Below are 116,450 nucleotides of genomic sequence, written 5' to 3'. Positions count from 1 at the left end.
TGCTGGACCCCAGCCCCAGAATCCCTAATTCAATAGGTCTAAGGCGAGGCAAGAACTTGCGCCCTCCAGCTCCCTGGTCCTGGCGCGGCCAGGACCTGGCCACTTTGAAGACTGCTAGTTCACTGCACAGAAGCAAAAGAAATGCTAAAATGGAGGCTAGGGCCGAGGCCAGCCGCCGCAGCCGTACCAGCAGAAGAAGAATCGCCTGCCGCCTGCCTGAGCTGGCGCTCAGACCCCGAGCCCGCACGCCGCAAGACCTTAGAGCCCCGTGCAAGCACCACGAGCGCAGACAGGGCTTCTCCAAGGCCTTCTCTAGAAGGACCTACAGTCACAAGTCTGCACCCTGGACACCGGGGACAGGGGCACACCTAGGTCAGCGTCTGAGCTGGCACTGGCCCCTGGGGACCCAGAGCGCCAACTCAGACACCTCTTTGAGTGGGGAATGCCGGGACTCGGCAGCAAACGTGGTCCTGGCCTGTTTCCCCCTACAGAGGATCCAGTGGGTCCACAGAGCCAGCGGGCAGTCACCTCAGAGCCCATCCATATATAATTGGCAGGGACACACCTAACAGCTGGCAGAATCCTCACACTGGTCTTTTGGCTATAGAATGAGAACCTGTAGTGGGTAAGACCAAACAGAAGTGTGGCAGACGCCTCCCCTCTCCAGCCAGCAAAACGAGTAAAACACTGCATCCCACTGAAAGGGCTGGATCACAACACTTCAGCCACTGAGGAAGGCAAGGGCGATGGCCTCATCTTCCCTTTAGTTCACAGGTCAGGCCCCTGCAGGAACTGCTCGAATCCTTCCTAGAACAGACTAGCACGGCCTCTGATCGTTGGCAAAGGTTTTCTTTTCCCACTGGTGGAGGTCAGGAGTGGCGTGCGCCTGCGTCAGGAGGGCAACCTACACGCTCACACTTCGCTCTGGGCTCTGTCAGGCCCCCTGCGCAGTCAGAGTCTGAGCAAAGCGCAGAACACACGCCTGCCCACTTACCGACAAGGGCGCAGTCGTCAGGCCCCACCAGGAGGAAGTGGCAAGTATTCTGCCTGTGCTGGTCAGACACATGGATGCCCGCGCTCTGGAGCGCGGGCTACACGCTGAGCCAAGGCTCAGGGACTGGTCCCTCTGGTTCTGGGCACTGTAGGACACCCTCTCCACCACAAAGGACCAGTCTGGAGCCCTGCGTTCTCTGCTGCAGAAGGAAGCACTGTGCCTGGCAGGCCCCTCTGGGCCAGACGGAGTGTGTCGCTACTCTAGGGGATGTGACTGGCCTCAGTCCCTTTACTGGATGACAGGGAGGCTTCCAGGCCCAAGTGGGGCTTGGAAAGAGACATAGCACAGTGGCCGGTGAGGCTGCAGTGCAGAGTGTCCTGCCACTGTGGACACATGCCCCACGGATCCGTGCACCAGACAGGCCTGTGGCAGGGGTAAGAACGTGACGTGGGGCCTCTGGCCAGGCCCACGCGGGAGCTGCAGCACAGACGCCAGCTGAGGTGAGGACGGAGCACATGCAGACTCAAGGACAAGGTCCTGGCGTGCTCCTGGCACTCAGACCCACCCAGCCCTGAGGTCGCTAGGCTCAGTGAGGGTCTAAGTTGAGGGGGGGCAGACGCCTGCGCTCAGGCTCACAGGCTGCACGAGCAGGGCCGACATCACTAGTGCTGCAGCACGGCCTTGCAGCGGGTCCCCTTGACAAGGAGATGGAGGAGAATGATGTCTGGGCCTGAGGGCGGGCCTGGGGTGTCGGCTGCACAGACACGGCTCCACTCGGGGCTGCCCAGACGGCAGAGGGAGACCCCTGGCCAAGAGCTTCTGCAGCACCCTGGGTCATCCCCCCTGTACAGAGCAGGAGCAGCCAAGAGGCGCGGTCCAGCTGGCTGCTCAGGGCCTGAGAGGCGCAGACTCTCGGCAAGACCAGGGGAAGTAGGTGCTGGGGGGGCAGGGGGAGTGGGGTCTTGTATCATGTGCCCATGTTCACCGGGAAAACCGTGCAGAGGAGGTGCTGAGCCACCCCTGGACCACATGACTTGGTCAGTGGACCCTGGCCACCCCATGCTCACATGACCGGGGTAGCCCTGCACAGAGATGGGGCCAAGCACGGGCTGACAACACGGCCCCCATCCCAGGCTGGCCGAGCTCCTCTCACTGGTGCACGTCAGTCTCCCAGCAAGAGAGACCCCAGAGGCGAGACCAACCAGCAACTCGGAGGGAAATCCATCACTTTAGCTCAGCTGTCTGCAAGTCTTCATCTACATACGGGTTCCTGCAAAACATCCCCTGGGAACTTGGACTGCTCCCTCCTGGCAAGGGGGTGCAGCAGGGGTCCGGGACCACAGCACACCACAGCCTACAGAAACTGCTGGCCTGGCAGAATGTTGGAGAGCCTCGTAAGGAAGCAGATGATACCGTGTCCTTCTGGATGTGGGCGTGACCTTGAGTCAGTGACCCCAGGAGGTGGACCAAGGGTCTGGAAACCACAGAAGTAGAAGCAGACGTGGCCCACTCACCACAATCCCTGGGACCCTCCGGGGAATGGGTGCTTTCTGTCCCTGCGACGTCAGGCTGTGAGAACCGCATGGTCTTGGTCACAGAGGAAAACGCTGCCATCTGGGGCACCAGGGGAGTGTCCTACCCAACTCACAGCCACAGCCGCTACCTGGTCACGTCGGAGCCACATTGCAGTAGACCAGCAGCCCAAGCGGTCACCACCCGAGCAGGGACGACCCTGATCGTCATGTGGAGGTGGAGCTCCTGCCCTGGGACATCTCAGCACTTCCACGCCCAGTTTTACTGCAAGTGGGCAAGAGGGCAGAGTCTGACAAGGACTTGTAAACCAGGACTCAGACCCCCAGGAATGAGACCACCTTACTGGGGCAAAACAGGGAGACATACTCCAGGCAGGGCCTTGTGGCCTTGGGACCAGAGGCTCAGCGCAGGGCAGTTTGCCCCACTCACCTCTTGAAAAATTTCCCAGAAAGGATCCTGGAGAAGCTGGAATAAATTAGACTGAAGGAGCAGGGGCCCGGAGCGGGAGAGGCAGGCTGCAGCAGACATGCTAACGCCTCAGCCGCCAGCCTCCGCTCAGGCTCCCGGCTGCATCCTTCTCTGGAGGGCAACCCTTGGCTGACACGGACCAACTTACCCAGGAAGCCACACTGCTCGCTCCACACGGCTGGGGCGAGGCACAGCCAATGATCGACTGATGGGCATGTAAGTCCCCCTCCTCCGACGTAAGTGCCAACCACAAACCCAGACTGCGGGGCTGTGCACAGTGACAGGTGATCACCTGGACTTAGCAGGGGCTGGGGGATGGCCAGGAGCAGCCCCCCACTGCCCTCTGCCCTGGGTCGCTCAGTCTGGGCTGTTCTGGCCCGAGACGTGTGGCCTCTGGCCGTGCTCTCCTGACCCTGGCCGGGACACAGTGGCCCAGCTCAGAGTCTGGGGTGGCAGCAGCAACCCTACCCCAACACATGCCTGACCTCAGGGCAAAAAACCGAGGCAGGACCCACAGGGAGGTTGGAATTGCTTTTATTGGGGTGGGCGCCGCAGGCCCACCATGGTCAGGTTAGTGTTCTGCCCTCACAGAGGCAGACGGAAGCCTGGCACCTCCACCCACCGCCTGCCGGGGTTAGTGGGACATGCAAAGCTCAGTCAGAGGTAGGGGCGGGTGGACACCACCAGGGCCAGGGGCTGGGTGGGGCAGGAGCAGCAGCCCCGTGCTCGGCTGCCCTGGTCAGCACAGACGGCCCAGGCGGCAGCCCTGGGCCCAGCAAAGGGGCGGAGGAGTTCTGGGAGAGACAGGCAGGCAGCACTCCAGGGTGGGGGTCCACAGGCTCCAGGGGACACAGGCCCAGCGGGGAGAAAAGGCCTGCAGAAGCCCCGCTACACCCAGCCCAGACGCCCAGGGGCGGGGACAGCAGTGAGCTTTCACCAGGAGGGTCTGTCTCCCGCCCCAGGTCTGGGTCCTTGGGGCCTGGGTGCCAAGGGGGACACAGAAGGCACTTACTAGGGGGCTGAGACTGGAAGGCTGAAGCCAAAGGCCTGGGGTCTGGGGAGAGAGTGTAGGTGGCTGGGGGCTGGGAATGGAGCCCGAAGTCTTACAGGAGCTGGGAACAGGCTGGTGCCTGGCTCGGGTCAGCTGGTTCTGCAGACCGGACCCTCACCTTCCCGTGGGGAAGGGGCTTCTCTGGGCAGGCTAGAAGAGATGGCTGACCCAAGATTCCTTCTCTCCCCAGCAAGGCCCACTGAGAGAGCAGGTCAGTCCTGGAAACAGGAGAAAACGCTGGCCCTGAGAGCCCTGCCACTAGCAAGGCCTGGAGCAGGTAGGACTGGTGGCTGGACGTCGGGAGGCTGGTCTCTGGGGCTGGGGGAACCTCGCCCAGACAGAAGCCCCCTGGGGAAATGGGAGGGCTGAGCTGGAGACCCAGCTCTGCACCCTCCAAGGCACCTGGCTGTGGTGAGTGGCAGGTAAAGAGGAGCAGAAAGACCTGGAGGGTATGGGGTGAGGTGGTCAGTGGGGCTGGACTGGCCCCATCCAAGAGAGAGGCTGTCGGGACAGCAGGTATACATTAATATGTTAGTCTGGTCTTTTTGGTTAAACTCTAGGCACCGCTTGGGAGGAAGACATCTTTAAACACTTAAGAAAGACCCCAGCGCCTGGGCGGGAAGCCTGGCCACATGCAAAGCGGGAGGCGGGGTACAGGCGGGGGTCAGGCCACCGCAGACGCGGGGCCCCCCAGGGAGGGCGTGGGCCCTGGGGCGTAGCGGCGGCCGTAGCCCGAGGAGGAGTAGGACGAGGACGAGAAGGTCATGGAGAAGCCGGAGCCGGTGGCATCGAAGCTGCCGCGGCGGGAGCCGGCCCGGGAGCCGGAGCGCGAGCCGGAGCGTGAGCCGGCCGTGGAGCCGGAGCCACTGACGCTGTAGGGGCTGTAGTAGCCCTTGCTGGACTGGGTGGCGGCCTCCAGCAGCCGCAGGCCCGTGCCCTCCTCCACCATGCTGCGGTCCAGTGCGTCCTTGTAGGAGATCTTGAGCTTGGTCTTGGGGCAGGTGAGGTACTTGGAGTATGCGCTGACGTCGCGCAGCTTCTGGGCGGTGCGGGCGTCCACGGTGCCGCGCTGCAGGGCATCCTCCAGGGGCACGCGGCCCGGCGCATCAGGCTCGATGAGGCCACCTGTCAGGTACTGCACCTCAAGGAAGCGCTGCCCCGCCTCATAGTAGAGCCAGCCCTTCTTCAGGGCCTGGGCGGCTGACATCTTGGTCTTGGTGCGTGGGTCCTCAAAGCCGCAGAAAGCCTTCTGGGCCAAGTTGATGCGGTCCACCATGATCTTGTCCACCAGGCCCTTGTTGACGGCGTCGGTGACGGGGAAGCGCTCGCCAGTGCTGGGGTCGATGATGCCCCCAGTGCAGGCCTGTGCCTCCAGCAGCCGCTGCCCAGTGATGTTGTCCACCAGGTTGCGGTGCATGGCCTCCGTGATGGACACCTTCTCCAGCGTCTCTGTGTCCAGGATGCCGGCCACAGGGCCTGTCTCCTCGGTGGGGTCAGACCAGGAGGCCAGCTGGGGCCTGGAGACGGCGGGGCTGATGGGGTAGGAGGAGGAGGATCCCACGGAGGACGAGCGGGACCGGAAGCCGCCGGCGTTGCCCGAGAGCATGTCCGCGAACTCAGTGATAGAGAGCGTGCCAGCACGGTACTGGTCCAGTGCTGAGCGGTCGATGAGGCTCTTGGCAATGGCCTCGTCGATGTCGTACTGGCGGCCCGAGCGGCGGTCAATGATCATTGACTTGACCACGCCATCCGAGGAGGAGATGGTGATCTCCTCCCACTCGCACTCCTGCTCGGACAGCTCCAGGTAGGTCTGGTGGTCGATGAGGCCCTTGCGGTAGGCCTCGTACACCGACATCTCCTTGCCCGTCTCCGGGTCCACGATGACCACACGCCGCTTGCGCACCGAGGACTTGGAAGACGTCTTCCGCTCCCGCTTCTTCTCCTTTAGCGGCAGGAGCCGCAGCCCCGTCTGGGGGTCGGTGACGCAGCGCTCTATCAGCTGCAGGTAGGTGAGGTTCTCCTCTGTGTTGGGGTCAAAGAAACCCTTGGTGTCGTCTGAGGGGTCGGCCAGGATCTCATTCATCTCCTCGTCAAAGAGGCCACGCTGGTAAGCCACGTCCACAGGCAGGCGGTGGCTCTCCTCGGGGTCGATGATTCCACCTGTGGCGATCTGGGCCTCGAGCAGGCGGATGCCATGGTCCTTCAGGATCAGGCCCTTCTTCATGGCTTGGAAGAGTGAGATGAGCTTCCCGGAGTAGGGGTCCTTGTAGCCAGTGACGGCGCGCTCAGCCGACAGCAGCTTGTCTTTGAACTCGGGGCCCACGATGCCCATGCGCACAGCCTCCTCCACAGTCAGCTTGAGCCCCTTGATGGGGTCGATGACGTAGCCGGTGGCTGCCTGCGCCTCCAGGAGCTCGAAGGCTGTGCCCGGGCGGATGATGCCCTTTTTCATGGCCTGGTACACCGACAGGCGCTCCTTGGTGGCGTCAACGAGCACGCCAGCGATGCTGCTGGTGCCCTCGAGGAACTTCTGCAGGTTCTTGGAGACCTCCTCGATGGAGGTCAGGCCCTCCTGCAGCCGCAGCGCCGTGGCCTCATCCATGACATGTGAGCGCACCAGCTCCTCCACTGTGATCTGCTTGCGCAGGCCGCGGAAGGTCAGCTTGCGGGCGTCTGAGAGCGGCAGGAGGAGCAGGCCGCTGCCCTCATCGCGGCGGCACCGCCGGAGCAGCTGCGTGTAGCTGAGGCGCTCATCCGTGGAGGGGTCCAGGTAGCTGCGCACCTCGCTGGGCTCCGACAGCTGGTCGTACGTGTCCTTGTTGAGGTAGCCGCGCTGGTAGGCCACCTCCAGCGGGAGGTGGAAGCCCAGGCGCGGGTCCACGATGCCGCCGGTGGCCAGCTGAGCGTCCAGCAGCCGCAAGGCCTCCTCGGCGGGGATCAGGTCCTTCTTCATGGCCTGGAAGAGCGAGATGGTTTGCTCTGTGTAGGGGTCACGGTAGCCGGTCACAGCCCGCTCAGCCGACAGCAGCCGGTCGTGCAGTTCGGGGCCCACCAGGCCCTTTCGCACGGCCTCATCCACGGTCAGCCGGTCGCCCTTCACTGGATCCAGGAGGAAGCCTGTGGCCGCCTGAGCCTCCAGCAGCAGGCGGGCTACCTCGGCACTCAGCAGCCCCTTCTTGAGGGCCTGGTAGACGGTCAGGGTCTGCCTGGATCCAGGCAGGTAGACGCCGGCCACACAACCCGTGCCGTAGAGGTAGTGCCAGGCGGACTCAGCCTCGAGCACCTCACGGAGGCTCCTGGTGCCCTCCCGGAGCAGGCTGTAGGACTCGCGGGATATGAGCCGGGCCTCATACAGGTCCTCGGCGGTGAGGCGGCGGCGGACGTAGTCATAGGAAGCCAGGTGCTGCTGGCGGACGATCTCGGTCTTCTCGATGATCTCGATGATGATGATGATCATGCGCTCCTTGGTCATGCGGCCGGCCTGGAAGTCAGCCATCAGCTGGGCCCGCTGCTCCTCGGGGATCAGGTCCGACTGCATCACCTCCCACAGGGACATGGTGGAGCCCCCGTGGCTGCCGCCCCCGGGGATGTCGATCTGTGTCTCCTCGAAGGCCCTCCGGGTCTCCTCCTCAGTGTACACCCGCGTGGTCTCCACTACCTCTGCCTTCTCCGCCCCTTTCAGTGGCAGGAGCTGCAGGCCCGTCTCAGGGTCCTCCACGCAGCGCTCCAGCAGCTGCTTGTACGTGAGGTTCTCGTGTGTGTTGGGGTCATAGAAACCCTTGGTGTCATCGCTGGGGTCCTCCAGGATGCGGCTCATCTCCTCGTCGAAGTAGCCGCGCTGGAAGGCCACGTCCACAGGCAGGCGGTGGCTGTGCACCGGGTCGATGATGCCGCCTGTAGCGATCTGGGCCTCTAGCAGGCGGATGCTGTGCTCCCTGAGGACCAGGCCCTTTTTCATGGCCTGGAACAGGGAGATCTGCTCCCCGGTGTAGGGGTCCTTGTAACCCGTCACAGCCTTCTCAGCTGACAGCAGTTTCTCATGCAGCTCAGGGCCCACCACGCCAGCCTTCACAGCCTCGTGGACATACAAGCGCTGGTTCCGCACAGGGTCCACCAGAAAGCCAGTGGCTGCCTGGGCCTCGAGCAGGAGAGTGGCCGTGCTGGGCCTGAGCAGGCCGCGCCGCATGGCCTCGTAGATGGTCACCTTCTCCTTGGAGTCCTCTAGGTAGATGCCAGCGAGGCAGCCACTGCCCTGGAGGAGTGTCCGCACAGAGTCCACCTCCGACAGGTCCTTGACTGATGTTTTGCCGTCCTTGAGTTGCTCAAACTGGTCCCTGCTGAGGACCCTGGCAGCCAGGAGCTCACTGGCCAGCACCGGGGCGCGGAGGCCACTGAAAGAGAGCCTCTCCCGCCGCACAGTCTCCACCTCCTCCACGATGGTGATGAGGATCTTGATGATCTTCTCCACAGTGACCTTGCCCGTGCGGAACTGCCGCAGCAGCTCCCGCCGCTGCTCCACAGAGAAGTACTCAGAGCTGATGAGCTCCCACACTGTCACCGTCCTGCCCTGGAAGCTGCCCACGGGGACATCAACAGTGGCCTTCTGGAAGGCCTCACGGGCCTGGAGTTCGGAGTAGAGCTCCTGCTGCCGGGCCCTGGCAGCCTCCTCCGAGAGTGGCAGCAGGCTCAGCCCCGTCAGCTGGTCGGGGCGGCACCGCTGCTGGAGCTGGCCGTAGGTGACCGGCTCTTGGGCACTGGGGTCGAAGTAGGTCTTGGCATCGCCCTCGGGTGCGGAAAGGGCTGTATTGGTCTCCTCATCCAGGTAGCCCCGGGCATAGGCGACATCCAGGGGCACTCGGTGGCTCTTGCTGGGATCCACGATGCCGCCAGTGGACAGCTGGGCGTCCAGCAGACGCAGGCCCTGCTCCCTGGGAATGAGGCCCTTCTTCAGGGCCTGGAACAGGGACACATTCTGCCCCGAGTATGGGTCCTTGTAGCCCGTCACGGCCCTCTCAGCCAACAGCAGCTTCTCGTGCAGCTCGGGCCCCACCAGGCCGGCACGCACTGCCTCCGCCACAGTCAGCCGGGCGCTCGTGGTGGGGTCCACGACGTGCCCGGTGCCGGCCTGCGCCTCCAGCAGGGCCACAGCCGCCTCTGGCGGCAGGAGGTCTTTCCTCAGGGCCTCGTAGATGCTCAGCTTCTGACCCGCCTCCTCCAGCCACACGCCCGCAATAACGCTGGAGCCCCGCAGGGCCCGCCGCACTGCATCCACCTCGGCTACTTCCTGCACTGAGCGCTTGCCCTGCTGCAGTTGGCAGTAGAGGTCACGGTCAATCACCCGGCTCTCGAGCAGCTCAGCAGCGGGGACCAGGGCGCGGAGGCCCTGGAAGCAGAGCTGGCCCCTCTGCTCGTGCTCCTCGACCACCGTGATGACGATCTTGATGATCTTCTCCACCGTGACCTTGCCTGTGCGGAACTGCCGCAGCAGGTCCCGCCGCTGCTCCGCCGTGAAGTACTCGGAGTTGATGAGCTCCCAGATGGTCACCGTTCTGCCCTGGAACTTGCCAAATGGTGCAGACACAGTGGCTTTCTCGAACACGTCCCGGGCTTCCGAGTCAGTGTAGACCAGCTCACCACCCTTGGCAGCCTGATCTGTGAGTGGCAGGAGCCGCAGGCCCGTCTCAGGGTCCTCCACGCAGCGCTCCAGCAGCTGCTTGTAGGTGAGGTTCTCGTGTGTGTTGGGGTCGAAGAAGCCCTTGGTGTCGTCGCTGGGGTCCTCCAGGACGCGGCTCATCTCCTCGTCGAAGTAACCGCGCTGGAAGGCCACGTCCACAGGCACGCGGTGGCTGTGCACCGGGTCGATGACGCCGCCCGTGGCAATCTGGGCCTCCAGCAGGCGGATGCCGTGCTCCCTGACGATCAGGTCCTTCTTCATGGCCTGGAACAGGGAGATCTGCTCCCCGGTGTAGGGGTCCTTGTAGCCGGTGACAGCACGCTCGGCTGACAGCAACTTGTGATGAAGCTCAGGGCCCACGACGCCCTCCTTCACGGCCTCGTTGACGGTCAGCTGCCTGTTCCGCACAGGGTCCAGGAGGAAGCCTGAAGCCGCCTGGGCCTCAAGCAGGATAAGGGCTGTGCCTGGGCTCAGCAGCTGCCTCCGCAGGGCCGCGTAGACACTCAGTTTCTCGTTGGAAGGCTGCAGCAGCAACCCCGCGATGCTGCTGCGGCCCTGCAAGTAACAGCGCACGTCCTCCCGCTGCTCGAGCTCAGCCACAGTGGTGCGGCCCTGCACCAGCCGCTGCAGCTCCTCTGCACTCAGAATGCCCACCTCCTGCAGCTGCTGGGCCGGCACCTTCTGCCGCAGGCCATCGAAGGCGTGCTCGGGCTCTGCCTCTGTGGCTGGGCCATCCAGTGCATCTCGGCCATTGGGCAGGGCCTTTGTGGCCGCGGCCTGCGAGGCAGGCACCTCTTCCGAGTGTGCCAGCGCTGCCCGGTGCTCCTCCTCCAGGTGCTGCAGCCGCTCACGCAGCCTCTGGTTCTCCTCGGCCAACAGCTTCTCCTGCTGCTGCCGCTGCTCCTCCAGGCGCTGCAGTTCCTCCTGCTTGCGCCGCACGCCCTCCTCCGCCTCGCGCTGCTGCCGCCGGGCCTCCTCCATGCTGGCGACAAGCTGCTGCTTCTCCTGCTCCATCTGCTGCTGCTGCCGCTGCTGCTCCTCACGTAGCTTCTGCGCCTTGGCTACCTCCTCCTGGAATAGCTGCTCCAGCTTGGCCTTCTCCTGCTCAATGAAGCGTTCGCGCTGCAGCAGGCTGTCCTTCTCGGAGAGGAAGCTCTGCCGTAGGGCCTGCGTCTCCTGCAGCAGCTGCTCCTGCTGCACTGTCTGCATCTGTCAGGGAGGAAGGGGGCGGTCAGAGAGGTCAGGGGCCTGGGAGCACCCGCCTCCCGCCTGAGCAGACCCCGCCCGCAGGTGGGGAGGTACCTCCTCGGACTTGAGCTGCAGCAGCTCAGCCTCCTGCTTGAGCTTGTCCTTCTCGTGTTCCAGCTCTGCGATGGCCTCCCGCAGGCGCTCGGCGTCCTGGTCGCTCTGCTGCCGCTGGGTCTCAAGCGTCTGCACCAACGTCACCTTCTCTTGCGTGGCGAGCTCTGTGCGGTATAACCTCTCGCCGATCTCCTCAGCCTGCTTCCGGAAGCGCTGAGCATCCCCCTCGGCTCGAGCCTGGGCCCGGCTCATCTCGGCCACGCGCAGCCTGAGCCGCTCAGCCTCAGCGCTCATCTCCAGCTGCCGCTGCCGCTCCGTCTCCAGGGTCCGCTGGAAGCCCTGCGTCTCCTGTGCCAGCTGCTGTGCCATCTGCTCTTTGTCCTCCTGCAGCCGCCGTGCCTGCTCCTGGGCGAGCTCCTTCTGCTGCTGCAGCAGCTCTGCCTCCGCCTTCAGCTGGGTGGCCTCCTGCACTGCCTGCATCTTCTCCTTGAGCATCTTCTCCGCCAAAGCCCGCTGCTGCGCCAGGTCCTCCTCTGCCAGCTGCCGCAGCCGCGCCGCCTCCTGGGCCGCCACTGTCAGCCGCGCGGCCTCTTCTGCCACCTGCTTCATCTTCTCGGCCTCTTCCTGAAGCAGGCGCTGCGTGTTGTCCTTGTCGCGCAGGACGAGCGCGCGGTTCTCCGCCTCGATGCGGGCCTTGAGTTTGCCCAGCTCCTCCATCTGCACGCGCACGGAGAACAGCTCCTCCTCCACCTGGCTGCGCTGGCGGGCCGCCTCCGTCACCTCTGCCTTCAGCCGCTGCAGCTCCTCGTCCAGGATGTTTTTCTGGTGGTCGGTCTCCTCCAGCTGCAGCCGCAGCGCCGTCAGCTCCTGCTCCACCTGCGCCTTCTGCCGAAGTGTCTGCTCGGCGAACTTCTTGTGCTTCTCCATCTCGGCGTCAGCCACCTGCTTCTGCCGCAGGGCCGCCTGCTCCGCTTGGGCCCGCCGCGCCGCCTCCTGCTCGGCTTCCTTGCGCAGCTTCTCCGCTGCGGCCTGCGCCTGGGCCTGCGCCTGGGCCTGCTCCTCCGCCGCCTGCTTCAGCCGCTCCGCTTCCTCCACCTGCCGCCGGGACTGTGCCGCCTCGCGCTCCGCCCGCTCCCGCGCCTCCTCCGCCTCCTCCGCCGCGCGCCGGGCCGCCTCGGCCTCGCCGCGCAGCCGCTCCAGCACGCTCTGCTCTTGCTGCAGGGTCTGCTGCAGCTCCTGCTCCTTCTGCTGCACCGCGAAAGCGTGTGCCTTCTCCTCTGCCTGCAGCCGCTTCTGGGCGGCCTCCTGGGCCAGCTGCAGCTGCCGAGCGGACTCCTGCTCCGCTCGCTCGCGGAGGCGCCGCGCCTCCTCCACCTTGGACTTGAGCCGCTCCACCTCCTCCAGTGCGGCCTTCCGCTGCCGCGCGGCCTCCTCCTCAGCCGCCAGGCTCTTCTGCACACGCTCCTCAGCCTCGCGGCGACGCCGCTCTTCCTCTGCCGCCAGTTGCCGCTGCCGCGCGGCCTCCAGCTCCGCCTGCTCCTTGCTGCGCAGCGTGTCCTCAGCGTTGCCGCGGATGCGCCCAAGCTCCAGCTCCAGCTCCGCCTTGCCAGCGGCTGCCTTCTCGAAGCTCGCCTTGAGGGCCAGAATCTCCTCCTCCACCTGCCGCCGCTGCCGCAGCGTGTCCTCCACCAGCCCCTTCTGGCGCTCCAGCTCGGTCTCTGATGCCTTGCGCAGCTGCGCCAGCCGCTCCTCGATGTCCGCCTTGTGCTGGGCCGCCTGCTCCTCCAATCGCCGCCGCTGAAAGGCTTCGTCTTCCGCCAGCCGCCGCAGGCGCTCATTCTCCGCCTCCTTCTCCTTGAGTGCGATCTCCGCCTCAGTCTTGAGCCGTGTGGCCTCGCTGATGGCGGCCAGCTTCTCGGCAAGCACCCGCTCTGCCTCCGCACGCTGCCGCGCCGCATCCTCCTCGGCCAGCTGCCGCTGCCGCTTGGCCTCTTCCGCCAGGGCACGCAGGCGGGCGGCCTCCTCTGCCAGCTCGCGGAACCGGCCGGCCTCAGCCTCCAGCCTCTGCTTGGACTTCTCGCTGGTGGAGCGTGACTCCTCCTCCGCTCGCGCCTTGCTGGCCAGTAGCACCTCCATCTCAGCCCGCACCTTGGCCAGCTCGGCCTCCAGCTCCTGGCGCTTCTGTGTGGCCGCGGCCGCCTCACGCTGCTGGCGCGCCATCTCCTCCTCCAGCAGCTGCCGCTGCTGCTCCCCCTGCTCCGTCTCGGCCCGCAGCCGGATCAGCTCCTGCTCCGCTGCCAGGCGCTGCTGCGCGGTGCCCTCCGCCAGCTGCCGCTGCTTCTCCAGCTCCTGCTCAGCCAGCTCTCGCTGCCGCACGGCCTGCTCCTCCGCCTTTCCACGACGTCGCGCCTCCCGCTCCGCCTCTTCCTTCTGCTTCTCAGCCTCGGCCTGAGCCAGGCTCTTCTGCTGCGCCACCTCCTCGGCTTGCAGCCGCAGCCGCAGCGCCTCGTTGGCCTTCAGCTGCCAGCGCTCCAGCTCCCTCTCGGCCTCCTCGCGGGCGCGCTCGGCCTCGGCCTGCTGCTGCGCCCGCCGCGTGGCCTCCTCCCGCAGCTGCACCACGGTTACATGCTCTTCCTCCAGGGTGCGCTCTAGCTGCGCCGTCTTCTCCGCGAAAGAGGCGTGCTTGCTCTGCAGCTCTGCCTCCGCGCTGCGCTGCGCGGTCTCCAGGGCTACCTGCACCTGGCGTGCGCGTTCTGCCTCAGCCTGCCGCAGGCGCCGCTCCGCCTCCTCGGCCTGCAGCCGCAGCTCCTCCAGCGCCTGCAGGGCCCGCTGCTTTTCACGAGCTGCCTCGGCCTCCGCCTGCACGCGCAGGGCCAGCTCGGCCTCCGCCCGCCGCTTGCGCTGGGTCTCATCTTGCACCTGCCGCCGCAGGCGCTCCGCCTCCTCCTGGGCCTGCCGCTTCTGCGCCTCGGCCTCCTCCGCGCGTGCACGCAGTGCCTGCAGCTCACCCTCAGCCCCGCCGCGCTGGCGCTCAGTCGCCTCCAGCTGGAGGCGCACCACGCGGATTTCCTCCTCGATGCGCAGGCGGCTGCGTTCAGCTGCCTCCACCTGCCGGGCCTTGGCCTGGATCTCCGCCTCTGAGCTCTGCCGCAGATGCTGCAGCTCCTCCTGGATGCTGCGCTTCTGCTGCTGCGCGTCCACCGCCACCTCCTCCCGGCGCGCCACCTCCTCCTGCATGCGCTGCTGTAGTTCCTGCGCCTCCCTCTCGGCCTGTGCCTTCGCCTGGGCGTGCGCCTCGGCTAGCTGCCGCTGCTTCTCCAGAGCGGCCTCCACCTCAGCCAGGCGCTCCCGCTCCTCTGCCCGCTGCTGCTCAGCCAGCCTCTGCGGCCGTGGCAGAGAGAGGGAGAGAACCAGAGAGAGCGGTGAGCAGGCGGGGCGCTCACGTGACACGGCGCCACCACAGTTCACTGACAACACGGTGCGGGGGTCATGGGAGAACAGAGGTCACGGCCCGTCCGAAGGAGACCGCGTGCACCCGCCCAGGGCACTCAAGGCAGCGAGCGCAGCCTGGCCCCACAGTGCTCACCAGCCCAGGGAAGGAGACCCAGGTGTCCTCCCCTCTTCCCGCAGACAGGCGACGGAGACAGACGGACAGGGGGAGAAAGAGAGAGAGCAAAGCAGGGAGTTCGCAGGACCTGCGAGCCGCGCCCACCGCACAGCCCTGCCTGCGCACTGCTGAGCACCCAACGACCTGGCTCCAGCCACATGGCCCCTCTCCCTGACCCAGCAAGGTGGCGGGGCGGGGGAGTGGCCAGCATGGGACATCAGTGATGATCCGAGCTAGCTCAGAAAGACTCAGCCTGCAGCTCTGAGCAGAGAGGAGGCTGCTGGTAGGCCAGACTAGGACTGGTAGGTACCCTGCCTCACCAAAGCACCTTGAGACACCCCTCTCCAGCCCCCAACACCCAGTAACCCCAAGTGCTTCCAAAGCAAGTGACCAAGTGAAGAGGCCAACACAGAATCTCAAAGAGGAACGTACACGAGAGAGCCAGGGGGACGCCCGGTGGGGGGCACGTGCCAACATGAAGACAAAGAGGTGCCAGCCACCAAGGGAGAGCAGTGCAGCATCAGGCCAAGTAGGGCAGACCACAGGGGAGGAGAGCCTGGGGGCAGGCCGTGCTGCAGGGGAGGGGAGCTGGCAGCACCAGGCAGGAGGTGAGTGGGAAGAGCTGTGCCAAGTGGTCTCAGATGGGCTCCTGGGAGCTAAGTCTGGGACGGGGCGGGCAGCAGGACAGCCTCCCCACCCTTGTGGGCCGTACCTCCTCCTCCTCCATGCGCCGCAGAGTTTCACTGATGAACTTGATGTATTGGCTTGTAAGTGTGGTCAGCTCACTGTAACGGGTACGCAGGTCCACATACTGGGGGGGGGGGGGGAGGCACTCAGAGTCAGCCCTGCCCCTGCCCAGGGCCCACCAGGCCCAGTGTAGGCTAGAACCACTGGCCAGCCCTGCCCCTCAGCCTCACCTCCTGGATGACACTCTCGGACCCAGACTGGACCTTGGGCTTCTTGGCTGGGGAAGCCACTGGCTCAAGTTGTGCCTTGTATGTGACCAGCTGGAGCTCGTAGTCCTGTAGGGATGCACTGGTTGGCCACCAGCTCTGCCCTCCCACCCTGCCCCTGAAGCTGCCCACAGACTTTCCCAGCATGGCCTGGATGGGGGGGGGTGCCCTGAGGTCCCAGGCCCACCGTCCACACATCCTCCCTAGAACACGGCCTGCTAGAGGGTGGCAGCAGGCCACAGAGCCTCACCTTGATGGCGTTGATGTACTGCTTTGCGAACCTCTGGCACTCCTCCACCTTCTCCCCGTGGCGCTCAATCTCCTCCAGCAGCGCCTGGGAGGGCAGGGTGGTCAGCAGCCATAGGGTGCAGCTCCACCCCGCCCCACTCCTGCCTACCCCGCCCAGGCCCACCTTCTCCTGCCGCAGCTGCTCTCGCACAGCCCGGCTGTTGGCCAACGGCACGGCCTGGATCTGCTCCTGCCGCCGCTTGGCGTCTTGCAGCCAGGAGTCCAGCGGGTCTGCGCTCTCACGGTAGTAGCGCAGCTGGCGGCCCAGCTGCTCAAGCTCGCGCTGCCGCACGTCAGTCTGGGACAGCACGGCCTGCCAGCGCTCAAGCAGCTGGGTGACCCGCTCACGCCAGCGTTCCACCTCCACGTCCCGCTCGCCATGCCGCTGCTGCAGCCGCTCACCCACCTCCTGTGCCCCCCGCAGCTCGTCCCGCAGGGCATCAAACACAGGCTGCTGTGCCTCCGCCTGGGCCCGCAGCTTCTGTTGGGACCAGAGGAGAGGATGCTGTTTCAGCCCAAGGCCCCTGCTGCTGAGCCCCAATGCCTTCCGGCTGTCACGGCAAAGCACAGGCCTGGCAGCAGTACCTTCAGCGCAGCTTTGGTGGCCTCAAGCTCTGGGAGGGCGGCAGGCACAGCCTGGGCCTCCTTGAGCTGCTCTTCGTGGGCCTTGAGCACGTCCTCAGCCCCCTGTGTGCTGCGGATCACCAGGCTGATGGTCTTGAGCCTGGGGGAAGACTAGGGCTCAGAGCTGGGGTGGGAGATGGGCTGGGAGCAGCCAGCCTAACACAGTGGAACCAAAGCCCTGGTGACCAGCTGACCCCTCTGGTCATGGGCTTCAGGCAGAAGAACCTTTGGCATAGGCAGAAGGTGGCTGGGGACCCCCTGGCCATAGGGGTGCTCCAGCTCCAGCCCGAGTCCTGGAGGGAGGCTGTGCTGGCCAGGGGAGCAGCGAGCTCCAAGGCCCTGTGGCAGGAGAATCCCCCATCAGCCTGCCAGCCCCAAGGTTGGGTGATGGGGACACGACATGCCTGACAGGGACACTCCTTCCTAGCAGCTGGGGCCGTGTGATGAAAGGGTGGGTAACAGTCTACCTGAGGAAGGCCAGGCCCTTGGAGGGTGGGCCAGGGTGGGGCTGCGGGGAGAGGGTGGAGGAGTTCTCGCTTAGCTTTTGAAGGAGGTCTTTGATGATCTCTGCACATCCTCATTAAAGTGAAGTGCAGGGACAGAAGAGGCGCCCGTGTAGGGGGTGGGCGCAGGGAGGGGAAGGGGCCCTGATGAGGACTCTGCATTCCCCAGGGGCACTGGGGCCAGAAGGGCCTGCTGGGGAGGGGATCGCCCTCTACGGTCTCACCAACTGCCCACCCCACCACCCTCTGCAGGGCTTAACCCCCACCTTCAGCCAAGAAGTGCCCCCTTGAGGTTGCCAGTGTCCCAGTGTGGCCAAGCCCCTGGTCTGAACCTTGCCAGCCACAGGCCACCTCCCCTTTTAGCAGCTCCCACTCTTCTGACCTCTCTGCCATGGGGCCCCGGCCCTCCCCTCTGCCCAGCCGCCTTTAACACCTTAGTGACACCCCCTACCTCCTGACTGCCTGGTCCCACAAGCAGGGTCCCACCAATCACTCCTCCCACGCCACCACAACCCTTCTTACCCCATGTCCAGTCATCAGGGAGACCTGCTATCAGGGCAGGTCAGGACTGAACTCCTCCCACCACCTCCCAGATGCCCACCCTGGCCCATGCCCACCGTCCCTTGCCCAGATCCCTCAGCAGACCCCACCTTGGTGCCCCCATTCCCCTGCCCCTCAGCCTGTCCCCCTCAGCTCTGCTGTGAGCCCTCCCACCGCAGACAGGCGCACTCACTTCTCCAGGTAAATGGCAGACAGGCTGCGGACCTGCTCCAACTTGCCCAGGGTCAGCTCCAGCTCTGAGCGTAGAGTTGGGGCAGCGGGTGACGGCTCAGGCAAGGCCAGGACCTTCTCGGCCTCAGCAGAGAGGCGGGCGACCCCCTTGCCCAGCCCCTCCACCTCAGCCTGTGCTTTCTGAAGAGAGATGGAGGAGGATGTAAGCTGACCCTGCAAGCCCCACACACAGCACCCCTGGAACCCGGGGGGTGGGGTGGGGCGGGGCCTGCCTGCTGCTCTGCGATGCGCTGGGCACATTCCCGCGCGGGCTCCTTGTCCAGTGGCAGGCGCAGGCGGTGCACGGTGCGCGTCTCACAGGCCTCCAGCTGGAGCCGGATGTCTTTGAGCTCGGAGATGCAGCGCTGACAGCGGGACTCCTCCTGCTCGCCTGGGGAACACGGCCCACTCACACACCACCCGGCCGGGGCCTCCCACCTGCACCAGGCTGCCGCCGCCGCCGCCTACCCTGCTCCAGGCTCTGCAGCAGCTGCTGGTAATGGCGGCTGCAGGATCCATACTCGCGCTCAGCCTGCAGCCGGTCCTCGGGCCCGAAGCCACCAGCGTCCTGGCTGTCCCGCAGGAAGGCCTGGTAGTGCAGCTCCAGGCTGCGCAAGGCTTGGCGTTGTTCCTCTGGCTTCAGTGTGCGGAACTGTGGCGGGGCACGAGGGCTGAGCACTGGCTGCAGGAAGACACTCCCACCCCGCCCCGCCCAGAGGGCCCTGCAGGGCAGTCATACCGTGACCAGCGACCAGGAGCGGATGAGCTGCACATCGCGGCTGAGGCTCTGCCAGGCTAGAAGGCTCTTCATGTCCGTGTGCAGCTGATGCCACAACGCAACCAAGGCCTGGTGCTGAGCCTCCAGCCTGGCAGATCAGGGGCAGGGTTAGAGGCGTCTGGGCACCTACCCAACGCCACCCACTCCGGTCTCCAGACCAAGATCACTCACCTGGCGATGGCCTCCTGGGCCTCCTGGTTGGGTGGGGGTATGAGAAAGCACACGGAGGGCACGGCGGCCTCGCCACCAGAGCTGCTGAGCACCTTCCAGTGGAACGGCTGCGCAGGGCCCACCAGTTGGCACGCATCACCCTTGTGCACGGTCACCTACGGCAGCCAGAGCGGTCACGGCATGGCCACACCACGCCCCACCTCCCGGGCCCAGCCCACCTGGCCAGGCCTCACCTCCACCTGCTTGTAATCGCACACGGCCAGCAGCGGTATGTGGCCCCGCACAGGGTGGGCTGGGCTGCGGGGCTTTAGCTGCACGATGGCCTTGGCCCGCTTGGCCAGGCCTGAGAGGTGCCCCCTGTACTCGTTCAGCTGGTCCTTCTCATCCTGCAAGGCAGAGGTGGGTCAGAGACCATCACCCAGCATGAGACACCGAGTGTCTTCACAGGCCCCCAAGCCCACCCCAGGCACCCCTCACCAATGCCCTGAAATCAGGGGGTCCTTCGCACTGCCTCTGGGAAGCAGTGGGGCTGAGCACTTGGCTGGGACGAGCCCCTAGGGCTTGGACCTCAACAGATCCCACTGACCCTCCTTCCTTCCTAGTTGGGACTGAGCGCCCTCCCCCTGCCCCCCAGGTCACACACTGCATCCTTCAGGGGCGGGACCCCGGCTGCACTCCGGCCCCAAAGTGTCCTCTTCCCTCTGCCCTCCCTTGTCCTGCTGAGGAAGTTTCCCCACCTCCTCCCATCCAGCCACTCTGAGAGGCCAAACCACACCTAGGACTGTGTAAGGCTGCAAGTTGGAGTCCACCTAGAAGCTACCTGCACCTCTTCCGCCCTCTCCCAAGCCAATGCTGCACATGAGGGGGCCTCCTGGACCCCCCCCCCGGGCTTCACTGACCCCAACTCCTGACCACAGGATTTCCCAGCCAGCAGAGCCTTCCAGCCTCCTCCCACCTCCACCACTCTGCCAAGCACTGCCAGAAGGCCCTGGAGCCCTCCTGGGTGCCCCCACCCCTGCCCCAGGGCACCTGAGTACCACACTCAGTGGCCTCTCTGCCCTCCTCAGCCCTTCAGACTGTGCCTGCCCCAGACTTTGTCAGGCCCAAGATGCTGGTGGACCCCCTACAGTGAAAGGGCTGGCAACAGAGCAGCTGACTCAGGCCTCTGTTCAGTCCGGGGGCTCCAAGGGTTGGGGCTCACACCAGCTCTAGCCAGCTGCCTGCCCCTGCTCCAGGACCCTGCTCATAACCTCTCAGTTCTCCCACACCCCTGCCCGTCTGCACTGACCTCCGAGCCCTATCATGTCTCCTCCAACTGCTGCCGGCCCCTTTAGACCCCTACCTCCAGAGGGACCTTTCCAGAGCATCAGTGCAGCCCAGACTCCAAGCCAGCCTCCCCCAGTGCTCCACCCAGCCCTTGGACCCCACTGCCCACTCCATCCCCACAGTCCATGAGGGTCTGGGCCTCAGCACCTGCCTCTCATTGGGCTGCAGAGCCCTGGGCCCAGCAGAGGCTGGCAGCTGGCTCACCTGGGCATCCTGCAGCAGGTCCTCAAGACGAGTGACGGTGATGGAGCGATCGCAGGTGTACTTCCTGCGCAGCGTCTCCTGCAGCTTCCGCAGCTGCTCTTCAGCCTCCCGCACGTCTGAGAAGAACTGGGGCAGCAGGAAGGGGTCACCCTAGGCCAACGGCCCGAAGCTCTGGCCAGAGCCGCCCCAAGATGGGCTTGAGGGGCTGGGCCCGATGACGGGGGGGATTCTGGTACAAGGTCAGTAGCACAGAGTACACAGCGGCCTGCCCGCAGCCGCATGGACAGAGCGGCCGTGGAGCGGGGACCGCGGCTGCAGGCTCCTCAAGGGCACTGCGGCTGAGCAGGGCGGGCTGAGCTCTCACCTGGAAGTAGGCGGTGTTCTCCTTCAGGTGCGCCTCCACGCAGCAGCACAGCTGCAGCATCCAGCTCCACTGTGTCTGCAGGGCTGCCTGGAAGGACTGCAGCACGGCACACGTGCTCGTAAGCCCTGCGCCTCCGTGGGGGTCCGGAAAGTCCCCCTGCAGCCCCGCCCTGCCCCACCCTGGGGGTCCAGGGGCCCCCAGCAACCCCGCCCCACCTCCACTGTGGGCCGGGCGGGGTGGTCTTCCCGAAGCAGGCGGTCGCCGGTGTTCTGGATCTCCTTGATTTTCTTTTCTTTCAGCTCCAGCTCGCGCATCAGGGCCTGACACGGAGGCAGTGGGTCTCAGGGACAGGGTCAGGCCCATGGGTCTGCCTGTCTCCCACCAAACACCCGCTGGAGGCCTGGAGCTGGACCAGAGCCGCCACCCTGAGGGGCTCCGACCTGGGAGGGGGGTGGTCATGGAAAGGCCTGGAGAGCCAGCCGCCCGCCTCACCGAGTAGCTGTCCTTCTTGGCGGCCGTGTTGGTGCTGCGCTCGCTCCAGTCGAAGCCCACCTCCTCGTCCTCCTTCTCGCTCAGCCACATCAGCTCCTTGGTGGCAGCTGCCACAAAGCCATGCAGGCTCTCTAGGGACCTGAGGCGGGCCTTGGAGGAGTTCTGTGGGCGGGCGGGCAGGGGGGCGTGTGTCAGCCACCACAGCCCCGCACGCCTGCCCCAGCTTCCCGCCTGGCCCCCGACTCACTAGCAGCTTGGCATACTGCAGGTCCAGCCGACCTAGGCAGTCTCGGTAGGCGCCCCGGGTAGCCGGGGAGAGCTGGCCCTGCGGGAGGCGAGGAGGCGTGAGGCCTGTGGGGGCCAGGCCCTGGCCCACGCCTGCTGCCCAAAGCACCGACACCCGCTCACCTCGTCAGTTCGCGCCCGCTCGATCTTGGCCCGGAACTCCTCGATGGACTGGTGCAGGCCGCGGTGGCTGCCCAGCTGCGCCTCCACGCTGGGCAGGTCCACGCCCCACTCGGCGCTGTCCACCCGGCGCTGGTTCTCCCCCACCCAGGCCAGCAGGTCCTGCAGGTAGCGCAGCGTGGCGTCCTCAAGCTCGGGGTGCCTTGGTGCGCTCCGCAGACGCAGGTTGTACTCAGTGCGGATGGCCACCAGGCGCTCGTGCAGGCGGTACACCCTGCGCACAGCACAGGCAGGAGTCAGGAGGGTCAGTGGGGCTGGGCTGCCCTCCCCAGGCCCTGAAGGAGGGTGCACCCACCTGCGATACATCTGCTCGCCCTGCGGGTGCCGCCCATCCTTGAGGGTCTGCACATCGTTAAACAGCAGCCGGATCATGCCGTCCGCCTTGTCCAGGTCCCGCTCCACCTCGCCCGCTCGCTGTGGTGCCTTGCCTGTAGCCAGCAGCCGGACATCCTGCAAGGTGGTCGCCCTGACTCAGGGACTGGCCAGGCCCACCTCCCACCCACCTGCAGAGGGCTCCCCCACCGCCTTTCCCTTTCCTTCCCCACCCAGCACCCTGCATCTTTCTGAAGCTTCTGGTCAAACCCCAGCCCTCCACCCTGCGGGGTAACCGGGATTAAGTCCAAAGGTCTCCACTAGGTCCCAGGAGCCAGATGCTTCATGGCCTTGTCCACAGTTCCCGTGCCTTGTCCTCCACCACCCACCACTAGAAGTTCACCTTAAGAGAGCCCCTGGCCAGGCCAAGGCAGTCTTGCCTGTGTTGGGCCCCAGGGGGTCTGGGTCCCTCCCTACCACCCTCCCAACAGAAAGCAGCTTCAGGGCGGGCCTGGTGCCCAGGAGCTGGCTCTGCCCAGAGCTAGCGGTCACAGCTGGCTGCAGGCCAAGAGGGAGGAGCGGGCGCAGGCTGCAGGGTGTGGCAGGTTCAGGGCTCCTCCCACCTCCCTCCCTCCAGCTTCCCTGCCCAGGCGCCCCCTCTTCCCCAGCCTCACCGACTGCAGTAGGGCGTCGGCCTGGTTCAACTGCTCCTCGCACAGCCCGGCCTCCATCTGCAGTTTGCTGACGATACGCTGAAGACACTCCAGCCTGCAGCCCAGAGCACCACAGGACCCACTGTGAGTGGGTCAGGTCTCCAGGCCCCCCGCCACAAAGCACAGCTCCCTCCTGCCACGGGCCTCCCCGCCGGGCTGTGGCCCACAGCTGAGCTGGCCCAAGTGTGGGTTTCCCAGCCTGGGGGGGGATTTCCTCCCCAGGCAGTGACTCACCCTCGGGCGGGCGGCTTCCCTGCCCAGGCGGGGCCCCACCCCCCCCCCACCGCCTGCACCCGCCCACCTCTCAAACTCGCTGCGGAGCTGCTTCTCCCGCTCCAGGATAGCCACGTGCAGCTTGCCCCACTCCTTTTCCACATCCAGTGGGTGGTAGCCCGGGGGCACCTTGAGCTGGCCTGCTTGTACTGCCCCCTGTGGAAAGGCGCCTCGTTCAGCAGAGGGGTGGGAGTGCCAAGCTACCCAGGACCTCAGCCCACCCAACCTGAAACAGCCCTGGTCCCAGCTCAGTAGTGAGGCCAGGCCAAGCTTGCTCAAGGGACACTCCCAGGCCGTGGGTTCCTGTGCACCCTGCTCACCTCCAAGGACTGGAAGATACCCTTGGACCGGTTCTTATCCGCCTCCTTGGCTGGAAGCTCTGTCTCCTTAAACTTCAGGAACTGGCACCACAAGATCTGTGAGGACAAGGCTGTTAGGAGGGGCCACCACAGTGGGCACAGGGCCCTGGCTGAGCAGGTAAGCCCACCTCGATCTCCTCGAAGCTGGAAGGGAAGCGGCGCTCCTCGAAGGCAGCTGTGTGCTGCCGGACCCACTGCAGCAGCAGCACCACCAGCTCCCGGTACTCCTGCCAGCGCAGCTGCAGCTCCTGTGCGGGTGGGCAAGGGGCCGTCAGGGGCCATCAGGGCTTCCCCCCCGCCCCACCCCGCCGGGGCCTGCTGGCCAGCACTCACGTTGGCCTTCACCCCGTCCTGCACGTCAGGCACACGGGGCATGGCATCATACAAGGACGAGACGTAGGTGATGATGGACTTCTCGTCGGGCTGAGGGACGTCCACGTCTGTGGGCGAGGTGGGGTCAGAGGGGCCCCGGCAAGTGGCTGGGATGGGAGAGGGAGGAGGGGCAGAGGCACGTACCCTCAGGGTCCAGGAGCCGGGTCACCCCCAGATCCCGCTCTGCCACGGAAAAGGCCTGGTCCAGGTTCTCCAGGTTGGTCTGACGATACACCTTGTTCATGTCGATAAGCATAGGCCTACGGGCAAAGGGGCAGGTGGGTAGGCAGGGAGGGGGCGGCACAGGAGCAGGGAGATCCCCACACACAGACCCCAACCCCACACTCACCCTGGCGCCCAGTCCTGCCCACATAGGCAGCCCATGTGCAGGCACTGTGTAAGCCGGGACCCCTGCTCCCCAGGAGCTCAAAGGGCCTACAGTGGGCAGGGGCCCAGGGGGTGTGCTGGTCAGCCTGGGCTCCCCAAGCCACCCTGCCCACCAGACTTCAGGTCCTGGGTGGGGGCTGAGATCCCCTGAAGGCTGACCCCACCGTGGCCCAGCCACCCAGTCCCCTTCCAGGGCCTCCACATGAAGCAGACGCTCACAGCTGTGAGAACCAGCAGCCCACTGTTCTCGGCTCTGTGGAAGCCAGCGCTGCCTCTGGAAGGGCCCAGGAGGAGGCAGGAAAGGTGTGGTAGGGCTGGGCAGGCTGGCACTGGTACCCATCCCCGCGGGCAGTGGGTTCCCATCCTCAGCAGACGCCTCCTTGGCACACTCTTTGCCCCGACATGTTTGAAGGTGCCCAGCTGAGGAGCTGCAGGGAGCCCCTGACCCTCAGCTCCTCCCCGCGCCTGGGCCTCATACTTGTGCCGGTGGATGATGGCGTTGAAGAGGCGGCCATCGCGCCAGCTGGAGGTGAAGTTGTCACAGCGCAGGCCTTGGTAGCCCTCCACCATGCGCTGGGACCACAGCAGCAGCTTCTCCTTGGCCGTCATGTCCTCCGACTGCCCGCTCACCTGGATGTCTGAGATCTGCCCCACACAGTGGGCAGGAGGCAGGAGCTCAGCCATGGCCACCTACCCTGCCTGGTGCCCAGTCTGGGCACACGGGAGCCACCCAGCCAGTTGAGAAGAGCGGGGCCCACGGGGGCCCCTCCCACGTCCAGGGGGCTGCTGGAACTCGCCACACGTTAGCGTCACAAGCCCAGGCCGCTCCAGGCGGCAGCTGGCATGGAATGTCAGACCTCCGGCCCCCACGGCTGCCACAGGGTGGGTGCCCTGGGCTCCCTGGGCCTGGGGCACACCCAGCATCCCCGAGGCAGCCATGGGTCAGAGTTGGGGGAGGGTGGGCGCGGGAGAGCAGCAGCAGGCACCAGAGCACCAGAGCACCAGAGAGTGCTCAGAGGCCCCAAGCATAGACAAGGCTGTTAGGAGGGGCGGGGCGGGTCTCTGGGGATGGGGCATGCAGGGCCACAGCACTGGCCCAGTCGGATCCTTCAGGCCCGGGTCTGCCTAGCTGTCTTGCTGTCTGTTCACCCGCCTGCCTGTCCCTGGCTATCTGTCTGTCTGTCGGCCCGCCCGCCTGTGTGACTCAGCTGTCGTGCCAACCAGGCTCTGCCTGCCCAGCTCTCAGATTTGTGGCTTCCTGTGCTGCTGGGCGGGCAGTGGGTGAGTCAGCCAGTGCAGAGGGTGCTTCTCCAGAACCTTCCCCAGGGCAGGCGGCTGCACCAGGAGCGAGCAGGGAATGCATTCTTCTGTAGGGAGGCTTTGCAGGCCCTGCCCAGCCAGGGCCAGAGGGCACGGGATAGGCAGGCCCCAGAGAGAGGCCTGCACCCTCAGGCCATGGAGCTAGCACAGGGCTGGGGCGCTGGCTGGCAGCAAGGTTCTGAAAGGATGCCCAGGCCACTCTACCTGGAAGTGCAGGATGATCGTCCAGATCAGGCCGAGGGTCAGCTTGGGATTGCCGTCAGCGATGTCATCGTTCCTGATGTTCACCAGCTTCACCTGCGAGCAAGCTGTCCTCAGTCACACCCGCAAGCCAGCAGGGAAGGGGGCGAGGGGCCTGTGGCCAAGAGGGCAGCCTTACCTGGCGGTGCCGGAGATAGTCCAGGGCGATCTGAACGTTCTGCAGCTTGTGGAAGCGCATCCTCCCCTTCTCCCGGGGCTGTGAGAGGAGGCAGGCTGGTCAGCATCTCCAGAGCCAGGGCACAGCCTGGCCGACGCCTGCAGCCCCGCCCAAGCTCAGAACCCCAAGGCATCTATAGCGATTGAACGAGTGTCTTCCCCACTGGGGCAGCAGCCCCTTCTGTGTCCCTGTCTACCCACCCCAGCTGGGAAAGGCGGGCCACTGGCCCGGAGGCCAGGCCCAGCAGGGGCTTGGAAAGTCCAACGGCCAGGCTTCAGGGAAGGAAGGAGGGGGTGGGGAGGAGACAATAGCCAGGAAGCCCCGGGTGGAGGGCAGTGGCTTTGGGGGAGGGGGTCCTCCTGCCCAGTCTCAGGCAGTGCAGCAGGCAGGACAGCAGGCGGCTCGACGCGGGGTCATCTGCCCTCCCGCGTACCAGGTGCAGGCGGGGCTGCATGGGCCGTCAGCCCCGGGTGGGCTGGGCTCGTGGCCTCAGGGAGCCCACCTGCCGCGTGGCCAGCGGGCACAACCACTCACCAGGCGCGAGCTCCTGATTACGTCCCGCTCTCTTGGCTGCCGGGCCAGAGCAGGGCAAAAGGTAAAGGGCAGAGGTCAAAGTTCAGAGTCCAAGCAGCAGAGAAACCAAAGCAGAGCAGAGCATGAGGTTACTGTGTAAAGGCTCCAGCACGGAGAGTGGCAGGGCCAAGTGCCCACGGCACAGGGCTGAGGGCCACTCCCAGGCGAGGCCCGACACTCTAGACCAGGAGATGCACGCAGTAGGGGGTGAGGCCAGGCTGAACATGGAGCAGGCACGTGGGAAAGACCCCAAGGAGGGAAGGCAGGCGGGGCCACGGAGGGGGCGGGCAGGCGGGCAGACGTACCAGGCTGTCCCCTGAGAGCACCTCCAGGAGAGAGATGAGGTTGTGGCCATCACGGAGGTCTTCGTACAAGTCACTGATGTGCCTCTGGGCCTGCAGGGACAGAGGGGCTGGGCTGGCTGCAGGTCCCTAGAACCAACAGGCCCTGGAGCAGGGCGGGCACTGACCCCAGAGGGCATAAGGCAGGAGGCCCACAGAACACGCCCACCCCCACGGAGTCACCTACCTCTGCCCTCCAGTGCTACACAGAGACCGGGAGAGACGAGGAGGAGGAGGAAAAAGACAGGAGGCAGGAGACAGGAGCGAGCGTGGGGAGGAAGAGGACAGAAAATGACAGGTTTCAGAGGTGAAAGGTTAGCTCTCAGGACAGCGAAGGGTGATCAAGAGCAGGTGGGTGGCAGGAGGGGTGGGGACCTTTGCTCAGGCTGGAGGGCCAGGGACACCCTCCTCCGCCCCCATCCACGATCTCCTCAGCCCCTGAAGCCAAGTGCGTGCACACACACGCCCATGTGCACACACACCACCAACCTTGATGAGGTGTTTGTTGACCCACTTGGTGAAGGTTTTCTTCTGCACGCGGTCCCGCTCATCTGGGAGAAACAAGGCCAGGTTACCTGGAGCCTGGGAAAAGCCCAGAGAGCCTCCAAGAGGTGACCACCATGCAGGCAGTGACCTGAAGAAGACCTCAGCACCACACACTGAGACCCAGTCTCCTGGTCCCTACCCCACCAGACTGGCAGAGACCGGGGACCCAGTCAGCCCTGGCTGGGAGGGGAGGGGCTGGGCACACGAGGTGCCCACCGCTCATCCCTCTATTGTCTCCCTCCCAAGAGGGGAGGGTCTGGAGCTGCCAGCCGCACCCAGAGTGGCTGGCAAGTCCCAACCTGCCCCACCCCCACACATGCTGCCTCTCGGGGACCTGGGTAGACGTTCCAGGCCAGGACCCAGGACTGGGCAGGGATGTGGTGAGGGGGAAGCTCTGTTCTCTCAACAGGCAGTGGGCACCCCCCCAGACCAAAGCCCTATACCCAAGGCCCAGAGGCCACTACCAGCCTCACCAACATAGGCCAGCCCTCTTTGTGTGGGCAGAGTTTGCTGCCCACTGCCCGCCCTGGCAACTCAGCACCTGGGCCAGGACAGCACACCGCCCACACCCCCAGCGCTTGTCTCAGAGTCTGTCCCCAAATTCAGACCCTCAGCGTTTGGGCCCCACCCCCGCCCAGGGCCAGGCTTCCTGCCGCAGGACTAGGCCCTTCCTGCCTCATGCCTGCCTGGCCCAGCAAGGAGTGCCCGCTACCTTTCTTGCCCTCTGAGGCCCTGAGCACAGCCAGGTAGAGGTTGTCCTCCGAGCTGGTTCTCTTGGGACCCAGGCCCTCAGGCTCGGGCACGCGGAGCCGGTGCTGAGACATGGTGCTGTCCCTGCCCTTTTTCAGCGCTCTGTCCCTCGGCCCCCAGGTGCTGCGTCCTGTGCCCCGCGTGCACACAGGCGGCTGAGGCTGGCGCCGCAACAGCACTCGCTCGGCGGTGGCGGTGGCAGGCTGGGCTCAGCTCGGCTCAGCTCGGAGCCTGGTTGGTGTGGCCACTCCCTACCCGCCCGACTCCCCAGTGGCTGTCCCCGCCCACGGGAGCCCCACCCCGCCCTGCCCACCCCCTCCAGTGAGGCAGCCCCTCCCCCACAGCCACACCCACACCGGGGCAGAAACAGGAAACCCAGGGGTTTCCTCACCCACTCTGCCTGCTGAAACCCCTGGTGGGGTGGGGGGGGGAACCTGGAGGTTGGAGGCGACCCGGCACCTCACTGCACACAGACCAGTGCCAGGACCACAGGAAACCACATGCCATTCACATGGCCACTCCAGAGGAGGCCTTCACTACAGGGAGGGTGCCTGAGTGTGGCTGGGCCCAAGGCTGCCCCTCAGCCGGTCCACCTTACCTACCAAAGGAGCTCTAGGAGGGTCCCCCAAGCTGAGGGACTTGGGGGCAACTGCCCATCCTTTCCTCGCAGACCCCCTAAATCACCCCTCCTCATAATCCATGCCCTACACCCAGCCCCTACGCCCTGCTAGGCTCCACCGTGGTCCAGGGCCGGGCAGGCCTTTCCCAGGCTGCCCACCAAGCCAATCCTGGAGCAGTGCCCCATCTGAAGGCAGAGCACACGGCAGGGCAGGAGGGGGCACATAGCTGAGCGCTGACTCACTGGGCAGGACCGCTCAGCCCTGAGCTGCAGGAACTCTGCTCCACGTTGAGGGGGGGGGGGGGCGCTGGGGCCAGTGGGGAGCACCTAGAGGGGGCCCAGCCAGTGAGTCAGGGATGGGGAGGGGGCCCAGGCACGGTGACTCACAGACAAGGAAGCCGCACCTGGGGGCAGTGGGGGCAGGATGGGCGGCGGGCTGTTTACAGTCGGGTGGGGCTCACAGATAGCCGCGATCCAGGGCTGTAAAGGTGGAAAGACAAAGGGCACAGGGGTGCTGCCTGGCTCTCTCCAGTCTCGGACACAGTTGCCCACGGCCCCACAGGGACTGCCCAGCTGCCCGACCACCGCAGGAAAGAATGCACCGCCCTGACCACAGAATTTTCCAGTTGGAGAATCCGGCTTGATGGGATCCAGCTGTGAGCCGCCGCCCCTCCCCCTTCCCCAGTGCCTTCAGGCTTCTGTTCCGGGAAAAGCTCACCCCACCCTCAGCCCTGCTGCCCCTCTGTGGCCACGGGAGGGCGCCCAAACCCCGCAGGGTAGGGTTGCCAAGCCAGGCCCAGCTGGTTATACCCCACCATCCCCAGGCCTGGGGCACAGCCAAACAGACTTCTGGGGCTGCCAAGTGTCTCACACCCCTCCCCCCACCTCTGGAGATCCCCCTGGGGCCCCAACCTCAGACTCTGAACCTGCTCTACCTTCCAGGCCGGGTCTGCAGAGGCCCTACCAGCCCCCGCCAGATGTCAGCTCTTCACTGTCCAGAGGTGCTCCACAATCCAAATCTCGCCCCACGTCTGCTAGCGCTCCCAGTACAGTGCACACCAGGAATGTCTCACCCCAGCACACCCACCTGCCCCTCCCCAGGTCTGGAGCCTGCAGAAATGCCTTCTCCCGAAGATCCCCCATCTTAGCAGTTCAAAAAGCCTGTAATTGAGCACCTGCTGAATGCAGGCTCTGGGCTAGTCCAGCAGTAACAGGGAGATGGGGTCCCTACCTGCAGGGGTAGGGGTGTCATTCTGGTGAGGGCAAAGACACCAGAGGCCCCTGGGGATGAATCAGGAGCTGGGAGCAGGGAACTCCAGGAGAAGCTATAACCTGGAGGCACCAGGGCCTGACATCCAAGACGGGTGAGCCCCCAGCCCAGGCCCCAGCCCAAGCTGCTTCTCCAGCTTTCTCCCTGCCACTGAGGGCCCTCCAAAGATGCCGTCTCGCTGTCCTGTGTGGAGTTCACCACCTCCCAAGCCCAGCTCCGGCAGCACCATCCCCCTGGAAGCCCTCCCGCCTCTGGTGCCTCCTCCTCTGAGCTCTTCCCAGGGTCTCAGAGCTCATCCTCTCCCCCCACCTCCACAGCCCCTCCCTCCCAGCCTTGCCTGCCAGTCCCTTGTCCCTAGCTGTGGATGTCCCCTTCCCTGTCCATCCTATTCAGGCCCTCAAACCAGCAGACAAAACAGGTTGGCCCAGCCCCGTGTGCCCCAGCAGGCCATACTGCTGCCCTCTCCGTCGGCCTTCCCAGGGCATTCCCCCCAGCACTGATGCCCGGACACATCTGCCTGACCCCAGCACTGATGCTCGGGCACATCTGCCTGACCCCTGACCACCAGCTCAGTGTAACCTAGAGCTGTCCATGACTCTCTGAAGAGTATCGCTGCCCCTTTTACAGATATGGAAACTAAGGCTGGAGGCCCCACAACCAATGAAGGCGCTCCCGGGCAGGAAGCTGGCCAATCGAGAAGGGGACCCCGCTGCGGCTGCCAGGGCGGCCGAGGGCCTGGAGACCCGCCCTCAGGCCCTCCCTCCCTCCGCACACATCCCGACTGCCAACCGGCCGTTGCACGGAAACCAAGGCCGATGCCCAAGCCACCCCGCCCCTCCCCCTCCCCCTGCTCCAGGGGGAACAAAGGGGCAGAGGAGACCTCACCCTGCCTTCCTCCCCAGGTGTTTCCGGAACAGAGCCTGGGGGCGGGGCTGCACCTGGGCCGGGCCCCGCCCCCTTCCAGCGCAGGCGGCTTTTCCCTGCGGAGACTGGCGCCCCCTCCAGCCATCGCCCCTCCTGCTGCACCCACCTACGCAGCACAGCTGCCGGTAGAGGTAGCCCCTGCGGGCCTGCTCGCAGCCCCCATCCAGCCAGCACGGCCGATCCAGCACAACCTCCTTCTGCGCCTCAAAAGCGACTCCCGCCCCCCGTGTGCCAGTGGCAGCCATGAGCCTGGGTGCCCTGGGGTTTGCCCACGAGGACAGCAAACAGGACAGCGCGGCGTGTCTGCCTTCCAGCCCACGCTGCGAGGCCGACGCTGTGCACTGCACAGCCTCCCCCGCTGCTGCCGCCACCGCAGCCGGCCTCGGGCGCTCAGCCCGGACGCGAAAAACCTGCCCCTGGCGGGCGCCCCGCCCAGTGTGGGCCTACAAGCCGCGCCCCTACTTGGAGGGAAAGGATCTAGCTTGGCCTGGGGGACTGGGGGCAGAGGGAGGCTGCTCTGGAGGACAAAGAGGCCTGGGAGCTCCCAGGACTGACATATAGGGGACAACGCTCGCAGCAGGACTGGCGGGAGGTGGGAGGTGGTGCGAGCAGAAGGGTGGTGCCACCAGGGGGCTGAGAACAGCCAAGAACAGAACAGCCGCCAAAGCCTCCAGGGGCACCGAGGGCAGAAGGGACAGGGAGCAGGCCAGGACAGCGGCCACAGGGGAGCCCCTTCCTCACATGGGAACAGGGTACAAAACCAAGCTGAAGGAGGGAGGGAGGGCCCAACCAGAGGGGAGAAGCCCTGGCCCTTGCACTTTATTGAACGTCCCTGCAGCTGAGTCACCAGCTACTTCCCAGCCCCCAAAGCCACGCCTAGAAGCCCCGTCCTGACTCACACCACATGTTCAGCAGGCCTGGCACCCAGGCCAAGACTGAGCAGGCCTGCTGGGGGCAGCCCTGGAAACTCCCACACCCCAGGGTATGCCCAGTGCAGACCCAAGCACAGTCTGCATGTCCTCATTGGGGCAGCCCCTCTGGCCAGAACCCCGATCCCCATTGCTACCCACTCCAGCTCATTCACTTGAGCAGAGGCAGGCCCCACCCGGTCCTGGGCTGGGCACAGCTGCCAAGGGCTGTAGCCCAGAGTGGGTGACCCGGAGCAGGGGGAGGGCAGAGCATAGCCTGGCTACCCATCTGGAGGCGTTCCTGGGTCCTGGCCCGGGGTGCTCAGGCACCTGCCTCACCCTCTGCAGTGGGCAGGGAGGCTCTGCCCAGGCCCGGCCACACCCTGGTCCTGGTGAGGAGCTCTACTACGACCTGCCCCAGGACACCCGTTCTGCACCTGCCAGCTGTGGTTTCCGTACTGACAGTCACCTGTGCTCACCTGGTCCCTGACAGCTAGAGAGGTGCCTCCCTTGTTGCCCATTCCCCCAACCCCCATCCGGAGGTCCACTCCAGCCTCTCCTTCCTTCACACCTCTTCCCAGTAGGGGGCTCCAGGCTGATGGAGCCACAGAGCCCTGGTCCTGCCCCAGGGAAGGGGGGGACCGTGTCCCAGTGCTTCGCTCAGGGACAGGAAGGGGAGGGCATAGGGAAATATAGGGGCGGGAGAGAGGCGGCCCCTTGCCCGCCCCGCCCCCAGCCCCCAGCCTGGGGTGGCAGCTGGTGGCAGCAGCCCAGGTGGTAGCCACCAGCGGCCTTACCTTGCTCATCCTGCACCCGCCGGCGCCCCCTGCGCCAGTGCCACACAGCGGCCAGGGTGACAACATGGCCCACGACCACCAGGGAAGGGAATAGGCTGCCCGAGGGCTCCATGGCTCTGGATCAGAGCAGGCGGAGCCGCCCTTCAGAACGGCTGTGTGAGGCCGGCTGAACCCCTCCCTCCCCGAGTGGAGGGCTGGTGGGGGATGCCCGGGACCAAGGACCGCCCCGCCTGCAGGACCGCCCTACCACACTGTCGGCCCAGAGACAAGTCCGTCGTCCGCTGCACTGCTGCACAACTGTGCTCCCGCCCTCCCCCCTCCCGGCCAGTAGGCGCTCCCCACCCGCCTCCCACGGTGCCCGCTCAGCTGTCCCAGCAGCAGAGCTGTCACGCTCAAGGTTAGCTGGAGCCTTAACCCCTGCTTACCCAGGGCCACACCCGCTGGGAGGAGGGGCCTGTGGGGAAGCCTGGGCAAGCCACGGCCCCCCCCAGCACAGCCTGGGCAGCCTCAGCACAGTCTTCCCCCACCCAACCCCCACCCCCACCCCACCAGGAGGGTGACCGTGCTGCCTGAGCACCCCATTCTGCCTCCAAGGGTGCCCTCTGGTGACAGCTGCCAGCGCCGAGGGGATGCATGCCAGGGCCCCAGCCCTTGCTGGCCTAGGGGCGTGCAGCTGACCCAACAGCTCTCAAAGATGAGTGAGCCGAGCTGCCCCGGAATCCCAAAGCCCCCCACGTAGGACAACAGGAGGGAGGGGCCCGGAAAGCAGGGAGCCGGGGGGTGGGGGGGGAAGGACCGAGCCCCCTGCCCGTCGCCCCAGCTGGGCTCTCACAAGGATTTCAAAGGCTGCCCCACCTACCCGGCACAATCTTCATTGGGGACAGTGGCAGGAGCCCAGGGGTCCAACAGGGAGCGGGTGTGGTCACAGGCCCCTCGGAGGCGCAGCAAGCCGGGCAGTGGCAGTGGCGCCGGGGAGGAGGGCACAGCGGTGCTGCTGTCAGCAGCAGTGCCTGTGTCTGTGGGGGAGGGGAGGGTGGGCAGGGGGCCCGGGGATATAAATACCCGTGGAGGGCAAGCAAGGCCCGTCACTTGTCCAGACTTAGAACATGACGTGCGGAGGGAGGGCACCGGGGCCCGCAGCCTTTGCCGGAGCCCTGTCTGACTGGGAGGCGCTGCCCGACGCTCCCCACAGGCTCCCACGGAGGATTCTGACAATAAGAAGCCTCCTGGCGTCAGGGTCCCCCTCAGAACAAGGCCTGGCACTGGCACTCAGAGCCTGGGGCTCATGTCCCCATGGAATGGGGCACAGCCCGCCCGGCCCACTCTGTGGGGTGTGCACTTGCAAAGGCCACACGGGCACGGGCCCCCCCCCCCCGCACAAGTCACCAAACACAACACCTGGCCCAGAGGGATGGGACAGACTCCCCAAGGTCACACCTCAGGCCAGAGACCTAGGCGGCCCCAAATCTGGCTGGGCCACGTGAGCGCCTACCCAGGACACTACTGGTGTCTGCCCTGGCCCCACTCCAGAACCCCACAGCCGCTGGCTAGCAGAACATGTGGGGCCAAGGTCCCTGGCAGCAAGCAGGCCCACGTCCCATCCTGGACTAACCTGGCCCCAGTACACTCAGAAAACAGGACGTGCTGGGGTCACAACCCTGCTCCTCTCCTCCCAGCAGCCTGGACCCCCAGGCACTAGCAGGCAGGGTGTTCGGGTTTATACCCAATTTTGTAGCACTTCCACAGGTCAAGCTCCACTCTATTTTAATCCTCAGAGAGCACTATGTAGTAAGTCCCATGCTATTATCCGTTGTACAGATGGGGAAACTAAGGCACAGAAAGGGGAGCTCGCCTGCGGCCACACAAGGCTGTGATGTCAGCCCAGGAGGTCTGTCTGGAGTGTGCTGTCAGCCTGCAGCAAAGCACAGCAAACCATGCTTGGCCTCTGACCACCAGGGAAGGGGTACCCTGGCCCATGTGGGGAGACCAAGGCAATGAGGAGGCGTGGAGGCGTGGAGGGCTGAAGGGATGGAGCCCACCCAAGCTTCCTGCCCACCAACCTCGTGCTTCAGAAGCTCAATTCTGAAGGAAACTGGCCTGCACTGGCCAGCTCTGGAGGCTGGGACTGGGCTGGGGAAGCCTCAAAGGAGCCGGGGACTCTAACAGCAGGGGGAGGACCAGCCCCTGGAGTTGAGTGCCCCTCTTGGGTGACAGCAGTGTTCCACCACCCCACAGAGGGCAGGGCCTGCCGCTCCCAGACGCCTCCATCCCACTCAGACACGCCCCCTGGCATCTCTGAGAGAGAGCCCTGCTCTTCCCTGCATCCCTAAGTTTGGCGTCTCCAGGGCCCTAGACACACGCTGACTGGGAGAGCCCAGCCCGGCCCCAGCTGGAGGCCTCCACCCCTCCCTCCTGCACCCCTGCAGCCCCCTGCCCAGCCCTGCCCTACCTTGGCCCAGCTGAATCAGCTCCTCCATGCTGTACCTGTCCATGGCGGCCGCCCACGGGCCAGGCAGCTCCAAGAGCAAGCAGAGAGGAAAGGAAGGGAATGCAGGAAGGAGGGAAGGGGTGGGAGGCAGAGGGAGGGCTCGCTGGAGCCTTGGCCTCCCCACCCAGCTCTGGGAGATGTGGCTCCTCCTCACAGCCACCCCTTAGTCAGCAAACTGAGCAGAACCGAAGCCCAGCGGACCGACGGGTCAGACCAGCCCGGGGGGTGAGTAGACCAGCTAGCCTGCAATCCCAGGGCCATCAGGCACAGCCCTCAGGGCCAGCGGTCTTCTCCACTGTGCCTGCCCTGCCCAGCCCACCCCGAGGGCCCCACCGGCCCGCCCCTCCCTGGCCCCTCCAGGCCCCTGGTTCCCTCAGCCCCATCCCTGCCACACCCACCGCAGCCAGCCTGGAGGCGGCCGTCTGCCCTGGAAAACACACCTTCGACACCCCTCTGCCCTGTCCCGGCCTCTGCGCGCCTCCCCGGGGCGCGTCCCAGCCAGCCGCTGCAGGGCCCGGTGGCAGGCAGACCTCACCCCGCCACAGCCCGCTTAGAAGCCCATCAGGGCGCCGCAGGTTCCCCGCAGACAAGCCAAGTACAGAGCTAGGGGCTGTCACAGGGCTGGCTGGACCCACACGTCCCATTGCGTGCGGGGCTCCCTGCAGCCATGGGAAGAGCGGGGCAGCTCCGGGCGCTGACGCCACGGGCCCTGTGGACAAGCCGTGTGGGAAAGTCCGGAGCGCCTCGTGGTCAGGAGAAGCAAAGCCCCAAAGGCCACCTGCCCCTGATGCATAAAAGACGCCGCTGGAGCACACGTGCTGAGGGCTTGCAGTTGCCACCGTTTCTCTACGGGTGTTTAGGTTCATTCCAAATTTTGAGCCAGGCAAATCATTACTACTTAAAAGGTAAGTGAAATTCACATATAGAAACTCAATCTACTGGCTTTCCATCACACAAAGTAGCCCGAAGTTCCTCGCCCTCCCCCCACCTGGCCTCTCCCTGCTGAGTGGCTCCCGGCTGAGTCTTCATCAGTCAGGGCTCATCTCAGAGCACCTCCTCAAAGGGGCCCTTCCTGACTGCTCCCTCTCCATCCAGTTCATGCCCAGATCTGGAGGCTCCCAGCCAGAGACGCAGTCTGGGTCTGGCTGGTATGTGGCTGGACACATGGTGGTCACCTTCCCACATGGATGAGCAGACCACTGGGGCACAGGGAGGGGGTGGGGCCTCACGGTGGGGACCGAGGTGCAGCAGGCCCAACTCAGTGCCCTGCAGTGTCCGCGGCTCCCCAACCAGGGCAGCCCACGTGACCGAGGCCATTCTGATGAGCAGTGCAGCTGGTCCCTCACACTCCTGGCCTGGCCCCTCTGCAAACTGACTGGAGGGGCGATGCTGTGGGGAAGGAAGGAGTCTGTGTGGCCTGTTACTCGAGGATTGTAAAACCTCTGAGAAGTCGTGGGCTCTAAACGTCATTAGAACATCCCTAGCCGGAGTGTGGAGCCATCATGACCCCTGCAGACAGGGACACAGCCCTGTGACACACCCAGCACCCAAGGCACCTGGGCGTCCTCCTGTGCCGAGAGGGGCGCTCGGGTCCCTGAGGGGAAGGAGGGGGGGCCCACACCCGCAGGCCCTGACTCAGCCTGGAGCTGGAGCTGATTTCCTGTTGGAAACTCTGAGCCGCCACTGGCGGCTGTGGCCAGGAAGGGAAGACTGAGTCACCTCCGTCAGGGCTGGGGGGTGCCCTCCCCTCTGCCCACTGCAGCCACACCCAGTCCCCCTCCTGGCTTGCAGCCAACTGCCTGCCCAGCCTGGCCACAGACAAGGAAGAAGGAGAGAAAAGGAGGGAGGGGCTCAAACTCACCACACCCTTGACCCAAGAAGGGGGAGAGGGCTGGCCGGCCAAACCACTGAGGGGCGCAGGGGCAGCAGCGAGGCGAAGGTCAGGCACCTGGCCAGGCACTCTTGTCTCTTTGTGGGAGAAACTGTCGCCCCACCGACAGGAGCTGGAGAGGTCACGTGGTGAGCCTGAGGCTGTCCCTCAACCCCACAGCCTCACTGATCCTCCCAGATGGGCTCCCACAGCTTAGCCCTAGTGGGTCCAACCCAGACCAGACCAGAGGTAAGGCTGCCACTCAGCACCTGGGCCTGCCCCTGGCTCCCCAACCCCATTCAGTCTCCCTGCAAGCTGCTCCTATCCACCCTTCTGGCCTCACCCCAGGCCCCCTTGCACCCCTCTGAGACCAAGCTCCTCCCCAGGCAGTGAGACACAAAGATGGAGGCAGGGGCCAGGCCTGCCCTGTGCTGGGGACAGGTGGCCCCACGTCAACACCCAGGCCAGCAAGCTCCAGAAGCACAAGAAGTGTGAGCCTCAAGCGACATGGGACACTGGTTGTCTGCCAACCTGGGTCCTGCAGCACAGGTGCTTAGGGACAGAGGGATGTCCCAGAGCAGGGGCACAGCAAGCGGCTGCTGGCCTCCCCTGGGACAGCAGGACCTGTTCCATCCTCTGGGACCCTGCTCCCATTGGGAAGGACCTATGTAGACCCCAGGCTGGGCCCAGCACCCGCCATGGCCTGGCCTCCTGCCCAGCGGCTAATGCTCCTATCTAGGGTCTGCTCTTCTCCCCGACCCAGGGCTGCCCTTTAGGCCACCACCAACCACAAGCCCCCAAGCACCCAGTTGCAATATCACATCTACACCACAACCACGGGAGCATGTCATCATCCCCACCGGACAGACTCAAGGCTCAGAAAGGTCAGGCAGTCACCCACACTGCTGGAAAGCAGCTGCACCCGTGGCCCACCCAGCACCTCCTCTGCAGGCTCCCACCTCAAGCAGAGAGGGCCTCAGGGCAGACAAGTCACTGGGGCAGGGAGAGAGGTAAGCAGGGCACAGGATGCGGGCAGCGCTGGGAGAGGGCCCAGCTGGTGCGGGGCAGGGCTGTGCTAACAGCTGGTCCTGCCAGTCCAGGCACTGCAAGCCCCACCCCTAGCCCCGGGGTGTGCCTGACGATGGGCTCCTCCTTGGCCTACCCACCCCAAGGTCCTCAAGCCAGGAGGAGGAGCCATGTGGATCAACTGACCAGAGCGCCCTGCGCCCAGGCAGAGAGCACGCCACCTGCTGGCGGGAGCAAAGCTCTTGCACACTCGCTGGCCACCCCAGCCCACCAAGCCCAGGCAAACACACCCCCCGCCCCGCCCCAGCAGCCCCTCCCATCCCCCATTCTGGGGCCAGGACACAGCTACCTGTGGCTGGGGCAGGCTCCGGGCCAGGCCTCGCCAGAGTCCCTGTGGTGGTGGCAGGCACCACAGGGGACTCAGATGCCCTCTCCTCAGGCTCCTTCCGGCGGTAGACCCACCGCTCCTCACGGGCAGGGTCCTCAGCTGGCAATGGCCCCTGCTTGGGCGGGCATCCCAGGGAACCCTGTATGGCCTGCATGTGGGGGGTGCGGCGCGCAGGCATCACCATGGCGACAGGGCGGCGCACACGCTGCAGAGAGGCAGGCACGATCTCCGGTGGCAGGTGCAGGTACTGGCGCAAGTGGGCAATGCCCTCGTTGGTGAGGTACCAGTAAAAGTGGCGCCAGGCAAAAGTCTCCCGTACCAGGCCCCGCGCCCGCAGGGAGGCCATGGCACGCATGACCTGCAGGTTGGTGACGCCTGGCACGTGGGGGTGCAGGCTGCAGGGCCGCCGGTCCTTCTTGGCCACCATCACACCCTCTCGGAAGAGCACCTCGTAAATGGCCCTCAGCTGGTCCAGCGGCATGAGCATGCCAGCCACCATGGCTGCCGGTGAGTCGAGGGCAGCGGGCGGGGCACAGGGAGGAGGCCCAAGGAGGTGCCCACGGCACAAGGTGCAACAGGGCCGACGGGGCAGGCAGGCTGTGCGCTGAGCTCGAGGGCGCGGGCTCCGGGTTTGTGGCTCGCAGGCGCCCGGCTCTCTGGCTCCGTGGATTCCTGCCGGCACTGGGCCTGCCCACCGCTGGCGGGAGCCTCCTGCCGGCCCTCCCCTCAGGACGCCCAGGCCAGCCCCCTCTGACTCAGCAGCATGGGCGGCCCCTCCCACCCACAGCCAAGGGGGCCCCTTACAGACTGGGGGGCACCTCACAGCCACGGCCACCCCCAAGGCAGTCCCCTCCCCTCCCAGGCCCACGGCCCTGCAGCTCCACGTCAGAAATTACATCAGTTTCTAAACACTTCCTTCAAGGCTCCCAAGACTAGGCGGAGGGGGACGGGAGTGGCCGTGGGCCAAGAACCTAAGAGGGTGGCAGAAGGGCAGAAGGGAAGCTGGGAGCAGAGGGCAGGAGGGGGTCCTTACACTGGGAACCCAATTCAGGGTTGTGGTCTCAGGGCCCCATGGATTCACAAGGGCCTGAAGAGGGTGCTGGGCCATGGCGGGAGTGGCAGAAGGGGGCACTTGAGGTCTGCGGAGAGCTGGGGTCTTGGGGGGGGCAGGGGTCTGAGGAGGGAGCTGGGGTCTTGGGGGGCAGGGGTCTGAGGAGGCAGCTGGGGTCTTGGGGGGCAGAGATCTGAGGAGGCAGCTGGGGTCTTGGGGGGCAGGGGTCTGAGGAGGCAGCTGGGGTCTTGGGGGGCAGGGGCCTGAGGAGGGAGCTGGGGTCTTGGGGGGCAGGGGTCTGAGGGGAGTGGCAGGGACAGCTGCTATAGCACATGGGCAGGGCACCACTGGCTGCTGTCCATCAAGCAGGCAGAGGAACAGAGCCCCCACCTCCAAATGCCAGACCCAGACGGTGCTATTTAACACTTCCCATGCCACTCCAGATCCAGGGTGGCCCAGGAATGTGGAGCCCACTGCAAGCCCAAGCACCCTGAGTAGGGCACAGGGTGGGGGGCTCTGAGTGGGGCCACCATCCACCACCACCCCAGGCCAGCTCCCGCAGGAGCCCAGAAACTCTTGTCTGTCACGGGGAACCAAAGTCACCAAGTCTCTGCCACCCTGGGCCTGGCGCCCCTGCTGCCACGAGGCGCCCCACCCGGGGCGGCCTGAGAGCCTGCCTGTGGGCTGGCTGGGCAGAAGCAGGGGAAAGGAGCACCACCCCAGAAGGGGGTCGGGGCCCAAGTGGTCAGGGGCCCACATGAGGACCCTGGAGCCTGCCCAGCCACACCCAGCAGTCACCCCCAGGCCCTCACAGATGAGGCTCCAGCCGTGGACACCCTGTGCCTCCCCATCCCATCCAACAGCCCGCTCTCCTGCTTCCTGCTGGGCCGACCCACACCTGGACCCGCGTTCTCCCGCCTCCCCCTAAGCCGACACACCCATTCCCACCATGCACTGCTAACCCGGGAACTGATTATAAATAGGACGGGGCGAGGGGGGGAATCCTGAGGTGGGAGGCGCCGGCGGGCAGGCGGCCAACAGGCAGCGCGTGGGGGCGGGTTTATGAGGCCGTTGCCATGACACCGCAGAGCCAGCCCCCAACACACGCACACACGCATGCACACGCGGAGTTGTGGCAAAGGAAACTGCAGGCACAGCCAACTGTTCCCACAGCCCTACCCGCCAGCCCTCTGCGGCGCCACTCTCCCTCCACTCGTCCCCTACAGCCAGCCCGGCGGGAAGGGAGCCAGCCCCCAGGGACACCAGCTCGGGAGGGTGGGGCGCCGGCTCAGGGAAAACGCACCGCAGGCTGCGCGAGCGGGCAGCGGCCACGCCCCCTCAGCCTAGCAGCGCCTGCGGACCCTGCCGGCCACCAGGACTGTGGCTTCAGGAACCACATCAGTCGTGGATTCAGGCCAGAGCTCAGGCCAGTGGCCCTTCTCAGCCTGTGCCCACGGAAAGCCCACTCCTGGCCTTTCCGTCAGCCCTCCTGCGCTCCTCGCCTCCTGCCTCACAGCCCCACACTGACCTCCTGTCCCTCCTAGCCGCCCCATACATTCATGCACATTTTCCAGCTCTGACCTCAAAGCATGTCCCCCTCCCAAAAGGATTCCAAGCCACACCTAGGGCCCTCAAACACTGGGACCTAAGCTCTCTATTCCTCCTGTGCGGGCTTGCACGGGTCTTTGGCCAACCCACTCAGCCCTGTCATTCCCCAAGCCATGCCCGGCAGAAGGCTGCAATTTGGGACGCCCAAGGAAGGGGGCGGGGCCCGGGGGAAGTCCTCCTCCCTCCCCAGCCTGCCCTCGGGGGATGAGGGAAGGAGCAGGGAGGAGCCTGGAGCAAGATGTTCCCGCCGGCCAGGCCAGCTCCAGCTCACATCCCACAGCCCCACCCCCACCCCCGCGCCCCGGGTTCGGGCGCCCCCCAGGTCCCAGGGCTGGGAGAACGTCCCTTTCTGCCCTGCCCCCACCCTGCGGGCACCGCCGCTGCAGGTGCTGATTCAGCACTGGGAGGGCTGGGGCAGGCGGACAGGGCGGCCCCCTCCCGCGGATTCGAGGCCCCTCCAGGTTTCCAGGGCAACCAGTTAGGGCCTTACGGCAGCCCCCAGCACCCCCATCCCAGAACAAAGAGCCGCAGTGTGGACTTGCCCGGGGCCAGCCCGCCTGGCGCCTCCCCACAGAGATCCCCAAGGCCCTGACCCGTCCCCTGGACGCTGCGGGGCAGGTCGGCAAGCGGGGCGGGGGCTCTGCAGAGTCCAAGAGAAGAGAAGGGGCCGACCGGTTCCAGAGGCACCCTCCCACTTCCGCCCCGCCCCCCGCCCCCCCCCGAAGCCGCAGCAGACACTCGCTGCAGGGCTGCAGGGCTGCAGCTGGAGTAGCCTTCCTGCCAGCCCCGGGCAGACCCCGCACCAGGTGGAGTCCTGGCGGGGCATGGGCCTGGGGTCTTCTGCGGCTCCAACTCCTCACTCCCAAAGCTGCCCCTGGGGTGGCAGCTCCTGACCGCTGCCCTGCAAGGCCTGCACCCAGCCAGAGGTCACTGCCTGGTCCGCGCCCCCACACTTCCCCGGCTCGGGGCCCGTCCCCAGCCCGCACCTTTGAGGGAGCTGATCTCATGCTGGATAGCTCGCGAGGGGTCCATGTCTCTGTCTCCGCCGGACTGAGGGCCACGGCGGCCGCCACGCAGAGTGCAGCCCCGCACTGCACTGCCCAGGCCAGAGCCGCAGCCTGGGGGAGGAGCTGGGAGGCGCGGGGCGGTCCTTGCCGGCCGGGGCGGGGCTTCAGCTGATCAATGCGCAGGGCAAGGCCGGCCAGCGCATGCTCGTGTCCCTGGTACACAGTGCCCATCCTTCCCCACCCCCTCTCCCTGGCGCCTGACCCCGCTAACTCCAGCCAGACTGCCAGGCCACCAGGCTGGGCCCACCCCACCCCACAGTACCCCCCACCGGTCTCCCTCCTGGCTGCTTCGTGCACGTGGCTTCCCTGAACTCGAAGCCATGGCTACTCACTCCCTGCGGGAGACACCCACCCGTCTGGGCCTCTCCGAGACCTCCTCAACCAGCACCCTGGGTGAGGAGGGAAGGTGGATCCCACCAGGGCAGAGGCTGGAGGCTCCTTCCTCACCACTATTCACTTCCCCACCTTCCATGCCCCATTCGTTGTCTCTGCCTTGTGGCCTCTTGCCTCAGCTGGGGGCCTTCTTCCACACACATGCTCCTCTGGGTCACCTCATTCCATCTTGTGACTCAAAGATACCCTGTACTCCCTGACTCCCAAGATGACACATCCAGTGTCACCCCAGCCTCGGCCTCTCCCACTGAGGAAATCCCCACCAGGCTTGTCTTGGGATGCTCTTGTCTTCCCAGCTTTGCGGATTCACCACCATTTAACACCCAGTGGTTCAGGCTAACACTCTGTGGTCATCATCCCCATGGCCAGCCCCGCAGGTCTTGGTGGCTCCACCTTCCAGTCTGTCCACCTGCCACCACCTGGCCAGGCCCAGCACCTTGCAGGGTCCCCTTGCAGTGCCACCTCTACTGCTGACAGGATCAGCCTCCTGGCCACTGCCTGCTCCTTGGGTAGAGGGTCAGCGCAGCGCTGCCCAGTGGGACCAGCACTGCCTCACTCGTGGTGCTACAGGAAGCCATAAACAGATGCGCAAACCTTGCGCACACCTTGGCACACACCACGTCCACGTTGGCCCCAGGACTGGACCCTCCCATTCCACCCCAGTCCCCTGTGCTGACAGCCTCAGTCTCCGCCAGGCCCACATCCCAAATCCTTTCTCCATCCTCACCCCAAGGCCCCTCCTGGTCTCTTGGGACCCACACCCTGCCCAGCCAGGCCGCCTCCTTCAGGCACCCGCACCTTTCTGCAGGCAGGCCCACTGTGTCAGGTCTGGACTGTGGGCAGGACATTAGGACGGCACAGGGGCGAAGCCAGCAGTGCCCACAGGTACAGGCTCAGCCTGATGAACAAAGAAGCAGGTGCAGCCCCACATGGGCTCAAGGCCTGGCTGCTCTGGAGGCCCTCACACCCCATCCCTGCCCTTCTCAGGACTCAACCCATCTAGGGCACAGGCAGGCCTCAGGAAAGAACAGTTGCAAGCCTGGGGCGAATAGTAATGTGAGAAGTTAACACAGGACTTTGGGATTCCTTTCACCCAAATTCCTATTTACTTTTTTATTAGCTACTTCCAGATGAACCTAAATTCAGCCTGTGACTGAACAGCACTTCCTCATTAAACCTCAAGAGAGGAGGGAGGGTGTAGCTCAGTGGCAGAGCGCATGCTTAGCATGCACAAGGTCCTGGGTTCAATCCCCACTACCTACCTCCATTAAAATAAATAAATACACATAATTACCTCCCCCTGTTAAAAAAAAAAAACTCAAGTGAAACTGATAGTTAAACAAACAGATCTAAAAGCTATAGGAAAACTCACCTGCACGAAAAACTCGGTGCTTGTTCTAGTTTTCAAACTGCATATAACTGAATTTTATAAGATCCCAATTTTAAGCTACTGAAAAGGTGAGAGCAGAAAGCAAGTAATGGGGTAACACAGGGGTCAGGCACAATTAGGTGGCTTTTCCTAACTTTTCAGAACCATGCAGGACAGAGAAGGAATGTCCCAAGCCCTTAATTGGCCCCTCAATCAGGCCACTCACTGCAGTCACTTGCAGCCACTCGCAGACAGGGGCTTGTGGAGGAGTGGCAGCTGGAAGGCCCAGTGAAAAGGCCCTCAGCCTGTCCTGCCCAGTCTGCCCCAAACTGCAGCCACGAGTTGAGGCCTGGGAGGTGGGCATGGCCACAGCCCCTAAACAGACTCCACAGGACACACTGAGCCTGTTCCCTGGTTTCTTCTCAGAGCAGGCTTCCTCGAGGACAGGGCAGCCAAGGCGGAGTGGAAGGACAGGTTGCAGCTAGACAGCAAAGGAAGATGGATACACACACAAAGTCCCAAAGTAGACAGAAAAGGAGTCTGGCCAATCCCAAAGGAGGTGGGGAGGGAGGCTGGAGACAGAGCCGTGGGGGGGGGGGGTCACACTGGGCCAGGGAGGTCCCTCAGACTGCCACGGACAAGGGCCTGGGGGCAAGAGATGTGGGCAGTGAGGCTCCGGTGGGTGAGAAGCAAAGGCCGCAGCCCTCCCTCCAGACCTCAGCTTTCACAGCCTCGCTGCCCAGAAGGTCTAACCCCAGGGTCCTCAAGAGGGCAGGTGGTCTAACCCAGCACAGCTTCCCCACGCCCAGCTGGGGCCCTGTCAGGTCACCCAGGCCAAGGACTCACACCCTGGGCCAGGCAGAACCGTCTCAAAGCTTTCTACAAATTCCAGGAGGCATCTCATGCCCTCGTGGTCCCTGGAACCCAAGCTCAGCCTCACACCACAGCCAGGGCCTTCCCGTTTCCCAGCCCATCTGTCTGGGAAAGCCCTCCTCCTCACAAGCCCCCTGAGGCCCTGGCAGGTGTGACCCTTAGGACGGGTCCCTGCCCCCACACCCCTCACCCACCATTCAGATTGTCCCACTGCTCCCAAGGCCCTGCCTGCCTCCAAGCTGGTGCTCCCCAGCTTCAGACCCATGCCCAGCTCCCGGGGCAGCTGCCCTGTTGGAGCCCACTAGTGCCTGATGGGCAGGTGATCTGGGTGATCCTGGACAGGCGACACAGGACAGCAAGCTGTAGGCTCTGCCAGCAGACACCTTCCACATAGGGCCCTATCAGTCACCCAGGGAGTCCAGGCCCAGTGAAACCCCACGACAGACCATGCCCACAGATGATGTCCCCTCTGACAAGTAGCTCCCCTGCAATGGGAACACGGGGCCAGCTCCCCTGCACCACCAGGCCTCGCCCCTCAGCCTCAGCTCAGCATCAGCCTTGACCTCTGGGGAAGCTGCCAGGCTAGGGTAGAACATTGCTCCATCTGGGCAGCCACTGGGCACCGACAGCATGAATTCAGCCAGAACAGTTGCCGTGTGCAGCCTCACCACACACAGGTCCAACACATGGCCGGGGTGGGGAGCCACCTAGGCTCCAGGGGGTCCTGGTGAAGGCCGGGAGGCACAGAGGTTGCCCTCTGGGGCCCTGTCCAGCTCTGCCTCGCTGCAGCCCAGGTCAAAAACAGCACCGTTACCAGGTGTCACCTGGAGACTTTGGGGAGGGGTCCTGGGTCCCACCCCCATGTTCCATCCATTGGGAGGCCCCCAGATATCTCTCAAGCCTATCCTCTCCCCGCGGTCCCCACCGCCACCCTTTTCCCCTCCAGGACCGCACTGCCCTCCGCCTCCAGGGGCTCTGTGTAAAGCAGTCGAGGACTCTCACTCATTCTTCAGGTCCTGCCCCAGCCCTGCGGCCACCCCTGCTGCCCCAGGGCGAGTCCCCTCCTGTCCTGCCTTGTCCTGCTGCACAGAACCCTGTGGTTTCCTCCCAGCAAGGACAGTGCCCTCTAAGGCAGGGACGCTTGTCTGGGCCTCTGGAGCGCTGTCTAATCGTCCCTGCACCCCAGGCCTGGACACAAAGGTGTCTTGCAGTTCAAGGATGAGGTACTTCCCGGGAGCTCTGTTAACAGAGGTTCACTTCATCAACAGATTAAAGGAGAAGACTGGTATGTTGATCTCAAAAATGCTGACAACTCATTGGATAAAAACCCACCAGCATTTCTGATTTTTAAAAAGTGGTCCAGCGACTAGGAAAGGCAGTACAGACATCCCTCAGTATCTGAGAGGAACTGGTTCTCAGACCCCAGGCAATACCGAAATCCTGGGATGCTCAAGTCCCTTAGATAAACTGGAGAAGTATTTGCATATAACCTGGCACAGTGTCAACGCTGCGTACATAGTTGTAAGTATAATGTAAATGTTATGTGAATAGTGGCCTTTGAGCACGCAGGGCAAATTCAAGTTTTGCTTTTTGAAACTTTCTGGAATCCTCCCGCCCAAGCATTTCTATCTGAGGCTAAAGTCCTCAGATACAGAGGGCTGGTGGTACATCGTTAACGTGGGAACAGACATCCCTCTGAGTCCAATGGTGACACCCTCCGGGGTCCTCCCCACCAGCCCCACAGAACCTGGCACAGTAGGGACAGGAGTGTGGGAAGCAGAGACAGCAGGTGCGCCTTCAGCGGCAACAGAGGCAGGGCTGTGAGGCTCAGCATGGTGTCTCAGGACACTTCCTAAACCCACTCCCGCCCTGGCCAGCCTCTGGGCTCAGTCTTCTTCACAGAGGTCGGCCCAGGGTGTGTGAGGGGGAAGGGGGCCGTCCGAGCACGGCTCTGGGGGCAGCTCAGGACGCGCAGGGCGCTCCCGGCCGCTCGTCTCTGCCCCCTGGGCCAGACCGACTGCGCTGCCCGCCCGCCAGAACCAGCGAGAGCTCAGGGAAGTGGTGGCGGCACCACGCACCCTTCTCAAAGACCCGAGAGATCTTACAGGCTAATGAGGAGCTAGGAGGATGTGATGGGGAAACACCCTTCACTGGCAATGCAAGATACAAACTACTCGGGAGTAAGACAAATGAAAATCCGCCAGCGCTTCAGTGCAGAAAGCCCCGCAGGCGCGCGGGCAGGAGGCGCCCCCCACGCCAAGGCCCCGCGCCCGCCACAGCGCCCCCAGGGCGGGAGCCGGCCTCTGGCACCGAGGCAGCGCCGGGCCGCCCGCCGGCCCGGTTAGTAATTGCCTCGCCTACTCCCTCGCGTGACTGTGTCTCAGACCGGCGGGGTTCTGTCGCTGGTTTGAGACCATAACACTGGGTGCTGGGCAGGTTAGGGAGCGAGCCCTTTCGGGTGCTGCTGTAACCCCTAGCACACATCTTAGAAACTTTCTTTAAATACTGTGTTTGAATAGGAAATATTCACCTGACTCAGCCCCTGAGCAGACAGTGAAAAGTTCCTCTCCCCGCCCTGCCACACACAGTCTGGCAATCACTGTCAGTCAGTACTGGCCTCCTGTCTGTTCTCGTGGAATTTCTTTATGGAAAACCAAGTAAATACAAACAAGATTCTTGGTTTTCCCTCTTTTAACACAAAAAGTGACGCCTCACGCGCACTGTTCAGACCCTCTGTTTTCCATCACCCCACACTCAGAGGTCTGCGCCGTGGAGCGCAGCCACCCCTGCCCTGGGAGGCCTGTCACTGGAGTGGGCACTCGGGTGGGTGGCAGCCGCCCCTGTTCTGACACGCACACTGCGTTCTTAGATCTGATAGACACTTCCATTGGCCTGGTTCCCACACTTTCACCAATACAATCCAGAGATCCAGGTTTCTGGGTCTTCGCCAATCTAGTAGGTGAGAAATGGCACCTTGGTGTCGCTAGAGCTTAAATTCTGCATGCTGTTTGACCCACAAATTTAATTTCTAACAACCATCATAGGTGCACAAGGATCCCAGTACAAAGCTGTTCAGTGTAGCAGTTTCCAATATCAAAAAACAAAAACAAACTTAATGTTCCATGAGAGATTCATTTAAGTGGGATATGATTATCATATAAAAGAATATTATACTGTAAATTAATGTCATAGAAAGATGTGTTTGCTGTAACATTAAGTAAAAAGAACTTACATGTATCTAAAATACGCCATAACACTAAATCACAAAGTTGTAAGTAAATTAATTTACACTATAAAAGATCACACATTTTTTAAAAACAACAAGCACAAGACAAAAAGATGTGGCAGTTTTACATCAGTCAACCTGGGCAGGGCAACTTGGAGGGACTGCCCTGAACAGTGGCCCCCAAAAGATACAGTCCCTGGCAACTGTGACCGTGACCTTATTTGGAAATAGGGTCTTGGCAGATGTGATTAAGTTAAGGGTGTCATGATGAGGTCGTCTGAAATATCTGGCTGGTACTTAAAATATAACGATGAGTGTCCTTATGAGCGACAGAAGAGATACCCAGAGGAAAAGCCGTGTGAAGATGGGGCAGAGACAGGAGAGATGCAGCCACAGACCAAGGAGCACCAACACTGCCAGGGGCTGGGAGAGGCAGGACGGCTCCCCTCTAGAGCCTTCAGAGAAAGGACAGCCATGCCAACACCTTGATTTTGGCCTTCTGGCCTCCAGACTGTGAGCGAATAGATTTCTGTCGTTTTAGACCGCCTGTTTGTGGTCATTTGTTTGGCAGACACAGGAAGTCAATAAAGATTTTGTTACTGGGAACAGAGTACTATTGCGACAAACATCTGAAAGTGTGGAACTGGTTTTGGAACTGGGCAATGGACAGAGGCTGGAGAATTTTGAGGAGTGTGACAGGAAAGGCCTAGAATGCCTTGAACAGGCTGCTGGTGGAAATGCGGGTGTTAAAGGCGTTGGCTGAACTGCATTCCACTGCTGGATGGAAAGCAGGATTTATCAGTGATGAACCTGGATCTTTAGCTGAGGAGATTTCCAAGCAAAATGTGGAAGGTGTGACTTGGGTTTTTCCTGTTCCTTACAGTAAAGTGCAGGAGGAAAGACATAACTTGTGGGAGGAACTGTTTAACAAAAAAGGAACTAGCATGATGATCTGGAAAATTCACAGCCTATTCTGATGGCAGAAGGGGCTATGTGGGGAGACTCACTGTTAGGAAAGCATGTTCTGGAGAGAAAGCCAAGGATGTGACTGGACAAGCTTCCACTGAAGAGATCTGGCGTCTGACTCACAGACCCACTCAGCCATCTGAGCATAAATAAGGGGTGGAGAGGGCGCATCCCAAAGAGCTGTGCAGGGACACCTCTTACCCAATGACACAGATTCCTGTGGCACACACGGGAGACCCACACAGCTTATGAGAATGTAGGATCAGCAGAAGCACTGCCAGCTCGGATGGCAGAGGATAGACACAGGACGAAATGAAGGAGAGCTGTTGGAATTCTGGGGCTCTACATGCAGGAAATGGGGGAACAGAGCTTCAGGCACATGTTACCTGCCCAAACAATTAGGGAGAATGACTCCAAGGGCAGAGCTTTGGCCCCAGCATGGAGCCATGGGCGCAGAGGCCGAGGCTGGCAGAGCGAAGCTGTACAGCCACAGAGCTGTGCTGAGGCCCTTGACTCAACGGAAGCCGCCCTGCTGGGCCTCCAGCTCGCATGGGGCTGTCGGCCTGCTTATTTCCTTCCATTTCCCCCTTTCGGAATGGGGGTGTCTGTCATGCCTGTCCCACCATTGTGTTCATTGTGTTTTGGAAGTACAGAATGTGCTTTCTCGTTTCTCAAGCCCACAAATGGAAAGAAATTTTGCCCCAGGGTGGGCCAATACCCAGAGTCCCATCTATACCTGATTTAGACAATTTAGATGAGACATGGGGCTCTGGCACTGGTAAGATTGAGGTGAGATTTTGGACTTAGCTTCCTTGCTGTAATGGATCAAGACTCTGGGGGATGCTGGGATGGGGTGAATGTATCTTGCACATGACAGACATGAATTTTAGGGGGCCAGAGGGCAGACTGCATTGGGTTGAATGGTGGCTCCAAAAATACTTGTCTACCTCCAAATCCTTAGAACCAAGAATGTTACTTTTTTTGGAAGCAAGGTCTTTGTGGTTGCAATTAAGTTAAGAATCTTGAGGTGAGGTCGTCCAGGGTTACTAACCTCAGAGCAAGGGATTAGATTTAGGGGAGACCCTAAATCAATCGTAAGTGTCCTTACAGGAGACAGAGGAGAAGACAGGGGAGTAGGCCATGCTGACACCAGAGGCAGAGACTGCAGTGACACAGCTACAGGCCAAGGACCTCCAGAGGCCGGGAGAGGAGATGAACATAACCAGCCCTGGGGCCAGGCGCTCTGCTGACAGTGTGGCCTCCGTGTTGCCACTCCGCCCTGGGGGGCAGCTTCCCTCTCACACGCCCTCGACACCCCACAGTCTCACACCTCCCCTCTCACCCCCCACACTCTCAGCACCTCCCATCTGACCACGCCCCCCCAACAGGTCTCACCAGGGTCCTTGACGTCCCTCACTACCAAGCCAGGCACACCAAGGGCCTCATCCCACTCGAGAGCTCCTGCCCAGGCAGCCATCTCCTGATTCAGCGCAGCTTCCCCTTCCCTGTGCCCAGACCCCAGGCATGGCTCTGCCCCTGCCCCAGCCCCCTGCTCTGCTTCCCTGGCTTCCTCCGGCTCAGAGCTCAGGCCTCTTCTCTTCCTAGCAAAGGCCCCAAAGCACTGTCCCCAGCCTGGTCTCCCCAGCTCTGCCTGGCATTTCCCAGCATCTCGGCATCGCCACCTGCACACGGGTCTCACAGTCGGCCCCAGTGCACTCCCCCCAGGGCCGGGCTCCTATTCTCCCACTGACCTCCTTGCAGAGGTGCCACCCTCCCCCTGCTGCTCCCAGGCCCCACTGTCACCGCCACTGGGTCTGTCCTCAGCACCTTCTCTGGGGCCCCCTACAGGACTTCACGCCCGGTCAGGGTTTCTGCAAGGGTCTGGCTCGGGGTCCACCTTCCCGCCCATCTGTTGGCTCATTTGCAAACCACAGAACAGAGATGCAGCAGGACGTGGACCCTGCCCTCAGGGAGCTGCGTTTGGTGGGTTGGGAGATATTTAAAATCCTCTCTGTCACCCACTGATCTATGTCCAGACCCTGGGCATGACACCCCGAGTGTCCCACACACCTCAACCCAGAACAAATCCCAGATGGATTAAAGACAAAGATGTTAGAAAACAGAAACACGCACCAGAACTGGAAGAAGGTCTCAGCAGGACACAGAACTCCAGAGCCGTAAAATAAGAGGCTGGTGAACTTAAAAGTGCATATGGGCAAGGACATCATGGAATTAAGTGGCAGGTGACCCTGGGGAACTTCTAAGAGGCAAAACAGCTGTTTCATGATCTAGGTGCTGGTTACTAGGCAACTCTGAGTTTTAACTAAGCTGTATATGTATAATTTCTGTAGGAATGTTATATTTCAGCTAAAAATTTACTTTAAAAAAGTAACAAACTGAGAGAAAAATTTGAAACATTGATAATAGACAAGGAAGTTAATATTCATAATATATAAAGAGCTCTGCTAATTCAAAAGCAAACAAAACACCCTGTAGAGAAACAAGCAATGCTTTGGAACAGGGAACTCATGAAAGAAAACGTACAAACAGTAACTATAAATGATGCTCACTTTAATTAATAATCAAAAAACTCAAATTAAAACACACTAGACTTACCAACCACCAGGCAAGGCATTGGGCCTAGTTTGCCTTGCATCTGCTAGCTCATCGATGCTGGAAGGCAATTTAGAAATACAATCATTTTTAACAATAAGCCCAAGTTTCCATGTAAAGGGACCAGATAAATAAACTGAGGTACTTCCATGTAGTGGAATATTTAGTACCCATTAAAAAGCATGAGGGTGCCCAGACCATTCAATGGAGGAAAAAAAATCTTTTCAACAAATGTCCCTGGGACAACTGGACATCCACAAGCAAAAGAATAAAGCTGGACCCCTACCTCACACCATACTCAAAAATTAATTCAAAACAGATCAAAGACCTAAATGTAAGAGCTAAAATCATAAAACTCTTGGAAGAAAACATAGGCATAAATCTTCATGACTTCGGAATAGGCAATAGTTTCCTAGATACGACACCAAAGCACAATCAACCAAGAAAAAACAGACACATTGGATTCGCCATAACGAAAACCTGTGCTCTGAAGGAAACCATCAAAAAATAAAAAGACAATCTACAGAATCGAAGAATATTTTTTGTAAAGCACCTATCTGATAAGCAATTTGTATCTAGAATTCATAAATAACACTTAAAACTCAATAATAAAAAGATAAAAACCCAATTTAAAAATGGATAAAACCTCTAGATATTCATTCCTCAAAAGAAGACATACAAACAGCCAATATGTACCAAAAATGCTCAACGTCATTAGCCAACAGAAATGCAAATCAAAATCAAGAGAGAACACTTCACACCCACTAGGAGTAAATGTCTATCATCAAAAAAGCAGATGATAATAAGTGTTGGTGCGGATGTGGAGAAATTGGAAACCTTATCCACAATCATGGGGCTGCAGAAGGTGCAGCTGCTCTGGAAGACTACCTGGCAGCTCTCCAAACAGGTAAATGTAAGGTTCGCACATGCTCCAGCAATTCCACTCCTGGCCTTGGGCCCGAGAGAGGGAAACACACATCCACACAGACACGTGCACACAGGTGTTCAAGCAGCGTTATTCAAAATAGACAAAAGGTGGAAACAACCCAAATAGCCATCAACTCATGCAAACGTAAACATGAAACATAAAAAAGATAAACAAAATGTAGTCTATCCATACCATGGAGTATTTATTATCCCACCACAAGAAGGAATGAAGTACTGATGTAGTACACCAGGACATGCGTGAGCCTTGACAACATGCTGAGTAAAAGAAGCCAGACACAAAACTGTTTGATTCCATTTATATGAAATGTCCAGTGCAGGCAAATCCATTGAGACCTAAAGTAGATCAGTGTTGGCCAGGGGCATGATGCAAATGTTCTGAAATCGATTGTGGTGATGATTTCACAAGTCTATTAATAGCTAAAAACCATTCAGTTCTCTCTCTCTCTCTCTCTCTCTCTCTCTCTAACACACACACACACACACACACACACACACGCATGCACTGTGGTAACCCCAGCCTCAAGACTAGGGGCCAGAGGTGTGACCCACCTTTTTTCTTTATATACTTCCAGAGTGCCTGTTTGTTTTTAGCACATTTTGCTATTGACCAAAAACACAGACCAAAAGCCCTCTACAAAGAGCCCCAAATAACCCCTAGCCTCCAATCCTGCTAGCTGAGCTCTGGCCACTGAAGATGACACCCCACCCCATGCTGTCACCCAGTCACCCATGCGAGCACCCTGCAAAGGCTGCTGAGAGCCTGGGGCCAGTGCCAGGGTCACAGATAACTGGGCTCAGAGTCCAGGACAGCAGAGGGCGGGACACGTGAGGAGGGTGCCGGGCACAGTGGCATGGGGCAGGCCGCAGCCTGGCAGGGAGGTGGGGAAGCCCCTGCGGCTGAGCCTTGAAGCAGCACGGCTCCGTGTGCTCAGCAGGCCCCGCAGAAACGCCGGCGCTGCCCACCATGGCTCCTGTCTCTCTCCAGCCCCTGCTCCTCTAGACCGGGGCAGGTCTCCCAGGTGGGCACCTCCTGCAGGCTCCCCACTCTAACACCTACCTGGAGGACCTGGCCCACAGCCATCCCACCCTCTCACCGGCGGTACTCACCTCTGCCCTCCCCTCTCCACACCACTGCCCCCTCAGGACCACCACAGCAGGTTTGGCTGCACCGTCAAACACTGCCCTCCGCACCGTCCCCCCAACCTGACTCTGTTGCCATCCTGCTCCCAGACCAGATGGGACAGCCTTGAAGTCTCTACCCAGGCCTTCCTGGCCGGCCCTCCCACTCCCTGCCCTGTATTTTATGCCTTGTCTGTCTGGACAGGCCTCTGGCCCCAGGCACAAAGCACCTCCCATGGGGGCTGGGGACTCCTTCACCACACACCCTTACCCCCACTGCCCCACTCACCTGCATCTTCTGGACTCTCCCCTGCCCCAACCCTGCCTTCCTACACCTGACCCCAGGCCTCTCCAGGCTCCCTTGGCCCAGTCTCTCTGAACTGACGCAGGCCAGGTTCCGGAGACCCCCACCAGCCCACAGAGTCCTCAGCGTGGGAGGCCCCACCCATGGAACACCAGAGCTCTCCAGCCACAGGCCCCAGTGGCCTTTAGCCTCACAGGAATCCACCCTGCAGGGAAAGCAGGGAGGATGGGGAGGGGCAAGGGACTCAGGCAGATAGGAAACTGAGAATGTTCTAGGAAGAGCACTAATCATGTGGGGAGGATTGGGGAATTCCAGAGGGAGAGCTGCGGAGTGAAGTGTGTAGGGTAGGGCCTGCGGAGTTGGGGGTTTAGGGTCACTGGGCTGAGGGGCTAAGAGGCCAGATTTTGGAGGCAGACAGGGAAAGCGCATCCTGTGAGTGAGAGCAGGGCGAGGATAGGGCTAGCGGGCAATGCCAGCACAGGGAAGAAGCCAGGAGGCAGAAGCCAGAGCCCTGCATGGGCCCAGTGATGGGCCAGGAGTGGGTGTGAAGGGCTAGGCAGGGGTCCCCGGGGGCAGAGCCTGCCAGTGCTTGCTGGGCCCCGGGAGAAGGGAACTCCAGTCCCCCAGACCAGCCCTCAGCAGTCATTCAACAGCTGAATTAGGAACCCCACCTCCCTCCCTCACTGGGGGTAGCCCTCCACTCCAGGGATGGACCACCAGGGCCTCAGGCCTCCAGAAGGACCAAGGGGCTTGCAGTGGTCAGGCCTGTGGCCCATAACCTGGCCCCTTCTGGCCTCCTCTGGGCCATTTCTGAGTCTTGGCGGTGGCCCCAGCACAGCCCCCTACCCATCCGCTTGGCTCAAGCCAGGAGCTGAAGAGACTTAAGGTGCCCCAGAAGCCTCCCCTACCCTGGCTGCACGGCAGACCCCAGGACCGGCTCTCCTACCACTTTCAGCCACCCTCAGGCCAGGGCCACAACTCAGGCGGCCACACCCTGGCACAAGCAGGTCCACCTCAGGCAGGTGCCCGGCCTCCACAGGAGGAAGCAGGCAAGCCCAGGAGGCAGACACGGGCCAGGTGACACCAACCCTGGCATCAGGGAAGCTGGGCTGGGACGGGGCACTGAGGTGGGAAAGCCCCAGGGTCCTGTCAGGCCTCACTCCTGCAAGGTAGGCCTCTCAGTGGAGGGAGTAGAGAAGAACACAGCTCCACAGGCCGGGGCACACCGGCGTGATACCCTGACAGGCTCTGGAATCGCACAGAGCCCTGGACGTGATCAGACCAAAGAGGATTCTAGAACAAAGCACTTTTTATTCTGTGAAGGTGTCCCCACTTACACCAGAGCAGCCAGTTCATAATCAGTTCTGTCCTAGGGTTTGCCAGAAGAGCTGTGGCCCAAGTAGGCGGATGCTTCTCTGCCCTGGACCTGTCCAGATGGAGCCTCCAAGGCCTGGCCAGCCATGTGGAGTCCCCTCTAGACGTGCCCTCCCTCCCTGGAGGTGCAGTGGTCAGGCTCAGGATCCACTGTCACAGGAGTGTCTCTACCTGGCCCAAGTGCACGAGTCACAGAGGCAAACGGGTCGGCCACAGCACTGACAAGGAGAGCCATACAGCGCATTCGCCCTGCCCGGGACCCGGTGAAAGCTGTTAGTGGAGGACTGCCTAGCAGAGATGAGCCCTGGGCCCTGGGAAATCTGCCCTGACTGCATGAGATCAGTGGGTGGACAGCGACTGTTCAGGGCTCCAGGCAAGGCCCCAGCAGGACCTCTCTCCCTGAACTGTCCTTGGGGGGCAGAGCCAGCATAACCAGCCATGCGGAGCTAGATCTGCTCTGGGCCAGCTCTGCCCAGGGCCCCACCTTGACCCCTCTAGCAGCTCACGCCCAGGCCCCTAAGCCTCTGTGGGCCAGTGGCCAGGGCTACGTCCACGCCTGCTCATAGTCCAGAGACCAGGCAACTGAGCTGTGGGCAGCTGACATCAGTGAGCGCCTGGGCAGATCCCAAGGCCCCAGGCCAGGGGGTGTGGAGCAGGGCAAGAGGGGCTGTCAAAGCCACAGGGTGGGCTCCTCTAAAGAGGAAGAGGGCGTGCTGACCCTCCACGCCCACAGCTGCTCCCCAGGGGACAGGAAAGGGGTGTAACAGGAGTCCCTGCCAAGGAAGGGTGGCAGTCTAGGTGCTCACCAATTTGGGGACATGAGGAGAGGCAGCAACTATGTGACCCACTGCCAGGCAGTGGCAGCCATCCCCACCCCTCGGGGAAGCACCCAGCTGAGGGGCAGGGGACAGCTCAGCCTTGACCCACCTGTTGGCCGCGCATAGGCTCGGGACACACGACATTTGGCTAGAGTGGCCCACCCCACCCACCCGGCCGCAGGATGCCCTATTAAGGGCATGACCACAGGGCTCTGCCTAGCGTGCTGCCTCTTCCTTGGGCGCCAGCGGCCTCGCGGGTCGAGCGAGGCTGGCAGGGGCGCTGGGTTGGGCTCTGATCCGGACGGCCACCACGGACAAGGTGTCAGAGGCCAGACTGTCAGGCTGGAGGATCTGTCAGGGCCGGCCGGATGGCAGGTAGCCCACAGGGTGGGCGGGAGCCGCGGCGCCGTACCTTTGTACTTCTCCCGCACCTCCTCGTAGGCCTGGATGAAGTCCTGCTCGTCGGGCGGCGGGCCGGGCGGCAGGCGGGCGGCCATGCCGGCGGGCGCGGGACGGGCGGGGCGCTGCGGCGCTGAGCGGGCCTCCAGCCCCCGGCGGCCACTCTGTCCCTGAGGCCCGGCGCGCCGCTTAAAGGGGCCGCCCCCGCCCCGCCCCGCACCCAGGATGCCCCACGGGCGGGGCGGGGCCGGAGCGCGGGGCCCGCGGAGCCCAGGGGAGCTGCAGCCGCGCACCCAGGCGCCTCCCGGCGTTGGCTGGCCCGAGCGGGCTCTGATGCTCCGAGTCTCGGTCCCACGCTGGTCCCAGTGGGCTCACATCCACTTCCCGCTCCCGCCCGGGTCGCTGGCCTGCCAACAGCCTGAATTCTCCTCGCCCGGCTCCCAGCCCTGCAGGGGACCCCTCCCTCACCAGCCTCGATCTCCCCGGCCACCCTACCGCCCCAGGCGCGCCCCTCCCCCCATTCCCTCCATCGCACCTTAGAACCCTGCCATTGCAACAAGGGAGACGGAGCTGGTGTCTTCAATATAAAACCCTTACACACACACGAAATTTAACTATGTATTAAAAGGACTGAAATAGGGGATTTACAGAAGAAAAAATGCTTGGTTAAAAAAAAAATTTCTTTTCCACTCATCATATTGGCAAAGCCACCCGCCCTCTGCCCCGTCCGCCAGAGTTGGCAAATAGCCTCTTTCCGGAATGCGCGGCAGTGTTCCTCTAACTAAACGCTGCACGCCCTGTGACCAGAAGCCCTGTCTAGGGTTCAGTACTAGGAGTGTCATCAGATGCACACACTCTGCCACGGGCGCGGCCGCATGCAGACCACTGCCGCCTGCCAGCAGGGGCTGACACTGGAGAACCAGGACTGCGAGAGGACGTCCAGGGTTCCCTTTCACGTGGGTGAAAAAGAACCTGGTTCTTTGACATCCGCCATGACCCCACGAGCCCCTGGGGGTGGGGCAGACAGCGGCTGTCCTGTGTTCCCACAAGCCGTTGCCTGTGCTTCCAGCCACGAAGTTCCTCGCTGCCCGCATCACCATCCTCGCCTGGCACTGGGCTTCCAGCCCTCTTCCCACATGCCTCGGCCCACCCTCTCAGCCTTCTGCAGGGGCCAGCCTGGCTCTCAGGCACCTCATCATCATTCCGCCCTTGCTGATGGACTGGGGTCTGTGCTCTGGAGTGCCATCATCACACCTGGGCACTGGACCCTCGTCCTGAGGCCTGCAATGGTGGCCCCACAGCAAGTTCAACCTCAGGCCTCATACAGCTGACCGGGTGGAGCCAGCAGGTGGCGCTGTGGGGTCTGCAATCACCTGGGACAGGAGAGGCCCCCTCTCGGGCCTCTCATACCTGCACAGAGCACACAGCAGGTGCTCGGTCAACCAGCAAGTGCTTATGAACTGGACAGACAAAGCCCTTTGGTATTACCTGCAATGCGGATGACCGCTCGCTCGGCAGGGTCCAAGACACTCCCATTCCCCCCGGGACCGCCTCCGCCTCGCCGGCTCCGCTGTGTTTTTTCCAGGTTCCAGGGCAGTGTGTCCCCAGGGCTGGGCGAGCCACTGCCTCCATTGGAGCCATCCTCGACCACTGCCCGAACCTCGGGGTCCTCGCCCGACATGACCTCCTGGAAAGGGAGAAGGAGGGGGGTCACACCTCTGTGTATGGGGGAGATACTGCACACTGACCCATCACATCCTGAACCTAGCCCCTGAGCCCACCCCAGCCACACTATCACCTAGACTCTGACACCTACACCTCTCTTATGTCCCCTCATCCACATGCGGAGCCCCCTCACCCTTTCAAGCCAGACACTGACGTCCTTTCCCCTCATCCACAGTTGGCCTCACTCCCTCCTTGCTCATGCCCCAGACACCCACACAGTGACCCCTTCCAAGACATTGACCTCACTCGCTTCAGTCTATCACCAGGATACTGACCACCACCAACCCCGACCCAGCCCCAACATTCATCTCCACTCCCTTCTCTTAGTCATCCAAATACTGGCCCCTCCACGCTGTCCCCCAGGGGTTCACCCCATCAGAAGACACTGATCCCACTCTTCATCCGTCCAGGCCACACCTGGACCCTGTCTCCTCTAATCTTCAATCAGCCAGCAAGCTCGGCCATCGGGAGCCACCCGGCCTTCAGGGAAGGACCCAGACCCCACGTCCTGAACGCTGGCTGTACCTCCAAGCTGTCTGAACCAACGGACTCCTGTAGCCTTACCCCACCCCAGCTCCAGCGCTGTCCCACCTTGGTCTCCGCAGTGGAAGTCTATAAATAGCTGGAGCCGCAGTGGCGTGGGCCGCGGGAGCTGTGCTGCGGCAACTGACAGGGAGCCTGGCCGCCCCTCCAGCAGCCCACCCTGTGCGGCCGCACACCCGCACCGCCGGGCCGCCAAAGCGCACCCACACCCACGCGTGCACACTCCTCGGCTCCCCCTCCCCACCAGAGCTGGCGTGCAGGAGGTGAATGGGGCTCTGTCCCGGCGAGGGTGGGGTGGCGTGGGGGCACAATGTGGGCTCTGTGCCTCTGCCCTCAGGCTAAGGGCGAGGAGGAGACAGCGGGCACCGAGCTGGGGGCCACCCCGCCGCGCCTCCCACGGGCTCCTCCGCAGGCCGCCTCTGATCCAGCCCCTCGCGCGGCGCCCGGCGGGCAGCCGCACCTCCCCAGCAGCCTTTCCTGCCCACACCCGGGGCACCGCCCGTCCAGTTCCGCAGTCTCCGCGCCCAGAAGTGGTGCCCTCCTGGGGAGGATGGGCCACGACGCAGCCTCCAGTTCCGGGATGCCTGTGGCAGGAGAGCCCCGACCCGACCCCGCATCTCCCGTTCGCCGCGCCTCCCTTTCTCGCCCCGGCCTTACGTGCCTGGTGGCTCAGCTCAGTTGGGTTCGGCCGCTGCAGCCAGACTGCCGTTGCCTGGAGAGCTGCGCAGGCTGCGCGGGCGGGGCGAGCCCGGAACCCCGCCCTGGCCCCAAACCGAGCGCCGCCCGTGCGGTCCTGGCACCCGAGTGCGCGCGGAGCCGGGGGCTCACCGAGGTGGCGGGGCTGGAGCGCGAGCGCGACTTCTCCACAGCGCCCCCGCCGCGCGCACCCCTACCGCTGGGCACGGCCCCCTCCCCGCGCGCAGAAGGCGGGCTGGTAGGCAAGGAGACGTTGTTAGGGGAGCGTGCGTGACACTAAGGCGACGTGGGGTCACTCGGGTGCGCGCTGGGTCCGGCCTCGGCCGTCCGCCCAGGGCCGCCCCAAAGTAGCACTGGGCTCTAGCCACGCCGAGGCTCCCCACCCCGCAAACAGAGGTCGGACCCGGACTCCAGCAGGCCTCCCTGCCTAGTTTCACGTACACGTTTATTCAAACGACATAGTCGCGCCCAAGCTCGGGCGAGGTAGGGCCGAGGCGGGCGGTGTCAGGCCGGCCCACCTTCATCCTGGACGCTGCTCACCCCTGGTAGTTGGGCCGGCCAACGCAGGGACCTGGCCCCGGGGGGAACACAGCCCCAAACCTCCTGGTCCGACCGCCCGTACAGGCACCACAGCAGGACACAGGGATGTCCCCAGGCAATGGAGGGGGCGAGAGGGCGGTGCAGAGCCGAGCCTGGGGAGGAGGAGGCCGGAGGCTGCGCCGAGGGGAGGGTCTCCGGGGTTAGGTGGCTGGGGAGTCGCCCAAGTGCCTAGCGGGCTCTCCAGTGGGAGACCAGGACATGTGCTTGCATGTGATGAGGTGGGTGGGCAGCGCCTGGGTGTCGTGAAAGATGACGAAGATGCTGGGTTGGCGGAGGCAGTCCACCGCGCTGTCGTAGCGCAGGAGCACGTGGCCCGGAGCGCGCAGCGGAGGTGCCCGCAGCCCGCGGTGGCCCTGTCCGTAGTCGCCCGTCAGCACCCGAGCCACGAACACCGCCTTGTGGCCCTCAGCGTTGGGGGGCGAGTAGCGGTCCTGCACCGACAGGGAGGCGCGCTTGGCAAAATACACGCCCTGTCCGTAGAGCGTGCCTGCGGGCGGGATGGGCGGGGGTTAGTGTGGTTCCTTCGGCCGACCCCACGCTCCTGTGGGGCCCCAGGACTTACCGTTGCGGCCGCAGAAGCTGCGGTTGAAGCCGTGTGCGCAGATGTCAGGGACGGTGGGCGCGGATGTGCCGTGGTACAGGACCTGCTCGACTGGGCGCCGGTCGCAGCACTGCTCCAGGCGCTCCCGATGCAGCTCGTACTGCTGCTGCAGCAGCGGGTGCAGCACGCGCTCCACCTGGGGGGGCCACGGTCAGAGCCAGGCTGTTTGGAGACCCTCCACACCCCCTGGGCCATAGGACAGAGCTGTGCCCAGAAATCAAGAGGCCTCTCTTGGAGGAGTTCAGGGTCTAGGGAGACCTCACAGCTCCCGTCATGCTCTGCCCAGTAGCAGGCATTAGGTGGGTGTCAGCCATCTTACTGAGGTGCCAGGTAGCATTGGGGGGCGACCAGGGAGCCGCCCCTTCCAGGGAAGTCTGATCCTTCCAAGGAAGCCTGCAAGTGGGCAACCCAACCACTCACCAGAACTCACCTGAGCTCCGTGCCTGCACTGCCCACAGGACTGTACTCCCCACACCCAGAGATTCCCCCCACCTCTCAGTGATGGGGAGACCAAGGTGACCAACCCTGTGATCACCTGGGAGGAGTCGATTCCAGGACCCAAAAAGTTTCTCAAGAAATTCTAACTAGTCAATTCAGAGGGATGCAAAAGAATATTATATCCATGAAACAAGACTACCTCCAGTGAAAAAGAAACAGTCTGAAAATTAGAAAGTTCTTAACATTAAGAATGGAATTGCTGCACGGCATACAGTGGAAGGCCGAATAATAAGATAATGAAGATGGAGTTCAGGAAGTGACTCAGCGTGCAGAGCTAAAGAAGATTGGAAACTGTGAGAGGACAGATCAGGGAGAGGACAGAGGAGGTCTAACATCTGAGTAACAGGAGCCTCACAAGAAGATGACACACAGGTGATGGGAGCAAGTGAAGGCTTAAGGGGAGACAGTTTCCCTGAGCTGAAGGTGGCATCTTCAGATGGAAAGGATCCACAAAATACCAAGGACAATGGGGAAGGCACGCCCCAGCACCTACCTGCTGGCAAAACTTCAAACTTCAAAGTGAAAGAAAACTCTACAAGTGTCCAGACACACACACACACACACACACACACACACACACACACACACACACACTACACACACATGCCCCAAAATCAGTTTACAAATGTGGGGAAAAAATCTCACATTCTCATACTGGGCTTCACACCAGCAACACTGGATGCTAAGAGACCTCGGAATGATTTTTTTAACCTTTCCAAAAACAAACAATGTTAAAGACTAAAGAAAAAGAGTTAAGTCTGTCAAAGATCTGAAGGGAAACATTTTGATCCTGGACCCTATATCCAGCCAAATTATTAATAGTGAGGAAAAATAAGGACAGATTAAGAAATGCAAGAATCAGCTGTGCTTAAGTTAACAGAAATGTCTTCATAAAAACATAGCATCTTTTGTCTGAAAAACAGTATTACACTAACATCAAATTATAGTTGCAAATTACCTCAAATTGTAAAAGGCAAATAAATTTAAAAGTCCAAGTTGTTTACTACTGACTCAAGGACATCCTCCTACTAAACAAAAAAGGAATCTATGCAAGAGGGTGATGGGTCACCACGAGTAACCCAGCAGCCAAGCACCACATGGAAAAATGAAGAAAGTAAACAAAATTAGGAGCCATTAGACCTTGAATTCTAGAATATTCTTTTTCATGAAACATGGTTTTAATAGCTAGGATTTCATTTCCCTTTTTCCTCTCTGGTCCAGTGGTAAACATTTTTCATTACCATTATATTTTCAAAAGCCTCTGGCCCCAGCACAGAGCTTCATGACAGTTACAGATTAGAAGGTGACATTTGTTGTCAACCTTACCAGCATAAAAATCATGTCACTGACCAAACTATGAAATGGACAAGGGAGGAAGAGGTGAAAGAAGGGGAAGGGAAGCCCATTCTCATCTTCCATGCAGAAAAGCAAGAAATGGTCTCTAAAATTGTTACGTGGAAAGAAGACTCAAGTGTACCGCACAAAGTCACAAAGAATCAAACTCATGTGACTAACAGAACCTTGAGAGTGTGGGGCATGACTGGTGTGTCCTTCCTTCCTCAAAGTGCAAAAGTGGCAGCTGCTAAGTCCAGAAATGCAGGAAAAGTACTCCATGCAAATTACAGTGGCCACCTCCAGGAAAGTGGTGGCGGTGTGGCTGACTGGGCCAGGTCTGGCAAAGGCCCGAGGTTCTGCAATTCTGGCCAGCTCCAGGTCTCTGCTGCTGCTGCTCAGTCGTCCCCCACCCCCAACTCTGTGCATAGAGTCAAGAGGGCCACCTGCCTTCACAGCACAGGGCACCAGCTTGCCACTGTCCCTTCCTTCCTGCCGGTCTGTGGCCAGCACACCCCCCGAGATTCTTTCCCCTTAGTCCTGAGCACTGAGCCCTGCACTCTGCTCCAGCTCCGCTCTCATCCCCCTCCTTCCTTCCGTGGCCAGCTCATCTTCAGACTTGTCCCTGCTCTCACCTCCCAGTTACTCTTGGTCACTGGGCACTGCCCTCACACTTGCTTGCCAGCAGACCAGCCTGGCGCAGCCTCCTCCTCAGTCCTTCCTTCCAGTCGGCCGTGCAGAAACTCTGGGCCTTGCAGCCCTCCAGGGTCCCCCCACTGCCTCCCAAGCCCCTCCTTTTGGCCCCTTCTTCCTTCCTGCCTGGACAGCCAGGAGCTCCTGGGGTTCCCAGAGCTTCACTTTGGCCCCTCACCAGTTGTTCCCAGCCTTTCCTGAAACACACCCACACTCAGAGTTGCCACATTTTGCAAGTAAAAATGCAGGAGGAAGCTGCCTCCCTGCAGCGGCCCCCTTGCTGGAGCCCACCCCGTGGGAGGCAGAGGAGTGCAGAGAATTGCGCGAGGGGCAGTACGCGGAATGAGTAATCCTCATAGTAGCCACAAGATGGCAGTACCACCCCACGCTCCAGAGCCGGGAACTGTGGCATGGAGATGGTCATGCTATCCACGGCCATCTGGCTATCATTGGCAAAGTGGGGTCCTGTGCTGGGACCCCCTAACCTCTACAGCCTTCCGCCTCCCTGTCCCAGACTTGTCAACACATTTCAGGCGGGGAACGGGGCTGGGGAGGCCCAGTGTTCCTCTGTCCCCCACAGCCTCCAGCCTGCTGGGCAGCTTCTGGCCAGCTGACCCTAGCATAGGTAAGGCTGATGGCCCCCAGGTTCTGCAAAGCAGAAATGGTGCCATGAGCCTGGGAGGCCAGAGGCTGGGAGGACAGAGTGTGGACTCACCCGGACAATGCGGATCCTGCCAGGGGGTGCGTCCAAGGTGTCGTAGAAGGCCTGTACCACCATCTGGAATTCCCTGCTGCTCTCAGCCAGACACTCCAGCCTGCCCAAGGACTCCCTCAGCCTCTGTTGTGGCACTGACACACAGAGAGGAAGGGGGTCGAGGCCATGCCTGGGGCACCAGCCCCCAATAGCTGGCCCACTCCACCCCCACCCCCCCAGTCTGGATGGCAGACTCACGAGGGGGCCCCGAAGCCACCAAGAGAGAGCTCAAACTCTGATCCTGGGGGCCAGCCAGCAGTGCTGCTAAGTGGCGGGCCGCACGGGTGGGCTGGGCCGCAAAGCCACGGAGGACGGTGCAGTCACCGCGACAGGCAACACTCACGCCGTGGCACCGCTCCAAGCGGGCACACAGCTCTGCGGGCAGCACACAGTCCTGGGGCCCCACTGTCTCCTCCCAGAGGTGCCCCTCCAAGGCAGCCTCTAGTGCTCGGTTCAGCTCATCCATATCCTGCTCAAAGGCTGCATGCACCACCAGCTGGGCCCAGCCGCCAGAGTCTGAATCCAGGAGCTCCTCTTCTTTCTCCAAGGTGGGTAGCTCCAACAAGGAGAGGGCCAGGGCTCGCTGCAGTGCGACAGCCTCCTCCTGCTCAGCCACCTGGCCTCGTGGCTCCAGTGACCGGTAGAGAGCCAGCTGCAGGGCAGCCTCCTCCTCCAGCCGCCCAGATGCCCCAGTGCTGGGGGCCACGGGCCCCTCCCCGGCCCTGGGAGTCACTTCTTCCTCCTCTTCCAGCAACTCAGGCACCCCAGTGCTGGGGGCCACGGGCCCCTCCCCAGCCCTGGGAGTCGCTTCCTCCAGCTGCCCCTCAGACTTCTTCTCTCCCAGCTCAAGCGGCAGCCAGTCTTCCCCGTCCAGGCCCTCCAGGGTGGCCAGCAGCTCTTGGACCTCCTCTAGGGGCAGGGAGAGGCACTGGGTCAGGGGTCCAGCCCAGCCAGGGTGGGGCTGAGAGAGAGGACGAGCCAGGAATGGGTGGAAGATGGAGGAGGCCTTAGAGGGTATATGGTCACGAGACCGAGACAGGTGGGACTGCAGAGCAGTAGGACAAACCATGAGGTCAAGAAAGGGCCACAGGATGTGCTTGGTGTCCTCAGGGAGCCCTACCCAGGCTCACGTTCTCCTGGTCACTGTCCATATTGTCTGGAGGCCACAGGGTGTGGGAGTGGCCAGGGAGGGCCTGGAGGGTCTCAGCGAGGTCCGCCTGTTGGGAGGGAGTGTCAGGGCTCACCTGGTGCATACCCCGCCCCAGGGGCCTCTGAGCAAGGGTGGAGGTACCAGGAGCTGAGGAGTGAAAAGGGGCGGGCAGGAGTGGGCTCCATCTCTACCTCTCCAGGGTCTGTGTCCAGGGCGGCCCTGTTCAGACGCTCTGTCCCAAAGACACACTGGAACTGAGCCTCCAGCCCCTGAAGAAGGCTCTGCCCCTCTGGGCTCAGCAGGAACCTGGCGCTGCCTGGGTGCTTCAGGCTCAGTACGTGACAGCTAATGCTGCCCAGCAGACTTTGCAGAAACTCCTCGGCTGCCTGGCACGGTGCCAGGGCTCCACAGAGCTGCAGGACCACGGGGTGGGGTGGGGGCAGTTTTCAGGTTTAGGGCACAGGATAGGCAACCAGAGCCCCCAGCAGGAGAGGAGGGTCAAAGGAGGAATCGTCAGGGGTCACTCACCCGAAATCCAATCATATCTGGTCCCTCAAGTGGGAAGAGGGCAACGTCTCCCAGGCCAGCAAGAAGGTCCTCGTGGTAGAGCTGCATGAAGCGCACCGCTCCCGGCTCCATCAGCAGCACCGTCTCCACCAGGCCCTCCTGCCCTGGCGACCCCACAGGCCCCAGGCTCCCCGACCCCATCTGCCCTGGAGACCCCATGGCGATCTCCAGTGGGCCTGGAGACCCCATAGGCCCCGGGCTCACTAGCCCTGCCTGCTCTGGAGACCCCACAGTCCCCAGGCTCACCTGGGGCCCCTCCTGTTCTGAAGACCCCATGGGCTCCAGGCTGACTGGCCCGGCTTGTCCCAGAGAGGACCTGTCCTGGAGAGGACCTGCCCTCAGAGAGGTTCCCGATCGCCCTGGTGCCTCCTCAGAGCCCGGTGTCATGTCCCCTGCACAATTCTGTGCCCTCACTGGCCCTCCAGCCTCCAGGAGAGCATGCTCGGTGGCCCCAGGCCCCAGCATGGCTAGGTGGTTCCCTCCACTGATGTCTTTGGCAAGCTCCTCAGGCTCCAGGACATCGTAGTGGGGCACGAGGCTCAGCTCGGAGCCCTGCAGCCAGTGGTCCTGCTGCAGCACCCGTTCAGCCGCTGGGAGGAAGGGAAAAGGCCAGAAGACCGTCAGGGCTCCGAGGGACAGCGGGGGCTGGGCTGGGTCTGTGCAGCCCTACTCACCCTGCCATTGCTGGAAGGAGACGACGGTGCCCAGGCCCCCAGGCAGGCTGCGCACGCCTTCCAGGGCCCCGCCTCCACTGCGGCGCTCATTCTCCAGGTACAGCTCCAGCAGCAGCAGGTCTGCAGGGGGGCTGCTCTCCACTACACGCACGGCTCGGGCCCAGGGCACCCAGGCCAGGGACACCTCCGCCCCATCCAGGTCCAGGGCCCGGGCCCGCTCCTTCAGGACACAGACTTCTGCGGGGAGGATGCGAGTCAGCTCAGGGCATTTCCCCCAACGGGCACATCTGCCCCAACCCTGCCTCTCACCTGCCTCAGAAAGGGGCACAGGTAGCTGGACCAGGGCCCGGTCTGGTCGGGGACTAGCCAGGCTGTGGCAGGGCTGCTCCAGGTGCCCTGTGGCACAAAGAAGGGCTTGCACATACTGCTCCAGGTGCTGGGGTGCAGTGCCAGGAGACAGCCCTTGGAGCAGCAGGCGTGTCGGGGCGCGTGGTGGGGCCGGCCGCAGGCTCAGTCGAGCACCTTGAAGCACGTGTGCCTCCTGGGCCAAGACCCTTGCTGCGTCTGCAGGCAGGGGTAGAGTGGGGTGTCAGGGCTGACTGCGGGTGGGGGGCCCAGACTGCCCCTTTTCATCGGTCCCCTCACCTGCAGGCTCCCGAAAGGTGAGTATGCCCCCGAGGCCAAGTCTTTGCCAACTCAACACAGGTCCTCCCCCAGAGCCTCGGCGATTCTCGAAGTAAAGTGTGAGCAGCTCGTCCGGGATGTCAGGGGGCAGCCCGCTGAGTTCCACTGCTGCCCCCACGTCCGCTTCTGCCTCCCCCATCACAGCCCTGGGGCCGGAAGAGCGGGTAGGGTAGCAGTCCCACAGTCCTGCCTCACCCCTCCCAGCCCCTTCCAGGCCCCTTGGTGGCATTCCTGGCACCCCTCGTCATTAAGGGCGTCCCACATCCCCACACTTACACTCCCCCACTACCTGGGCCGCCGTCAGCCAGGACTCCCTCGCCGGCCCTGAAGCAGAAGGCCTGGGGCAGGAAAACAAAAGTGAAAGTGTTGGAGGGAGGGGCCTGTGGTGCTGGGGCTGAGTGCCTGCCTCTCTGGTACTTTCATTCTCAGGCCCCTCCTCTAGAACTTTCCAGCCCCACCCCCCAGTTCCTCAGCCCGCAGCCCAACCCACCAATACCATCTGTCCCACCCCAGCCCACCGGCTGGTAGAGTGGGTAAAGTGGCTCCTGGCAGTTCTCCACTCCTACTGGCCCTCCCCTGTGAACCGCAAAACGTCCAACCACAGTCCCTGCTAAATCCAGCAGGGGACTCGAGTCGCTGCCCCCACTTCAAGGATCTCTAGCCTCTTTGTTACCACCCCCCCACCACCACCACTGCGGGCAGCATGACCCCTCGACTCTCCAGGCCTAGCCCGGCTGGGGCAGGCTCTCCACTCTCCCCAGCAACCTTCACAACTGCAACCGTGCTCACCCTTAAACAGCTAGCAAGTGACCCACTCCCACCTCATGAGCACGGAGGGCAAGCAGCTTCCTCGCTCTCTCAACATCACAGCACAGCCTTCCTCCACCTCCTGCACTCCCTTCCCGGTGGCTCTCTCTCTGATTCATGCACCTGCCCAGCCGTCCCATCCTGCGTTGTCGTCGTTGTTGTCAAAGTTGTCACCAAGGCCAACCCCAGAAGGTGCAGGCACTGTGCTGACACGCCCTGCTGCAGCAAATCCCCTCATCGCAGAAGGGGACATGGAGGTGCAGACAGGGCCTGTGGCAGTCCTGACCCTCACGCTCAGGTGCACCTTTAGAACCCACACTCCCTCTGCCACTTAATCCCCCCTTTGCTCCTCCTCCAGTGGCATCCAGCCTTTCAGAGTTGTGCCCATTCCTGCTCTCCCACCTCCCACTTACCGCTCAGCCACTGAAACCCGGCCTCCACCCTTGCTGCTCCTCCAGGGGACGGAGCAGCTCTCTAGCCTGACCCCAAGCTGCACACCCAGCACCTTGGCTGCTCCCACCCTGGTCCAAGCCTTCATCATCTCTCGCTTGAATCATGACGCTAACTTCTTAACCGATCTCTCTCTGCCACTCCTGCCCACTCCTACTGTCCATCCCCAGAAGAGGGCAGAGTGAGCCTTGTAAGTGGCAGCAGCAGCTGCTGGAGCCCCGGCCGTGGCAAAGCCAAGGTCCTCTGGATGTCCTGCCAGGCTGGACTGACAGGGCCCCAGCACTGTCTGGCTGCATCCCCCTGCATCCCTGATGCTCACTTGTCTGGCACAGCAGACCCTCCCAGTAGGGTCCCTAGGCCCCAGGTGGGGAGACACTCCTGCAGGGGCTCCAGGAGACAGCCCAGTAGGGGTGTCCCTGGCTGTGGCAGCTAGCACTTCCTCAAGACCCATGAAGCTGAGGAAAGTTAACTTTCCTGGGCCATCTCTAAGCCTCAGCCCCTTAGCAGTGAAACAGGGCTAGAAATGCCACCCTTGTATCTTGTGGATCTGTCATGAAAACAAGTGAGAATTGGTCTAATAGGGGCTCGGACTAGTTTGATAGAGAGGGTGCAGCAATTAAGCAGTTAGGTCTCTTGATTTGAGATAGACTTGTTTGAAAGGGAAAGTAAGATTTTAAGGCCAAGGAAGGATGGAGGGTGCTCATCAGACTCAGCAAATCACTTAAGCAAACTGGCAAGGCTAGGTATCAGCCTCCAGGGGTCCACAGCCCTCAGGGCCCAAGTGTGGACCGCGGGGCTCGGGCCTGTGTGTCGGAAAGAAGCCAGCAGGGAATCCAGATCAGGCACAGTCGGTCCGGGAGCAGCCTCGCGTTCTCTGCGGAGTCCAGCGCGCGGACCCGCCCCTGCGCCGCCAGCCCCGCCCCAGGCCCCGCCCCGTCACAAGGCCCCGCTGCGTCTCCCGAGCCGCAGGCGCCAGCCCAGCCGAGCTGGCCGCCGAGCGGGTGCGGGTGCGGGTGCGGGCGCGGGTGCGGGCGCGGGCGCGGGCACGGGCACGGGTGTGGGCGCAGCGGCTGTCGACCGCGCGGCCGCGCAGCGGACACTGTGCGCAGGGTCCTGAGGCGCCCCGCGAGTGGTGAGTCCCCAGCCCCAGGCCAGCAGCGTGTCTCCTGGCTCAGCTGGCCGGCTGCCGCCGCCCCCGCGAGGGCCCTTCGCAGCCGAGAGGAGCCGCGGGGGGTCAGCCGGTGGGTCGGGCCCGGCGCGCGGCCCGCGGGGGCCCGGGCGGCGGCGGGGGTGGGGGCCGGACGGTCAGGAGCGGGAGGGCGGGGGCGGCGCGCTGCGACGACGCCGGGTTCTGCGGCTCGAGCGCCCCTCGAACGGCCCGAGGACCCACCCGGCCCTCGGTGGGGGTTCGGTGGCCACCGCCACCAACCGCCTCGCCCCTACGTCTGCTTTGTTCCCCCGCACGCCCTCTTGTCGCTTCCATCCCCCACACACCCCCGCAACCTGCTGTTCCTGGCGTGCCCCACTGGTAGGCACCCCGGCAGCCGATCCAGGCCTGCTGCCCCCACCCTGGGAGCGAGGGACGCTCGGGCCGGCTCCTGGAGAGGGCTCAGGGCTCCAGCTGGTCACAGATGGCGTGGGGATTTCCTGGGATAGAAATAGCCGCCGGCTCTGGCCCCTTAAAGCTGCTTAAGGGGCGGGATGGAAGAGGAGGGTCTGGGCACACCCCCACACCTCCCCGACCGCGCCCCCAGCCCAGACCAGCCCAGACCCGGGCGCAGCTCTGACCCAGGAGAGGTCAACAGCTGTGAGAAAGCCCCTCCGGTTGCTTGTGAGAAAGAGCTGAAGCCAAAAATCCCGAGGCTGATAAAGTCATCCCCTAGTCCATCACCTTCCTCCATCTTTGGGGTCGGCCTGGAGACCCCCTTCTGAACCCTCACGCCCAGCCACCCGGTCCCCACCCGCCTCTCCTGGCCCCTCTTCCTGGGCTCCCCATGGCCCTGTGGCGAAGGTCATGAATCCCTCTCCTTCCATCCTGGTTCTCTGCAGCAGGTGGGGTGCCCGGCTTGTTCATGTCACCGCAGGGCTAACTGTTCTCTCTCTCTCCTCTAGGGGAAGACCGCAGAATCTGAGGCCATGTCCCATGAAAAGAGTTTCTTAGTGTCTGCGGACAGCTACCCTCCCCCCAACCCTGGATATCCTGTGGGGCCCCAGCCCTCCATGCCTCCCTATCCTGGGGCCCCTTACCCACAGCCCCCATTCCAGCCTTCCCCCTATGGCCAGCCAGGGTATCCCCAGGGCCCCAGCTCCTATCCCCAAGGGGGCTACCCTCAGGACCCCTATCCCCCAGGGGGCTACCCTCAGGGCCCCTACCCCCAAGGGGGCTACCCTCAGGGGCCATATCCGCAGAGCCCCTTTCCCCCCAACCCCTATGGACAACCACAGGCCTTCCCGGCACAGGACCTTGGCTGTGAGTAGTGGGGCAGGGGTAGGGCGAGGGCAGGGGCTCCCGGCTCCAGTGAGTGGCACTGACCCAGCCCATCCTGCTCCTCAGCACCTCAGCATGGGACCTACCACGAGGAGGGGCCCCCATCCTACTATGACAACCAGGACTTCCCTGCCACCAACTGGGATGACAAGAGCATCCGCCAGGCCTTCATCCGGAAGGTGGGCTGCGGGGCTGGGGAGGGCCCAGGCAGGCTGCGTTGGCCAGGGCTCTGAGCTGCCTCCCTCCCCAGGTGTTCCTGGTGCTGACCCTGCAGCTGTCCGTGACTCTGTCCACCGTAGCTGTGTTCACCTTCGTCGGGAAGGTGAAGGGCTTTGTCCGGGAGAATGTCTGGACCTACTATGTCTCCTATGCCGTCTTCTTCATCTCCCTCATTGTCCTTAGCTGCTGTGGGGACTTCCGGCGAAAGCACCCCTGGAATCTCGTTGCACTGGTAACCCAAGACCTGAGCCCTTAGCCCCTGGGGCCCAGCCTTCCCACCACACACTCTCCCTCTTTGGAGCCACAGAGGGCCTAGGGGTGGGAGTGGGGCAGCGGCTCCCCACACTCAAGGCTACGTCTGCCCACAGTCCATCCTGACCGTCAGTCTGTCCTACATGGTGGGCATGATTGCCAGCTTCTACGACACCGAGGCGGTCATCATGGCCGTAGGCATCACCACGACCGTCTGCTTCACAGTGGTCATCTTCTCCATGCAGGTGAGGGACCCCCCAGGGCAGGGCTGCCAGCCCTGGGGGCCCAGAGGCCTCCGGGGGTGTGGCACCCAGGGTCTCCTGTCCCTCCCTGTGCCCTCAGACGCGCTACGACTTCACCTCTTGCATGGGCGTGCTCCTGGTGAGCATGGTGGTGCTGATCATCTTTGCCATCCTGTGCATCTTCATCCGGAACCGCATCCTGGAGATTGTGTATGCCTCGCTCGGCGCTCTGCTCTTCACCTGCGTGAGTGACGGGGTGGGCCACCCGGGGCAGGATGCTGGGCAGGTGGGCTTGTCCTTCAGCACCCCGTGCTGTCATCCGCAGTTCCTGGCAGTGGACACCCAGCTGCTGCTGGGGAACAAGCAGCTGTCCCTGAGCCCGGAGGAGTATGTGTTCGCCGCATTGAACCTGTATACGGACATCATCAACATTTTCCTGTACATCCTCACTATCATTGGCCGCGCCAAGGAGTAGCCTGAGCCCCTGGCTCACGTGGGGCCCCACTCGGGTGGCGTGCTTGGCCTGGACCCTGCCCCTGATGTGGCCGTTCCTCGGTACCTCCCCTCTCTGATACCCGTGCACAGCCTGGGACAGAGGGAACCCTTCTCCAACCCTCCTGTGTGTATACTGCAGACGCCTCTGTTCAGACCCGCTGTGGCCAGCATGGCCCCTCCTAGCCCTCCCACCCCGCCAAAGGGTAGCGGGGCTGGGCCTCCGTGCCACCTCCTGCCCACTTACTGTTGCATGAGCCCCATCTGCCAGCCCACCCCAGGGCCTGGGGGGGCAACATCAGGTCCCAGGGGAGAGGGATTGAGCCAAGAGGTGAGGGTGCACGTCTCCCCTCCTGTCCCAGCTCTCCTGCCTGGCATAGAGCATCCCTTTCCCCTCCCCACCCCCACGCTGGAGCGCTGTCCTCTGGGGGACCTGAGGGTGAGGGTCTCATCCCTGTGCTGAGCCCTGAGGGCAGAGAGGATGGGAACATTTCAGGGGAGGAGGACGCCTTCCTCTCGTTCTGCTGTCTTTAAAATTCCAATAAATGGGACCTTCAGTGCTCTCCGTTCCCTTCATCACTCCCTTGTCACTGCCACTTCCTCCATGAGGGGGCAGGGGTCTCAGCCTCACAGTGTGATGAAGACAGTAGGACCAGGTGTTGATGGGACGGGGGCTCAGGCTGGAGGTCGGCGACAGGAGCTAACATTTCTCCAGCTGTACTTCCACCTCCCTTCTTACAGTCTTCCCAGCCATGTTGTGAAGCGAGTGCTGGGATCCCCAGCTGATGGCTGGGGACCCTGCGGCTCCCAGAGGTTAAGCATGGTGGCTGGGTCACATGATGTCTGCCACTCACACCTGGGAACTGCACAGCATGATGGAGGGTCCTGTGAGACCTTCATCTTCCAGCCCCGGGCCTGAGAGGCAGCAGTATAGGTCACTGACCACCCCAGGGCAGGTCTGTCCTGCTGCTCTGGCTCTGCAAGGTCCCCAGGGAGCCCATCAGCCGGCACCTGACACGTGGCCCAGGCCTGATGTGGACAATGGCCCTCTGCACCTCCTCACCACAACCCCAGCAGGGAAACTTGCAGACTGGAGCCCTCGGTGAAGAGCTGGACAGAGGCTCTGAGGGCTTGGCCAGTTGGGGCCTGGCCTGCTTCCAGCACCATCTTCTGGCCTAGTCAGGCCCCAGCCTTCCATGGCCCTGAGCCTCAGCTTGTTCTGCATGTCCTCCCCTGTGACTTCTGCTGCCTCAGCTCTGGAGCCCTCACCCACCCACCTTTGCTCTCAGATGTTCACTCAACCAGCCAGCTGTAACATCCACAGCCTCCCTGCAAAGAGCCCTTCCACTGCAGTCTGAGCACCTCCCTGCCCTGAGCTCCTCTAAGCTCCTGGCCCCAGAGGACACTCCTCACTGTGGCTAGCTTGGCTTGAGAACCCCCTCCCAGGACCCCATCTCCTCCCCGCCAGCCCATCAACCCACTCCTTTAGCTGGTGCTAGCAGCCCAGCATCTGTGAAGGGACCCACAGCCGGCGTGTGAGTCAGCACCCCCCGTGCCCATGGGCACCACAGCCAAGTCCCTCCCCGGCACCTGCTGCTCCTGTGTATTCTCCGTCAGTAGTGTCCAACCTGGGCCCAGGCCAAAAACGGATCTGTCCTCTCTCCCCTCATTCATACTGCCCCACCAGCTCTCACTGCCCACCTTCCCCTGCCTCCTGAGGCCTCCTTGTGCTCACCTGTCAGCTCACCTCCACCACCCTCTGCCCACTGCCAGGTGCACTTCCAACCCACTAACCACACCACCTGCCTGCTTAAGGCCCTTGGATGGTTGCTGGCGGAATGAAGTCCACATCCCTGATGGCTGCTCCAGCTGGCCTTGGGCTGGCCCCTGGCCCCTCAACCCAAGGCCTGACCTTGCTCAGCTGGAGCCAGAGGCACACCCCACTGCCCCAGGGGATGCGCAATGCCTTCCCGGCTGCCTGGGCCCTCCCTAGAGTCCACCTCCCCTTTGCGGCATTTGCCTGCTAGGCCTGGCACCGCTACCCTTAGTCTCTGCTTCGTTCACATGCTGAGCACCGGGCAGGCAGTGCAGCTCCCCTCCCCCACCTCTCGAGCAGGTGCGGTTCCTCACCCAGGGCGCCCTGCCCGCAAGCACTCAGGCATGGGGGCACCTGGTCAGTGTCAGCTCACAGAGAAGACCCCTGGGGCTTGCACACCGAGGAGGAAGCACGGAGCGTTCGTGAGGCTAGAGTCCCAGTGGAGGCAGGAGGAGGAGCTCCAGAATAAAAGGCACGTGCAACGTGCTAGGACAGCATCTCCTCCAGGAGCTTGAGGAGAACAAATTCTAGGCTGAGCGAATCCCTGGGGGAGGTTCCCGGGGCGGACAACTGGGGTCTGGAGGTGTTGGCCAGGGCCAGGGCTGGGGTGGGGAAGCTAGGGGTGCAGAGCAGAGGCCCTGCTGCAAGATAGAAGGCCAGGCCTTGAGGGCTTGGGCCTGTCCTGCAGGTGAGGGGGACCCTGGCAGGAGCCACAGCTTGTTTGTGTTCAGGAAGAGGAGTCCAGCAACAGAACGTCCAGGAGAAGGGGTGGGTGCAGACAGGTGAAGAAAGCAGAAGGAGCTGTCAAGAGAAGACCTCGGAGCAGCTGCAAGGGGGCTCGGCCTGGGGCAGCCTATGGTCAGGGTGGGCCCAGGTGAGGTGGGCAGGAGTCCACCTGCCGTCCGCCATGTCCAATCCAGGAAGGAGAAGGGGCAGCTTATGATCTGACTGGGCGGATGAGTGTGTGGAAGGTACCCACAAAGCCCAGTGGAGCCACAGCAGTTGTGAGGTCAGCCACAGAGATAATTCAGGTGCAGAAAGAAGCAGCCCCCACCGTCCGGGAGCTGGCCCGGTGCTATCAGCCAGTCCTACACCTCCTGGTGTGGTAGGAGTCAGCCTGGCACTCTCAGATACAGGCCCTGGTGTTCTCCTGTTCAGCAAAGACACAGTTTGCCCTAAGACCGGCGTCAGACAAGGCCCGTGGTCCTATCAGCTAGGCCCTGGTGTGGTAGGAGCCAGCCTAGCACTCTCAGATACAAGCCCTCATGTTTTCTTGTTGAGAACATACACAGTTTCACACAAGACCAGCATAAGGCCCCTCTGTGACTGGGATGGGTCCACAGAAAAAGACCCCTCCATGATAATGTCTGAACACAGACGAAACGTGGGCATTGTCTAAGCCATAAAGACCTGCCGTGTGCGCCCTGTCCTGCCTCATCTCTTCATAATGGACAGCTTTAGCTGGCCCCTGATCCTTCCTCCTTCCAAGGAAGATGTGTTAAGATACTCATCACAGAAGGACCCCACTTCTTGACAGCATCTAATCCCCAGGAAAGCACTGCTTCATTAAACCTGCCCCAATTCCCCCGAGTCAGCAAAGTCCCACAGGACATCCTTCCCAGCCTTTCCTGTGAACCTGGTGGCTCCGTGGCATGCGTCCCCCTTGCCACAACTAGCGGCAAGCCCGACCTGTTTACCCGCAGGGATCCAGCGGGCTTCCACTAGAGCTTGACACAGCTCACTACACTAAGGCCAAGGAAGACCAATTTATTCTACAATAAAAAATGCTTACATACATGAGTACTCATTAAGCCCATTCCTGTCGTGAACATTAAAAGGCACAAAGCCTCCGTCACACTCCCTGCCCTGCAGAGCAGCACTATGGGTGGTGCCTGCTGGAAACCCAGTGAGCGGCCAGGACAGGACGGCCAACCCACAGGTGCCCCTGCCACCTGCCCTCTGACTGCCAGGGACCTGGAGTTCCTTCAGAGCAGGGATTGTGACCTTTGCATTTTAGCACGAGCCAGCACCCAGCCCAGAAAGGGGCATGCCATCGAGGTCAAACGCAGAGTGAATGGATGAACCGTATGCAGCACGAGCTGCCCCAGGACTGGGCGCAGAGGACGCTGCGGGCTTTGGGACTTTGGCTCAGTCCCAACATCAGCGGGAGGCGCTCCCGGAGCCAGGTGGGAGGAAGAAGAGGTGTGGGAGCGCTGCGAGTGGACAGCTGTGGATGCAAAGCTCAAGAGTCTGAACTCTCTTCTGCAGGCAGTGATGAACCACTGGAATCTTTCAGCCTGGGAGTGGTTTGAGTAAAAGCAGGACAACCAGCAAGGACTACAGTGACGGGGTGGCACAGAGGGCCTGGCCTGGGGTAGAGGGTGTGTGGAAGGGAAGGCCCTGACGGCAGTCCGGGTGCCAGTGCTGTCACTCCCAAAGCGCCCCTTCCCCATCAGGGCCCAGACACTGCATCCCGGGCAGCAGGATGGCTCAGCCCGTCCGCCACCAAAACACTCTACGTTCTTAAATGTCTTCTTGGTGTCAGGCTTGTCGGGCACTGGAGACCTTTCAGAATGCCCCAGATGCAAACAATCCACCCCCTAACCACATACACTCCAACTCCTCAGCCCCCATCTTCACTGCTACAGGCTTCTTATCCCCACATCCTCTTACCCCTCTGGACCCACTTCACAGCACTGTCCACGTCTCCTCCCTTGCCTCCTTTCAAGAAGTTTGGGCTCTTGGGCAGTAACTTCCTCCTCTGAAGCCTGCGCCCTCTCCTCTCTTTCATCCCCCTCTGGCTTTGCTCTATAACCCAGCAGCTCCCTGGTTCTGGGAGGACTTGAGCACCAGTTTCAGAACCCTCCTCTCTACCCCAACTGGTGCATTTCAGGTTCTAGCTTACCAATGACTCCCACTTCTATGCCCTTGTCTGAAATCAAGGCCATGGTCATCTCTGAGCAGACCCAACCCATCCTCAGCACCACAGACGAAGCAATGATGGCATGTGCCTGTTTAAACTCCTTCAGAGGACTCACGATCAAGACCAGGGACTGACCAACCTGGGATCCTGACTCCCACTGTTAACACATAAGATTGCTAGACAAAATACTTTTCAACTTGTAAATATGCATAGCTGAGCCAGAATGCAAGAGGTAAATGTGAGGGGAGTCCCGCACTGTGAGGGAAGCTGTGGGGTTTGGAGAGGGTGTGCTGAAGACACAAGAACCAGCACTCAGGACCCACCAGGGAAAGGAGCCGGGGAGAGACCCCAGGCTCTCCACCAATGGCCAGAAGCCTCCACCCGGGAGCCCAAGCACAGAGCCTCACCCAAACCACAGCCCAGACTTGACTCACCTCCGCCCCACTCTGTCTGCCCGACCCTACCTTTCTGGAAGAAGGCAGCAGCATCCAGAACCTCTTTGGTTTTTAATACACAACTTGTCAATTAGAAAGTGCTAGGCATTTCAAAATCCAGGACTATATAACCGAAAACCAAGAGAAAAAGTAAGATGACAGAAATAGACCTAGAAGTGACTCAAAGATTGGAGATAGAAAGAAATGACTTTAAAATAAACATGTTAATATGTTAAGGAAAATGCACAGGGAAATGGAGAAACATGGATGATTATACAGTGATTTCCCAGAGAATTAGATTGTATGAAAAGAATCAAACAGCATCTTGAATGAAAAAATACAATTAACTGAAACTAAAAGTTCATTCCATAAGTGGCTTTAAGAGCAGATTAGACAGGTTAGAGGAAAGGATTAGTGAACTGAAAAGTCAACAGAAAATGTTCAAACTCACAAAGAAAAAGAGAGTGAATAGAGAAAAAAGTAAAACAGGTGACAGGAAGGTAAAAAATACATACATATAGAGTCCCAGAATGGGAAGAGAGGAAGAATGTGGGAGGAATGTCTGAGAGATAATGCCTGAAAATTTCCCCAAATCAGTAAGACATCAACCCACAATCTACCAAAGTCAACACAAAAAGGATAGACTAAGTGCTGAAATCCTCCAATTTGTTTTATGATCCCAGTATTATGAGCTGAGCCCCCCAAATTCAAATGTTGAAGTCCTAATCCCCAGTACCTTATCATGTCACCTTATTTGGAAATTAGGTCATTGCAGATGTAATTAACTAAGATATGGTCATACTGGAGTAAGGTGGGCGCCTAATCCAATACGACCAGTGTCCTTATAAAAAGAGGACATTTGGACACAGGTGCCTTTTCTGCCCCGCATCAGCCACGGATGGTCTTGCAGAAGCGCTGCGGCCTCCTGAGCAAGAGGAACAAGCAGACCTGCAGCCCCAAAACACCTTCCCCTAGGACAGGCTGCCTCACTGCAAGACGGCCAGCAGCATAGTTGTCAGGAAGCGGAGATCCTACACTTTGACCACCGACAACAAGGATGCTGGGCCACCCTCTGCTGCATCCTGCAGCGATCTGCAAGACCAAGTACCGCCCTGCTCTGCGCAAGGCCAGCGCCATCCTGTGCGGCCAGAAGCCTGTGATGGCCAAGAGGAAGCGGACTGCCCACCGAGAAAGCACAACCTGCCCCCACCCCCAAAAATAAAGACGTCTGCCCACTTTTCTCAAAAACAACAGCAATGATGTTACTAGGAGGCCCTAGCCAGTACAATAGGGCAAGAAAAAAAAGTCATGTTTGTTTATAGCAACGTGATCATGTACATAGAAAATCGTAAGAAATCTACCAAAAATCTACTTGAAATAACAAATGACTTTGACGAGGTCATGGATACAAGGTCAACAATAACAAATCATAAACTATATACAGCTACAAACATGAAAAATTAAACTGTATACACATAAAAAAAAACATAAAATGCTTAGGGATTGTGGCAGAGGCTCCTTAAAGCCACTCCCAGGTTTGACAGTTCATTAGGAGGACTCACAGATTCAGCATAAATTCCTGCTCCAGCCTCTGACTTCTTGCAGAGAAAGGATATAAAGCAAAATCAGCACAGAAAAAAGACTCGGGGCAAACCTGAAGAGAACCAGGCGCAAACTTCCAAGAGTCTTCTCCCTGTGGAGTCACACAGGATGAATGTAATTCCTGGACCAATGAGTTGTGACTACACGTGTGCAATGCTGTCTATCAAGGAAGCTTCATAGAGACTCAGTGCCCAAAGGTCTTATAGGGGCTGGTGATGTAGGCACCCTCTGCCTAGCATGTACCAAAATTCCAGACTCTCAGAAGGAACTCAGAAGCTCGGCACATTGTTTGAATCAATAGTTCAGGCACAGTGAGCCATTCTTATCAGTTCATCAGTTCTGAGAATTGTGGGAACTCTCCTGAAATCAAATTCCCAGATGACAACCAAGGGCCAAGCAGACATTTCTAAGGATAGCAAGCAGTCTCCGTCCTGCTATGTTAACTCTTCTTCACAGGGTAAATTTAACAAAATATGTGCAATGCATGTCCACTAAAAACTACAAAACATTTCTGAGAGAGATTTTTAAAGACTTAAATAAATGGTCAGATGTACCATATTCATGAATCAGACTCAATAGTGATGTCAATTCTTTCCAAATCGATCTGGAAATTCAACACAATCCCAATCAAAATCCTAGCAGGCTTTATTGTAGACACTGACAAAACACCTTAAAATTTATGTGGAAATGCAAAAGACTTAGAAAAGCCAAAACGATTTTGAAAAAGCAGAACAAAGTTGAAGGACTTGATTTCAAGATAATCAAGACAGTGTGAAAAAAAAAAAAAAGACAGTGTGATATTGTCATAAGTGGGGACATATAGATCAGCGGAACAGAAGAGAGAATCCAGAAATAGACATACACATATTTCTTCAAACAAATGGTAATGGAGCAATTAGATATCAATATTAAAGAAAAAGATAGGGGCAGGGTATAGCTCAAGTGGTAGAGGACATGCTTAGCATGCATGAGGTCCTGGGTTCAATTCCCAGTACCTCCATTAAAAATAAACCTAATTATCTCCCCTGCCAAACAACAACAACAATGACGAACAAACAAAAACACAATAATAAATAAATTAAAATAAGTAAAAAAAATTTTTTTAAGAAAAAGAGGAAGAACCTCAACTATCTCCTCACATTATACACAAAAATTAACTTGAAATGGATCATGGACATAAATGTAAAAGCTAAAATTTTAAAGACTTCTAGATAAAAATTTAGGTGAGTATCTTCATAGCCCTAGAGTTGGCAGATTTCTCATATAGGACATGAAAAGCACAGAACATTTAAAAAATATTTGGTAAACTGAAAAGCATCTGCTCTTCAAAATAAAATGAAGAGACAAGCCACAATTGGAGAAAATATTTGCAAAAAATTTATTTGGCAAAGGATCTGTATCTAAACATATAGGTACTTTTACTACTTCATAACTAGAAGATACTCAACCTAATTTTTTAAAATGGGCAAAAGATTTTGGGACTCTCATAAAAGAAGATATACAAATGGCCAACAAGCACATGAAATATTTTCAAAATCATTAACCATCAAAGAGATGCAAATTAAAACCACTCTACACTCATTAGAATAGCAAAAATTAAAAGATTTGCAGTAACATACTGGCAAGGATGTAGAGTAACCAGAATTCTCATTTACTGCTGGTGGAAAAGCAGAATGGTATAACCACTTTGGAAAACAATTTGTCAGTTTATAACAGATATTTACTATATGATCTAGCAATTCCTCTTCCAGATTTTTACCCAAGGTTTATACACAGATGTTCATAGCAGCTTTGTTCACAATGGCCCCAAATGGGAAAGACAGAAATGTCCATCAATGGGAAAAGGATAAACTAAGGGTGATAGTCTTATAACAGACACTACTTAGCCATGAAAAGGAGTAAACTAGTAATACACACAACCAGAAGGATGGATCTCAAAAACACCGTGCTGAACAAAAGAAACCAGACACAAAAGAGTACGTAAGGTATGATTACAACTCCAGAAAAGACTAACCTATTAGGACCAGGGATGGGAGGTGAGAATTGCCAGGAAAAGGCACAGGGAAACTTTGGGGGGGGGGGGGTAACAGAAAAATTCTATACTTTGTTATAGTGGTGCTCACATCGTACACACATTTGTCAGAACTCATCAAACTGTTCACTTAAAATGGGTACATTTTATTGCATGAGAATTACACATCAATAAAGTTGATTTTTTTTAAATGAATATGGACAAAAAATTAAGAAAACTTTCCTCTTCTGCTTGAGAATTTGACTTTGGGTAACTCCCTAGCTATGTTCCCCTGGTAACCAGGTAAAGGCAGAATGTCAAAGATTTAACTAAGCAACATTGCTTATGGTAACAATTACCCCTGTTAGAAGCTGCATGTGGACAGGGAGGAAGTACAATGAATGATAAATGCCTGAGAGAAGCCAGAGCTCTGAGCTTCCTGGAGGACAGTGCCTCTTGAAACACAGCCTGTCCCTTGTGGAGACCCTGGAAACTACATATATGGAATTGTCACAAGACACAATGGCTCCTGTGAGGCTTGAGGTTTGGAAGCCAGGACAATTTCCGCCCTGCCCAGTGAGGGTCTCGTCTCCTTGCAGGTGAGCGACCACCTGTGAATCCAAAGATGCAGCCTTGATGATTACACAAATCACTCCCTGATTTCCTCAGAAAAAGGGGCGGTAAACCCATGCTGGCCAGCTCTTATTTCCTGCACTTCTGAGCAGATTGTTGCCAAGGGTGCCCTTTGGTCATCTTGCAGGTGGGGCTGGATGTTTAGTAGACTAAGAAGACCCCCTGATGGACACTGCAATGGATACTTCACAGAAGACAATGCAGAAGCACGAATGGCCATGAAACATGTGATGACTTGTTCAACCTCATAAATTATCAAGGAATGCAAGTCCAGTGCCTGGCACAGAGTCAGCACTCCATAAATACTCGTTGCCTGACTGAATGGAATCAAGGCCACGGTGAGATACCAGTTAACATCCATTCAATTGGAAAAAAAAAGTCTGATAATATCAAGTGTCAGAGAAGATACACAGCAATACAGTCACTTTACACGCTGCTGGTCAATTAGCAAATCAATCTGACATTATCTTGTGAAGTTGGAAACTTAACATCTCTACAACCCAGCATTCTACTCCTAGGTACGCTCAAGATTAATTCTGTACATGTGTGCCTGGAGATGTGTATAAGAATGTTCACAGTGTCTTTGCTCATATTAGCAAAAACCTGTAAGTCACCCAAAAGTCCACAGACAAGACTATAATGCACATGTATAAACTGTGGTACAGGCACAGAATGGAAGGGTGTCCAGCAATGAAAAAGAAAGAATGGCAGCTTCATGGAACAACATTATACCAATCTTGTTCTCTGACCACAAGGTAACAAAATTGAAAATTAATAGGATTTAAAAAATACATTTGGAAACTAAAATATCTTTTGGCTGCGCATTGAAGACGTAGGGTTCCACAGCAGGGACATTCCCGTCTTGGGACAAAACACATGTGGTGCTGGACCGCCCAGCACAGGGCAGGAGGGCCTGGCATTCCTGGTACTGACACCCCGCGGTCCTGGGACAGCCGAAAAAGCCCCACACACTTCCAAATGAACAGCCCTTAGGTGATGAAGGCCAGGAGGGCAGTCACAGGGCAAGGTTTCCTGGGCCTCAAGTGACCAGGCAGCACTGCTCACCAGCTCTGCCCATTCTCACACCTTCCGCACTCTCCATAGTCCTGGCGCTCCCTCTGCACCCCTGCTCTCAGCACAAACTGTAGCCTATGCTTGTGGAGCACATGCTGTGAGCTTCCATCCCTCATGTCACACAGCCCCCAAATCAGCCTGCTCTGCGCATATCCTGGGTACAGGCCCCTGGGCGCGCCACCAGCCGCCCTCCTCAGTTCTCACTGTCCTGTCCCACAGTCTCTGACTCTTCTTCCACGTGTCCCACCGGTTCCTACCTCAGGAACTTTGCTCTGCCCCTCATTCCCAGCTTTCAGACACGATGCCCCCTCAGATGCCCTGCCAGGTACCCTGCCCACCGTCCCCTATCCCGTCATCTGCTTCAATGCCTTTGTGGCCCTTGCACTCTTTGCCAGAGCAGACACCCCATCTTGTCCACACCGAGTGCCCAGGGCTTTGCGTGCACACAGCTGGGACATGCCCGGGTCCTCGGCTGCTGAATGGACAGATGAACAGTCCGAGAGGCAGGATGCCAAGTGCCGTTTCACAGACGAGGAGTCTGTGGCTCGTGGAGGTTAAATAACCAGAGTCAATCGGCAGGTTAGGTGGGTTCCCACCAGCACAATAAAAGCCTAAAAACTTTTGAGAAAAGTGGGGCTAGGGGCACAGTACCCAAAACTTCATCAGTGCTACACTTAAAAAGTCTCAAGCACCTAATAAAAACAGTAGCCTGGTTTTGCATATGTTAAATGATTGGGAAATACACAAATACTATAGTAAGTGTGGTTACTGACCTCGAAGAGGCTCTGAAACCAGTTTACAGGAGTGGGTGTGACAAGGGCTGTGGCTGTGGGTGACTGTGAATTGCGCTGTCTGGAATAGGATGGAAAGTTGTGGCCCCAGCTTGGGTGGGGGTGACGCGGCACAGGGACGACGGTGAGCCAAGGCAGCGGCAGCTGTCTGAGGTGCGTGTACTCTGTGCGTTTCTATGGGGTCGTGGTCCATTCAGCTGGGTGCAGTTTTTGCTTTTTCCACCTATTTCTCATAAACAAAATTGCACATAAACGAAATTTGCCCTATGCTCAAATTGTTCCCAAATATATCAATCATTTTGAAACAAATTCACATTTTCAAAATAAGCATTTTAGCAAAACTATTTTTTTAGGATTCCCTCCTAAAACCAGCTTTCTCAATAATACAACAAACTAAGAGACACAACTGCCCCAGGTAAGGGTACTCATTTACATCATAAAATTGCAGCACAGAATTCCTCAGGCTGAGGCTCCAGGACCCAGGCAGACTGAAGGGGGCTTCTGGGGTCAGAGTCTCCACCTGAGGGACATTGGCCTGAACACTGGAAGATGCTAGAGAGAGAGGGTCATCACAGGAAGTCTGCACACTGATCGCCTAAGCAGGGATCTAACATCACCACCGTGCAAATAAGCTTCACTCCAAAAAGGCCTTGTGTCAGAAACACAGGACTGCACAGGAGAGTCCAAGGAGACTGGGTTTGGGAGAGTCTTGACTTCTGACTGACTGAAGGAGAGAGAAGAGAAGAGAAGAGACACACTCCCAGGACTAGGCCGAAAGGGCTGGCCAAACACGCCACGGGAAGAAGTGGGGGCAAGCCGGCCACTGAGACCAGCTGGAGCCCAGGCAGAGCAAGCTGAGCCCAGGCCCAGAGCCTAGAATCCCACCCAGGGCTCACCTGCAGGCCTGGAAACCAGAGTAGCCTCTGGGCCAAGGGCAGGGGGCCTGAGTGGCTGCCCAGGGGGTTGGCAGTGCCCTCGGGTTGGGCTCTGATTCTGTGCCAATCCTAGTATCTGGCACATGGCCTAGTGACCTTATCAGGCAATGCAGTGCCCATCTGTCGGTCTTGAGACCGTAGGGCTCCGCCGTGACAGCAGCTCCTGCTCCATGACCCTGAGCATGGGCAGGGGAAGACCCAAGCCTCGGAAGTCTGTCATCACAGCCAGCGTTGAGCGCCTCGTGCAGGGACTGACCTCAGCGCTTCCTCTCAGTGTCATCCACCCTTCAAGACAAACCAAGGGTGGGGGTCATTATCTGCACTCCCCAGATGAGCCAGCCTGGCCTGCGGCAACAACAGTCCCAGTCTCACCCCACCAGTAAAAGGCGAGCTCAGCTATAAACACTGCTTTCCAGACTCAGACCTAAAATCAGGCCTCTCTGTCCCCTGCCACTTCCCTCTGTATTCAGAGACTCCTGATGAAAATTCCTCATGAAGGTTCTACTCCCATCAGGCTGAGCTGAGGGCCAGGGAGAGGGCTAACCCACTGGCTGCTCAGGAACCGGCCTCAGTGGCTGGGCCGGCGAGGGTCAGACAGGGCGGCACCAGGCCAGGCCTGGGTGTCCCAGAGTAGGTGCAGGCACAGACTGGGGAGGGCGGGCCCACGGCGGGTGGGCAGGGCGCTCGGCTCACAGGGGACACGTGAGGAACAAGGAAGCGGCCAGCGCAGGGCCGGCATCATAAAGGCACAAAGTCCGTGTGCGCTGCTGATGTGGGTGCGGATGCAGGAGGGAGGGGTACGCAGGGCAGTGTGGACTTTGCCCAGAGGCCGAGGGAATCAAAGAGGAGGCAGGGCCAGGCGCGGTCCACAAGAGCCTGTGAGGTGCTGGTAGTGGACTCAGGGCACCTCACAGACTGATATCCCTCAGCCCTGGGGCTCCCAGGTCATGTGATCCTGTGAACTGGCTGTTAGAGCCCCTTCCTCTACTCAGAACCCTCCGAGTCTTAATGTCTCCCTGGTGTAAAATCCAAAGCCCCTGACCCTTCCCACAAACCCTACTCTCTGCCTCTGACCGCATCACCGCCTCTTTTCCCTTCGTGGCTCATACTCCTTCATCTCACAGGCCTCCTTGATGGTCTTCAAAAATGCACCAAGCCTGCTTATGTGCCCAGGGCCTTTGCACCGGTTGTCCCCTTTACCTAGAAAGCTTTGCCACCGAACATCCTCAATTCTTGTTCCCCCCACTTCTCTTACGTTGCCTCCCAAATGTTGCCTTGTCAGGGAGGCCCTCCTCTCCATGCTGTACTGACAGGCACTGCCTCCTCTCGCTCTCCCTTTCTCCGCAGTACTCCTCCTCATGGCTTGTCACCACTACCCTCATCATCCTCTTGTCTGCCAGGGGTCCCACCAGGATGTCAGCTCCAAAGCAGCAGGCCTTTGCTGTGTTCCCTGCACCAGGGAGAGAGGGTGTTCACTGCCTGCCATGGAGCAAATAACCAAATGCACAGTCCTCACAGTAGACAGGAGACTGCATGGTCACCCCACACTGAAGAGGAGAAAACTGAAGCACCAGAGGGTCACTCTGCCCTCAGTCATCTGGCCATAACCAGCAGATCCCAGGCCTCCCAACCTCCACACTGTACAATCTCCCCCACCCAGACTTTGTGAACACCCTCTAGTCAAGGATCAGGGCTGGGGAGACTGGTGTTCCCCCAAGAGCCACAACTTCCAGCCTGCCCTGCACTAGGCAGCTCCTGGCCATATAAATGGAACTAGAGACATACAAATCAATGGAACAGAACAGAGAGCCCAGAAATAAACCCACACACCTACAGCCAATTATATCTTCAAAAAATGAGGCAAGAATATACAACAGAGAAGAAACAGTCTCTTCAGCAAGTGGTGTTGAGAAAGCTGGTCAGCCGCACGTAAATCAATGAAGTTAGAACACTCCCTCACACCAGCCGCAAAAATAAACTTAAAATGTTTTAAAGACTTAAACATAAGACAGGACATCATAAACCTAGAAGAGAACATAAGCAAAACATTCTCTGATATAAATCTTAGCAATATTCTCCTAGGGCAGTCTACCCAGGCAATAGAAATAAAAGCAATAAACAAATGGGACCCAATGAAACTTACAAGCTTTTGCACAGCAAAGGAAGCCGTAAGTATAAAGAAATGACAGCCTACCAACCAGGAGAAAATAGATGCAAATGATGCGACTGACAAGGGCTTCATCTCCAGAATATACAAACAGCTCATGAAACTCAATAACAACAATAACAACAAAAACCCAATCAAAAAATGGGCAGAAGATCTAAACAGACACATCTCCAACTAAGACATGCAAAAGGCGACAGGCACATGAAAGGATGCTCAATAGCGCTATTAGAGAAACGCAAATCAAAACTACAATGAGGTGTCACCTCACACCAGTCAGAAAGGCCATCATTAAAAACTCCACAAATGATAAATGCTGGAGAGGGTGTGGAGAAAAGGGAACCCTCCCACACTTCTGGTGGGAATGTAATTTGGTGCAGCCACTATGGAGAAAAGTATGGAGGTTCCTTAAAAAACTAAAAATAGAGTTACTATATGATCCAGCGATCCCAATCCTGGGTATATATCCAGAAAAAACTCTAATTTAAAAAGATATATGCACCCCAATGTTCACAGCAGCACTGTATACAATAGCCAAGACATGCAAGCAACCTAAATGTCCATCAACAGATGACTGGATAAAGAAGTTGTGGTGTATTTATACAATGGAACACTACTCAGCCATAAAAGAGTGCAATATTGCCATCTGCAGAAACATGGATGGACCCAAAGATGATCATACTAAGTGAAGTAAGTCAGACAGAGAAAGACAAATATCATATGACATCACTTACATTGGAATCTAAAAAAATGACACAAATGAATTTATTTACAAAACAGAAATAGACTCACAGACATAGAAAACAAACTTACAGTTACCAAAGGGGAAAGGGGTGGGAAGGGATAAATTAGGAGTTTGGAATTTGCAGATACTAAGTACTATATACAAAAACAAACAGTAAGGTCCTACTGTAGAGCACAGGTAACTACATTCAATATCTTGTAATAACCTATAACAAAAAAGAATATATATGTGTATAACTGAATCACTTTGCTATACACCAGAAACTAACAAAACATTATACATCAACTACATTTCAATCAAAAAATAAATGAATAAAAAAAAATAAATGGAGCCTGAGAGAGCAGAGGTTCTTGCCTGTTCCCTGCTGTCCCCAGCCATGGGGCCTGGCACCTGGCAGGCTCTCAAAATCTATGGGCTGATGAGAAGTGCGTCTAGCTCTTCCTCTGTGCCAGACGTCGTCCTCACTGTTTCACACACAATACCTCCCTAGGCCTCACAACAACAGAGGGGAAAGGAGCATTATTGCCCCACTTGACAGATGAAGGGACAGAGGCCCAGAAGTTCTGGGCCTGCCCCAGGGCCACACAATAAAGCTGGGATCAGACATGTAACCACCCTGGTGCTGCTGCAGGGGGAACCCTGGGCTCCCAAGCTGAGGTCTGAAGTAGGAGCAGGAATCATCTGAGGGTCAGGTTGGGGAATGACATGGGTCTGAGGGTCTGGGACCCCAACCACACACTCCAGCAGCCCCAGCTCTCAGCCCACTCCCCTCTCTTGGCTGACGCTCTACCCTTTGTGATCTCAGCTCCTGGCCTGCGTGCCCCTCTCCCCAACCCTCATCCTCCCTGCTGCCCTCCAATTAGTGCTCTGTGAAAAGCAGAGAAGGCCTAACAATATGGAGAAGTTGCTCAGGCTTGGGAGCCTGGCAGAGCCTTCCGGCCCTGCGCTGGTCTCTTGTCCCTCAGCCCCTGATGAGGGTGACTGGATGGCGCCCAGGATTGGTGACCAAGGTCCACTCGCAGCAGACTCTGCCTCTAGCCAAGACATGGAGAGGCTTTCCTTTCAAGACGAGCCGATGCCCTTGCTCTTCCAATGAGCCTCCAGACTCAGGGAGGGGACAACTGGCTCCCCCAGAAACCCAGAGGCAGCACCTAAGTCACTCACAAGGCCAACTAGCACCTGGCCTGTTCCTACTGTTAGCCAACACATCTTCTCCAGCTTCATGGGGGGAATTCTTTTAGAAAAGAGGAAAAAAAAGTTGACTAAAAATGCATTCATTCACTTATTGAGCACCTGCTATATGTCGGGGCTGCACTGAGCTCCAGGATGCAGAACAGAGTATGGGGTGACCTTGCCCTTTCTGGGGCATCACCCTGAGTCTTCCCTCTGAGCAGAGCCTGGGGGCAGGGGTTCAGAAAGACCCCTTGGCAGCTGTGCAGAGAGAGGCTGCAGAAGAGAGGGTGAGTCGGAGGCCTGTACCAAACCAAGCCCCACCCTGACAGCTGGATGGGCTGTCCTGCATGAAGATGTAGGGAGAGTGGGCTGTCCTGGGGGCCTGGACAGCCCAAGCAGTTGACAGGGCTGTGCCTCAGTGCCTCACCTGAAGGGGGAGGTATCTGTACTATCCACCTGGCGTGGGGTGTTAGGACTGTTACAACGGTGCCTGGAGGGCGCTGGCGGTCCAGTGCTGGCTAATTCTGTGGGAGCAGAGCCTGGGCCAGTCCCTCCCAGAAGCTCCTTGTCAGCAACAGGATGTGACTGCAAACTAGCAGAACTGGACATTAAAAATCACCACAGCAGGCAGTATTGAAGTGATCACATGGCCATATTGCTAGAAGGGGCTCTGGCCACGTGCAGACTGGCTCCTTCCCAGGAGTGGGACGGGAAGGAAAAGGGGGTGTGGACAGAGGGCTCCAGGTTAAAGGTCCCTGTCCTTCAGCAACGTTGTGCCTTGAGATGATGGCTTTATAGGAGGTTTGTTAAGCCTACAAAGAATCCCAAGCCAAGATGGGAGCAAAGATCCCTGAAGGCCTCGCCAAGCTGGCATGCTGAGCTGAATCTAATGAGGCAAATTTGAATGAGAACAAACTGTACAGAGGCCAGTGACCCAAGACCAGAGGGGTCTGACTCAGCATAAGCAAGTGGGAAAATACCGAAGGCTTGTCTACAGTGGATTCCTGATGAGCCGGTGAGGAATGAGAACCCTGAATGGACGTGGGGAGGTTCCAGTCACCGTTCCACGGTGGTCCTGACCAAGAGCTCAGACAGAAGACAGCGAAGGGTCGGGGGAGCAGCCCCAGGACCCTGAACCCAGAACACATGACCCAAATCTGGGGGATGAATCCCTTGCTCTCCAGACCTTTGCTACTGTCTATCCCAAACTCAAGCCCAATTGATTTGGACACCAAAGGACACTTGCCTACATGACACAACAGGAAAAAAAAGATAAGAAAATTAGAATGAAAAGAAAATTAGAGAAGAGCACACAGAGGAAGCTTGGAGAAGGTGAGTACAAGGAAAGGGGCAGGAGGCTGCAGCTCAGCGTTCTGGAGTGCCCCGGGTCTTTGGAGGACCCCTCCGCACGCGGCAGCTCTGTGGGGAGGCCGGGGCAGCAGAGGCACAGTGACCTGGGACCAGGCAGTGGGGACACAGGCTGCAAGTGTTGAAAGGGGCTTGGAGCCTGCAGCTCCACCCATCCTCCGCACAGCCTCCTGCTGGGAGGAGTGGGGTGTGCATGCCCCCCAACTCCTCTTGACCCTCTCACTCCTCATACTCAGGAGTCCGGCGCTGGCCACATCGCTCCACTCCAGCAGTACTCCCTGCACCATCAGTGGCTTCCAGGCCCCTCAGGCTGATGCCCATCTGGCCTCTCAGCAGCCTTCAATGCCTCGGCTGCCCCATGCCCGGAAATCTCTCTGCCCGTAGCTGCGCAGACCCGGCCCTCTCAGGCCTCCTCCTTGTGTCCCCGAGGCATTTCTGTTCTATGTTCTCTGCCGGCTTGTCCTGCTCTTCAAGGGACAGTGGGCTTAAAGCCTATTGTCTTTCATCCCTCACTGACTCCTGGGTGACCTCGCCCCCTCCCGTGGCTCCATTTGCCATCTAGAAGCTGATGACTCTACAATGTACGTTCCCAGCCCACACAGCAGGCTCTCTGGGACTCGAGCAGTAACCCCTGCCTCCATGACTTCACCCCTTGGAGGCTTCAACGGCATCACTCTCTGCAGCACAGCCAGACCCGACAGAGGATCTTCACTCTAAACGCGGTCATCCTCCCCGCTGGGCTGGTGTGACCAGAGCTCCAGCAGTCCCACCAGCAGCTGCGAGGCTGTCCCCGCTCTGGCCCTTGCCCAAGACCAGTCCACCCAGTTCCCGCGAAAACTTCCTCACCGCCCTGTCCTGCACCTCCACGGGCCTCCTGCCTCACTCGCTGGGAGGACTGGCGCGGCCTCCTGACTGCGCTCCACTCAGCGGCTCCTTCTTCTCCAATCCGTTCCCACAGCCCTTTCTTAAAGCCCTGCAAGGGCTTCCTGAGGCCCTTAGGATGAAGATCAACAGCAGTCCCGTGGCCACAAGGCCCTATCACAGCTGGGCCTCTGTCCCCCAGCACGTAGCTCTCCTCCCTCCTCTGTCCCCTCACACGAGCCAGCCTCTTCCAGTTCCGTCAGGGGAGCACGGCCTCTGCACAGACTGCTCTCTCTGTGGAAAGCTCTCCTCCCACGGGGACACCTCCTTCAGCTGGTCTCAATCATCACTTCCTCAGGGAAGGCTGCCCTGAGCAAGCTTGGGGCCTAACCCACTGGCAGCCTCTCCCAGCGGGAGCGGGAGCACAGCTTTCATCGCAGTGCGACATCGACATTCACATGCGATCATTCCACTCACAGCTGCTCCGATACACTCGAGATGGCGAGACGGCGAGATGGCCGAGATGGCCGATGAGGCAGGGACAAGTCCTGATTCTGAGGAGAACTGAACCCCCAGTTCCTAACACAACGCCTGCTATACAGTTGGTGCTCGATTTATATATTTTTGGAGGAAACCAGCACTGGTGCAAAGGGAAATACAGATGGTGTATCAGTCAGAGTTCTCATATATGAAGAAATTTATTTTAAAGAATTGGCTCATACAATTGTGAGGACTAGAAAATCCCAAGTCTGTAGAGCAGGCCGGAGACTCAAGCAGAATTTCTGGAACAGTGTTGAGGCACAGTTCCCTCTTCCCTGGAAAACCTTTGTTTTCTATCCTTAAGGCCTTCAAATGACTGTATGAAGCCCACCCACATGACTGAGGGTCATCTCCTTTACTTAAAGTCAACCTTCAGAGCAATGGCTTGACTAGTGTTTGACCAAACACCTGGGCTCACAGCCCAGCCCAGCTGACACGTACAATTTGACCATCACAGATGGCAAAGAGGGCATCCACCCAAGGAGAGGCCGATGGTGGGAGAAGCCTACCTAGTGGACGAGCACTGGGAGGGCGTGGTGAGCCGACTCTCACACGCTGGAGGAAAACCCAGCAGACATGTTCTACTAAAAGCAGAGGATGTGGAGAGGGGGTCTACTCCACCAGAGAAACCTCAGCCCTGGTCCCCAGGGCCAAAGGGATTCAGCCAGGATTACAGTCTGGGGTGTCAGAGAAGGGTGGGGGCAGACCCCCCATTGTAAGGTCCAGGTAGAATGTTCAACACAGGCTGACCCCAGCCCCGGCTGATCTTCACCTCTGTCCTCACCCCCACACTCCTGCTGGGAGTGTGCTACGCCTTATCTCAGGACTTCACCATCCTCTCCTGGTTAAGAGCAGATGCCCAGGAGCCAGTGGAGGTCAGGAGGACGTGGCCTTACTCAGCTCCTAAGGTCAAGCCTGCACATCTCTCTGTGTAGATGACTCTAAAAAAGGACAATGCGATAAGGACTCAGAGATCTGAGTTCTTGGAACCTGATGAGGAATGCAGTCTTGGGTTCTTGAAGGACAATAGTCAGGAAAATTCAAGAAGCCAGAGAAAAGTGGGTACAGAGGGGGCCCCGCTGGGGAATTAGGAATAGGGGGATCTGAGTCATCAGAAATGCAAACTTCAAGCTACAGGGAGCCAAGTGCTTGGACAAAGGAGCCCCTGGGCAGCAATCAGAGAAAGGCTCTGGGCACCCGGGGTCAGAAGAAAACATAGCCCAGCATCCAGCCATCGAAGTAGAATGTCCCCAGAAGAAGGCTAGCAGGCTAAAGCCAGTTGTGCCAAGACCCCAAGGAAAGGGCACCCTCTCCAGGAAGAACGGTGGTGAATGTTCATTCAACAGAGATTCGCTGGTTACCCACCTACACCACATCAAGCCCTTTGCTGGATGCTGGCGAGTCGCACAGCCTTGCCCTGGATGTAGAGTGAGTGGAACAGCATTAAAGAGCTCACTGCACAGAACCAGGTAAACACTAGGACAGAGGACACGCCTGCAGGGGAGGCATAGAGGGCGGTGACGGGGAAGCTTCACGGGGATGGGGGGCACTTGAGAGAAAAGCTGGCTGGATAGAGAAGGGGCGGTAAGTTGCAGGCTGAAGCAGGGCCTGTGCCCAGGCCGAGGCACGGAGAGCTGAGCCTGTTAGAGCAGAGAGGGCAAGGAGGAGGGCGCAGCCTCTGACCTCACAATACCCAGGGCCCACTGGGCCAGCCTTACAACCTGCAAACTCTGGTGCCCTCCTCCAGCCCGGGCAAGGCCCGGGGCCCTGGGCAGCCTCCAGGTGCAGTGCCCTCCTGTGGGCTGCACCCTTCCCGCTGCCCCGGGGCATGTCTCTACTCACCAATTATGAGGGGCTTCGGCATCAGATCGAGAGACTGGTGCGGGAAAATGAGGAACTGAAGAAGCTGGTGCGGCTCATTCGGGAGAATCACGAGCTCAAGTCAGCGATCAAGACACAGGCGGGTGGCCTGAGCGTCAGCGGGTTCAGCAGCGGGCTCGGGGAGCTGGCAGCTGGCCCTTCTCCACACCAGGGTAAGTGCAAGAGGCCTGAGTGCAAGAACAGTGGGGAGGGAAGGGTGAGTCTGCACCAGAGAGAGGAGACTGTGTGCTGGGGTCTCAGGAAACCATGGAGGGAGAGAAGGGCTAAGATGGCAACAAACTCGTGGGCCAGAGTCTCTACCAGCTGAGGGGAGGGTGAGGACACAGGACAATCAGGATAAAAGGGCAAAACTAAGCACGAATCCCATTCCCCTGATGGTAGGAACCCCTGCTGACACCCCTCCCCTCAGGTGAACTTCCAAGCAGCTCCATAGACTGAATTTCCCAGCTCTAGAATCCAAATGTGCTTACCCCCAGCTTCCCCACCCTCTCCTCCACCCCTCACCCTCAGCGCCCCCATCGCCTCCCCCATTACTCTCCACTTAGACATGACCAGAAGGCAACTGACAACCCAAATCTAGAAACCAGGGAGAGAACCAGGACTGAAGCTTGAGGTTTGAAATCGTTGGTGTGTGACAGCCCTGGGGCCAGAGAAGAGCTACAGAGCAGGGTGAGACAAGAACAGGCAAAGAAGTCATATGTGTTTGCAGAAAAGCAGTTGAAGTAACGATCTTTGGGGTTAGGCCTGGAGCGGAGGGACAGGGCCAGGAGGGCATTCAGAGGCCAGGAGGACAGGGAGGCTGCGGTGTGGTGACAGGAACAAGGGATGTGCCAGAAGAACTGAAAGCTGCCAGCATTGAAGATATCAGAGGGAGAATTTCCGGGGGTGGCAAGTCCCAGGGAGTGGCAGTGGCTGTCGAAGTGTACTGGTGAAGGTTAATGGGGGGAGGAGGTGACAAAATGCCTCCACTTTTGTTCTATCCACATTCCTCCCCATCTCTACCATGTCCTTCCTGTCTTGAGGAAGGCTGTGTCCCCTTCTCCAGGGTGACTTCTCGGAGCCGACACCTCCCCGCCCCACAGTGGCAACCCGCCCTGTCACTTCTGATTAAGAAGTTGACCTTTCCACTTGGACTCTAAACCCCCTCAGGTCTGTGCTCCTTCCCCCACAGACTTAATGTCTTTCCTGTACTACGGAAAGCTGCCTCCCTGCTCCCTGGGTTTCCTGCCACCCTACCTGGCTGTGGCCTGGGGCTGGTCTTCACAGTCCTCATTACTGATCACAAGCACAAAGGCCCCTCTCCTTTGAAAGTTTATACCATTACTGACTCTGAGACAACAGACAGGGTGGCAAAAACAATACACTCGAGGAGGTACAGCATTTAAGAACTGTTACAGTTTCAGAAGCTAAACTGTGGTTTCCTACTCCCAAGCTGATCATGCAAGCCTTCTCCTTTTAGATTTGATTCTTTTTTTTTAAATAACTTCACATTTTAATATTTTTAGCGGTGGGAGGTAATTAGGTTTCTATTTATTTTTCATGCAGTTGTTGGAGATCGAACCCAGGACCTTGGGCATGCTAGGCACACATTCTGTCACTGAGCTATACCCTCCCCACCAGGTTTTATTCTTAAGAGAGTCCTTGAACCAATTCTGCTCTTCCAACCCTGACAGGTCAAGCTTAGGGGGTTAGGAAAGGTTTTCTGGAGGTGAGCCCAGCCAGCTGGCTGTGAGGGGGGGATGGGGCATTGCAGGAGGAGGAAGAGCTTGTGCAAAGGCCTGGATCTGGGGGTTGCAGGAATGAGAAATAGATCAGTGTGTTTAAAGCCTAGGGTGTATGTGTATAGTTAGTGTGTGGTGTGTGTGTGAGTGTGTGGGTGTGGGTGTGGAGTGGGCTGTGGGTGAGCATGTGAGTGTGGTGTGTGTGTATAGTATGATGTGTGAGTGGACTGTGTGACACATGTATGGAGTGTGTGGTACAGATGGGTGACTAGGATGTGTAGTATGTGTGACTTGAAAGTGTTTGTTTTATGAGTGTGAGAAAAGGTGTGTGTGACTGTGTGTGTGAAATGTGTGGTATGTGTGTGAGTGCGTATGTGTGGTGTCTGTGTCTTGTGGGTGGCTATGTGTGACAGTATGTGTTTCAGGATGTACATGAATGTGTGTTTTGTGTGATACGTGTGCGTGTGTGGTACGTGGGTGTTTGAGTGTGTTCGTGCTGTGTGTGCTGGTATGTGTGGGGGGTGTGTGTGTGTGTGATGTTTGTACTTGTGACTCTTTGGGGAGGCTAGGGGAGGTTTGGAGGGGGCGGCCAGTGAGAAGGGAATAACACAGCTGGAGGTCAGCAGAGGTCAGATTGCCAAGGACTGCGAATGACCCACTTAGGAGCTCAGACTTGCTCCTAAAGGCAATAAGCAGACACTGGTTGTTTCCAACAGGGAATAACCATGTTTGTGCTTCAGAAAGACCATTCCAGCTGCTGTGGGGAAAATGGAGTCAAGGGAAACCAGAGTAAGGCAGGGAGATAGATTAGACGAGGCTCTTGAGTTATCCAGGTTGAAGAGGATGGTCTGAACTAGTGGTGGAGAAAGACTGATTCCAGTCTCTTAGGAAGAAAATGAACTGCTTGGATGTGAGGGATGAAAGAGAGTCCAGAATGTGTCTGTCGCTGTGGCAGAGGTGACCGGGGTGCCACTTCCTACAACTGCAGACCCTCTGTTCCCATGCCCGGCAGAGGCAGATGCCTGGAGCTGCCCAGGAGATCTTTATCCAGTCTCTTCCTCACCCTGCCTGTCCCCCCGCCCGTTCCTTGTAACTCGCCTTCCTCATGAAGTCAGGCTCTTATTTTCAATTTGCTTCCAGGGACTCGACCTTCGGTTCCTCTTTCGGGCCCACCCTCCTCTTCCCTTGTACAAACTTGTGCACAGCACTACCTCCCAAACCCTCCAGTGTAGAGCTCTGGCCCTTCCCCAGTTAGGAGGAACACAGGATATGCAGCTCAGACCTGTGGGTATCACAAGCATGTGTGCCAGGCCCCTCACAGTGCAGGACAGAGCCCAGGTAGGGAGAGAAGGGGTGCAGGATGAGGGGCAGGGGCAGGGGGGCAGCTCTTCTGGCATGGAACTCCAGGGAGTCCAAGAATCCTAAAATCAAACCTGACCTTCCAGGTTGTTACAAAGGTTTATTTGTTAGGTAAGAAAATAGAACATAATTTAACAGTTTCTTAGACTGATAACTTTTAACTGTTTTGACATGTCATACATAGGCTTCCATTTGCACTCTTGCCCAGGGTAAGCCTAGGAGAAGGAAATTCAGTCTTGGAGGAAGAGAATAAGTTGTATTCTAGACAAACTGACTCTAACAAGACATTCACACAACATCCACATGGAGCATCCAGGGGGCAGTGGTGATATGAGCCTGAAGCCCAAAGGAGAGGTCAGGGATGGAGGGAAAAGATCAAGAGTCGTTGATAATTGAAGCCGTCAGAGGGAGTAGATTGTATGGGAAGACAGAGTACAGTAGGAAGAGACTGAGGGACAAGTCCTGAGTCAGGACAGGGAGAGAAGCTGGCAAAGGAACAATCAGAGAGACAAGGGAAACCTTGAAAGTGTAATGTCACAGAAGCCAAAAGATAGCTTCAAAGGGGACAGAGTGTCAACAGAATAAAGGCTGCCTGAGAAGTCAAGCAAGAAAAGTGGTAAGAACTTAGTTCTATTACCTTGGTTGGAGCGATTTCAACCCCACTGTAAGTGGGAAGGGCCCACGGAGTGAGGTGAAGAGTGAGAAAATGGAGAGAATAGACAGTTGATGCTTAGTTCATGAAATATGGCAGGGGGTAGGGGGCAGTAGCTGGAGAGGGGCATGGAGCCCAGAGCTTCTTTTCTTGGTGTCCGAGGCCTGAGTTTATTTACATGTAAAGGGAAGGAGCCAGGAAAGGCTGCTAGAAGATGTGAAAGTGAAAAGGGGTACTTTATAGAGCAGAGGCTGCCTTGACTGAAGGTAGAACATCTCTTCCGCCATCTGGGAAAGAAAGGAGGAAGGGAAGGGTGAGGGAGAATGCCAGGCAGGAAGCTAAAAAATCTCCAGAACCATGGCTTCAATCTTCTCTGTAAAAATGTCATTCTCTGAGAGACATGGTGGAGAGAGAAAGAAGGGGAAGGTCTGAAATAGAGCGAAAATGTCAGAAGGAACTGAGAGGGGACCTGGGAGGTACATAATGGCCCCAGATGATGCTGGCGTGTATGGATTGTAAAGGCAGCAGCCACCAACCTTCTCCAGCGGCATCTGGTGGGTGAGGCGGACATGGGGAGTCAGGCAGGCAGAGCTCAGGACCCTCAGCCAGAGTCTGGGCACATCACAGGGAGAAGTGGAGACCAGCTTGTGTCAGATGAGAAGAAAACGAAGAAGCCGGGGTCCTAGAGATCTAGACAGGCTCCAAGACCAGGTGGCTGGCAGTGGTCCTCCAAGCAAGGCAGAGCACAGCTTTGTAGTCAGAGTGGGTAATCTGAGAGCCAAGAAGGAGGTTGGCTGAAGTGACTTCACAGGGAAGAAAGGGCCTGTGAACGTGGCAGGCGGGAGGTGGGGCCAGGACGGGACTGGGCCTGCAGGGCCTCCCGCTCCTGAGGGCTCAGGGGCTCGCTGCGCCGCGAGCTGTGCGCGGTGTCTCCGCAGACGGGGGGCGGGTGGGGAGTCAGGGCTGCTGGAGTAAAGAGGAGATGGAGGCTGTGCGCGCTAAGCGCGGCCTGCCCGTCAGGCCCAGCTCCTCCACGCACACGTGGCCGGGACAGGCGGCCGGGCTGCGGAAGGCTGGCAGGCAGGCGGGCTGGGGGCTTCTGCCGCTCGTCGTGCCTGACAGCCTCCCGCGCCCGCCCCTCCCTCCCCGCAGGCCCCCTGCCTTCCCTGGGGCTGCAGGCTGGTCGGAGGCCCTCAGGCAGGGAGCAGCCTTCTCCCCGCTTCCAGAGGCCTTTCCCACCCCCGCGCCCTGCAGCTTCCCTTCCTCCCCCGTCCCGGGGCCTTCCTTACCCCCCACCCCGGCCTGCTGCCCGGAGACCGCCCACCCTGGGCCCCCACCCCTGACCCTGCACCCCACGCCAGGGGCTGACCTGACGCCCCCGGCTCCATCCTTCCGAGGGCCCCATCCCCCCTCAGACCCCATCTCTCCCTCAGGGCCGCCTTTCTCCTGGGACCCCTGTCCCCGTCAGAGCGCGCCTGCCTCACCCGACCTCAGGGCCCCATCTCCCTTTTGGGACCTCTGTCTCCTCTCAGGACCCGCCCCCTCAGGGCCTGTCCCCTCCTCAGGCCCTGTCAACATCCCCCTCTCAGTTTCCCCCTTCCCACCGCCCAACCCTCTTGGAACCCTGGGCTCTAGGCGCCTTCGCTCACCGGTCTCCGGGTCTCGCCTCAGCAACAGCTTCCCGCCCAAATCACCTGGCTCCGCCCCCTACGGGCCCCGCCCTTGAGGGCAGGCCCCGCCCCTGGTCCCGCCCCTCCCCGGGGCCCCGCCCTTGAGGGCAGGACCGGCACTCGGGGCCCGCCCAGTTGTCCCGTCCCCTCTGGCCACAGCCTGGACTCCTACCACCTTGACTTGTCCTCACCTCCCTCCTCGCGTGCATCGGTGTTCGGGCTGCCTTTGCCCTCGGTGTGGGCCCGGCCTCGTCCTCGAGGGGCCGACGTCCTTATTCCGGAGGGAGGGAGCTGAGGCCGCGGGCGGTGGGCAGACTCGCGAGGGACCGCTGCTGAGGCTGCTGCAGCCCAGAGCCGGAGCCCGGGCCGGGGAGATGTTCAGGACTGCGTGAAGGCCACGCCCTGACCCAGGCGATGAGGCCCCCCCCCCCCTGCCAAAGTCCCGGCCTCCGCGGCGGGAAGGATGGCGCTGCCCCTGCGAGGAACAGGTTTGGGGAAGAAGTTCAGTTAAACGGGTTAAAACATTGTATACTGCATTTGTAAATCTAAGACATTTACTTTTCTTTCTAACTTCAATTGTCCAATGTAACAAACCTTCCTGGATCCTAAATAATTCTTATATAAAATAAACATACTTCTAATACTGTCCGTAGTAAAGTACCTAGGAACATTTCTACTCACAAATCTAAATCAGTTACATATACATTATAATAAGGTGAAAACAATGTCACCTGTACATTTCGCATTGGGACTGAGATGTTTTAAACAGAGGCTTCACCCTGGGCTCCTGCTGGCTCAGAACACTCCTGCTCACACCTGGTGTCTAGTAGCACCGTTAGTATTCCTAGTGTCCCCATGGCCCAGACGGAGATTTCAACAAGGCTGCTCCTGAGATTCTCATTGGTGAGCCTGATGGGTCAAAAACCCTTGGACACTGTATCCATGACTGAGGTCACCACAGCCTTGGCCCTGAGCAGTGGACACACACTCCCCCATGCTCTGCACTTGCAGGGCCTGCGTGCCACCCGGGGTGCACAGCAACCCTAAATGCCTGTGACCCCAAAGAATCTTTCTTTTGTTTTTTCTTTTTCTTTTTTTCCCTATTCTGGCTATTAGGAATAATGATGCTATAAGCATTCATGTACAAGTTTTTGTGTGGATGTGTGTTTCCACTTCTCTTGACTATATATCTAGGAGTAGAATTGCTGGGTCACATGGTAACTGTGTTTGTTTGAGGATCTGCCAGACTGTTTTCCAGTGTAGCTGCACTATTTCACATTGCCACCAGCAACATATGAGTGTTCCAGTTTCTCTATATCCTTGCCAGTGCTTCTTATCTGACTTCTTGATTATAGCCGTCTACTGGGTGTACAGTGGTGTATCACTTCACTGTGGGGTTTTTTAATCTTTAAAAATTTATTTATTTGTTACTTTTTGGGGAAGTCATTGTGGTTTTGATTTGCATTTTCCTGATGGCTAATGATGTTGAACAACTTTTCATGTGTTCATTGGCAATTTGTGTATCATCTTTGAGAAATGCCTGTTCAGATCTTTGCCATTTTTAAATTGAGCTATTTGTATTTTTATTATTGAGTTGTAAGGATTCTTTATACATTCTGCATATAAGTCCCTTAGCCAATATATGATTTGTAAATATTTTCTCCCAGTTTATCTTTTTGCTTTCTTGATAGTGTCCTTTGAAACATACAAGCTTTTAATTTCGATGAAACCCAGCATACCTATTGTTTCTTTTATTTCTTGTGCTTTTGATGTTGTATCGAAGAATCTATTGCTAAATCCAGGGTCGTGGAGATTTAGCCCTGTTTTCTTCTAAGAATTGTATAGTTTTAGCTGTTACATTTTGGCCTCTGAGCTGTTTGAGTTAACTTTTGTGTATGGTGTGAGGTAAGAATCCAACTTCATTTTTTTGCACATGGGTACCCAGCAGTCCTAGCACCATTTTTTCAAAAGATTATTCTTCCTCAATTGAATTTTCTTGGCATCCTTGTCAAAAATCTGTTGACCAAAGATACATGGTTTATTTCTGGACTCCCTATTCTAGTCCATTGATCTATCTGTCTGTCCTTATACCAGTGCCACACAGTCTTGATTACTATAGCTTTGTAGTAAGTGTTGAAATCTGAAAGTTAGTTCTCCAACTTTCTTCTTTTTATTTTATTTTTTAAATTGAAGTATAGTTGATTTACAATGTTGCATTAGTTTCTGGTGTACAGCAAAGCAATTCAGATATAGATATATATTCATTTTCAGATTTTTTCCATTATAGGTTATTATAAGATATTGAATATAGTTCCCTGTGCTATACTGTAGGACCTTGCTATTTATCTATTTTATATACAGTGGTTAGTATATGAAAATCCTGAACTCCAAGTTTATCCCTTCCCACCCTCTTTCCCTCCAGTAACCATAAGTTTGTTTACTATGTCGTGAGTCTGTTTCTGTTTTGTAGAGAAGTTCATTAGTGTCTTCTTTTTTCTTTTTTTAGATTTCATATATGAGTGATATCATATGATATTTGTCTTTTTCTGTCTGACTTACTTCACTTAGTATGATAATCTCTAGGTTCATCCATGTTGCTGCAGATGGCATTATTCCATTCTTTTTATGGCTGAGTAGTATTCCATTGTATAAATATACTACAGCTTCTTTATCCAGTCATCTGTCAGTGGACATTTAGGTTGCTTGCATGTCTTGGCTATTGTATATAGTGCTGCTGTGAACACTGGGGTGCAGGTGTCTTTTTTATTTAGTTTTCTCCTGATATATGCCCAGAAGTGGGATTGCTGGATCATATAGTAAGTTTATTTTTAGTTTTTTAAGGAATCTTCATACTTTTCTCCATAGTGGCTGCACCAAATTACATTCCCACCAGCAGTGTAGGAGAGTTTCCTTTTCTCCACACCCTCTCTGGCATTTATTACTTGTAGACTTTTTGATGATGGCCACTCTGACTGGTGTGAGGTGATACCTCATTGTAGTTTTAAGTCAAATTTCCTTGATAATTAGAGATGTTGAGCATCTTTTCATGTGCCTTTTGTTCACTTCTTTGGACCAATGTCTATTTAGGTCTTCTGCTCTTTTTTGTGTGGGTTATTTGTTTTTTTGTTATTGAGTTGTATGAGCTATTTGTATAGTCTGGAAATTAAGCCCTCGTCAGTCATATCGTTTGCAAATATTTTCTCCTGTTCTGTAGGTTGTCTTTTCATGTTGTTTATGGTTTCCTTTGCTGTGTAAAAGCTTGTAAGTTTGATTTAGGTCCCATTTGTTTATTCTTGCGTTTATTTGTTTTGCTTTGGGAGACTGACCTAAGACAACATTGCTATGATTTATGTCAGAGAATGTTTTGCCTATGTTTTCTTCTAGAAGTCTTAGGTGCTATGTCTTATATTTAAGTCTGTAAGCCATTTTGAGTTTATTTTTGTGTGTGGTGTGAGGGAGTGTTCTAAATTTATTGATTTACATGCAGCTGTCCAGCTTCCCCAACACCACTTGCTGAAGAGACTGTCTTTTCTCCATTATATATTTTTGCCTCCTTTGCTGAAGATTAATTGACCGTATGTGTGTGGGTTTATGTCTGGGCTCTCTATTCTGATCCATTGATCCATGTATCTGTTTTGATTACTGTAGCTCTGTAGTATTGTCTGAAGTCTGGGAGGGTTATTCCTCCAGCTTTCTTCTTTTTCTGCAGGATTTCTTTGGCAATTCTGGGTCTTTTGTAATTCCATACAAATTTTAGGTTTATTTGTTCTAGTTCTGTGAAAAATATCCTAGGTAATTTGATAGGGATCACATTAAATCTGTAGATTGCTTTGGGTATTATGGCCATTTTAACCATATTGGTTCTTCCAGTCCAAGAGCATGGGATATCTTTCTATTTCTTTAAATCATTATTGATTTCCTTGATCAATATTTTATAGTTCTTAGAATATAAGTCTTTCACCTCCATGATCAGGTTTATTCCTAAGTATTTTTTTAAATTTGATTTTAAAGGGGATTTTTTTTTTTTTTTTTACTTTCTCTTTCTGATATTTCACTGTTAGTGTAAAGAAATGAAACAGATTTCTGTATGTTAAAATTTTATCCTGCTACCTTGCTGATTTCATTTATCAGCTCTGGTAGTTTTTGTGTGGAGTCATTAGGGTTTTTTATGTATAGTACCATGTCATCTGCATATAATGACAAATTTACCTCTTCCCTTCCAATCTGGATACCTTTTATTTCTTTTTTTTTTTTTTTTTTTTTTTTTTTTTTTTTGTCTGATTGCTGTGGCTATGTCTTCCAATACTAGTTTCAATAGAAGTGTGAGAGTGGGCATCCTTGTCTTGTTTCAGAATTTAGTGGGAAGGCTTTCAGCTTTTCACCGTTGAGTATTATGCTGGCTTTGGGTTTGTCATAAATAACTTTTATTATGTTGGGATATGTTCCTTCTATACCCAATTTGCTAAAAAGTTTTCTCTCTTCTTTTTCAATATTGCTTTGGCAATTCTAGGTCCCTCCCTTGCAATCCTGTATGAATTTTAGGATTAACTTTGTCAAATTCTACACAGAAGCCAGCTTAGTTTCTGACAGGGAGTTTATGAAATCTGTAGATCAACTCGGGGAGTATTGCTCTCTTCACAATCGCTAACTTCACAAAAGTTCAAATCCATAAACATGGGATGTTTTTTCATTTATTTAGATCTTCTTTAATTTCTTTCAACTATGTTTATAGTTTTCAGAGTATAAGTTTTGTGTTTCTTTTGTTAAATTTATTCCTAAATATTTTACTTTTTGCCGTTATTTTCTTAATTTCATTTTTGGATTGCTCATGGCAAGTATATGGAAATACAACTAATTTTTGTAGACCCGGATGAATCTTGCATGCTTTGTATTCTAAGGACCACACAGCTCCTTCAGACAGTAGCATTATCTGATTGAGTTTTGGACCTCACATGGTCGTCTCAGTGGTCACAGTCTATAAGCTGATTCTGTGGACACTTCCTTCTCCCAGATTAGCTCCCAGTACTTAGGGGCACAAACTTGAGTCAAACAGACCTCAACTCCTATCCTCACCTCTTTTTTTTTTAATCATTTAGCTTCATCTCTGCTCATATAAACATCATATTCTTCTCATTTACTGAACATTTTCTGTGGCCCAAGCACTATTCTAGGCACTACGAAACAGCAGCAAACAAACAAATCCCTGCCCCCGTGGGGTGTCCATTCTAATCAAGGGAAGGAGGACAAACCAATAAGTCAGTGTAGACTGTCCTAGAGAGAGACAAGTGCTAAGGAGAAAATGGTCCAGGAGAAGCAGAGGAATAGGTCGGGTGAAGAAAACTGGTGATTTTGGCTGGAAGACCGCATTGAGGAGGTCACAAGTGAAGGGGTGGGTGGAAGTATGGGGCCAGCTGTGCACACTGGAAGAGTGTTCCAGGCAGAGGGAACAGGCAATGCAAAGACAGAACAAGAGTGTGCCTGGAGCACTTGAGGAAGAGCAAGGAGGCCTGAGGGGCTGGAGCAGAAGGTGCTGGGGGAGACCGGGGGAGGATAAGGGCAGGCAGATGACAGGTCAGATCATGGGGGGCCTGAAACAGCCTGGCACTCAGAACGAGACAGTGAGCTAGGTGGTGGAATCTTAACCAGAGGGGAGCATTTTAACTGGAATACACTGGCTGACATTTGAGGGAAAAGGCCATATTCAGGAGGCACCAGGAGGCTCCTGCAATAATCCAGGCAGAGTAATGGTGGTATGGACAAGAGAGGGGTGCTGGTGGCACATGTGCTTAATTCTGGAGATATCTGAAGGTACAGATGGGATGCGGTGTGTGAGTGAAAGAGAAGTGTTGGTGCTGACTGCACCCTTTGGGGCCTGAGCCACTGGAAGGGCCAAGACATCTGCTGAGAGTGTGTGCAGGCTGGGAGGGAGCTGAAGTCCCCAGCAGAACCCCGGGATGGAGTGGGTCAGGCCACTGGGGGTATGAGTCTGGAGTCCAGCCTTAGTGGTAAGCAGGGCCCGAGCTGTATCAGCTCCTGAGTAAAAGCAGACTCAAGGGGGCTTGGGGCTGCCCCACTAGAGGGCAGAAGAGGTGGGCCCAGCAGCACCTGGAGGAAGCCAGGTGACCAAGAACCTGGACACCAAACCAAGACAAGACTACAACCACGAGGAGTGCTCTGCTGCATGGATGTGCCCACCACCTGTGAGGAGGGCACCAAACTCAGCACTGGCCCTGCATCTGGAGGGTGAATGCCTGGATGGTGAAGGTCGGGGAGGGAAGAGGAGAAAATGGACACGGTGGTGAGTGGGACAAAACCCAGAGACGTCTTGGAGGGACACAGAGACTACAAAGGACCTGGCTGTGTGGGGACAGAGGACTCACAGCTGTCTTTTCTCTCACCATCTGAAGATGCTGCCAAAGTGGCCCTTTCCATGTTGTCCAGATCCCAGGCTCCCCTCAGAGGAGGCACGCCAAGAAGGGCAAAGGTCCGACTCTGATCTCCACCACCATCACCACGCCCTGCCCTACCAGCTGCTCCTCTCCGTGGGTGACCTTCCTATCGCCCACAAGCTTTAGTGTCTCTTAATCCTAAAACAAAAATTCCAAAAAGCCAAAACAAGAAATCATAAAAGACTGGTTGATTTGATTATGAAATTTAAATTCATTTGTTTTGGAAAAAAATTACAAAACTTAAAACGAAAATAAAGTGGCAGGACGTCTTGGCATACACTGTGCCGTGTAGCACTGGAGTCACAGGCCCAGGGATTTCCAAGGGCATGTCAGTCATTTCCGAGGGGTCTTAAAGATGATAGATTTGGCAATGTGCGTTAAGAACCTCTAAAATGTCTGTTTTCAGGGAGGAAAAATCAATAATAAAGATGTGTGCAGTAGAATTACTTGTCATTTTGAAAACTGGAATCAGTGTAATCCCAACAACTGGAACAGGCTCAGCAAACCGCGGGTGCCCAGGACGGAGCCACTGTGGCGACAGCAGTGCCGTTTTCCCAGATCGAAGCTGCGAAGCCATGGTGCGGGTCCAGTAAGAAGAGGCGGGGCACACGAGGACACAGGTGACCATACAGTCACCGTGCGTCACCGCGTGGCCTGGGGGCTATGAATGGACTTTACATTTTTAAATGGCTGAGAGAAAATCAAAAGGAGAATATATTTCACGACATTCAAAAGTACCTGAGATTCCAATACCAGCGCCCGTAAATAGTGTCCCCACACATCCTCACGCGCTGGCTTCCGTGGGTCCGTGGTTGCCTTCGCGTGACAACGGCAGAGCGGAGTCGCTGCAACAGAGACCAGATGGCCAGGGAAGCTGGAGATAATTACTACCAGCTCTTTACAGAGAGGGACGAAGTCTTCAAAGCAACATGGAGCTTTCAGCATGACTGACCGTGGGGTAACTGGACCGCCAGTGGTTTTTCATCTTTTTTACTTTTCCGTATTTCCATCCTTTCCCTATAATAAGCGTGTACTGCTCTTACGTTTAAAAACGGGGAAGTTTGCAATCAAATTGTGCATTCACAACAGTCTTTCCTGCGCCTTCCCCAGGGGTCTTCTCCCCCAAACGGGGATCACAGGAGGGCAGTCCCCTCAGGGACCCCGGGGGAAAGCGGGCTCCCAGTCCCCACGCAGGGGTCTGCATCCTGGCGACCTGGCAGACACCATGGCTCCAAGTGAGGCTCCAGGCCTGTTCTAGCTCTGGCTCCTCTGAAGGGCCTCCGTTTGCTGAGGCCCAGCTTTCCCCAAAAGGACAGGAGTCAAGCAGCCCTCACCACCAGGGAACAGAGGGATCAACTTGGTGACCTGTGTGTTCAGAGCCTCCCCTCCTCAGCGAGAGGCCAGCGATCAATGCAGCGACCCATCTGAGGGGCAGGCAAGGTGGAAGGTCCCTGTGGCTGGGGGCAGGTGTTTAGAGAAGGGGCCCTGGGAGGGACAAGGTGTCCTCAGGATAGAGAGAAGAGAGGCCAGACCCTCATATGGGGTCCACTGAGCAGCCCCACAGATCCCCTCAGAGGCAGAGAGGTCACTGTGCAGCCACCTAAGAGGTGAGACTCAGAGAGAGCTGGGCACCTCATCAGAGGCAGATGGGCATACCAGTCCAGGCCCTGACACAGTGGTGAGAGAGCCCCCTTCCCCAAGGGGCCGCTTGGGGTCTCAGTGCTTTCTCTGTGTCCCCCAGGTGTCTTCCTGCACCCGTCCCCGGCGGCAGCAAATGAACCTGTCCTGGAAGAAGTGGGGATTGTGACTCTGGCACCCCTGGCCGACATGCTAAACAGCCCACAGCCCAGCTCTGCTGCAGGCCCCATCGTGAACCCATTGCCGGGCCCTCTACACACGCTTCTACCTGCCCCAGGGCCCATCTCACAGAGCAGCCCGCTCACCAGCCTCCTGACTGGCCCCCTGAGCAGCCACCCGGCCAGCCCCATGGCTGTGTCCCCGGTGGGCACACTGGCCAGCTCTCTGGGCCTGCCCTCCACTGGCCCCCTGACTCCAAGCAGCCACCTGGCCAGCTCCCTGGGCCTGCCCTCCACCGGCCCCCTGATGGCCCCTATGACAGGCTCGGTGGGTGTCTCTCTGAGCAGCCCCCTGCTCACCTCCACAGCTGCCCCTCTAGGTGTCTCTCAGAACCTTCTGGCCAACCCCATGAGCAATCTGGTGCTGTCAGAGCCCCCGAGGGTGCGGCTGGCAGAGCCACTCCGAGGATGCCCCTCTGGACCCCATCCCTCAGCTGGCAGGGGACCTGCTGCCACCTGCAAAGGTAACCAGTGTGGGGGAGGGGCAGCAGGGGGCCCTGGGGGAGGGGTCTGCCCTGCTCTAATCCTCCTCTCCTTTCTGCCTCTCCCCCACGTCACTAGTCCCTGTCTCCACTGAGCACCCCCAGCCAACCCAGGAGCCGGACCCCCTCAGCATGACATTTGTGGGTGCACCCATCCAGACCTCCACCCCCGCTGGTACCACAGCCACACCTGACCCCATGGCAGCCTTCTCCTATGGCACCTCAGATGTCGGGACCCAGCCTGGTGGCCCCCAGGGGCAAGCGGTTCCTGCCTCTGTCCCTGCATCCTCGACAGCCTCCGCCCCCATCACAGTCCTCCCCTCTGCTCCTACTCCTGCTCCTCAAGCTGCTACGAACTATGTCCCCTCAAACACCCACCACCCCTCCACCCAGATGCACCACTCCCCGACCTTGCCCTCACCCACCACCCACTCCCCTCCACGCAACCCCCACTCCCCGCCTCGAACCTCGTCCTCCCCGGCTTCAGTCAACGACACCCGAGGTCCACGTGTCGCAGAGCCAGCTCGGAAAAGCATCCTGGAGCTGGAGCGGAAGCTTGCCCACCGAAAGAGCGGCAAATTCCCTGACAGCTCCCGAGGTCAGCACTGCCTGGGGTACCCTCTGCCACCCTTGGAGGCCTCCCTGGCACCTGCCTGGGCTGCAGACCACGGCCCCTGACCACTGCCTCCACCCCTGGTTGTCCCCAGAATCGAAGCAGCTGGCCTGGGAGAGGCTGGTGGGGGAGATCGCCTTCCAGCTGGACCGCAGGATCCTGTCCAGCATTTTCCCCGAGCGTGTGCGGCTGTACGGCTTCACCGTCTCCAACATTCCCGAGAAGATCATCCAGGTGTGTTGTGCCCGTCTCCCACCCTCCGCCAGAGGGCCAGCCTGCAGGGCACGGAGAGGGAGCAGGCTGGCCCCTGAGGGCTGCTGGGCCCTGCACTCCAGGCAGGCCGAGCGCATCAGAACCAGGGGGCACCCTGGGATAGGAGAGCACGGGGCTCAGTCCAAGTGGCCAGCAGGTGTCCATCCGGGGCATCCGGCAGCAGGAGCCTGTGCTCCCAGGCGCACGCATGGCCTCCCCAAGGGGCAGAGCAGGGGAGGGTCCCCAGCAAGGCCAGGCCTGTGCTCCCCATCTTTGCCACTGCGATGGCCTCTGGTCTGCCAGGCCTCGCTCCCAGGGGCCCTCCTCAGACTGGCAGCGCTCACGCCTTCTCCCCAGCCCTGTCCGAGTCCTCAAAGGAAGTCCTCACGGGTCATACGGGGCACAGGGGAGGCAAGTCTCAGAGTGTCTGCGCGGCTGGCGGCCTGGTGGCCTGTCGGGGTCTTCAGGCGGGCTCACCGCAGTGTATTCCCAGCACGCTCATCCACCGAGCTGCTCCCACTGAGCTGCTCCCGCTGACGGGTACGGAGGACGGCACTCCCCAAACGTGCTTGGCGCGTGTCCTCGCCACCCGCCAGGCGGTGCGGGAGGCCCGCGGACAGACAGAAGCGCTCCGGGTCTGGGGCGCGGGCTGCGCTTGGTGGAGAAGGCCCAGGAGCCTCTTTCCAGAAAGAGCGCTTGCGCAGCTGCCCCCCCCCCGCCCCGCCCACGGGGGGTGGGGCCGCCGCGTGGGGCAGGGGCGGGAGACGCCCCCCCCGGCGCCTTTCAGCCTTTCAGTCGCCCAGTGGGAAGTAGCTGCGTGTCCCCAGGCCACTCTCTCTCCAGCCGTCCTGAGATGAGTGGAGGGGCTGTAGGCCTGGGTCTGTGCGTGGGCAGGAATGACCTTGGTTTCAGTGGGCTCACCTGTGTCCCGGTTTGAGTTTTGTTAAGGTGTCCTTTGGTTAGGTTTTAATTTGAATGTGGTCAGAATTATCCACCTTTTCCTTTGTCATTTGTACTTTTCACATCGTGCTTAAGGCTGGAGCTGCCCAGCCCCTCCCCGTCCCCACTCTCAGTCCCACGTGTGTGGGCTCGTGGTCTGCAGTCTGGCCCTGCCCAGGTGACAGTGTCCCAGTCATGGGAGCAGGGGGAGCCTGGGCATCTCTTCTTCCAGATGTCCTAGCTCCTCTTGGCCCTTTGCTCTTCAACATGAATTTTAGGAAAACCTAGTTCAAATTTTGAGGTTCTCGTTGGTTTATAGGTAGAACTGGGGAAGTTTCACACGTTTGCGTGTTGGTTACCCATCTGTTGCTCCTGTCAGTGGAACCCCCTTTGGTCTTTCTGGTTTGACGATTCTTCACTCGTGTCCTGGACTGCCCACACCACTGCTGTCATGAGTGCAGACTGGTAGTGGTTGTTTAAAAATGGTAAATATTTATGTCTTTCAAATGCTGCATCTGATATTTAGTTGGCAGAAACATTTAATTATAAGCACAACTGACCACGTAGAAGTTAGATATTAAACAGTGAAAAGAAGTTTCCCATTGCTTGAAGATGCCTGCTTAAATGGAAGGTGGTAAGAACGCAGAGACCCAAATGGCACCCCAACGGGCTCCTGACAGTTTCAGGGACAGTGTAAGGTAAAAAGTGGGCCGTGGCCCAGTTCCTGGGAATCCCTGCCCTTTCCCCAAAGTCGTTGGAATCATCCTCCTCATCACGTGAAACAACCAAGCCCATGAAAGCTGGCAACACCGCCCCTCACGGCCTCTGGCTCCCTTGCCTTCTGGGACGGCCCTCGCTGTCTGTACAGTGTGTCTGCTTCTACTTTAAACACACATACCGGCCTCATGTCTTCTCTGGCCTTCTGAGACAGCCTACACTCAGTCTGCGGAGTGTGCGTCTCTCTGAATAAACCTGCTTTTACTCAACAACAACAGCAACAACCAAACGCAGAGACCTCTGAGGGGAGCGTGAGCTGTGCGTGCCCTCCCCTCCCCCGCTTCCCCTTCACCGGGAGTGGCCGCTTATGCCATAGAACTTGAGAGTCACCACACTACATGGCAGCCCTTCAGAGAAGACACAGGGAGAGGAAGCAGGCCACATGCAAGGAGGTCAAGGAGACTGGTGCCCTGAGCAATGCTTCAGCCTCCATCTTGGCGGCCTCTGGGGAGCCAGCAGTTCTTACCACAACACTCTTCTGGTCGTTCTGCCCAGCTGCCACCATTCCCCTTCCATCCAGCGACGGCCAGAGCTGCCCACGCTCCCGAGAAGCTGCTCCACTCAAGCCCACCTGTACAGAAGTTGCCTTCAGGAGAACCCTGGCCGGCCCTCTGTAGGGCCCACTGCGGGCTGACTGATGCCTGGTCACACCTGATGATCACAAAGGTGCTGCTTGGCTCAAGGCTGCCCTGCCTGCTTGGCTGGGTCGTTCGTTGATTCTATTTGCACTTAAGTCCACTTTGCCCAGGTTTTATTTCCCTACATCAAGACATCCTGCTTGTTTCTCTGCATGTTGAACTCCAGTGTTGGTGGCTGCTAGAACCTCTTAGTTCTACCTGGACTCTCCACACCAGGCAAGACCTGAAAGCTATGGCGGAACCCCATTATCGCTAAGGACTCGCTGACTCTGTTCACAGAGCATGGCTATCTTTTTCATGAGCTCGCAGTTATGCCATCTTTTAAGCCCAACTAGAAGTTGTCCCAGCACTCATGCCTGTCACTTCTACTCAGTTGCGAAGATCTTCTGTCTGTGGGAGGTGCTCTGGCTCCCTCCCCTTCCAAGCCTTGTCCTGGGAGACCCCGAGTCCAGCAGCATCAGTGTGTGGGTCACTGGGGCTGGTCCCTCGTCACTGTGTCTGGCCCATGGTCCCCCAGATGCTCTCCTGCTCACTAGCATGCTGAGAATATTTCTGATTTTTGTGTATCAATTTGTTATCTAGCTACCTTGCCAAACCTTCTTACTAGTTCTAATAGCCACGTTGTATGTAGTATTTGTCAAAAGCAAATCCCACAACCTCATCCTGTTCCTGACTTGACTGGGAACACACACTTCGAGTCTTCTGGTTAAGTACGGTGTGTGTTCAAGGCTTTCTGCCAGATCTTCTTTAGGCAAACCAATCAGAGCCCTTGGCTGCAGATAACAGAACCCACACTAGCTGATATAAACAGAGAGAGGGTTATTATAAATGCTTAGGTGTTCTGAGAAGCTCCAGTGAAACTCTAGGAAGGAGACAGATCTGGGCTCATCTGCTGCACAGCCAGTAAAATTGCCAGCACACCACGGAGTTCCCTAGTGGGCACACCATTGCCATCGCTGCCCCAGGAGCAACACACAGACACTTGGTTGGATGCCTGAAGTTTGGTACAGCCACCCCTGAAGAACCAGTGCCAGAGCCCCTGGCTCGCCTAAAACCTACTCCCCTGCCTGCACTGCCCCCTCCAGGAGCCCCACCTGGAAGTCCCACCCACCTGCACTTGCTGGGCAGAAACCCAGGTCGGAGGGGTCCCAAAGCCACAGGGGATTTTTTAGCTTCCAGCCTCTTAGAGTTCAGGAAGGCACTAGAATGCACTAGTACAGGAGCCAGGTGAGCCAGGGTTAGTATTTGGTTAAGAAGTTGCCTCTTCCTCCTTTGTTGAGGGTTTTTTCTTACTCATGAACAAATATTGAACATTTTAGAATGTCTTTCTGTCTCTCATTGAGATGATCCCATGGTTTTCCCCTTCCCTTGCTCTTAACATATGGATACATGTGAGAAGATATTCTGATCCTAAGCCACACAGCATCCCGGCGTTTTTAGTGCACTGGGAGCTCAGTTAGCTATTTATGACTTCTGCAGCTTCGCTACTTTTTTAAAGACAGTGCCAAGCTTCTGTGACAGAAGGGTGGTTGGGCCCTGCTGCCCCCGCCCTCCCCCCGCACCTCACGCCCCCCTCCCCTGCACAGGCCCAGGGGACGGAGGCACAGTCCTAGCCTCACCCCCTTGGCTCAGACTTAGCGACTTCAGGCCTCACTGCAAGATGGCGGGGCAGGTGGCCTCCGCAGGGAGTTTCATTACCTAGAAGAAGGTGGAATCACTTGCCCTCTTCAGGGGAGGATGTGGCCTCTGCCCAGTTTTGTCTTGCTTGTCCTTTCTGTCCATCCTTTGGACTCTGTTTTCTCATTTCTTCTCTTTGTTTCCTTCCTTCTGCCTCAAGATTTGCTTATTTTCCCTTTTTGGGGTGGGCACTTTAGCCATTTTATTTTACGTCTCTTATTTTTAAGTAAGTACTTTTAGGGCAAGGAAGCTTCTTCTAGTCAGGGAGACAGTCAAAGTAATTATCAGGTGGGGGTAGCTCAGTAGCAGAGTGCGTGCATAGCCTGCATGATGTGCTGGATTCAAAGCCCATTTTTAAAAAAAAAGAAGCAAAATATTTAACAACAGGCCCAACAGGTCAGCAGCCAGAGTGGGTCCTGGAACAGGACGCAGGGCTGGAGGGTGGGGAGTTCTATTGTTAAGGGCTGGTTGTCGGGGGGGGGGGGGGGTATAGCTAGCTCAAGCGCTAGAGCGCATGCTTAGCATGACAAGGTCCTGGGTTCAATCCCCAGTGCCTCCTCTAAAAATAAATAAACCTAATAAAAAAAAGGGGGGGGGGCTGGTTGGGAAAAGCAGCAGGCTCCTGGCAGCCACGGCTGTGTCCGTCCGCAGCCCGGCAGGCAAAACAGGTGAGCATGGGGCTGTTCGGGTCTAAACATTTCACAGGCGGTCCGGGATTTCCTCTCTAACCCATAAGTCAGTCAGGACACCCTCTCCAGTCTCCCCACCTAAGGGGCGTTTGACTGTCTTCTGATGTTTGGTCTCTAGCACGCTTGCCCTGTGCTCAGAGAACGAGGGCTAGGCCTTGCTGGGTCTGCCGCCTGCCGCCCTCTCCCTCCTCCCTGAGCATGTGCTCAGTCTGCCGGTGCTCTGGGCTGGAAGGGCTCCGTGCGCTCAGTCTCTCGGGGGCCTGTGTCTCTGGTCTTGCCTGTTGTCCCCGACTACATCCCTGCACCACCAGGTCCTGCTCCGTCTCCCCATAAAGATTCTTCCCATCCACACAGACAGCCCCATGCACACATCTGCATCTCCACTCCTACCCCATGTCGCCTGAACCCGCCCACACCGACCCCACCCCTTGGCTGGTAGTGAGCACTCAGTGTGTGCCGTGTACATGCCAGATGCAGTCTCTGCCCTCAGGGAGTTCACTGGCGCCTGGGGAGGCCGCAGTAAATAAGAAAAGCCGTGACTGTGCTAGCAGTGCGGGGGTGCCATGTGCTATGACTGGGGAGAGGGTCTGCGCGTGGAAGCTGGGTGCTGAGGGCGTGGATCTGCCCTGCATCCCCTTCCCCACCCAGATCCCGGCTTCACCGTGGCAAACTTCACCATCCCAGCTGTCCCTCCCTTCTCTGTGCCTTTGTTCAATTGCAAGCCCGTAGACGTGTCCCGTGGCATTGGGATTCCCCAGCCAGAGCTGACCAGCACGCAGGCTGTGCTCAGTGCCCCTGCAGACATTGCCTTGAATCCTCAAACAGCCTTGTGGGCAGTGTTGTTTCCTCCATGTCACAGCACGGAAACTGAGGCTCAGACCCAGTGGGGTGGCAGCCATTGAACCTGACTCTCCCCTGGGCCCTTTGCTCTGCACTCGGCCTCCTGGCACCTTCCATGCCAGGCATGCAGCTTGTTGGCCGGGAACTTTCTTTCCTCTTGTTGTCCTGGTCCTCCAGATCTCAGCTCAGCATCCTCCCCCTCCAGGGCGCCCTCCCTGAGCTGGCCTGCACCACCTCTCTCCTTGGCCTGTGGTCACATAAACTCTGAGGGCCTTTTGCTCACATGTGAACCCCTTCACCTGGTACAAGGAGGGCTAAGGGAATCTGCAGGGTGGATGAACAGAGCCCCTCACGCTCTCTTGAAGCTTCTATCTGCCCCCTTCTCGTGGTCAGCATGATCTTTTAAAACCACAAAGCCCACCAGGAGTCTCTGACCCTTTAGGGCAGGGCACTTCCCCCTCATCCCTGAGCTCCACTCACCCTGAGTGCCTGGGGGGAGGGGTGGGGACTCACGCCCACTGCTCCCTGCAGCTGGGGTGCCTGTCCTGCTCTGCCCTACTCACTCCCCCTTGTCACCCTCCACTCTCAAGAGGTCACTTTCTTGGGGCAGCCCTGGAGCCCTGGCCTCATCTCTCAGTGGATATTTGCCCCCACCGGACTTCTGCTCATGTCTTAAGTTCCAGGTGCCCAGCCTGGAGCCCAGCAAGAGCTCACCCACAGCCTGGGGCGAGCCAGCGATGGGTCTCATGCCCCCAACAGGGGCCAAGACTTAAAGCTGTCCACCCACTGTGCTCCATGGGTCACCCTGGTAGGACCAGCTGCAGGTTCACTTGCTCATCCACAGATGTTGGCTGAGCTCTCACAGTCCTTCCGACACCAGGCCTGGGAACAGGCAAAGGAAGAAGATTCAGGAGCCAAAAGGAGCCTAGAATCAGGAAGACAGGCCTGTCCTTGGGCTCACCAGGCTGCAAAGGTGCTGAGCATTGAGCTCTGGGTGCACCTGCCTGAGGTCAGGGGTCACTTCGGCTGAGCCCGGCCATGAGCCTGGGACTCACTCACATGATCACCCGGGGAGGGGAGAACGGTGAGTTCTTCCGAGAAGATGATGCCTGACCAGATGGTCCAGGCATTGCTAGTGGGTTAGGAAACAGCCTGGTGGGCATCTAGGGACCTGCTGGAAATGGGTGAGCGGAGCCAGATCAAGGACCTTGCAGGGCAGCCCTGGCATCAGCAGTTGGGGCCTCCCTGAAGGAGGGCTCAACCCCACGCAACCTCGTACACATCAGACCCGTTGTTTTGCAGGCCTCGGGGTGGCTGGGCTTGAAATAGGTACATAATTTGCAAGACCCCATGCTGCCCCTACCCTACAGCTTCTTGCTCGAAAGTTAGAGAGAACTTCCAGCTGCGGCAGAGCATTAAGCTGAGGTCAGGGCTCTTCTGAGCTTGGGGCCTGTGTGAGCCCAGGTCACCTGCCCAGAAGGCAATGGTGGGAGGAGCTGACAGGCGATAAAGAAGTAGGTAAAGACTGACCGTGTTGCTGCCAGACCCCTGATCCAGGCATTGAGGGGGCCTCATGAGTGGCAGCAGACCCCCCTGCCCCTTGTGCTGAAGGCTCAGGGCCTTGGCTCTGGGCCTGGGGTCGTCAGTTCAGCGTGAAGTTCGGAGAAGGACTCCCACAGGAGGTGTGCAGGCCACTAGGTGCTGACGATGCAGCCTGGGGTGTTGGAGGGGGGCGCGGGGGAGGACCCTGAGTAGTGGCTTCCGGGTTGGGCAAGCCCGGGGGCTTTAGGAGGCCCCCTTACCTTTCTGTCACCTCCAGACTCCTGTCGGTGCTCTTGGTCCTCAGTTCCTTGTGGCCCCAGCTCAGTCCTGAATCCCTGGTGGTGGATGAAGCACGTGATGGGGCCTCTGGAACCTCTCTGCTCAGGCCCAGCCCACAGGGCTCCCCCTACCCTAGACCCCTCACAGCATCTCTCCCTGGACCTCCAGGACACCTCCCTTGAGTACACTCTCTAGGACTGTGATTCTCCCTCAACCATACCCCTTCACCTGCCTGCTGGCTCGTGTGCCTAGTGGGGCAGGAGGCTCCCTGATGGCTGCTCTCCCCTCAGGCCTCCCTGAACCTCAGCAACCACAAGCTGGATGAAGAGCTGTGTCAGACGCTCACACAGCGCTATGTGAGCGTCATGAACCGGCTGCAGAGCCTGGGCTACAACGGGCGGGTGCACCCGGCGCTGACCGAGCAGCTGGTGAACGCCTACGGCATTCTGCGGGAGCGGCCAGAGCTAGCCGCCTCGGAGTGCGGCTCCTACACGGTGGACTTCCTGCAGCGTGTGCTGGTGGAGACCGTGCACCCCAGCATGCTCACTGACGCGCTGCTGCTGCTCTCCTGCCTCAGCCAGCTGGCTCACGATGACGGCAAGCCCATGTTCATCTGGTGATGCTGGCGCCCACCGGCCACCCATGGGCCCGTACCTCGGTGCAGCCATTAAAGCTTCCCACGGACACCGGCCCTGGGCCCTTGCTGGACTTCTGGGTGGTGCTGCTGCCTGTGGGGCAGCTCGCCAGCGCCAGCCTCCCCTGTGCCCCTTCCATCCTGCCTGCCCGGGGGATCTGTGCCCATTCTGGGGCCGTGGGAGCGAGCCCCAGGACAGAAGCTCAGCAGCTGCCTGACCAAGGGGGCTGTTCCACAGGCCCCAGGACTTCCCTTGCCTGGCCTGGTGGTGGGAGCACGGAAGCCCCGACACTCGGAGCAGGAAGTGCCGGGAGCAAGCAGGAGCAGAGCAGGCAGAGAAGGGTTGTGGCTGTGCCAGCAGCACCGGTGGCATGCAAGGAGCGAGACCTGGCTACAGAGCAGAAGGCAGAGGTGGGATCAAGAGGAGGATATGGGCATAGGAGTCCCCACCTCTGTACTAGGCAGGGACAAGGAGGCTGGGGACAAGTGCTTCTGGACCCTGAGAGCAGGAGGACATCAGCAGGAGAGAAGCCAGGAGAGAGTAGGCTTACTCAGACCTGGGCACAGGGCGGCCCAGGGAGATGGGGTCCCTTCCAAATGCACCCATAGGAAG

At 58.8% G+C, this 116,450-nt stretch overlaps 5 protein-coding genes and 1 long non-coding RNA gene across 39 annotated transcripts; 3 read left to right on the top strand and 3 right to left on the bottom strand.

Moving 5' to 3' along the window:
* Window positions 1-3,513: 3,513 nt before the first annotated feature.
* Window positions 3,514-59,407, bottom strand: PLEC (plectin). Of its 30 annotated transcripts, none has more exons than XM_032467807.1 (35): window positions 59,280-59,407; window positions 57,839-58,037; window positions 27,126-27,187; window positions 26,824-26,838; window positions 26,601-26,690; window positions 26,257-26,292; window positions 25,684-25,761; window positions 25,509-25,601; window positions 24,463-24,629; window positions 23,742-23,857; window positions 23,559-23,665; window positions 23,354-23,473; window positions 23,187-23,282; window positions 22,895-23,022; window positions 22,555-22,648; window positions 21,864-22,018; window positions 21,512-21,782; window positions 21,351-21,428; window positions 21,104-21,265; window positions 20,827-20,931; window positions 20,612-20,707; window positions 20,248-20,373; window positions 18,951-19,103; window positions 18,718-18,872; window positions 18,508-18,634; window positions 18,237-18,420; window positions 18,002-18,159; window positions 17,731-17,909; window positions 16,456-16,594; window positions 15,995-16,351; window positions 15,833-15,916; window positions 15,547-15,651; window positions 15,342-15,440; window positions 11,023-14,403; window positions 4,711-10,929 (listed from the first exon to the last, which is right to left on the bottom strand). In XM_032467807.1, exons 2-35 carry the CDS (start codon window positions 58,029-58,031, stop codon window positions 4,711-4,713), a joined length of 13,728 nt encoding a protein of 4,575 aa, XP_032323698.1. In that variant the 5' UTR covers window positions 58,032-58,037; window positions 59,280-59,407. The 30 variants fall into 30 exon arrangements, with proteins under 30 accessions (XP_032323694.1, XP_032323698.1, XP_032323706.1 ...); XM_032467815.1 differs by lacking the exons at window positions 57,839-58,037; window positions 59,280-59,407 and adding exons at window positions 32,451-32,566; window positions 32,703-32,725; XM_032467816.1 differs by lacking the exons at window positions 57,839-58,037; window positions 59,280-59,407 and adding exons at window positions 32,451-32,566; window positions 32,698-32,724.
* Window positions 56,203-59,617, top strand: LOC116659807 (translation initiation factor IF-2-like). The gene is made up of 2 exons (XM_032467850.1): window positions 56,203-56,326; window positions 58,486-59,617. The coding sequence occupies exon 2, from the start codon at window positions 58,929-58,931 to the stop codon at window positions 59,586-59,588; it is 660 nt and encodes a 219-aa protein (XP_032323741.1). The 5' UTR covers window positions 56,203-56,326; window positions 58,486-58,928; the 3' UTR covers window positions 59,589-59,617.
* Window positions 59,618-59,911: 294 nt separating this feature from the next.
* On the bottom strand, window positions 59,912-67,997 carry PARP10 (poly(ADP-ribose) polymerase family member 10). The gene is made up of 12 exons (XM_032467836.1): window positions 67,689-67,997; window positions 67,144-67,205; window positions 66,829-67,013; window positions 66,493-66,747; window positions 66,184-66,420; window positions 65,471-66,099; window positions 65,134-65,355; window positions 64,913-65,009; window positions 63,991-64,701; window positions 63,754-63,887; window positions 60,477-60,651; window positions 59,912-60,401 (listed from the first exon to the last, which is right to left on the bottom strand). The coding sequence occupies exons 1-12, from the start codon at window positions 67,812-67,814 to the stop codon at window positions 60,055-60,057; spliced, it is 3,180 nt and encodes a 1,059-aa protein (XP_032323727.1). The 5' UTR covers window positions 67,815-67,997; the 3' UTR covers window positions 59,912-60,054.
* Window positions 67,998-69,092: 1,095 nt separating this feature from the next.
* Window positions 69,093-72,393, top strand: GRINA (glutamate ionotropic receptor NMDA type subunit associated protein 1). The gene is made up of 7 exons (XM_032467845.1): window positions 69,093-69,256; window positions 70,237-70,594; window positions 70,679-70,791; window positions 70,863-71,063; window positions 71,200-71,328; window positions 71,426-71,569; window positions 71,651-72,393. Exons 2-7 carry the CDS (start codon window positions 70,261-70,263, stop codon window positions 71,798-71,800), a joined length of 1,071 nt encoding a protein of 356 aa, XP_032323736.1. The 5' UTR covers window positions 69,093-69,256; window positions 70,237-70,260; the 3' UTR covers window positions 71,801-72,393.
* Window positions 72,394-82,952: 10,559 nt separating this feature from the next.
* LOC116659810 lies at window positions 82,953-105,950 on the bottom strand. Of its 2 annotated transcripts, none has more exons than XR_004315174.1 (5): window positions 104,569-105,950; window positions 98,362-98,645; window positions 97,037-97,271; window positions 92,730-92,935; window positions 82,953-83,324 (listed from the first exon to the last, which is right to left on the bottom strand). It is a non-coding gene; the product is annotated as an uncharacterized LOC116659810 (long non-coding RNA). The 2 variants fall into 2 exon arrangements; XR_004315173.1 differs by lacking the exon at window positions 82,953-83,324 and adding an exon at window positions 91,709-91,828.
* SPATC1 (spermatogenesis and centriole associated 1) lies at window positions 89,018-116,080 on the top strand. 4 transcript variants are annotated; one of them, XM_014564677.2, is made up of 5 exons: window positions 92,363-92,920; window positions 106,361-106,939; window positions 107,037-107,555; window positions 107,665-107,804; window positions 115,494-116,080. In XM_014564677.2, the coding sequence occupies exons 1-5, from the start codon at window positions 92,716-92,718 to the stop codon at window positions 115,821-115,823; spliced, it is 1,773 nt and encodes a 590-aa protein (XP_014420163.1). In that variant the 5' UTR covers window positions 92,363-92,715; the 3' UTR covers window positions 115,824-116,080. The 4 variants fall into 4 exon arrangements, with proteins under 4 accessions (XP_014420162.1, XP_032323728.1, XP_014420163.1 ...); XM_014564676.2 differs by lacking the exons at window positions 92,363-92,920; window positions 115,494-116,080 and adding an exon at window positions 89,018-89,450 and having other exon boundaries at window positions 107,665-109,730; XM_032467837.1 differs by lacking the exons at window positions 92,363-92,920; window positions 115,494-116,080 and adding an exon at window positions 91,814-92,356 and having other exon boundaries at window positions 107,665-109,730.
* The last annotated feature ends 370 nt before the right edge of the window (window positions 116,081-116,450 follow it).

Source organism: Camelus ferus, chromosome 25 (assembly GCF_009834535.1).
Source record: "Camelus ferus isolate YT-003-E chromosome 25, BCGSAC_Cfer_1.0, whole genome shotgun sequence".
NCBI lineage: Eukaryota > Metazoa > Chordata > Mammalia > Artiodactyla > Camelidae > Camelus > Camelus ferus.
Note: the sequence above shows the minus strand (reverse complement) of the source record. Positions and strands in the feature narration are given on the sequence as shown.

Bases quoted from the DNA above. Each gene is read 5' to 3' on its own strand.
- SPATC1 (XM_014564678.2), top strand. From the start codon at position 92,716: ATGTCTCTACTCACCAATTATGAGGGGCTTCGGCATCAGATCGAGAGA. The intron at 92,921-106,360 runs GTAAGTGCAAGA...TGTGTCCCCCAG, and splicing joins TGGCCCTTCTCCACACCAGG to GTGTCTTCCTGCACCCGTCC. The intron at 106,940-107,036 runs GTAACCAGTGTG...CCACGTCACTAG, and splicing joins ACCTGCTGCCACCTGCAAAG to TCCCTGTCTCCACTGAGCAC.
- PARP10 (XM_032467836.1), bottom strand. From the start codon at position 67,814: ATGGGACGGCTGGGCAGGTGCATGAATCAGAGAGAGAGCCACCGGGAA. The intron at 67,206-67,688 runs GTGGGAGTGGGT...TTCCTGCCCCAG, and splicing joins TTGCCCTCCGTGCTCATGAG to GCCTTCTGCTTCAGGGCCGG. The intron at 60,652-63,753 runs GTGAGTCCACAC...TGGCCCCCCCAG, and splicing joins GCAGGATCCGCATTGTCCGG to GTGGAGCGCGTGCTGCACCC.
- LOC116659807 (XM_032467850.1), top strand. From the start codon at position 58,929: ATGTGGGCTCTGTGCCTCTGCCCTCAGGCTAAGGGCGAGGAGGAGACA.
- GRINA (XM_032467845.1), top strand. From the start codon at position 70,261: ATGTCCCATGAAAAGAGTTTCTTAGTGTCTGCGGACAGCTACCCTCCC. The intron at 70,595-70,678 runs GTGAGTAGTGGG...CCTGCTCCTCAG, and splicing joins CCCGGCACAGGACCTTGGCT to CACCTCAGCATGGGACCTAC. The intron at 71,064-71,199 runs GTAACCCAAGAC...GTCTGCCCACAG, and splicing joins CCTGGAATCTCGTTGCACTG to TCCATCCTGACCGTCAGTCT.
- PLEC (XM_032467803.1), bottom strand. From the start codon at position 38,721: ATGGTGGCTGGCATGCTCATGCCGCTGGACCAGCTGAGGGCCATTTAC. The intron at 16,595-17,730 runs GTGAGTGCGCCT...GTCTTCCCCCAG, and splicing joins TCTGCCATTTACCTGGAGAA to GCTCAAGACCATCAGCCTGG. The intron at 10,930-11,022 runs GTACCTCCCCAC...CCTCCCTGACAG, and splicing joins TGCAGCTCAAGTCCGAGGAG to ATGCAGACAGTGCAGCAGGA.